This window comes from Siniperca chuatsi, linkage group LG18, assembly GCF_020085105.1.
Source record: "Siniperca chuatsi isolate FFG_IHB_CAS linkage group LG18, ASM2008510v1, whole genome shotgun sequence".
In the NCBI taxonomy this organism is placed as follows: Eukaryota; Metazoa; Chordata; class Actinopteri; order Centrarchiformes; family Sinipercidae; genus Siniperca; species Siniperca chuatsi.
In genome coordinates, this window is record NC_058059.1 from 8579968 (window position 1) to 8693718 (window position 113751).

Genomic DNA, 113751 nt, shown 5'->3' on the forward strand with positions numbered 1-113751 from the left:
ATCCATTGCCTCCAGGCAAATATTATTTCCCCCCAAAACGCTGGATTCAGGATAAGGCTTTTTACTGCAAACACACAGCCCATATATACGATGCTGTTTTTCTCTTCTTGCTGTTGTTCTGAATCAAAACGTTTGTCCAGGAGCAAGAAATAAGCATCACATGTTGATGAGGGAAAAAAACACGAATGTGCTGAAAAACCCCATTTTCTGTGTACAGATGTGTGCACTTCAATACTGAGTACACTGCGCTGTGAAACAGAGCAGAACCTACACATTGAGAAAAAAAGGATGATACAGAGATCATTAATATCAGTCCATTTATCCTTTTCATGCTAATGTGTTGTAATCAGTGGTGGAATAAATACTCAGATCATTTACTTAAGTAAAAGTACCAATACAACTGTCTAAAAATACTCAATTACAAGTAAAAGTCCTGCATTCAAAATCCTACTTCAGTCACTAAAATGTACTTAAAATATTACAGTAAAAGTACTCATTCTGTAGAAAAATGACCCTGTAACTGATATGTCACTATGTATTACAATATTAGATTGTTAATGCCAATGCATTAATATGTAAGCAGCACTTTACTGTTGTAGATGGTCGAGGTGGAGTTAGTTTTAACTATAAAAAGTTAGTTATTTTATGTAAAATCTTAATCTGAAAAGTAAATAGTAAATACAGCTGTTGTGGAGTGTAGTGGAGTAAACAATGTTTCCCTCCAAAATGTGTGGGAGTAGAAGTAGAAAGTGGCACTTCTTAACCATGTTGCATATTTACAGTGACTAGCAGAGCAATTAATGAGGACGGTCTATATAATTAAACTGTAACATACGGATGAAGCTGCACCATAAGGACTCTTTGGGCTGCAACCACAGGTCGGATCCTTATAAAAGGACACACTACAGTTGATCCCTGGCTCCCATATTGAAACAGTAATTTGATAGTTGATTGTTCACAGTGAAGGAGAGTCAAGTCTTGACAACTTCAGCAGGCAAAGATCCTTCCATTTCTGCAGAACATCTGATGAAACTTTTATAATTTGAGACAGTGGACTTAAATTTTCAACCAATGAGTAACGCTTTTCGCAGGAGAACAAGGTGCAGGGACAACGCATGAAACACCTTGACACAGTCTAATTACAGGAAGCCTCTTTACCTCTGCAGTGATGGTGCGTTTTTACACGCTGTGGATGGGAACTCTCCTCCAGTTTTGTCATGCAACGATTTACACCAATGACTGGGCGATAAGAATAAGAGCTGACCGTGAGTCTGTCAACAGGATAGCAGAGAAATATGGATTTACTAACATGGGTCAGGTAGGTGTGATCCAACATACTGTATATAAGAAGCAGACAAGGACATACTATACTGAGCGTTTGCAGTCTTGATCTCAATTGTGGTAAAACATTTAAATTTTTCAGTCTGTCACTGTTTATGTGTTTATTCAGGCCTATAGGGAAGCTCAGAGTGTATGGGCCCTTAAGTCAACAGGCCACGTCCCATTCAAAGATGCTGAACTACAAAAAAAGAACAAAAACACAAAAAGAAATCTAGAGACAGTATACAGTATGAAGATTGTTGCAAAATATTGTCTTTTTAAAAAATCTAACTCACCACTGTAATTGATAGATTTATTCATATAAATCAATAAGCTAATAGTGTCCCATTTACCAGACTGCCACACCTGGAAATTATATTATAAGTGAAATAAATATTAGAGTTTGCAATTCACTGTCCATCTGCCTGCTAGAAACTAGAGGAATCTTCATTTCTTTTCAAGCCTTAAGGAAACCTTGATCATATTTGACAGTAAAAAATTGTTGTTGTAGCTTCAGAAGATGAATGTCTCAAAATGGTAAAAAGGTAATAAATCTAACTGATAGAGGTAATATTAAACTGCCACTAAGCTACTGCAAAATGAAGTTAAAATATTACCGTAATCATTTAGACTGAACATTTTTACTTTTGTGGAGTCCTGGAGAACAAGCCTGTTGGGAAGTTCGTGGGTGTGAGAAGGATAACAAGCTGCCAAAAAAAAAAACAAAAAAAAAAACACATTTTGTTCTCTCACCTTCATTTTGTTATTCTAACCCTGCCCATATAATATTGATTATCCAAACAGTTAAACCTTGAGGATTCCGGCACTTTACTGCCATTTTAATTAAGGTCGCAACGAATGTCACTACTCATGTACACGAAATAAAAACAGAAATCAGTCAGACCCGACATGTCAATACACCCACAGAATGACCAAATAAAAACAAAATGAATAAATAATAAAGCCAATAAATAAAAGAGTGAGTTATAGAGGCTAGGACCATAAAATCAACACATGTACTCCCTGGGGATAGGTGCTGTAATGAAAGTTGCAGGTCTTGGGTCCATGTTTCACTATGGGTGATATGAACCAGAAAGACACCTTGAAACTGAAAAGATACTTTGCTTTATATTGCTGAGGTCAGAAGTCAAAAGCAAATTTCAACAGAGCCAACGGGGAATAAATTAGGACCATCAATTATTCTTGTCAGTCACAGAAAATGGCCAACCTAAGACACTTTTTTTTATTAAACATAAATTACCCAGAGCTCCCTTTTCTTATATATTAAAAAAAAAAAAAAAAAAACAAACAAAAAAAAAAAACTGTACGTCATGGCATTATGGACACAAACACACGAGCAGCAGCAGTGTGGCTGGAGTCTTGTGGCTCAGGTTGCCATTGCCTGAAAAACTATCACAGGTGTAAGGTAGCCGCCTTAATAAAAGACACCAAAGGCAGTTTCATAATTTAACAGCTGTTTAGTACAGTGACACAGCGGGATGAGCCACACACATCACCTGAAAACAAATTCATTTAGAGGATTTGATGTCTGTTTCACCAGATTGGAGACCTGAAGAGTTATTACAGTTTTCGACACCACGAGACAGCAAAGCGGTCCACTGTGTCCAACAAAGAGGTGACTGGTGGCATTGCCAAGGAGACCAAGGTATAGTAACGGGATATGAGGAGAACTGAAAGACTCTGCTGGATTATTAATCAGCAGCATGTCCCCACCCTACTTCCAGATACTAACACATAAGCACACCCACACACTCATCTCGTTACATACATCATGCTTTTAGTATGATATCATGTAGCCACCAATGGCATATTTAAGATCCCTTTTAAGTTTCTTGTTTTAAAAACGAGTCAGATGGAAACATTAAAAAGTCAGTGAGACTGCGTTTTCAACCCACACACTTAACGTTAGCATAATTATCTAGCTAGCTACTGCCGATAACATCTGCCAGCAACAGTTGCCATTTCAACCCCCAAAATTTGACAGACTGGCTATAGTCTGGCAGCTTGTGTTTGAAATCAAGAACACATAGTTTTAAAAATTACTAAGACTTTCAATGGTAAATCTGCCACCCTTATAAATGTAAACTGTATGTGTACTGTGTGAGAATGTAAAGTTTGACAGACTATGCAACACTAACTCAAGGGGCAGGGCTTAGCAAATGGTCAATTAGGGATTATTACCAGCATTTTGGGTGCTCACACTTTGGGTTTTACCTCCAAATAAAGTGATTTAGATAATCGGGCTAAAATGTTTACTTGTTTACAACCTGTGACTGACTGCTTCTTGCCCTATCGGACTTTGTTCGAATAACCGTTACTGAGTACAGTTTTATTAAAACCTATTAGACATGACAGCCTATAAAAATATGATGCACAGACACACAAGTTGTTATAAACCAGAATGATCTCGTCGCAGACAAGACTAACAGTCTACAGCCCTGCTAGCAGCTCTATGGGAATATTGGTAATTGTGCAGGCATTTGGTCATAAACGAACATATTGGACAAATAAAAAATTTGACCTGATGATTGTGCAAAATAAAACGTTAAGGATTCACCAAAGTTACAATCATCCTGAGGGAGTGTACCACATTTTTAAGGTGATCAGTCCAGCCGTTGTTGACATTTAATTAAAAACCATAAATTTGACCTGGTAGCGTTAGAGCAAAAGTCAGGGGATCACCAAAGTTCTTAGGATTCATCTGTGGATCATGAATATCTGTACAAAATGTCATGGCAATCCATCCAATAGTTACTGAGCTATTTCAGTCTAGACCAAAGTGGTGTCATCCCTAAAACCATGCCACTAGCATGGCTAAAAATACTTTATACTATGTCTACATCTGTAAAAGTACCCTGTGTGTTCTTTTTCAGGTGGAATGGCTCCAACAGCAGGTGGTCCAGAGAAGAGCAAAGAGGAACTCCAGAGCCAGTCACATCTACTCCATTGACACGAAGACCAAACACCTTCCCACTGCTCATCCTCAGTCCAGCAGCACCTGGACACTGCACTGTAATGACTCAATGTGGAACAGCCTGTGGTACATTGTGAGTCAGATTTTTTTTCCCTTTACTAAGCTCAAGTCTGAAACACAGACACATAAACCCAGACAGACAGAGCCTAAAATAGACCCTGATTTATTCTTTACTCCCAAGGGCTAAATTGGATGTCCCACTATTTGCTCCACAGCACAGCAGCGATGAGTCCAAAGACTGCCAGTCTCGTATGAAAATTGCTGGGGCCTGGAGGAGAGGGTATACTGGGAAGGGTGTGGTGGTGTCTGTCCTAGATGATGGCATTGAGAGAGAGCATCCGGATCTGAAGCCAAATTATGTAAGTGCCCTGGGATGGGACGCATTCTCGGGAAGAGGACATTAATCATAAGCAATTTGGCAGAGCTCTTAGTGTAAGAGCGCAGAGCTGAGACAGATATTGCAGGCGGAGCTTTTGGGCCAAAGGTTTGAAAAGGCTGGCCAAGAGTATTGGAATGGACATTAAACGTCTGATCCACTTAACTGTCAAGTGGACGGGTGAAGAATGCCCTTTGTGATTTGTCTGATGAAACAGAGACAGATAGCCACTGGCATCTTATTACGTGCTGCTACTTACTATGAATCTGATGCAGGATCCACTCGCCAGTTATGATGTGAACGGACAAGACCAAGATCCGTCTCCGAGTTATTCCAACAATGCCTCCAACTAGTGAGTACTTATTTCTCGATTTCTCTTCGCACCTGTTTTACAGTTTCCTTTCCCCATCATAATTCTAACTTTAATTAATGCATGCTTTTCTTTCCATTTTTCAGTAATTACATGCATATATGGATATGCAATTTCCCCAGTCTGAATTCTGTCTTCTCACTGGTTTGATGTAACAGAAATAGCCTGTCTTCTCCTCATGCATATGCATCTAACCTCATGTTCTGATGTTCTCCTCCTTTCTCTGAAGCCATGGGACTCAATGTGCAGGGATGGTTGCTGCGGCTGCAAATAACTCTCAGTGCACAGTTGGAGTCTCTTTCCACGCACGGATAGGCGGTGAGTACATGTGACGGCATGAAACTAGAATGCCGAAGCACTCCTGGAGGTCAAACGTTTGTATATAATGGATTCAAAACATCATCATTACTCTTCCCCCCCTTTACCTGTAGGCATCCGTATGCTGGATGGAGATGTGACAGACATTGTGGAGGCCCAATCACTGAGCTTCAGACCACAGTATATTGATGTCTACTCAGCTAGCTGGGGGCCAGAAGATGACGGGGCCACTTTGGAGGGACCTGGGCCTCTGACTCGTCTTGCTTTACAGAATGGCATCAAAACAGTGAGAGAGAGAGAGAGAGAGAGAGAGAGAGAGAGAGAGAGAGAGAGAGAGAGAGAGAGAGAGAGAGAGAGAGAGAGAGAGAGAGAGAGAGAGAGAGAGAGAGGCTTGTTGTTTGTGTGTGTTTGTTTATATCTGTGTCCTACCTGCGGCTGTATATTTACTTCAAGGGCTTATCTTTTTCTCCTTATCAATGTGTAAATATCATTAATAAATGAATCACCTCTGTCTGCTCCCCCAATTAATCTCAGGGCCGGCATGGGAGGGGCTCTGTTTTTGTCTGGGCAGCAGGGAACGGAGGGCGAAGAGGTGACCACTGTTCCTGTGACGGCTACGGCAACAGTATCTACACTATCTCCATCAGCAGCAGCACTCAGAGTGGAAGCCAGCCAGATTATCTGGAGCAGTGCTCCTCCACACTTGCAACAGCTTACACTGGTGGGGAGACAGAGGAAATGGTGAGTGGAGGCTGCGGGTAACATAACATCTTCAATATGACTGTTAAGTACCAAAAGATATACATAGGCCGTCATGAGTTTTATGTTGTGGTATTCACTGAGAACTTCATCTAAATGAAGGTGTGTATGATCCAATGACACACTTCTCAATCACCAGCTACAATCACACTCAGAAGCACATTGCTTCTTTACTGTAATCAATACACTGAGGCTTTAATTCAAGAGCTTAAAAAAACAACAACAAAAAACTTCTCACTTCAGGCCATCACCCCAAATTCAAAATTATCTACATAACTAGAGGTAAATCTTTTTTTTTTTTTTTTTAATGGGTTTTTGTCTGTTAGTTTATTTTACAGGTCCATCATTTCTGAATCATTTCTTAAATTTTCAAGACATTTCCTGGAAAGAACTATGTAATTTAGTACTAATTATAAGGAAAATAGACAGTGTTCAACTGCTGTGGGTCAGGTCTGTCCATCCAAGAACAGCTAGAGCTATTAGTAAAACTCCCTTTGCTTGTCCTGCAGAGCTAAACAGAGATTATGGAATAACTGAGTTATGTGTTGTGTTTTTAAATTTATTTTGTCGCCTTCATATCAGGCAATCTCCCAGAGGCTTGGAGGCTGGAGGAGCATTTCTTTACATCTCTTATTTACAAAGATGTTTATTCTCTTTTGATAATAAAATTATATTAACAAATCACTTTTACATCATTTTTGATGATGCCATTTGTAACTTTTGGTTGAACTTTAAGGGATGTCTGTAGTTGGATTTAACAATCACCGCCATCTTGCCAACTGCTTAAAGCCAGAAAATACACATTTGGGAAATGAGGTGGAGGCAGCGTTGGGGGCGAGCAAGCAACAACTTTTGCAGTTGAGTTTGATATTCTGAGACACCTGTCAATCAAGCAAATACGCCCCAGACATACTCCCTATGAACTTTCTTCCTGGTAAAACAACTTTTTAAATCCACAAGAATTTAACTAGTTAGATCCTATATTATAGGCTTATAGGGCCTATAGCCTCATGTGGAATTTCCCCCCCAATTCACTTCAACAGGCACAGAGTATTTTTGGAGCCTACAGTTCATTTACACTAAAACCCATTAGAGGAGCTGTGTTGTAAGGCAACAGTTGCAGCTTGTACAATTATACAGTATAAACCTTTGTAAACATCCTGAAAGCCAAAGACTCAGGAGGCTTACAGTAGCATGTTGTTACAATATGCCAAGCAGGAGAAATACGGGGAGAACCCAAAATGCAGAAAGTGAAGTGGAGCAGGTGCAATTCAGTGAGTTTTAATGAAAAAAAAAAGACAAAACTTACATAGGATAAGCAGGCACAGAATAAAAGTCATCCATGAGTGGCAGACAAATCCAAAGGAGAAAGCAAAACAACTAAGGACAGCTGAGGAATCCAGGTAACAGTCAACCAAGAATTCATTCCCAAACAAAGAATAATCCAAAATACTCCAGGGAGCAGGGTAACACAGGGAGAGAAACTGGAAACCAAGCAGGACTGGGGAACAGACACAGGGCACATGGTGGAACAACAACCTGACACAAAACAAAGGAAGACACAGACTTAAATACACAGAGGTAGGGGAGACAACGAGACACAGGTGAAAACAATCAATCAAAGACAGGAAGCAAAACTAAAAGACACATGAGGGAAGGAGATATTTCAAAATAAAACAGGAAATGACTGAACAAAAACCCTAAACCATGACATATGCCAACACAGATAGTATGGCCAAATGACAAGCTTCTTAAAGCTGGAAGAGATATCCCACTTTTTTTGCCTGATTGATTGGCAATAATTTCTGTTTTGCATGGCAGCCCACCTGGGAAGAAAGGCTGTAATTTTACAGTATGTATGTGTATTGTAGGTGCATGGCTTTTGCAAAAAAACAGCATCAATGAAAAAGCTGCACATTGACTACACATATTTAATTAAGTAGGCAATGTTTTGAGCTAAATTGCATCTTGATCAGGTAAAAAATTTAAATGTTTAAATACATTTGTGGTACTGGGTCAGAGGGCAGAGGATGACAGATACTTTTCTCACGTCATCTAATTTGCAGGGGTCATGGGTGAACAGAGTTGGGCGGTTCATTAGAATAAATTGGATGAACATTGAGAGCTGCTCCTCTGGCCTTGGGCTTACTGAGGGGTTTTCCACTTGTGTTTTCTTTCCTCAGAATCTCTTTGTTTGCACACCTGACAACATACCAACAACACAGTCATGTATACATGGCAATACTCCACTATCTCGTACAGTACTTCCAAAACCCATTAGCTTGATTTATGTTTTGACAATTAGTTTAATAAACCATTTGGTTTTGTCTCTATGAGTGATCTCACATGTACCTGACTTAAACCAGCTGTAACAAGTCAAGTGTCAATTTAATTTGGGCTTTTTGAAACCATTCAGATGTGTGCAGTCTCCTAGTTTACCAGGACCATAGTGTGTAATATAATAATAAAAATATCATAAAAAAGGAAGGCTAATGGTATTCTGCCAGATGGTGTGCTAATGTCCAGCTGGTTTGCTGTATACTAAGTAGGAGAGGGTGATATGGATCATGATATATCTAATTTTATTTCTATGTGATATCAATATGTGATTTTTTAAATTTTCTGGAAAATTGGTTTAGAAACTGTTTATGGACAGGAATGTTAATACCTGACAAATCACATTGATGCAAAAATCTTGTACATTCAGTATTGCAATTGATTTGCCACAATGATCTAACATATATAAATACGGTATCGCAAAATCTTTGATGGTAGACAAATGTATATTGTCTAACGGTATATATCATATCGCTCAACCCACATATAAGTCTTGTGTGGCCTACTCCATTAAGGCCACCAGACAAAGAAGAAAAGCACAGTTCTGTGTAACAGCAGGTGAATACTATTAGATATTGAAAAGCTAAAACGTTCTGGTGTCCTTGACAGGTAACGCTGGGTCCACAGCAGAGTTGTAGCCATGCTAAATCAGAAACCTCCCTCTCCTCCTCCATGGCTGCAGGTGTCATTGCTCTCACTTTGGACGCCAAGTAAGCAGCTCTTCCACACACAGAATCCATACATGCAGGCATCAGGTGGCGAGAGCATGATGTTTTCTCTGTTTCACCTTTTCTCAGCCCCTTGCTAACCTGGAGGGATGTGCAGCACATTATTGTCCGAACATCAAAAGCTCATCATCTTACTGCTGCTGACTGGCACGTTAATGGAGCCGGATTCAAAGGTATTCCCATTGGATTTTCTAAATTTCTAATTCCAAACAGTTTTTTATTTCAGTATTTTTGCCAGTAGTTTGGAGAAAATGAATAATTACATGGTATCTTTTGAATGCAATGCTCCCAAAACTTATGATAAAAAAGATGAGCAAAGATAAGTTAAGCTTTATAAGCATATTTTGGTAAATGTTCTCTCAGCTCTTTTTAGGGAAACTATCAAACAGCGAGCATACAAACTAATGAGATACTGTGAGCAGAACAGTAATAAACGCCTACAAAGTCCCAGGAGTGTGTGATGTCTTTTATAAGCTACAGGGCCTTTTGTGCCCCTGCTAATGTGGTGTGTGTGTGTGTGTGTGTGTGTGTGTGTGTCAGTGAGCCACCTGTATGGCTTTGGCCTGCTGGATGCTGAGAGCATGGTGAAGGAGGCTGAGCGTTGGAAACAAGTTCCCTCACAGCATGAGTGTGTGGAGGAGGCTCCCATCCAGCTGAGCAGGTATCACACCAGCCGCACTGCAAGAGATCTCCGCTTTGAGTCAGGGCTTCCCTTGATTCCGCCCCTCTTTTATCACACTTTATCTATTTCTGTCTCAGTTCTCATGCATGGATTTCTCTCACACTGATTCTCACACACTTTAATGGGTGTCATTTTCTTTAGTGCTCCTTTCCTTGTAACTCTCTCTTGTGCTTCTTGTTTTCTGCCTCCTCTCTCATCTCTGCAGCTCACTGTGTCTCTTTATTCTTTCCCTCTCTCCGTCTCATGACAGAACTATTCATCCAGGCTCGGTGCTGACGTCTGTGTATGAGAGCGCGGGCTGCTCTAGCAAGCCCCTGCAGCACGTTGTTTATGTGGAGCATGTCGTTGTCCGTGTTACCATCGCTCACAGTCGTCGCGGCGACCTTTCCATTACGCTCACATCACCTTCAGGCACCGTGTCGCAGCTGCTAGCCAACAGGTAACTAAGAGCAATGCTCAATCACGGACAGAATGTGTAGAAACTGAAATATTACCACACTCTTCCCCCGTGGCTTCACCACATGATTTCTACTTACAGTAATCTATTAGCAACATTTTTCTTTAGAGCACAGCATATTACTCCACAGTGATAAATTCTTCAGTTTGGCACCTTGTCCCATCAGGGGGGAAACGTGGATTTTGGCAAACACTACTGGAAAATCGCAGGGGATCAGGGAACTGGTATCTGGGCACGTTTCTGGCAAAATTAATTTCTAGCAATTTACTGAAACATGCAGCGTCTTTCTTTCGGCAAACTCTGCAATGTCAAAACATACACCACAAATTAGCAACAAGAGAGACTCAAAGTGTTGGAAACTCTGTGATATAAAACATATAGGTGGAAAAGTACATTTGCTCAACTACTCAACTTAAAGCTGCTCTAATCAATATTTTTATGTTAACGCTGCGGTTCCCCTTTTAGCGTCTTTCCGCTCATTGTTTTGGTTTTAGGGCACGCAACTGTTTTGGTTCACTCTTATAGCATAATTTACTGGATTTTTTTGTTTCATACTTAATATTTTTCAGAGGGAACTAATATTTTTTACTCCACTACATTCACTCAAACGAGATATAGTCACTAATTACTTTGCAGATTAAGAATTGGCATACAAAAAAATGCTGCTTATTGCAACAGTAAAAATGATTGGATAATATAAATATATATAAAGATAAAACACTGACAAGGGCCATTTTGGGTAATAAATACTTTTGCTATTGATACTGAAGTACATTTTACTGATAATTGTGCTCTACTTTTACATTTTACCTTACTTTTTACTTAAGTAAAGGATATGAATACTTCTTCCACCACTGATTAAGCATAATATACACCGTTTGACTGTTTATACTATTAGTAGTAGTGGTGGTAGCAACAGTAGTAGTAGTAGTATTAATAGTAGTAGTAGTGGTAGTAGTAGTATTACTGGTAGTATTATCATGATTATGTAATGTTTTGGTTTAGGCCTCTTGACGACTCCACTGAGGGATTTCAGAACTGGGAATTCATGACAACTCACTGCTGGGGGGAGCAGGCAGCAGGGGAATGGACTTTGAAAATCCAGGATACTCTCTCTCAGAAGAGAGACAACACTGAACTAGGTCTGCTCTTCCTTTTTGTAAGATCTCAGTATTATGAAACATACATTGAAGTTCAACTAGAACAGCAGCTAAAATACAGTGCAGGTCTCCCGGGACAGGCCCCTTATCTTGCTTTTTTTCCGTTTCTCTGTTGTTTCATAGGGACACTAAAGGAGTGGTCTCTAGTGATTTATGGCACCACAGAGCAGCTGTATCCCATGCATCATGCGCGAGCCCGATCGGCTGAGATACCAATGGATAGTGACCTCACTGAAGAATATAGTGGTGAGTCATGTACTCAGCGGGTATTAAGCTGCCCCTTCTTCTAGCTCAGACCACTCACACAGTAGCTAAATGCACTCTAATACAGATTTACAGTGGATGTCAGTTCAGGTTGTTTTTTATGCAAACATGGAACTATACCAGCAATCTGAATAATTTCTCTGTTGTTGCCATGATGGTGCAGTGACATTGCGAGTATTTGCCCTTTCAGGACCCTGCGACCCAGAATGCAGTGACGATGGCTGTGAGGGGCCCAGCCCGCAGCAGTGCGTCACGTGTTTACACTTTTTTCTCAAGTTCAAGAACAACACAAGGTTAGCATGATTACACAGCATAAAGTACAGTTAGGAGATCCAGAATGCAGTGTACAGTATGTGTTGATACTGTTGCTGCAAAGCAAATGGCTTACTGCAAATGAAAATAATCAGCTGTTATTTAGCTGTTTATATATTGTGCCAACTACTTAATGCTTTCATGTAAGAAGACAAAGAGTGTACATGACCATGATTTCACATTGTGGTGGAGAAAACGGACCCAGAATGTAATTTCCTCCCACTCATTTAGAGTCACACTTCTTGTCCTCTATGTGCTTTGGTCCGTGTCTGTCCAATAGGATGTGCGTATCAGAGTGTCCCAGGGGATTCTGGGGCGACCGCTGGCGTTGTAAGAGGTGCTACTCCTCCTGTGAGAGCTGCACTGGGAGTCGCAGTGACCAGTGCACTTCCTGTCAACCTGGTCATCACCTGACTGAGGGGACCAATATCTGCACAGCCATCTGTGGGGATAACTACTACCTCGACCATGGTTGGATTTCTGGCCTCAAAACTGCCTTTATGAATTTCAGAGTACTTTGTCATATGTTTTTGTTATATTAAACTTAACAAGACAGAAGGACTATTCTCGAGTGAACCTTTAAAGATCCATGGCTTACAGAAGAGCTGTTTGGAAACAGCTGCATATGTGCCTGCTAATGAATAGTCCGTTGATGTAACCGCAGTTGAGGGGTGTGTGAGTAAGATTGATTAATCGCTCGGATGTGTATTCCATGTGTATTGTTTGATTTCCCCACAGATGCAAATATGTGCAGAAAGTGCAGTGAAAACTGCTTGAAGTGCACCTCCTACAGCATCTGCACAGAATGCAAACCAGACACAAGGTGAAACAAATTCTCTGATGATGCTTGAATTAACTGCTCGGTAAACACTGCTCCTTCTCTTCCAGGCGCTGAGAATACTGATTCTCCCTGTGCACACACCCTCTGCAGCAACATAACAATTAGAAAAAGCTACATTATATTTAATTCTGTATTCAAAAGAATGTGTTATCCTTCCCTTTGCACACACAGAAAAGAAAAAATGTATCTTCATTTCCATTTTGCAATATCATCACAGGAAAGGATAAAACATCTCTGTCAAATTCACCATATTGTTGATTTAGAAGTTTCCGTAATACTGTGTTCACTGACTCATTTCACCAAGTACTTGTGGTGGTGTGCTGTGGGCTGGGAAACTGAGCCTGCAGTCTAAAGGCAATGAGTCATCTTTACGGTGTCACATGATTGGCTGTGTGTGTCACGGTGCCACATGCTCTCTCCGCCCTCTCCAGTCTGCAGGGGAATCGGTGCCAGCAAAGCTGCGCAGTGGGTTTCTACCATGACAAGCAGGAAGGCACATGCAAGCCCTGTCATAAGGCCTGCGCTACCTGTGCAGGTGAGAACACAGGTTGAGGGTCGTGAACTGTATGAAAACTTTAACTTTAAATGTCATTACATGACATGGTATAAACATTGTTGTCTGCAGCACTCCTTTGTGTTCTTTGTTTAAAAACACGTTTGCCTCATGCGGCATCAGGTGCAGGTGTTGAGGCATGCAACCGTTGTGCAGAAAGCTACTTGATGGAGGAGTGGAAATGTGTGTCCTCCTGCAGTGCTGGCTTTTACGCCACAGAGCCAAGCCCAGAGATAGCTGATGGGCACAGGATATGTAGGAGGTGAGCTCACTGGTGTGTGTTCAGGTGTGGGTGGTTTGTTTATCTGCTGATGGCAGGCCTTATTCTGGTGGTTGGCTTCTGTGTGTGTTTGTGCTGGTTTCCACGCTTGTGTTTGTAGTTGTGTGCCCGTATGGGTGCAGTTTTTTCTCTTGTGTGCGTGTTTTTTGTGGTCAGTATGTGTGTTTGTGTGCACATGTGTTCAGTCTCTGTGCTCTCCTCCTCAGGTGTGACGCCAGCTGTCTCACCTGTGTGGGGCCGAGCCAGGGGAACTGCAGCAGCTGTTCCAGCGGTCACAGCCTGCAGGAGGGAGTGTGTGTTGTTAACACTGAGTGCACAGACGGTCAGTCAACCATCTTCTTCCTCTATTATATGTTGGCTCACTGCTGCTAGATAAATACAATGGAACCATAACACATTTAGTTCTTACTTCTCTTACTTCTTAAACTTCACAAATACAATTATTTCCTTTAACTGAATTAATATCATATATAAAAAACAGCTACTAAAGTTTTATAGACATTTTATATATATATTTATATATATATAAGATGCTATATAAATAAAGTTATTATTATTATGTAATCTGAGTCAACCATAAGTCAGTCGTGTTTATTTGTAATAAATAAATATTTGGCGTATATGTGGCTTCCATTCTTTGACATCTGACATTAAGCCCACCTCTACTGTACGCCTCAGATGGTCATTCATTGCTCAGTCAGCGTCATTCTCTTGCTATGTGTCTATCAGGAGAGTACCAGGACAGTAACGGAAGGTGCCACGCGTGTGATGCAACGTGCCTGAAGTGCACAGGGCCGCAAAGAGAAGACTGCATCAGCTGTGTTTCTTCACGGTGAGTTGGTTTCGACTTTTTCGATTCAGGGTCAGAGGGGAAATAATTACATCCCACTGTTTCTCTGAGTAAAAAAATGGTGTTTCACCATGGTGTGTACAGTAACAAATGATAATGTTTCACAGATGTGTTGGTATTTTTTACAATCAAAGCCAGTAAAAAGCTGATCAATTCGATATAAATGAAAATGAATTGTGTATGTTATTACAGCCAGAGTCTCTAATTTTAAACTAAATGTCTTAGAAAATGATGTAGAGCTGAAACGATCAGTCACTTAATTGATGAGTTGATTGAAAGAAAAATTATTGGCAACTATTTAGATGAATTGTTTCAGTAATCTTTCAAGCAAAAATTATAAAAAAGAAAAAAAAGGAAAGCCAAACAATCTCTGTTTCCAGCTTCTCGGGATGATATTTGCTGCTTTTCTTTGTCAAATATAACTGTAAACTGAGTCTCTTTAGGTTTTGGACTTTTGGTCGAACAAAACAAGACATTTGAAGATGCACTCTTGGGCTCTGGGAAATTGCGATGAGCATTTTTTCACTGTTATTTGACATTTCATAGATTAAGCCATTAAGCGATTAATTGAAGAAAAAAAATATTTGTTGCTTTCTACATAATTTGTCAGAAGAAAATTGCACCAATGAACAATGTATGACAAACGACAGTAATTAACTGTATACCGTGTTAGGGATAGGTTAGTATATACTGTATGTATACAGTATATATATATATATATATATATATATATATATATATATATATATATATATATATATATATATATATATATAGTATATACAGTAAATACTGTATCAGCAGATTGATTGGTTAATTGGAAATTAGAATTTTAAAATAATCAGCATCAGTAGCTCAAAATCCCACATTGCCTCTCAGCTTAACCAACCATCCCACTCCTCCCTCTCTTCTCCCTGTGTCAACACACTCAGCTTCATCTGTGTAACTCAGCCATATGTTACACGCTGGGATGTAAATGAGTTCAGCTCATTTGCATAGACATAATTCATATCTGTTGATATTTGTGGTGTTGCAGCTGAAAAAGTGTTTTTGACGTTGTTGTCGGCTGCAGGGCTCTGGATGAGGGTTGCTGTGTGGTGGAATGTGCTAAGGGCAAGTACCAGTCAGGTGGCCAGTGTCACCTGTGTGACCACACCTGTGCCACCTGTGTGGATGCAGGGCCTGCCAACTGTACCAGCTGTGACACTGGTGAGAACTGAACAAGTAAATCACACTGTGTGTTAGCATGTATATAAACTGTGTGTGTAAGACAGAGTGAAGAGATAAATGATTCTTTAGACTTAGACAAATCTAGGTATTTTACCAACTTCACACCAAAATCTAATCGGCTACCGAAAACCAATACGAAAAACATAGAAAAACCAGGATGTTGTACAAGCTAGGGTTTAGCCAAAGTTCAACATCACACTTCTTCACACACATGATTTGCTGTTTGTCCTCCAGATAAGTTTGAAATGGAGCGTTACCTTTATAAAGGCCAGTGTCTGGACGCCTGTCCTGAGGCCTTCTACCACACCAAGGAGAGGAGCTGTGAGCCCTGCTCGGACAGCTGCCAGCTCTGCACAAGCCCCACCCACTGCCTCAAGTGTAACTCCTCCTACTACGTCTCTGATGGAGTGTGTGCAAAGCTGGAGTGTGGAGAAGGTAAACAAGGTCACAGCGTTATTTATGAGCTAGTTTTCTTATATCTGTTGTTTTACACAGTGACACAGTGTCAAAGATGACCTTGAAAAGCATCGTCTCACACCTGTCCACCATTTGCTCTCTCACCCTCTTTATGATTGTTTCTCTCACTGTATCTTTCTTTCACGCCCTCTTTTCCTTTTCTCTCAGGGGAGGTGGAGGATCCAGATTACGACGACTGCATGGCCTGTGAGGAGGGCTGCAAGAAGTGCGTCTTGTGTAAGTCACGGCTCAGTAGCCAAAATGAACGCTGCCTAGGCCGAGCTCTCCTCCCAGTGTGTTGCCGACCATGTTAAAGAGTGTTTCCTAGTAGTTCCTGTTTAAAAGGAGAGCTGAGTTTTTTTGTCTGCTCTCAACAGATAACCCCAGGCATTGCCTGTCCTGCACTGAGGGCTTTTACAAGTAAGGCTGTGTGCCTCACTGTCACCATGTGTGATCTCACCTCTCTGCACTCGCTCTGTCTTTCAGTTCACTGCTATGCTAGAATGAAAAGGACCCTTTTTGCTGTGAGAGTACAGTGGATTTGTGTGTGTGTGTGTGTGTGTGTGTATGTGTGTGTGTGTGAGGGAAAACCGCAGGTATAGACTGCTGCTTTTGTTATCAGTTTTCAGGATGGCTGCTACAAAAACTGCCCGGCTAAGACATACAGTGTGGAGGAGGAGATGACCTGCGTTCCATGTGATGACAACTGTGTGAGCTGTGATGAACATGAGTGCTACTGGTGTGAGACCGACCTCTTCTTATCAGGTAAAACTGACCCACTTGGTGAAGACATGAAGGCATGAAGCATAATTTACACTGGTGGAAGAAGTATTAAGATCCTTTACTGAAGTAAAAGTATCAATACTGCAATATAAAAATACATATGTCACTTAAGGAAAAGTTATAAAAGTATTATCAGGGAAATGTACTAAAGGAATTAAAAGTAAAAGTACTCATAATGCAGAAAAATGGCCCCTGTGAGTGTATACTATATTTTTGATTACTATTACTGATGCATTAATATGTATGTAGCATTTTACTGTTGTAGTTGGTTAAGGTAGAGCTAATTTTAATTGTATTATTGTAACTGTATATACTGTTGGGTAGTTTAATCTAAAAAAAAGGCTTTATATTTAATAAAATAATCACGTTTTGTGTGTTAAATCTTAATCTGTAAAGTAACTATAACTGTCAGATAAATGTAGTGCAGTAAAAAAGTACCATATTTCCCTCTGAAAAGTAGTGTTGTAAGTATATAAAGTAGCAGAAAATGGAAATACTCAAGTAAAGTACAAGCACCTCGAATTGGCATGTAAATATAGTAAGTAAATTAAGTAAGTAATTAAGTAAATTTACTTTGTTACATTCCACCACTGAGAAGTCCTGCAGTCAAAATTTTACTCAAAGTTAAAATACAGAGGTATTATCAGTTATCAAAAGTGATCAGTATGCACAAAGGCCCCTTACATGCTGTTATATTATTATGTTTACTATATTATTGCTTTATTAGAACTGATGTTTTAAGCAGCATTGAAATGTTACAGCAGGTCGAGCTAAATTTAACTACTATACAACACAATGTATAGGAAGCAGCATGTGTACAGATGCTCCATTGCCAATAAAAGCTCAGACTGAGCAATAGTAACGTATTTTCCAAACTGCTCAGTACATATCACCTGTAACCACACACACACTGATATAACTAGAGGGGGAGTTACCTGTGTGCATGCGGAACCTGCTGTTCTGATTTCATCCTGCAACTTTAGGAAGAAACCAATACCATAGGGAAAACCTGGTTCCTGAATTACCCACAATGCAACTCGACTGCACACAGTCAGAGATTCAGGTGTGTTATGCTAGTAGCGGCTAATGTAGCCTCAGGCCGCTACCCTCAACAGACATGAGGAGCGGGCTACAGAGGTCTGGTAAGCACACTTCTCTCTTGATATCTAAAATTAGTGGAGTTTCCCTTTAAGTAAAGTACCAGTACTTAAAATTGTGAACTTGCCCAGCTAAGTGGGTTACTACAATATTGATCTCAGAAAACAGAGAAACTTCTCATATTTCTCCCAGAGGGGAGTTGTGTTTCAGTGTGTCCTGATGGTTTCTATGGCGACGAAGACACCAATGACTGTGAGGAGTGTCACTCAGACTGTGTGACATGTAGCGGCCCGGAGGACGATGACTGTCTGTCGTGTGAGATGGGGAAGATGCTAGAAAACGAAGAGTGTGTGTCTGACCATGAGGTCTGTCCCATTAAGACCTTTCGCAGCGGTGAGACAAATACTTATGTATTCCACTAATCCAACTGTCTGCCCATAATGAATTAGGGATTTAGGCACTTTCACAGGGGCAGAAAGAAATCTTGGAGGGTAATTGGTTTGTGTGCCACCGTCCCAGAACCCTGTACCAACTTAAGTACTCCAAACAGGCAGAACTACTGAACTCCGGCCAGATACGACTTTGAAATAATTGATTGTATATGGTGAACATTGAGTTCCCCCCAAGAATTAGTTGGACAGACCTTAAAACAACATATGGTAATTAGTGCGATGCAAGACATCTTAATTATAGGAACTAAAATAACTCTGAGAAAAGTACATAGGTTAATACAAAGGTTGAAAATGAACACACAGAAGTAAAGTTATTCTTAAACTTTGAATCTCAGCAACTACAAAACCTTAGATTAAAGCCTCAAACCTTCACACAAAATTGGGCTTTTGTGTAATTGCCAGTAGAGTAGGGTTGCGTACTATTTTTAGTTGTTTTTTTCTAAATGCTGTTTTTGGAAGAAATTTTGGGAAACACACTTTCTTGCCAAGAGTTAGATGAGAGGATTGATATCACTCATATCTGTACCTTAAATATGAAGCTAAAGCAAGCAGGCAATTAGCTTAGCTTAGCACAAAGTCTGGAAACAGGGGGAAACAGTTAGCCTTGCTGTGTTCAAAGTAGCCTACCAACCTCTAAAGCTCTTTTTTTCAGCACTGTGCTGGAATTATTTCTTGATCTGTTTCCAGTGTTTATTTTAAACTAAGCTAAGCTAATAGTCTGCTAGCTCTAGCTTTATATTTAGCATACAGATATGAGTGCGTTACCAATTCTCCTTAAACTCTCTGCAAGATAGCGAATGAGTGTATTTCCCAAAATGTCAAATTATTCCTTTACAGTGGATTATAGACAGAAAATTCAGGCAGAAAAGGAAGCAAATGTGCATCATCTGAGTTTACGCTTATGTCATGCTGAAATGGCTCCTTTAGCCCTGATCCAGGACCTTGATTATTCACATCATGACTAAACATTTCAGTCACCCAGGAATTCATAAAATTCGTTTCTGGAAGAAAGTTGAAAATACAAACTTGCTGGGTGGTAGGCAATCATCTTAGCTACTTACAAGGTGGGAAAAAAATCAGTGTCAGGTAAGTGTAAAGTAACTAAAACAGGATTTTCTGTGACAGAGGAGGATGTTTGACATTTTTGGAAATGTGCTTTCTTGCTGAGAGTTTCTTGCTAAGCCAGGACAATGATTCGTACTATGATGGTCCTGGATCAGGGCTAGGTTTCCGTCATGTTCACTGTGTTGTTTAACCTCCAGATGACGGAGAGTGTGAGGACTGCCACACATCCTGTGAGTCCTGCTCTGGAGAAGAGAAGAACCAGTGTACAAAATGTGCAAAAGGTCTGCAAAAGATTGGGTGTTTGTATGCTGTCAGACCTGCAACAGCACAGTTTCATATTTTCATGATAACACCACACCATATCCAGCTATTTTGCAGTGCAGTGATGATGTTTACTCTTTCTTCCTCCTCCAGGGCAGTTTCTGACCACACAGCAAACATGTGTGTCAAAGTGTCCAGGGGGTTTCTTTGCCAGTTGGCTGAGTGGTGTGTGTGAGGCCTGCCCTCCAGGCTGTTTGCAGTGTGTGGACGCTCAGCACTGCACCCGCTGTCAGAGCACACGTAAAGCTCAGTTATTCCTACAGGATGGACAGTGTGTCCAACAGTGTGTCAGGTCAGGGGTCAATCCTATCGCTGTTTCATTTTTGTCTGAAGTTTAAATGTATTTACATGCTTTTTACACACTGGGACATGAGTGTGCTCCAGCTCTATGTGGAAATTGATTATTCTTAGTTTGGAAATACGGTGGGAATTTAACCCTGCTGGCAAAATCATGTTGAAATCACATCTTTTGAACATCAGGTCAGATGTTTGAGGCATAGTCTCTGAAGAGCCAAAAATAAAATGTCAGGAGATGTATTTGCTGGCCATGAATCTGATGTTCCCTACTTGATGTTTATGTGCCATTAAATTGTCACATACTTGAATTTGAAAGAATATCTCGTCCTTGCTGAAGAGGTCCTTGATGCTCCATTAGCACTGAGATGACCATTTTAACTTTTTGGCCATGAGGGCTTTATTTTTATTTTATTTTTAATACCAACTACCAATCAGCCTTTTTAGCAACACTGAAGTACTATATGATTGTTTGGATAAATTATTAGCTGTCCTCTGTAGACTGAAGCAGTGACCAGAGCAAAATGTCAGTCCTCATGTTTACCACAGCAGTAGCATATAAATTAATGACAAAATAAATATATGGAGTCCAACTTGACACACATTATAAGGAAAACTATGAGAAACTATAAGAGACTTAATACATCACCAATGTTTATACTTGCCGTGGTCTTAAGTAGGAATATGAAAGTAATGCATGTGTTTAGTGATACGTCTATGTCCATTATGCAGCCTGGTTCAACTGATGTGATTTCAACATAATGCATAATGGCTTCTCACAGGGGTTATCCTGCAGGCCAGGTGTGTCATAGCTGTGCGCCGGGCTGTGCGTCCTGTGGGAAGAACGCCACCCACTGCCTCATCTGTGAAGAACCTCTCCTCCTACACAAGCACCAGTGTGTGGAGGAGTGTCCTCCAGCACACACTCTCCGGGACAGGGAGTGCCAACACTGCCCCTCAGCCTGTCAGGAGTGCAACCCACTCGGGCAGTGCACAGGTACTGAAACACAATGCAAACAAGAACAAATTCAGCTGTTAGAGCTTGTTTAGTCTAATCCACAATGCGCTTTTACTTCTCAATAGTCCTCTTCGAATAGTGTTATCACTACCAGCAAGTTTGGTGTTTGTTATTTTTAGCCACACTTGCGACGTGGCTCTAGGGGTGGACAATTTTGACAATGCATTCATGATTCCCAAACAATGTATCCTAATGACTTTGGTGATCCCCTGACTTTTCCTCATAAGGTTGACACTTTTGGTTTTTAATGAAATATCTCAACAACTATTGGATGGATTGTCATGAAATAACTGTAATAACTGGTGATCCCTTAACTTTTCCTCTAGCACCACAGACACTTTTCCACTGCTTTGGATTATGACCAAATACCTGCAAACTAATGACATTCCCATCAGCCTCAGCTGTACTTTGTGTTAAGTGCTGATTAGAAAATGTTAGCATGCTAACACGCTAAACTAAGATGGTGAACATGATAAACATTATGCCTGCTAATCATCACCATGTTAGCATTGCTATTGTGGACATGTTAGCATGCTGATGGCTTACTGTAGTCTTATTCTCCAACATATTCCACTAAATCCATTGTGTCTAGATGACAATGTCAGAAATGTTATTTTTATTACAACTACTGTGTACAAGTGGGTGTTTTGACTCACCTGTCTCAAGTCTATTTTTCACTCATGTCATGTCAGAGAGAGGGTTTTTCTTCCTCTTGCATTCCTCTCCAAGACTTTAGGGTACTTAATATAGTTGCACTGAGTTGTGTAAATTGTTCTTCCATTCAGTGCTAAAAGCTGTTCTTTGTGCAGGCTGTGAGGAGTATCACTTTCTCCATGAGGGCCTCTGCGTGTTAGACTGTCCCAAGAGGTTCTTTGAGGACAAAGAGCAAAGGGAGTGTTTACGTTGCCACCCTAACTGTGCTTTGTGTGACGGCCCGAACAACAATGACTGCGATGCCTGTATGGACCCTGAGGCCACTCTGCACAATGGGGCATGTGTGTCAGCCTGCCCCTCCCACACCTATAGAGAGAGTATAACAGGAGAATGTAAAGGTACAACAGGAAACAGACAGTACAAGTTAATCTGCCTTTTTCAGAGTTTTGGTAACTGAGTGCTAATTTGAGATGTTGGACTGCACGGAGGGTCACACAAGCAAAAAATGCACTCCTCTGATCAAAACCAAGTCGAAACCCATTTATTTTTATTTATTATTTGACTTATATTTTATTATACATTTAGAACTCCTGCCCTTTTGGGTATGACAAAGTCAGAGATGCTCTGTTTCTCATAAAACTTAGTTTTCTTCTCACTGATGCAACATTTTCTGTCCTGTAGAGCATCCTTCATGCATTTTCTCAGTTATATTCTCTACTCTGCCTGAGTGTGTTTCCTGACTTTAGCTCAGACTAAAATAGCAACGCTTTTCAGACGGTTAACAGGCAGCTGTCAAACCTTGAAAACAGAACAGCGATGCCAAAGACAGTTCCCTAGAGAAAGACACACCGCTCTGGTTTTGTTATTCAAAAACACAAAGGATGGTGTATTTCTCCCAGGAAAATGTTGTAGGCGATGCCCACTTTTGTTGCTACATACAGTAGCTGCCAGCACTTGTCCTAAGACAAGGAAGTACATTGCTGTACTGCAAAATGGACAGAGGGTGTTTTTTTGTATTTATTTTTTTTCATCTGACTTGAACACAGGCTGCAGAAAATGTTTTCACAGATCACACTGAGAACCCAATAGGTGTAAACTACCAGTTAAGGTGTATTACTACAGAAAAAATGATGAATTATGTAAACCTAATTTTGACCTAATATGATAATGGTTTATTATCAGATAAACTACCCCCATATTAGATATCAGATATATATCAAGTCAAGAATGAAAAAATATTAATTCTCCTTCACTTGTGTTTCCAGACTGTGATGCATCTTGCCTCACCTGCTTTGGGCCCCACGCTGGCTTCTGCACCAGCTGCAGAGAGGATCAAAGGCTAGAGGGCGACGGCAATTGTGTGCCGTCAGCCAACAAGTGCTTGCCTCGCCAGTACGCAGACCAAAACGGGGAATGCCATCCGTGTCACAAATACTGCCACAGGTGTTCAGGTCCCGGAAAGACTCACTGCCTGAGCTGCAACCAGAGACATCTCCTGCTCAGTGAGTCGAGTTTGGTCTTTGCAGGGCTCATGAATGCTCTGAAGTCTGCATGTCCTGGAAAGCTCTTCAAGCTTCTGGGACTTGTTTGTGTAGCTGCATGATCATCATGTGTGTTTGTTGGTACAGATGGCACCTGTGTGGATGAATGCCCCACAGGCTACTATGACGATGAGTCGGGGCAGAAATGTGAACCGTGCCACCCTTCCTGTCAGTCCTGCGTTGGAAAGCACAGCCACGAGTGCCTCGTCTGTAAAACCCACCTCTTTCGAGAGGGCAAGGGGTGTGTGGAGACCTGCCAGCACAGGTAGTTTAACCTGCTTACCGTCCAGCTGAGCCGCTCATCCATCACATTAAGTGCGGTCACACAGTGTTGTCATTAATAAAAGATCGGCTTAGTCACATAATGTCATTGTGGACACTAAACCATTGCTTTTCTTTAGTTAGCTGGACAGGGCTGCAGTTAGGAGGTAGAAGCTAATTTACTCTGAGATTTAGATAGCCATTCGTGTGGCCTGTAAAATGCTAATTAGACTTGATTTTATTTGGGGTGAGGTGATTGAGAGTATTAAATTAATGTGCCGTTAAATTGATGTGCAGTTAAATACTAGACACAAAAGGGATACAAAGGCTATTTATTCCTGTGACTTGCCACCCTAGATACTTTCAGACCTTCTTCATCAGGCAATGCAGCATATAGCAAAAAGGAAAATATCACTTTGACTTTATCATGCAGAACCTGTCTCACTCTCCTCAGCAATAGTTTCAAGTGTTTTGTTATGACTGTATTCCCTCTGTCATGGTGTCTTGGTCTATGTCGTGTCTGAGTAGTTTTGGTTGTTTATAGCTGTATGTGACTGAGTGGCTGTGGAAAGAAATTTCCTTTGAGGACAAACAAAACTCTAATCTCATCTCATTTAATTGAATCTAATCTATCATAACTTTCTCACTGTCTATCCGATAGTCACTATGGAAACACAAGCTCAAGGATGTGTGAGAAGTGTGACCCGAGTTGCGGTGAGTGTATGGGGGACGGGGAGGACAGCTGCCTGAGCTGCATTTTGGGTCTCATCTACTTGCGAAAAGAAGGCCGTTGCCTCCCCTCTTGCCCTCAGGGATACTCCCACGACGCTGTGCACAGGACCTGCGAGCCCTGCCACGCCAGCTGCAGAACGTGCTCAGGTACGAGCGTCCACTCAGCAGTAATTTTAATATCATGCAGATAAACACACAATCACATGTAGGTGATGAGATACTGATGCTGCTGTTTTCTCCACGGACTGCAGATGTGAAAGTGGTGGAAGTTGCTCAGACTGTGCTGTGTCTCGACCATAGTAATGTTACATACAGCACAGGTTCATGCGCACTGTACAATCTTACTAAGGGACACTAATGTAAAAAATCTTGGAAGAATATTGTGAATAATCAAACTATTTATCTAATCTAAAGTTAAAGAACAAGGCTGGTGATATTCTATATTTTTGTCACTGTCAACAAATCCAATGAAAACACCAAAACCAACAATACATTCGTACATCCGTCTCTCAATACAGTTTGACTTCCCCAGCCTGTGTGTGGCCCTCAGCCTCAAGCCCATTGGTTCTTACCGAAGACATACATCTTTAAAAACAGGTCATAAATATATGCTCTCATTTAATTTTTAAACAGTTTCCTAAAAGAACTGGGAATTATACATGTTAGCAAATTACTCAAACAGGAGTAAATACTGTATTTGTTGGGGACTACTTTCAGTCCTGGATTTAGTGCACTAGTCAGTATTTACAGCAGCAGGATGGCGTATGTGTGATTGACTCAAAATAGTGTGCCTATGTTCATCGTAGTGAAGGAACATGTTACCAAGTGCAACGGTGTGGTTCACTGATGTGTTTTGGACTGCAATGGAGCTGTATGGCACAGAGGAATACTTATCAGGCTTTGGCTACACAGGCAATACTTTTTAGTAGGATCAATTCATTGTTTTGATATAAGAGACATACAGAATATCACCAGACTTACCCTTTAAGTTGTCATGTCTCTGCAGGAAAATATTCCCATTCCTGTGACTCGTGCTACCCTGGATACCAGCTCTCAGATGGCCTGTGTGAATCCATGTGCAACATAGGCCAGTATCCTGTAATAAAGGTAACCACACTTTATTTAAATTTAAATTTCACAAATATTAACATTTTATAAAAAAGCCTTATTATTACTAATGTTTTGACCCCGGGCATCATATAATATAATTCAGACTGACTTATTACTGTACCAGGAAAAATTTCAAACAGCAGAGCGAAAATGATTGCTGTGTCACGATTTCAAAATAAATCTCAGGCTCATGCTGTTAGGCAACTGACTGAAACTGTCTGGCAGGTAGGTGCATATTAATTGATTAAACTTGAGAGGCAGTGCATCCGTTATATTCAGTCCTTTTAGAAATTAAAGTTTTGCATATCTTTGGAAGCAAAGGATCAGTGGTTGTGATGTAAAATGCATGCTGTAGCTGTGTGTCTGGGTATGAAGTCTTTTCAATGTCAGTCCTTTCTCCTGCCCCTCATCAGGGTTCAGGCCACACTTGTGAAGACTGCGACAGCTCCTGTCTGGAGTGTCGGGGGCCTGGTCCAGCCAACTGCACCATGTGTCCTAGTCAGGCCATCTTAGAAGCTGGGGGGCGCTGTCTGCTTTGTTGCCGCCATGAGGAGGAGGAGGAGGAGGAGGAGGCCTCAACACAGCAGCAGGACTGTTGTAACTGCACTGAGACTCGAGGTAGGCACTAGGTCAGTGTTGCTTATTGAAAGAAAATGGAGAATGGATAGTTGGATAGCAACATGAGTTGATTTGAAGTGTCAGATTTCTTTTTCTGGAACTGATGAACTTTGGCAGCTCAATGCTGTCATTCAGATTACTTTTATCATCTTTTCTAGTTGTACAGAGTGATGATCTGTAGATTATACGTGTCTGTGCTGATTATATCTCTTGTAAAGTAAAAAAATATTTTACTTTGCTTTAACTAATTAATTCGTTCATTGTGGATTAATCTGATTATTTTCACAATTAGTTGATTAATTGCTTCTTCTATAAAATGCCAGAGAACAAAAACATCATAATTTTCCAGAGCCCGAGGTGATGTCTTCAAATTGCTTGTTTTGTCTGAGCAACAGTCCCAAAATCACAAAAATATTCAACTTACAGTGATAACTAAGGGCTTAGTGTAGGTTTGGTTTCAGAAGTATTTGTGTACTTTTATATCAGTCCGGCGAATAACAAATTATGAGGAATTCGGTTATGGTGTTTTCATAATAATGGTAGTATAACAAAAAAGAATGAGAAATGCTGTGTAAATTGCTACATTATTAAGGCAATAACCCTATCAGCTTCTTACTCTGAGCAATGGGCTCCTACAAGAACACACATTGTTCTCAATTTTCAAAGTTAGAACAGTTTTGGTTATTTCACATTAAGATTTTTGAATTCCTTTTTTCTCTGTGCTCTTCTCACTGGTTTGAAGTGGGCGGGACTCAGTAAGAAAAAGGTGATGTCATGCATTTCTGTGCACCAATCAGAGTTTGGTAACATTTGAGTCAAAAACGTGACAACAGTTAGTGGTTTGACAGGCCACTGGCAATCAAATTGGACCCACACAATCCTGATGAAGCAGATTAAGTTTTTGTGTTTTAAACTCTTATTAGATAATTAATTATCTAATTAATTAGATAATACCTAAATTTGTCTTTTTAACTTTGTTTCTTTTTTTATTAATGAATATTTAATGTTTTAGAGAATTACTTTCAATGGCTTTAAAACCAAGTTTGGTGTCATTAATAGAAACCTGATAATAATGATAAATAATGTCGTATTTGCATCTTTACTACAATGATCAGTGTTCTTACCATTTATTCATGTTCAATTCTAGCACTCTTTTTAGGAGAAGGTTAACTGTAAAACAAGCAGAAGAGGGTTTTTTTGTAGCCCTGCGTAGTGCCTGTAGATCTTTCAGATGTCAGCTGGCATACAGCTTTATCAGCTCCTTTCTTCTCTCATCTGGATTTCAGAAGACACTGTTTAGACAGATTTCAGTGAATAAATCTGAAACTGTAAAAGTTGTGGGGGGACAGAAATATGATTTTGAAGGGGGGGGGGCATGTGCAGACAACAGAATAACAACAAATACCCACATTTCAGAAGCTGATGTTTGGCATGAATTAATCAACTAGAGAAATGCTTTAATATCTTCCGATTTAGACAGTGCAGAAACTAATACATCTGTGTCTAAACGTCCTGTCTTTGTGGGATTTCTAGGAGAATGCGTCCTCAGCACCAACTTGGCGTTCAGGAATGAGGAGGAAGAGGAGGCCGGAGGTAACCTGGCAGTCTTCATCATTGCCTGCATCCTGTTGGTGCTGGGACTGGTGGCTGTCGTCCTCCTTGTCAGACACTCCCGCTCCAAGAGTGCGCCCCCAGACATCACTCCCCGCGGCTACGAGAAGCTGGGCTCAGGCGGGGGATACGGAGGCGGCAGCAGACACGGTGGCTACAGCTCTGCTTCCTCTGCGTCTTACAGCGGCCGCACCAGCTCCTCTGGCAGTCGGTTCCAGGAGACTCAGTTGGTTGACATCGTTGAATGTCGCTCAGGGAGTAAGGATGATGACGACGATGATGATGACGATGAGGACATTGTTTACATGGGCAAGGATGGCACTGTGTACAGGAAGTTCCGGTACGGACAGCTGGGAGAGGACAACGAGGACGAGCTGGAGTACGATGATGAGAGCTACACGTTCCGTTGAAGCATAAGAATTTATTTCTCCTTTCTCTTCTGGATTCCTCCCCTTTCTCTCTCTCTCTCTCGCTTATTCCTTCCTCTGTGCTGTTTGTCTCCTCCTGCCCTGAGGGACGCCCCCTTTATCCTTCACTGAATATGAGTTGAACCAAATGAGACATGAGAAGCTATTTATAATGAGCTGCATTTTACAACTGCTATCCATTCACAAAATGAAATGTGCTGCAGAAACATTCCCTGTTGTTTAGCATTCTTAAGGACTTTTTACATAATTAAGCTTGATTTCTAGACTTGGTTTGGAGTATGATGACTTCCCGCATATATAACATATTTTATTATGGGCACTGTCTAGTTTTGACAGTTTCATTAATCATATTATTCATCTTTTTAATTGTTGTGGTGTTGGATTAGCATTTTAAATTTGATTAATCATGGTATTTCGTTTGCTTTTCTATATTCCCAAATGTTAGCTGTTATTGAATTTTAATTTGAAAATGTGTTATTCTGTTCAAATAAAGTCTTGAAAAAAATGCATTAGAAAAGAGTAATTCATGACTTCACAGGGCGGAAACTGATTGATTCGTCATTTAGCTGCAAAGCAATTAAAGTCCAACTAACAAATCAGACATGATTGAAAACGATGACAGAAAACAACATTCAGACTTCTGTCTATTTTTATTGGATTACTAGACAGTGATTCATAATTGCTTTGCACATCCTCAATACACCACAGTAGAAGACTCATGGGTAAGAGGACCATCAGTTATCTATGAGGGGACATGCAATGATGCACAAACACACACATGCGTGTGGAAACACACACACACAAACACACAGAAGATATTGTGCTTTACAGAAATCCCATCTTTACTTTATTCTGAGGTTTTTTCCTGATGATCCAGGAGAAGCTGAAGAGATGATTCCCAGCTTATGTTTATGTAATTGACAGAAACAGATTGAAAACACACACACACACACACACACACACACACACACACACACACATTTGCAGGGCTAAAAAGACATGCTCTCACATTGCACTGAACTTGGTTTCATATTTAACTTATTCCTCCTTGGTTTCAGATAGACTCCATAATGTTAAAATATCCATTTGTAGATTTATTTTCCATTTCTAGAACAAGTATTAAGACAGAGGATTGGATTGCTTAAATGCAATAGTTGGTCATCATCTATGGCACAAGGTTTTTTTTGGCAAAGACCTTGTGCTTTTATTGTAAATTGCTGACACACAAGTTGCTTCTTTATTCGAAATACTGAGTGTGTGACCAGTAAAGGGTGATATTATTGCTTCACTGCTTCTCATGCACACAACAACACCATAGACTCTACAAATGGATTTGCGCAGTGCACTGTCTGGTGTGTAATTGCATTTCCTACCCTACCATGAACAATGATGCTACTCTGTAAGTGCTGCCAAGCATCACACTTGACTATATAGCTCTCTGGATTGCAGGTGTAAGGTACAGTACAGTAGATGTACTGTAGATGCTACAGCAGCCATAAAGAAAGAGATAACTCAGGTACTATTGTAAGTTGTGTTTTCATATTAAACTCCAGTGTCTAATTGACAACCACTGACACGCACACACACTAGCTTAACAAGCCTTTCTTTGCCTTTGTTTTCCAGCTTTACCCATAAAATACGACAGTGACTTCTGAACATTGAGGTGACCCATCCATTTAGGATGTTTGGGTTTAGGAGCTGCTGGCACCGGCTTCGTCTGGTCTGCTGGGAAGACAAAAGAACAAAACAGAGACATTAAAGACAAGTATGTTTATGTATGGGTGACAGACTGCTGACACAAGGCCATTTCTCTTCCATGTGTGAACTTAAATGTCTAAGAGGACTTACTCTGTTCTGCCTGCTGCTGTTGGCTCCGGTCCCAGCAGAAAACTATTCACTCTTGAATGAAAGAAAAAAATTGAGTGGTTGTTAGAGCAGATTTATTGTTGTAATGCACTGGTATTTTGTGAATTTGAAGAGACATGCAACTTATGATTCAATTCACAATTAGTCACAAAGAGATTAGGGTGTGAATTCTACAGTTTTGTTCCTACATTTATTATCAGTGTAATAGATCACTCTGCAAAAAAGGACAGGCTCATTTATTTTACTGTAATGATAAATGAGATGAAAGCAATTAATTTAGCATCTTTAGCAACTTTTTTTTGTCTCCTTCCTGTAATTGCAACCATAGCCAAATCTAATTGGTCCTCATCCAGCAGAAGAGTCCCTGTGATCTAAAAGTGAGCCATCTGATAAATGACCACTCCAGCCAAGGATAAAACTGACGCATGGGCCACTGCCTCCGCAGAGGGAAGTAATGAGTGGCAGGAGAGTTGATGCTTACTTTGAGTTCTCTGCTGCGTCCTTCAGTTCCTTGTCAAGTCTAGAGGTGAGAGTTCAAATGACAAGATAAATATGAAGTCATTTAAAAAGACAACTCAGGCTTAGAGGGTTTGGGGGGCTTTTAGGGACTCACCTAATGATGCACTCTGGGATCTGGATGCATTCCATGGGGATGAGTTCATGCAGCTCGTCCAAGCTGGTCACATACTTTATCTTACTGCTGAACTTGGTGCTGTGACAAGAGCAACATGTATGTACACACACATACACACACATAAAAACAAGTACAAGTGCAATGGCAGGCACATGAAAAGCATAGTAACCGGAAACTAACCGGCTTGGCATCAGAGGAACACAATTATAGTCTGTCTTTCTTTCAAAAGTGAAACTACAGAATTTTTACTTTGCTACAGAAGGCCAATGAACACGTAAACAAGAGTCTACAGCCATGCTAGCAGCTCTGTGAGGCTGTGCTTGGCCACAGCAATGCTTTGAGCTAAAATGCTAATGTCAGCATGCTAACATGTATACTATGACAATGCAAACATGCCAATGCTAAGCTGGTGTAATGTTTATCTTAGTTTAGTGTGTTAGCATGCTAACATTTGCTAATTAGCACTAAACACAAAGTACAGCTGAGGCTGATGGGAATGTCATTTGTTTTGCAGGTTTTTGATCATTTTGATTGTTGTTATTACAATTCATCCTGAAGGGAACGTGAATGTCTGCACAAAATTTCATGGCAAGCCATCCAATAGCTACTCAGCCATTTCACTAAAAACCTAAAATATCAGCCTCATGGTGGATCACCAACATCATTAACATTCATCCTCTAGGAACCACAATTTTCTGTACAAACAGCTAGCATGGCAAATAAAAACAGGATCATTTTTACCTGATAAAGGGCTTGGTAATGGCTAGAACGGTCCTGATAAACCACGATGGATGGAGAATAATGAAGGATTTCAAATTCTTCCTGAGCCTAGAGACAACACAATATATCACGTTAGGTTTGTTGGAGCTCGTTTTCACTTTCAGTCAGGGGAGATACAAATGTTTTGAGAGTCATACAATGCTACTGTTATTTCTCATGAAATCATAGTCTTATCACATAAAAGGGACAGACCTTCTGTCAATCATCTGATAGCATTTCTTCAGCCAACCAAGGCCAGGCATTCTTCTGTGGGGTGTGGCTCCATTCAGGTACACGATCATGTAGTCCTCTGCTACCATCAGTTCCAGTGTGCTGATCACATAGCTGATGACAAACACATACACACACACACACACACAGTTTTCTGGAATAACATAAGAGAGTAACTGATTGAGAGTGTTACTGTAATTTGACCCATTGGACTATATACTCTCCACATACCCTTTATAAGCCAAAATTCAACAAGACAAGAGTCGACAGCCATGCTAGCACTGTACTTTGGCATAGTGGTACTTTACGCTAAATGCTATCATCAGCATGCTAACATGCTTACAATAACAATGGTAACATGCTGATGTTTAGCAGGTTTGTTTAATATGTTCCACCTAGCCTGATTGCATGCTAACATTTGCTAATTAGCACTAAACACAAAGTACAGCTGAGGCTGATGGGTGTCATTAAGTTTTTGGTCATGAATAATGTAGATCAAAAAGTAAAAGTTTAACAATGTCACTGAAGTCTTTAACATTACATACATCAAAATGGTGAAATGCAAGAGCAAGAAATGCAAAACTATGTTTTGTGAATCTGAATGCAATATGAGGCAAGGAGACATACTGTCTCTGTATTTGAAAAACTATAAGCATTTTAAAAATTTCTCTCCTCTGATGTCAGCTACGAGAAATTGATATAAATGTTGCTTCATGGATGAGCTGTGCTTTTTTTTTAACCTTCTCTGCATCCATCTCAGCAGCTCAATCAGACTTCTACCTTTCTAAAATCCAATACTCTGATTCAAACCAAAAGAAAGTGTTATCTCTTTCTCATTTCCCCCCACCTTCTCTCCTTCTTCTCAGTCAGCAGGGAACTTTGCCACCTCCTTTGAAAATAAAGTTGACAATATTCCCAGCTAACCTTCTTCTTGTTTCCTCAATAACTCCTCTAACTTCAATGACTTTGGACCTTCAATGAAGTCAGACTCTCCTCTCCTCTTGATTCATTGTCATTCTCCAGCTTACAAACCAACACTGCTGATCCACTCTGTTTCGTGACTATTGTGATCATCTCCCACTGACATCAAGCTGCATACCATTGACCACCCAGCTATAGTTAACTCCTCCTCGCAAGGATTCAGACCTCAAGCCATCTGGCATTCAAAACTGCAGACACTACGGTTTACCTCCTTTCATTTCTATCCAAAACTCTCAGATATGCCAGCTTACTCAATATCTTTCACAGAACAGCCTGTGGGATCCCAACCACACTGTCCAAGCATGAAATGCAACTATGCCAGCACAACAATGAAGACATCAACATGGGAGATCTCGCAAAGAAGCTAGACTATCACTTTATTTCTATCACTTTATTTAGAGAGCTTTCCTTACTCAGCGGGGCCATGGCTGATTTAAATTATTAGGTAAAGTATTAGGTAACATCCTCAACATGCTAAATACTATTTGAGAATAAAATGCATCTTTTGAGTGAGGTCTTTTTGTATGAATTTCAAAAAGGACGGCATCAGGTCTTAAAATGAAATAAATAAAATTATGTGTCATTAAAATTGTCTTCAGCAATGTTAGCAGCTCTGTGACACTGTAGACAGTGTTGCTTTGAACTAAATGTCAGCATGCTAACATGCTCACATTGACAATGCTAACATGCCGATGTTTAGCAGGCATGTTCATCATCTTATTTTAGCATGTATAGTTCAGCTGAGGCTGATGAATGTCATTCATTTTTGCAGGTATTTAGATATCTGTACCACGGAGACTAGAAACCAAAAAAGTCAACCTGATACAAGAAGAAAACTCAAAGGATCGCCAAAGTCACAGCTTTGTGCTCTGGGGACCATGAATGACAGCACAACACTTCATGGAAATTCATTTTTTAGCCATGCTAGCAGCCTGGCTCTCGGGATTTCAATATAGGTCCAATCAGTTCGTCGGTCCATCACTTCAGACTGAAATACCTCAACATCTACAAGATTAATTTGTACAGAAATGTATGGTTCTCAGAGGATGAATCCAACTGACTTAAATGATCCTCTGACTTATTTGTAGCACCACCATGAGGTTGACATTTGTGGTTTGAAATGAAAGGTCTCAACAACTATGGGATAGATTGCCATGAAATTTGATACAGACATTCATGTTCCTTGCAGGATGAATTGTAATCACTTTGGTGATCCCTTACCTTTTTCATCTAGATCAGGTCAAAATTTCAATTTGTCCAATGCCAATGGCTGCAGACTCTTCATCTTGTTTGTGACGATGATTCTGGCCTATTCTAATTTGGAGACTATTTTTGTAGTTTTGGTTGTACGATGTTGTTGTTATTCTTGTTGAGTTATATCAGTCATGACCAAAGTGGTGTACAGACCGACCATCACTAGTGTGGCTAAAAAGCAAATTAATTACATTACTGCAAAAACAATAACTGTAACATTTCTTTAATAACAAAATTAGATGAGTGACTGAATTGATGACTGACTGAAAATTAAAAAGAGGACCAGTGTATAACATACTGAAAAAGTAAATGACTGGTTAAAAGTTTGTGTTAGTCATTGCAGTGTAATACTCACAGGAAGAGGTTCTCCATTATTTCATGGTAGTCCACTCTGTCACTGTCTGGCAGGAAACAGGCAGCAAACACTATGATGGCATTCACTCCGTTGCCATAGTAGCCTTGATAAAAACACATAAAAATAATAGTAATAAGAGTTAACTTGACCTTGTTCCATTGTTGGTGAGGGCTTAGCCTTAATTAGCATAGTTTTCATAATTTGATTGCTCCCCTGTTTTCCTCTTTTTTATTCAATTTATCTGCCAATCTCTCTTTTGTCTTACTGTCTCTCTCTGTCCTGTTTCCTCTCACTACTTTTCAGATTAATGTAATTTCCTTTTATTCACCAACCCATTCATCACCAGATTTGGTGTCACTCAGACAGAGGGTCTTTTATCTAAATGACAGAGCTGGTGATATTGACTGTTCAGTGACAGACGTCACTGTTTCCATGGGATGGATGTGTTTCACTTAAGCCAAGTGCACAGTTGGAAGAAAGTGCACTACCTGCTATGGTTAGGGGTCTGATTTCCACCAATAATGGTAATATGGTCAGTGTCTGTATAAGCCACAGGCTTACCAGGGCACAAACCCATGGACCTGGGGTTTTAGAGGGCCCCACAGAGAGGGAAGAGAGAGATGGGGCCCCTGCCTGTGAAACCAATATGGTGTGACTCAGTGTCTGGCCTCAGTTTAAGATCCAGATCCCCCCTGCAGTCTTAATGCAGCTATAGCTGGGTGACAAATTAAAGGAAAAACCAACAATAACTGTTTTAGTAAGGGTTGGGCTGCCACGAGAAAATCTTTAATGCTGCCTGGTAAATATTCCCCAAGTCTCTGCAACTCTACTTACTTACTACCTACTCTTCTTCCAAAACATATTCCTCCATATGGCGATTTTATAGACTAATTGATTAATCAAGAAATGCATAAATCGATAATGAAAACTATCATTAACACATTCCCATAAGTGTTCATTTGAGTTGAGATCTGGTGACTGCGAACGTTACAACATACAATTCACATCTTTTTCATACTCAAACCATTCAGTGTATGGAAGCAAATGTACCCATTTCTCCACTTATTTATTTGGGTTTTTCCTTCGATTTGACAGTTGTCTGTATACTTATAAAGAGTTGTTGTGGACATCAGCAGCCACCCTTCTTTAAACACACAGGGTATATTATTGTCAAGTGGCCACTTTGCACATTAGAACAATATGAATCAGGTTGAAAATTGGAAGAGGACATGTGAAAATTGGACATAAAACATTCCACTGCGTTTTGTTTGTGGTGAGTTCCCTCTCTGATGGCCACTCGATCATCTAAAACTCATCAGCTGGCTTCAACTACAGCCTGTATTTCCTCATTCTTGGTTGGTCCACCTCCAAGGTAAGATGAGGCATTTCCAAAATTAGCTCAAAAACAATAGGTGATTGTGATACACCAGTACACCAGAGATAATGACAGTTATGATATGGTGTTACTTCTGGAATCAGATATACAGGCCTACTCTAAACAGAAACCTGGAACATGTTTACTGTGAAATAATCTGAAACAATAAGAATCCCCAGATATATGCTGTTTTATATGTTTTTTTAAATTGGTTGCTTACTTCTGTTTATCTTTGTGCCAGTATCTCTAACATGTGATTAATAGAACGCAGAATTTGCATTACTGGGTATTTTTTGGAAGAGTAGGAGTCAGAGGGTCAGAGGCAATGAAGTCAGAGGTCAGAAAAGAAAGCTATTTCCAGTATTTATAAAATAACAAATTATGATGAAATTGGTTATAATGCATTCCATAATAATGCCAGTATACCAAAAATAATATGTAATACACTATGTAAATAGCTGCATTAATAATGCACTAACCCCATACTCTATGATAAATAATGTTATATTAAAAATGTCTGACAAAAAATTCTAACTTCTATTTCCAACATCAACAATGAACCTAAACTCAATAAATAATGTTTTATGTATAATGTATGTATTTCCACATTTACTACAAAGAGAAATGCCCTTTATTACATTAGCTTGGACAGGTGCTCAATTCTAGCATCTTTTTAGAGAAGAATTATCTGTAAATAAAAACAGATTAAACCATTTTTGTTAGCCAAAAATGGCAAGGAGGTGGAAGGACTTTTTTCCAGCCCTGAGTAGTGTCTGCAGGTCTTCTTCTCAGGATGCAGCCTGCCTCCAAGAAAATATTCCAGCCTGTATGTTGACTGAGAGGCTAACACTCGGGGCAAAAAAAAAATTGCAAATCACTTGCAACTGCTCTGAAGCTCAATTGCTGTGAGCAAACAGTAATACTGAAGGCAACTCAAATGAGCATATTACAACTTTGATCAACTCAGCTTTTCCCATTTAAATTTTAGTGGCTGGAGAGTAAGAGGACACTGATTAGAGAGATTGTGAGCATAACAATAGTGATTTCTTAGCCAGTATTGGGTATATTTGAAAAATATTTGCTTCTGTAAATACAGGTAGTGTTCAAGATGGACATAACATCCATAGTTGTGATGGTAAAATGGCTCTTGAATAGTCACCTCCATGGGAGATGACTCTCATGTAGGGCTCAATGATCTTCATGTTGATACGGTGCTCCTGCTCCCCAATGATGACTGTCCTCCATAGTTTGCTGTCCTGGCGCTCCTCCTCAGCGCTGTATGTCGGGATTGGGTCGTAAGGCTCACTTCTCCCACTCCTATTGGCTGCATTGGGGTCTGATATGAGAAAAGTCCAAATACTGTGTTATAGGCCTTTTTCACAGCAGACATTTTGACTTGTCATAGTAGGAAAAGCCCAGGTGTTACTAATAACGATGATGGCTGTGTTCTATTCAAGTGACAGTGAGCCAACATGCACAATACCAGGAACCTGAAACTGAAGCAGCTAAATGGGATTCAGCAATCGTTAATTTTATTATTTACCCTGTGCTTTTCCTACTGTGACATGTCAAAAGGTCGTCTATGAAAAACAGACTTAAATTCATAGTCAACCTTGGTGAAGAGAATTATGCCCTAAAACATAATAACATCAGTTATAAAGTTGCTGTGATTGATTAGAGAGGAGAGAGACAATGTTTGTATTTTGAAAGACCCACCTTCCCAGTCCATTTCATGGTCGGTGTAGTCGAGGTAATCTCCCTCATCTGGAGTGTCGAGGTCGTCAACGTTAATGTCGAGATCATCTGGCGTCTCCCCCAAGTCATCCTCGCTCTGGTCCAGTGACAGGCTGATACGAGGGGCAGATAGCTTTTTTCTTTGGGTTGGACCTCCTTGCAGGGGCAGAGAGGTAGGAGGGACTATAAAAAAAACAGAACATAAAAACAGTTCTCATGGCGGCCTTTTAGATATCAAAAACTATGTCTTTATATTTCTGTTTGCTTTGAATCTGAGCATTGATTGACTCATACTCACCTGGTCTGCCTTCGCCCCCCTCAGAGTTCATTTTACTCTCTGATGCCAGGTCCATCCGCAGGAGGACCCATGAGAAGACAATTACAGTTATCAAATGGACTCCTATGTTACAACAACGAACATGGAGAAAATCCAGACTATTGTGTAATGCATTGCCTGTGATTCCTCTACATTTATTTGTAAACAAGAACAATAATCTGATTTGTGAATATGCCAAACTTTAAACTAAAAGTACATTTGCTCAAGTACTGTACTTAAGTATATATTTGGGGTACTTGTACTTTACATGAGTATTTCCATTTCATGCTACTTTATACTTCTACTCCACTACAATTCAGAGGGAAACATTGTTTTTATTCCACTACATTTATTTCATAGCTTTAGTTACAAGTTACTTTAAAGATTAAGATTTTACATATAAAACATATGATATTACATATAAAACATATGATAAATCTATAATTATGATGCTTTTTTACAGAATAAACTACCCAACAGTATACAAAATAACACCTTGACCCACAACAACAGTAAAATGCTACTTACACATTACTGCATCAGTAATAATAATATACTAGTACTAATACACTCACAAATGCCATTCTTCTACTTTTGATATTTGACATTTTGCTAATAATACTTACATATGACATTTTCAACTCAGGACCACAAAGCAGAGCTAGATTGATACATCGGCAGGTATTAGCTTATTGCAGATATATTACCAGTCTATATGTCGGCCGATAAGTAACAAGAAACTAGGTTTGAGTTAATTTATAAACAGTGCCATTATTACATAGTAATAGTCATAATAAGCACTTACAAGTTTATTTAATTGTATATTGTCCTGCTTAGTATGAATCTTGGTCACAATTGTTTAAAAAACAAATCTATGGGATTTGTAGCAACATTGTTGTTTATGTTATGTGTTTATGTTGAAAATGTACTATCGGCCGATATATCTTAATCAGATTTTTTTTAAACTCCCAAATATCAATATCAGCATCTGCCTCAAAAATCCAGTATTGGTCGGGCTATACTACAGATCATAAGTGCAAGAAGCCCCCAAACACCAGCAAGTGTTACCACACGGTGTATTGTTTTTACTTAATCAATACACCTATATTGATTTATTTTACAAATAGAGAGAACAGGAGGGGTGAAGACAAGAGTAGCAAGGTGGTAAGGGGAGAAAGGAGGGGGAGAAATGAGGGAATTGAGAAAGATTGAGGTTAAAAGGTCATCTTCCCCCGTGTATAATCCTTCCATTCAAACTGGAGGAGGGGGAGGATGCTGAGGGCTGGGAGGAGGGGGGAGGAACAGGGCTTGTTACATCATGACAAGCTCTTTCCCCTCCTCGCTGTCTTTTTCTAGTGCTGATTCAAAGCTGACTGCACGCTTGCCTGAACACAGATTGGGCAGAGATGCAAATTCACAGTGAGTCACGTGTGCTCATTCGCATGAAAAAGAAACATCCGTGTTCCTCCTTGGCAGACTGCCTTGAACAGGGAAGATGTGATCGCATTAGCAACTGCAACAGAAAAATGCTGAATATTTGATTCCTGTACAATGGAGATGACTATCATGCTGACGATTCACAGAAATATGTGCACTTGTACCCTTACACATAAACACAGATAACAAACATACAATTACACAGGCTCCTACATTGCAGAATAACAAAATCAGCATCAGCTGTTATGTGCATCCATGGAGGATGCTGAGCTGCTTCACATCCACTTCCACAGCACAGCACAGGACCACAGTGCTGATGACAGCAGCCCCTCCCTCACTCTGGCTTCCTGTCTGCTGGCTGGGAGAAGAAAAAAAAAAACAAGAACATATCCCTCTTTCTATTCTTTTTATCTTCACAGAATAAAAGCCATCGACTCACCACTGCTGGGGCTAGGGAATCTCTGTCCTCGTGTGTCTCAGAGCATGGATGTACTTCCAAGTTCCCTGCCTATTTCTTGCTCCCAGCCTCTCGGTGGAGATGCTCAGCTTACAAACAGCTCACAGCTTCCACCATTTTGTGGTCATGTGATCTGGGCTGTTACCAAATAAGGGCGATCACCTGCTATAACAGCTCTCTGCACAGCAGCTTCCTCAGGCAGTGCAACTGAATGGGGCTAAAGGAGGGTGTGTCATTATTATCCTCGAATGGAGGGGATAAACTCTGTGTGTAGGTGCTGTTGTGTTATTATTACCCGAGAGGAGTGTGGGACTGCTATTAATGCCTGACAGTAGATGTGTGAGCCTGGCTGTGCAGCTACATTTTATTAGCCCTCAGGGTAAAAAAAGAGCAATAACAATCAGAAACGAGAACATTGTCAGCTTCATGTGCTGATAATATTCACACGCTTTACCACATGCTGGTAGAAAAATAGTGACTGATCCAAAGCAAATAGCTGATGCTTACCATTCTACTGTCTATAAGGCAACACCAAATGTGTCCTTTATATTCTGCATTAGCACTGAACTTTTCAACCCTTAAACAAGCAAACTATAGCCACAAAGTAGATAAAATCAATTGTACCTAGACAGTCCCTCCTTCTGTGTGGAAACAGGCATTGTTCTCTCCACAGGTTTAAAACTCGCTGAATGCCTTTTTTCACTTGCCACTGTTCAGTCCCAACTGTTAAGACAGGAAGACAGAGACCAGCCTGCCAGACCTTTGCACATTGTTGATCACTGTTTAGTACAAAGGTTGTTACTGCCAATCAGTGTGACCACGCCTGGGGCTCCGGCGTAGAGAAAAAACAGCCTTTGGTTAGTGCCATGCAGCTGCTGTCATATTTCATGACATGGATCATGCATTTCTGTACAGAAACCTCTGTTTTTTCTCATATATATATTTTTTTAAATGTCAAAATAAAGTTCTGTGCAAAGCGACAAGAAAGATAAGGAACAGCGCTCAATCCAGTTTGTTTAAAAACACACATTACATGTGGTTTTTTACATCTATATTTTAAAGTTATGGAAAGTTAGTGGAAAAAAAGAATCATTTCATAGGGTACATGGTAGTTGTTGCACACATAAATATAAACTAAGGCACTGTAGTTCCCTGCAGGGTATTCTTTTACTTCCTCCTCCCAGAGCTGTAAGGCAGGGTGCGCTGCATTCTTGCTTTATCAAACCAGATTGAAACCATTTACTTCTCTGTCAAACAGTAATGGTATAAAAAGGAGCCCATCTAACAGTTCAGTACAACAATTAATTGACATTTCAGTTGTCCATTTCTCTCCTGCAGCAATAGAACATGTGTTTTTTAACACTTATGATGAACTGTGTTGCAAAGAATGGCACATACTGTCTGTGTTTTACAGTGCTGAGATAAATGTGCCTTACCTGACACTGCTGTCTGATTGCCTCTCTTTGATGTTTTTGAACAAGCTACAACCGACAGCACATAACAGATACAATGTCCATAAAAGTGTTTAAACATGTGACTGTATAACCAGCTTCCTTGTTCCTAAACATGAAACCATCACTTTGTCCTACAACCTCCTTATTCGAGGTTGAACTTGCCAAGATTATCTCTGAAGAGGGTGTCTTTGACGGCTTTAAAGACAACCCGGATGTTCTCTGTGTCCGTGGCACAGGTGTAGTGTGTGTAAAGGAGTTTAGGATGCCCGCTGTGCTGCTTCTTGTACATTTCCAAGATAAACTTTTTCGCAGATCCAGCATCACACTGAGGCCCTGTGGAGGCGAAAGTGGTCAAAAAAATTTAAAAAATGTGAAAAAGTGCCCATCACAGTTTCTCAGGGCCCAAGATGACCTCTTCAAATTACTTGTTTTGTCTGACCAACAGGATTTTCAGTTTACAAAGATGTAATACAGAGAGAAGCAACAAATCACCACAGTGGAAGGGCAGGAACGATTGAATGAAAGAAACTGTTAATCGATTATGAAAACAGTTGCTGATTAATTTTCTGTCGATGGACTAATCAATTAATTGCTTCAGCGGACTAATCAATTCATCGCTTTTACATAATAAATGGTGATTTCATTCACAGATATTAATGCTGTTTTACCAAATGCAGAGCAAAAAGAGATTGCATGCTTTACCAGTATAGTCCGGGAAGTAGGTTGCCAAATGAGACTGTGTGATTTTCTCCTCTAGCAAGTCTGTTTTGTTCAGGAAGAGGATGGTGGAGGACTCATGGAACCAAGGGTATGAGAGGATGGTCTTGAACAAGGCGAGGCTCTCTCTGAGTCGATTCTGAAGAAGGTGAGAATAGTCTTTTGTCAATGGACTAATGTACGGAAATAATAGTTGTTTTTAATGCTGGTGAGTAAATAAAGAGAAAATCACTGAGAGCAAATATAGCCATGGCACAAGAAATCAAGAATCAAATCATCATTTTGAAGAAGTACAGACTGAAAGGCTTTTGACCTTACATCATTCTCACTCTCATAAAGGACTTGATCGTACTCGCTGAGGGCCGCCAGAAATACGAGGGAAGTGACATTCTCAAAACAGTGAATCCATTTCTTCCTCTCTGAACGCTGACCACCCACATCTACCATCCTAGAGACACATGACCATTGATACAAGTAAAATATAAACGTTCTTAGATTATTAAAGGGAATTAGTTTGGTTAAGAAATACTAAATATGAAATATATATAAAATTGCTTTAGGTTAGGATAAATACTACAAACAGGGGGAAACAACTAGCCTGGCTCTGTCCAAAAGGTAAAAAATATGTCTACCAGCACCTCTAAAGCTCACTAATTAACACGTTATATCTGTTTTTTTAATTCAGACACAAACAGAAATGTAAAAAAAAACAAGTTGTGGTTTTACACGGTATACAGTAACTCCCCCAAAAAACAAAATGTGTTTTAACATTTTTGTTTGTGTATTAACTAAAAAACCCCAAAGTTAGTGAGCTTTAGAGGTGCTTGTTGGCTTCTTCCTTTTTCCTCATTTTCCTCTTAACTCTGGACAGAGCCAGACTAGCTGTTTCCCACCATTTCCAATCTTCGTGCTATGATAATGCAAATCTCCTGCTGGCTCTAGCTTTATATTTAGCATACAGACATAAGAATGGTATCTATCTTCCTATCTAACTCTCCCCAAGAAAGCAAATTAACGTATTTCCCAAAATGTCCAACTATTTCTATAACAGATGCACTCTCTGAATTTGTTATAGCGCCAAATAGTTTCACCAAATCCCCAAATTTCCTCAGTTAAGTTTCAAAGCATCATGAGAGACTTAGAAGGAAATTTGGGGACTTGAGGTCACTGCTGGGTGCTAAAACCGAACCAGGGATACAATTCTTCTTTATGGGTTGTTTTAGTCTGAAAACCTGTTTTACTACATTTTTTAATTTTCCTTATATTTTTGCTGTGGCAGGTAATAAAAGCACAATATTCTACCTGAAGATAACCTTTGAAAGGTCAAAGGGATACTCTATGATGCCTGTGGTGGGGACCCTGACCCTCAAGATGTCCTGCAGGGTGGGGATGTATAACAGGGCTGTGATTCTGTCCAAGTCGCTCAGGTAACTGAAAAGTTAACAATAATGCATCCAGTTTATTATCCTAACACAAACCTGACCGGATAAAAGGGAAGGTCATACAGAATTTTCACTTGTTAATATGCACATTAATAAAAAAATAATTGTATGAGTATTAATCCACACTTTTAAATTTGACTTGATGAATGCAAAATAAAGCACTGCAAAAGCTTTGGTTCTCTGGAAGAGCCTTGGGCTTATGTAAATGACATGAAATATACTAAAGTCTTACTATTTGGCAGAGTCTGATAACTGGAATTCCCTCCTGCGGTCGTAGCACCTTTGAACACCTTGGTCATTCCACACTCGCCTAATAGAGTCCGCCTGCCAAGCCTCCAAAGTGGACACCTGGTCTGCCTCCACTTGGCTCAGCTTCTGTGCGTGGTGCTGAAACACACAAGACATCCACAGGGGACTTTTCTAAACACAAACTTTCAATCTTTGACTGACCTATTAATAGACCATTAGGAGGATGAACAGAACTCCATTAGAACCAGGTGGATTTTGTGGACAGCAACAAACAGCCATATTAGCAGTGTGGCTCTATGGATGGCAATGTCAGTCAGTCTTTCAGTCCACCACTTTGCTCCAGACTAAAATATCTCAACAACACCATTAGATGGATTACCATGATATTTTGTACAGATATTTATGGTGCCCAGAGGATAAATCCTAATGGCTTTGGTTACAACTATTGGATGGATTGCCATGAAATTTGGTGCAGACATTCATGTCCCTCTCAGGGTAAATTGTTACAACTTTTGTGAGCCCTTAACTTTTTCTATAATAACACCATCAGGTCAAAATTTTAACTTGTCCAATACAAATGATGTTCCCATCAGCCTCAGTTGTACGTTATGTTCAGTGCTGATTAGCAAATGTTAGCAATGCTAACATGCTAAACTAAGGTGGTGACCATGGCAAACATTGTCTGCTAAATATCAGGATGTTAACGTTGTCTGGGTGAGCATATTAGCATGCTGATGTTAGCATTTAGCTCAAAGCACTGCTGTGCCTAAGTTCAGCCTCATAGAGCTGCTAGCATGGCTATATACTGCTGTCAGTGACACATTGAGCTTTATCAAATGCTACATTAGACATCAATATTGTCTTTTTTTTTTTTTAAACGTGTACAGTTTCTCACAATGTTCTGGTCATCGATGTAGTCAATCTGTAGAGTCTTCATGGCGTGGATCAGCGCTTGGATGGCTGTGATGATGTTCTGAAACACCAGCCGAGTGAAACCTTTCTTGTCATCTTCATTGTATCCACTGCCATGGATGATCCTCATCTGTTTGATGAAAGTGCTCTTCCCACTTTCACCAGTCCCTAGGCAAATGAGATGAATGAGACCCAAGGATGACAAATGGAATAAGATAAAAGCAATGCCAGAAAAAGGACATGCCTAAAAAAATCATCTGAGCATCAATTAGTTGTAGCTAAACAGGATTTCGGCAACAAAACAACAACAAAAAAGGCAGAATTCTTAAGAATGCAAGAATATTTTAGTTAAAAGTTTCACAGGTTATTATCGTTTTTCCCCAAGCTATAGATGTGAGTATGTGTACACGAGTGGGTGAATATTTACTTAGTTTCTTCAGGATTTATGCAAGCTGCCAGCCTTTCATTTGTTTCCATAAAACACCTCATTACTAATGTTATTACTATTACGTATGCAGGTATAACAGTATACACGCTCATATACTTGTTATTAAGCCAAAATGAAAAACATAAGAGAAAAAGATTTATAAATAATATGAATTAATAAAAAGACATATTTTTTTATGTATTTAAGTGTGTTATTTCTCCAAGTGTGTATGCCAGTTACAAATGTGTTACATACTTTACTTTGTTTAGGGACACTGAAGGTTTGTGATTGATCCGTGCAAGTCAATGAGTCTATCAACAGCCATGTGCCCATCAATGAAACAGTGAACTGCTTCCTGCACTCTGGTTGTAAATTACTCTTGATAAGAATGTCAGCTAAACACCTAAAATGCCTAAAAATGTTAACCATTAGACTGACCTTTACAGGAGGATATTCCAGTCGCCAAACAGCTAACTCAAGTTGAAGTATAAAGTTCATGTGTAATGTATTGTTTCCAACATAACCAAGAGTCAAGCTTTTATAAGTGGGCTGTTTTAGATCTGGGAAATAACAGGCCTCATATGAAGCTATTATGAGCTGTAATATATTTCATTTGACAGGTGTTTACTCATCACCATAGTTGTCAAAATATCACTCTGCACTGTATGACACATTTATTCTCTTTTTATGTTCTGCACACTGCACTTTTCACTTACCTGTCATTTATTCATCATATGCATGTTGACAATTCAGACAAAAGCAACAAAACAAAACAGTAAGAAAACAGCCTGCTTGTACTGTATTGACCAAACATGGCTTTTACAATGAAGCATTATTATTGGAGATTTGTGAGAAAAACATCCTAACCAAATAACAGCTCATAAAGCCTCAATACACAGGTCTAGTCTCATGAAAACATGCAGCAATCTAGTTGGGTTTGAATGAGGAAAAAAATAACTAACTATGAAGGTTATCAAGTGCTGGCTCATCAGGAACAGTGCAGGCATAAACACATACCAAAGGCTTGCTATCTATCGACCCAGTCAGGATTTCTAAATACCCCGGTATAACGTAATATCTTGATACCACCCAAGCCTATTATTTGATGGGTTTGTAATGACTGACTTTGGGCTCAATGGCAATTGACTTCAGGGGGGCAAAAAAATACACTCAACTCACTATCTATCCAAAAATAATGACAGTTGTTCACAATCTGTAAACCTAAATGCTAACATGTTTTCATTGAAAACTACTTTCTTCCTAATTCTGCCCACCGCCTATCGCCATTCAGACACTCCTGATGAGTTTTTAGCCACTTTATGGGCGTCGTTCATAGGATGTCTATCAGTTAGTCAGTCCACCACTTTGGATCAGACTGAAATATCTCCAAAACTTTTGGATGGAACATGGTCCCCAGAGGATGCAATTTTTGTTTTTGGTGAAATGTCTCAACAACTATTGAATGGATTTTCAGGAAATGTTGCACAGACATTCATGGTGCCCAGAGGATGAATCCTACTGACTTTGATGATCCCCTGACTTTTCCTGTAGTGCCACCATGAGGATAATATTTGTGGCTTTGAGTGAAATGTCTTGACAACTATTGGATGGACTGTCATGAAATTTGGTACAGACATTCATGTTCCACTCAGAATGAATTGTAATAATATTGGTGATCCCTTCTCCTTCCATCTAGCGCCACCATCAGGTCAAATTTTTAATTTGTCCAATAGTATTGTGAACAAAACTGACATTCCCATCAGCCTCAGCTGTACTTTGTGTTTAGTGCAAACACAGAGCCAACGTCCGGGTTCTCGTCCAGAAGTAAGAAAACCTCATTCAAAATCCCACTGACATTTGTAACTATGCTAATAACTAAAAATACAGCCTTGGAACAGAGCATTACTCAACAGTATGTCATGTTGTTCACTTCCTATGTCTAGATAAGGATGGTAGTTCTTTGAAAAATATTGTTTATTCAATTTTTCAGTTTTTTGAGTTACAGAAGCTAGCTAACAGAGGCTAGCCCGGACAGCATGTCAGCATAGTCACTGTGAGAATGTTAGCATGCTGATGTTAGCATTTAGCTCAAAGCATCGTTGTAAAATGTCCCACTCTACATAATATGGTCACAATTCTTTAAAAAACTAATTTAAGGTATTGTTATTAAAAAAAAATTGGCCAATATATAAAACATTTAAATAACAAAAAAATTTCTGAGTTCAACCTAGACACAGCTGCCCCCTCAACAATACTTTTTAGCTATGTGTAAAAAAAAAGATTGTAATTATATTATATATTATATACCTTAGCTGTAACCATGAAGTATAGCAACCTATTAAGAAGAGTTTTGAGTCACTTTGTAAGCTAGACTTATATTAACATTTTAATGGAATCTATTTAGTGTCTATTTTTGAGTTTTTCTCAGAAGGTGAGCATGTGGTAACTTAGTTAATTACTAACTAAACTATACAAGCACTCACCTAAAAGCAGCAGCTTCAACTCCCTGTGAGAGGCTCTTTTATCACGACGAAGCTGTCTCTCTATTTCTCTGTGTATCCTGAGTCTCTCCACTTCCTCAGCAGGCAGGCAACACTCCTCCATTTTTGTACACGTTAACGAGCTGCTTTTAGTTAAATTACTTCACAGCGGACGGGGATTACTGAAATTAATGGATAATGATTTTGCGTGGACCCTCCAGGAAAGCTTCTGTCCCGGAACAGGTGGCATGGCGACTTTTAGCAGTCATTCTTCCTCGTGCTGGATCCAGTTCAGGTGCATTTCACATTCCTGCTGTGCAGGGGAGGATGGGCACGCTCTGAGTGAAAAAGGCAATGTGAGTGAGTGTAGACACTAGCTCATGTGTATCTGCTTACAGGTCCATACTCCCATGGGCCTCTCTTTCCCCACAATGAAGTAGAGTGCAGGAGGGAAAACATAATGGAGGACAGCCAGGTGTAATACTGACAACATCTCTGCTTATATGTATTTAATCTTCACCATAAACCTAATGACACCATTGCAGGTCTTACAATACCTGAAGATATTGAATCCAACTTAGGTTTCAAAGTGTCTTGACTTACACATTATCCATGGACCAACACATGTTAGTGAGGTTAAAGGGGCACTCCAGCAATTTATTATTGCACTTCCATAACGTTGGGGGAATTACAAGAGACAGATTTTTTAAAAGAATGGTCAAAATTGAAGCAGCAGAGGCCAAGATATCCTGACTTTTAGTCCGTAGTATGGGTAAAGATTCAAAAACGCTTGATCCAGTATTTCCCATTGTGCAACAGCATGTTTCAAACTCTACTCGTCCAGATGGTAACACAGGGTTTCTATTAAGATTTTTAAAGGTCAGGTGTGTAACATGTATGAGGAGCTATTGGCAGAAATGGAATATAATATTTATTTTTTTATTAATCACCTGAAAATAAGAATTGTGTTTTCATTACCTTAGAATAAGCCGTTTTTATCTACATGGAGGTCGCGATGTTGCACCGCCATGTTTCTACAGTAACTCAGAATGGACGAACCAAACACGCTCTAGATAGGGCCGTTTGCATTTTTTGCAGGTTTCGCGGCCACCGTAGTTTCTCCTACATGCTTGAAGGGGAGGATAATGCGAGCAGTATTCAAATAGTTGCAAACTGCAGTTTCACTGCTAGATGCCGCTAAATCCTACATACTGGACCTTTAAGTCTCAAACCCAATCTGAGATCACCCTGATGACATCACCATTATACAACTGTTTTCACAGGCTGTGTAGTGTTGTGTCATGTGTGAAATCTGATGAAATTATTGTTACTTACATCCTCAGCACAATGTAGAGTGTGTATCATCAACTGTATTGCACTGGAATGCAAACCACATACATGCCACCATGATGGGACAATAGGGTACAGTGAGTGCTTTAACATATGCTGTATTGTATTTAAACTACCGTATGTTTTCCCAAAAACACAAATATGCATTAAAAAATAACTCAAATGTGAGGATTTTTGCTGGAAAATTGTGATGGACATTTTTCACTATTTTCTTATACAGACAAAAGGATTACAAAAGATTAGTCTAGGAAAACAATCGTCAGATTAATCAATAATGAAAATAATTGTTAGTTGCAGTCCTAGTGTATAATGGATTATGTGTTATGTATTTTCAGTTAAGTTTTGGGTCTGGATTGAATAAATGTGGAAGGGATCAGCAAAGATCCTGTGCCCAGCAGCCTCCTCACCCTTACATCCATCCTTGCACGTCACTAGTGCCATGTACTGCTGCCACATTACTTTCAGTGTCTGTCCTCCTCCAAAAATAAAGTTTTTTTGCCACACTATATACACTCTGTGTACAACGCTAAATATACAGACGTCCAACAAAAGTGCTGCTGCAGGCTCCAGCCAGATGGATGTATCACAGAGGAGGATTTCAGGACTAACACTGCTCCAGATGAGCCGATGGAGCAGCCAAAAAGACAAACCCTTGAATGCTAAACCATCAGTGTGCCAGAGCTGATTTGTAAACACAGACAAAGAATGAAAACCTGAGCAGCAAATGAACAGCAAAATGTCTGTTTATTTATCCAATCACATTCAAAACATTAAGACTGCATTAAGACATCGCAGTGACAGTGAAATCTAACCATAAATTAAACTGTTCAAATTAGGCTGTAATTATTTTTAACAAGGGTTGTGTAAACATTAGTGCTGTGGATACTCTCTCATTAGCTTTTTATTCATGCGTTTGATATCCTCGAACAGCATATGAATTAAGATCAAGAATACACTAGTGCCTCAGAGATTATTTAACAGTTCTCTCTTCAGCAGTTAGCCTTTTAACACTGACCTTGATGTAAACAGGTGAAAAAAAACTTACTGTACGTACCATGTTATATTTACAATATGCGTTCAGATAAATAAGTAAGGGCAGCCATTGAAGCCATTTTAGCAAATTATTTTTAGGAAAGAAAACTACTTAAAAATCCAATCAAATTGTCCCTGAACACTTGATTCTACAGCTTTGACAAAATAGACTTAAAAATAGAGAAAAAAATGCTAATGTAGCAGAATCTAGTAGAGTGACAGGAGGATTCCCTTTAAAATGTGTTAAATTACATAAAAATATATTGATGCTGTGCTCACAAAAAGTGGTTTAACAATGCCCTCACAGACAAATGCAAAGTGTAAAAAGTCTAGTAAAACTTGAAACACAGTTGTGGAAATGATCATTCCCAAATAAGTGAGGTACAGACATACAGAATATCAGCACAAAAATCAATGTTACAAAATGTTCAGTGTGCAAATCAATATCTGTAATGTAAGTATGTGTCATTAGTGTTAATTATGACTTGTTTCCCTTTAAGTCAAAACACAAACTAGGCATTTAGAGTATTTCAAATAGTTTTTAACTTAAAAAAATAAACTATGATCAATTTGGGTTAGTGATGCGAGGTGCTGCATTGCAGTTAGCCTACATTCACTTCCACAGATTCCCTGAAGGAGAGACCTAGTATATTATACAAGTCCTCAGAGGATTTTGAGGCCACTGAAATACTTTTCCCCCTCTCAATCCATCCATGTGCATTTATACTGTTACTGCTCTAAAACGTTTACAAAGACCTCCATACATTTCAGAGTGCATACTTTAACAGACTCCTCACTAAGGCAGCACTTTAATTGTCAGGACACACTTCATTATAGCTGGAGACATCCATTTTCAAAGCGTCTAACAGGAAAATTTGAAATAAATCAGTAGTTCAGTCATTTGCCAACAAGCTCTGTAGCTTCTCAATTTCCTGTTTTGGATTATAGTGTTCAGCAGCAGTGTGAGGCAAACTGAATCACTGCAGAGCTCTCCTGCTGTACAAAGCAGATTGAATTACAGCAGCAACACTCCCGTTTTAAACCAAGTTGTAGACTTCCAGGTTGATCTGCAAGATGTGGTCCTTCACCGCGTGGAAGACAAATCGAATGTTGTCTGTGTCTGTGGCACAGGTGAAGTGGGAGTAGATGATTTTTTTCTCGTTTGGATTAAGACTGACAAACATATCTAAGATGAATTTTCTTCCTGCTCTGACATCCCGCTGGGGACCTGGTAGAAAGAGACAGAGGGCAAAAACAGCACACGAAAGTCACTGTAGTATTTTCAGTAGTTACATAAAACCTCAAGAACATAAGACAGGCTAGCACTGCAATATAAAATGGTTGCATAACATTTAAGTGAGACTATGTAACTAATAAAAGAAGAAATAACGCTTTCTCTTACAAATGAAAAGTTCAATTCATAAGCAATTGAACTTTAAAAACACACAATTGATCAATTCAACTTTTATAGATATGTACTGATCTACAACAGATATTACTGAGTCAGTTGGATGACCCTTCTCTACTTGTACTACTATTACGCTACATTTTAAGATTTGCATAATTGTCCAAACATAACTTTAATTTATAGACATCATCATTAGGTGACCTAACAGAGTGAAAAAAATGGAGAAGAACACAACAAAGCAGAACTCAACAAACATGTTTCAGTGTGTTTACCTCTTGGTTTACTTTAGAGATAAACCCAGTGAATAAATGTTTATCTGTGACATGCCAAAACAGTGTAACAGTAGTACAAGTAGAGAAGGGTTATAAAGTCAGTGAACTGACTCAGTAAGTCAGTTACACAGTAGTATTTAAAGGTCCAGTGTGTAGGTTTTAGTTGCATCTAGTAGTGAAATTGCAGTTTGCAACCATTTGAATACCACTAGCCTCCCCTTCCAAGCATGTAGGAGAAACTACGGTGGCCGTGAAACTTGCGAAAAACGCGAAAGGCCCTATCTAGAGCCAGTGTTTGGTTTGTCCATTCTGGGCTAATGTAGAAACATGGCGGTGCAACATTGCGACCTCCGTGGAAGGGGACCCACTCCCTATGTAGATTAAAACAGAACATTCTAAGGTAATGAAAACATAATGATTCTTATCTTCAGGTGAATATACACTAATGAATGCCAATAGCTCTTCCTAAATGTTACACACTGCACCTTTAAAGTTGACTAACATTTGCTAACATTAGCCACTATAAGCTACTGGTTATACCACACCATGTGAGCTGTAGCAGCAAAACCACTGAGTGTGTTGAATTAAGCAAGGGTGTGTTTTATGGCTTATGAAATCAGCTTTTTATCTGTAAAAGGAAGACTGTTATGTCTTCTTGTCTTGACTTTAAAGATACAGCAAATCTAATAAATCAACAACAGATAGTGATGTGTAATTAAGTTCCTATAAAGCTGTATTCAAAACATAAATACCATCATGCTCAGCTGCATTTCTGATCAGTTTCCTCTTACCATCATATTCAGGGAAGTAGTCAACCAAATGCGAGTACATGATTTTCTCCTCCAGTAAATCTATTTTGTTGAGGAACAAGATGACTGAGGACTTTTTGAACCACTTGTAGTTTATGATTGTCTGGAACAAGGCCATGCTTTCCTCCATGCGATTCTTTGAAAAACACATGGCACAAACATCTTAAGCGTAAGCATAAATATGAAATTAGTGTTAGACAGAAGGACTTCAGCGGTGATTGTGTGTGAGCAGATTCAATTGGCTGTAATCTCATCAAGTGACCAAGCCTTGCTGAGAGGTGCACTTTGTTGAACAGAGCGACTAAAGAGCTCCCCCTGCAGATGAACTATGCACACTGCCACAAAGGAGGGTCAAGATGAGGTTTATAATTGTGACCAGAAAGATAAAGAGAGAAAGAAAAAAAGAGACAGAAATCAGACTAGTGCTGGTAGAAATCTAAGTCATCATCTCAGGTTTGACCTTAAACAAAAGAAACAATGTCCCTTTGTGTCCCTCCCAATGATTTTTTGGATTATCCCGAAGTGAGCCCCTTTCTTTCCCCATGACAGATTTACAAGATATATATGAAGAGATTAGCTTGTAATTGTTACAGATTATTTTGTCTGCAGCAGTCCGCATCTCACCTCATTGACGGACTCAACAAGGACCTGATCATACTCGCTGAGCGCCACTAGGAACATGATGGAAGTGACTTTCTCGAAACAGTGTATCCACTTCCTCCTCTCCGAACGCTGGCCACCCACATCCACCATCCTACAGTCACAAGTTCAAGCAATCATTAAAAATGACACACACAAAAAACATCACCAATGTACAGCCAGTTTTATTCTTTGTATTTAGGGCTGGGCTATGGTGATTAAAATGATTAAATCCCTTTATATAGATAATATGATGAGAGATTTTTGAGAATTGATCATTAGTAATGTAGACATGATGACTAAACAGGCAGACGCATTATCATTTTTACTCAGAACAGTTTAATAAATTCACAATGTTGCATCAGTTAACTGTACTTCAGCATTTGAGTGTCTATCACATCAGAATCAGAAATACTTTATTGATCCCCGAGGGGAAACTCTTTTGTTACAGCTGCTCACTCTCACGTCAGTGCACACAGGAATAGAAGTACTAAGCAAAAAATATAATACACTATAATACAGGTAAGATAAATTAAGTACCAAGTGGGTATAAGTATAAAATTAAAATAAGTGTGAAGTACAAAGTGGATTACTGGTTGATGATAAGTATGTACGGTATAATAATACAATGTAATAATATAAGTAATAAGTAATAGTGCATGTACTGTCAAGTTAAGAGTAGCTTACTGAGATTATTATGAGACGGTATTTACAACAACCAAAATTCCCAGTTATATCTAATCTAATATTAAAATATCAACATTGTATCAACTTATTGCCCAGTTTTATCTGTATTATTGTCATTACCCAGAATCTGTTTGGTAAGGCTTAAATGCTTTTACTACATTGCCAATGACAACCAGAAAACTGTCAGCATTTGCCTTTATGGCATCAAGGTTAAATTCTGGGAATAAAAACTTAAATTTCCCCAAATAAACAGCTGGTTTCAAAAGGAGACATTTACATGTTTTAAGACCCATTTCAAGCTACCAATTTAATGTAATTCACTAAAACAGAAACAAAACCAACTTCCAAAACCAGCCTAATTTGACATAGCTAACGAAACTTGTGAAACTACAGTATTAATGGGCAAAATAAGACCATGGACCTCTGACAATTAATTGCTAAACAAGGTCCAGCTGTGCTCAAACAAGACTAATAAGACTAACAAGACATAATGGCTTCCAATGCGTGTCTCTACTTTCACAACAATGCTGTTTAATCTTGTCAGAGGACACAGGAAGAAACACTACAAAGTCTACAGCCATGCTAGTGGCTCTGTGAGGCTTTACTTTAGCACAGTGGTGCTTTGAGCTAAATGCTAACGTCAACATGCTAACATTCGCAATGAAAATGCTAACATGCTGATGGGTATAATATTTACCATCTTCACCATCTTAGCATGCTAACATTTAGTAGCACTAAACACAAAGCGCATTGCAGGCTGATGGCAGTCATTAGTTTTGCAGGTATTTAGTCACCAAAGGTTTTACAATTCATCCTGAGGGGGACATGAATTTGTGTACCAAATTTCATGACAATCCATTGAATAGTTGTTGAGACATTTTACAAAAAACACAAATGTCAACCTCATGGTGGCGCTGGAGAAAAAGTCAGGGGATCACCAAAATCAGTAGGATATATCATTTGGGGACCATGAATGTCTGTAAAAAATTTCATGGCTATCTAAAAGATATTTCCGTCTGGACCAAAATGGTGGACTGACATTGCCATCTATCTACAGGTGCAGGTGTTACAGTACACTCAGCTGCTAAAGTAACTCTCAAGTAAGGTTGGGTAATACGACAATACAGACAACTGGTAGAGTTTTAACTATATCATTTGTGAGGTATCTATCCCTATAATATCTTTAGGTGTATTAGGCCAATGTTGGACATTGTTGCACAATCAATGAGCGGGACAATTTGGGTTATACTGGATTTTCGCATCAATATGAAGTGAAGTGCCTTGATTTGTCAGGTATTTAGTTCTATATACACTTTAAAGATGGAATTGAATTTTCATAAAACACATGATATACGGTACATCAACATCATGATACAAAACTACTTGTAGATATTAGATTTTATCTACGTTGGCTGCCCCTACTCCCATGTACATTTTCACTGTTTATGACCTCAGCTGCAATGATACAACATAAAATATAACAACAACATAAAACAACAACATAAAACACTCACCTGAACACCACATTCTCCAGGTCAAACGGGTACTCTATAATACCCGTTGTGGGCACCCTGACCCTCAGGACATCCTGCTGGGTTGGCAGATAAGCAGTATCAGCAATTCGGTCGAAGTCATTCAGATAGCTATTAACACAGGAAGACAACCCAGAGTTAACAAGATGAAAACAAAACAGTGATATAGAACCATGAGAGGGACAAAGGAGACATTTATTGTAAAATATTCAAGTCATGGATGTTTCTGTTTCAGCCACTTCACTATAATTAATTATTTAGTGAGAATTTAAATGGTGTTTCGCTTGTAAGCCTTTTGTCAACAACCTTAAATGGAATAACCACTGGACCTGAACCTTCTGAGTGCATTAAACAGACAACTGGCAGATGAGACAGTGGAAACTATTTGGCAATGTCTGAAGAGTTATTCGTTTCTGTTTACACTCACTATTTGGTTGAGTCTGAGAGCTGGTATTCCCTCTTCCGATTGTAACATTCCTGAATCCCTGGATCACTCCACAGGCTCTTGATGGCGTCCACGTAAGGGTTTGTTAATGTTATGACCTTCTCCACATCAACCCCACTGACAATACTGGCATTAGTCTGAATAACAACAGAACGACACACTAAAATTAATGACATAGCCCAACACTTACAGAAACACATATTCAGAGGGATTTATGATGAACATGATGTCATGTTTGTGTTCAGTTTAAATGTTAGACAGAAGGGAGATGGTAATGTCACTTGGTTTACCAAGAGTGTATCTCCAAATACAGATGTGTAGTTTGATTAGTCAGGGGAAAAAAACCTTTATGCTCATCTACTTTACACCCTTACAGTGTGAAAAAGATCACTTCAGCTTACACCCAGTGCCATAACAGACTAGAGTTAGGTTGTCTGTTATGTTATGATCACCAGAAGAATTTACCTATGATGAGAGATGATCAGAGATACCAAACGTTGCAGAGATAAAAATTATTTGAACTTTAACCCCATTCACAGACAGCCTTTAAAGCACATTCAGTCTGATCACAGCTGACCATGAAGCTGAAACATTGAGTTCCTAAAGATGTAATGATTGTAATGTAATGTAATGTAATGATTAGTCTAATTTAAAAGTAACTGTGGTTTTTTATTCATAAATTATGTAATTTATATGATTACGCTGACCTCTCAGCACGGATTCTATGCCGACTCATTGACAAAACTCAGATCACTTATCACTTGTAGACTAGAGCTGCAAAAATTACACCATAAATCAATTAGTCCATCGGTGGTTCCAGCTTCTCAAATGTAAGAATTTGCTGCTTTCCATTTTCTTAGCATTACAGTTCATTGAATTTCTATATGTTTTGGACGGTTGGTCGGACAAAACAAGAGATCACCTTGGGATCTAGAAAATTGTAATGGGTAGTTTTCAGGATTTTTTAATCTTTTGGCTAAAACATATACTTACACCACAAGAAAAGGATGATGTGGGACAACCCACTCTGTTACAAAAACTATGGTCATAGAATCTCCATCGAAGAGATTTTACGATTAGGACCCAAACTACTCTCTTGTCCTCAGCATGAGCCACTGGCGGCTCTATGTATTTAAGCTGCCTTTGACTCCGGCTGTGATCCCGGACCACAGGCCTCCACAGTAAAATGCCAGTAGATGCAGCTGCCACAGAGAGTACTTTTACTTTCTCTCCTTGCTGTTTGTTATTTCAGTGTATCTAGCTTTTTTTTTTCTTTCTTATGTATTTATAGACACAAAGAGCTAAACAGCTGCTAAGTGTTCCAGGGTGCCCTGTTTACTGGGTTTGTAAAGTGATGTCTTTTGTCTTCTTGGAATTCCCAATCTCTCTATCTTACCCTTACTGCCCTAATTTGTGTCTGGTTAATAATAAATATTTCCCTGACTGCACATCACTTGTGAACCCACAGTATACTTTTATGGTCATTTATGGGTGAACTATTACTCCTAATTCTGTTTACTCATGCATCAATAAACAGCCTTATTGTACAAGGTGCTTTTGCAGACATAATGCAATTGTCATTTTGATGATGATCAGCTGTGTTTGATGTTCTGATGCTTCCACTACTACAGTGATAAAGGGGAGATTATGATGCTGCCATGATACAAATGTCTAGGAGCTACCATACTGTGGTAAATTCCAGTGTTGTGAAATGCATCTTTACCTACTGTAAATGGATTAACCAGTTTACTACACCACTGTTAACTCCAATGAAACCAATATTATCTGAAGCGCTGCTTGGTGAGTCACATCTCTACGCACAATATACAGTATCGGTAGTAAGAAGTAATGTTCCTGTTTTTATGTTGTTTGGCTGACTTGCTACCAGAGATTGTATGTGTTCAAAACAACTTGGTAAGTATATTTTTAGTTACTTTTCTTCACATTTCTGGGGGAAGCCAAACCCTCAAATGCCTTTCCCTTTTTGTGCATCTTTTAAAATTGATTTCATGGCTCCTGCTTCACCACATTCATGCTACCACTCTTCTCTTTGGAGAAAGGATGGGATAATTTCAAAGGGATCTTTAGTAACTGCTGTGCCACCTGTTTTTTTTTTTTTTTTTTCATTTTTAAATCTCTTTTCTCTGCGTTCTCTGACCTCCTGAGATCAATTAAAAAAGTCTTAGCAATTTACTAAAAGCTTACTCTTACTTCCAACTTGACTTGACTGTTTGCTAAACCCTGCCCCTCTTTGTTACTGTTGCTAAGCCTGTCGAGCTTTAAGGTTTTGCACAGCACATATTCAGTTTACAGTGATAATGGCGGCAGATTTACCACTCAAAATTCATAAACATTTTCGAAACAATGGGTACTATGGGCCCATGCACACCGCTTGGACAATCTCTAATTGGGGGAGGAGTTGAGTGAATGGCCACTTGGGATATTGGCTTCTTGACTTCCCCAAAAATTGTAAGCCACATGCTAACTCAGACTTGATTAATGCTGCCAAAAGTCCATGACAGCCACATTATGCCCCCCCAAACTGGTTATCACAGGACACAGGAAGTGGACTCTTCTTATCATTACCTGGAACTTGTAGCATATTTGTGTGCACCAGCAAATTTGCTTGATTAATAAACTCCTGCCATTGACATGACAGGGACAGATTCCTGTATGATTAATGAGGAACTCTCTGTCCCCCTTCCTCTTTAATCTCTTATTTGTATTTAGCTCAGGAGTACCTGTCTTTACTTGCCTGCAGTGTAACATCATGTGTACTTTCCATAAATAGACCTCTCTGGCAGCAGGATTGCAAAACTAAACACCGTTGCAAATTACCAGAAGCGCTTCACCCTGAAACCACACTGCAGGCTCTGTCAGTGTCTGAGACAGTAAACCTTGCATATACTTCTGTGGGAAAGTGTGTAGTAAAACCTCTTTTTCTCTGTGTGAAGCAGCAAAGAAAGGACAAAGAAACTGGTGTACCTTGTTGTGTTCATACTTGTAGGGGATCTGTAATGTGTTCATGGCCTGGATCATGGCCTGCATGGCTGTGAAGATGTTCTGGAAGACCAGCCTGGTGAAGCCTCTTTTGTCCTCGTCCGAGTATCCGCGGCCATGGATGATCCTCATCTGCTTGATGAAAGTGCTTTTCCCACTTTCACCAGTTCCTAGCCACCAACAAATACATAACATTATTGTACACACACATATATTGACTTAAAGAATAAGGCTGCCATTATTCTATATTTTCTCTATTGTCAACAAATCCCATTAAAGACCAAAACCAACAGTGTACCAGTCCGTCTCTCAATACTTAATGATTTCCCTACCCTGTCTGTGGCACTCAGCCCCACCATTATTTAAAAACGGCTCACAAATTTATAGCTTTGTTTTCAAAAAACACTTTCCTAAAATAGCAGGGCACTGTAGTTTTTAGTAAACATTACTGGAGTAAATTGTGTATTTGTTGGGGACTATTTCCAGCGGAATTAATTAATGATGGATTTGGATTTGCTGCATTAATATTTACAGCACCAGTACGCTGTATGTGGGATTGACTCAAAATAAACTACAGTGAACTACATGTTCATGGTAATGAAAGAACATGTCACCAAGTGCAACGCTGTGGCTCATTGATGCGTTTTTAATAGTTTTATTATTAGCCGCTCTAGTGGCATGTCAGTCTATCAGTCTACCACATTGGTCCAAACTTAAATATCTCAACAACTATTACGACATTCATGGTGCCCAGAGGAAGAATCCTACAGACTTTGATGATCCCGACTTTTCCTCTTGTGCCACCAAGAGGTTTACATTGGTGGTTTTCTGTCTGTCTGACCTTCACTTTCCAAACCACAGGATGACTTGTAATAACTTTGGTAATCCCTTACCTTTTCATCTAGCACCATCATCTGGTCAAAATTTCAGTTTGTCCAACACTTTGGTTTAGCTGCAAAACTGATAACAATCCATCAGCCTCAGCTGTACTTTGCGTTTAGTACTAATTAGCAAATGTTAGCATGCTAACATGCTAAACTAGGATGGTGACCATGGTAAACATACCTGCTAGACATCAGTTGTCATTGTGATTTTAGCACTTAGATGAAAGCACCATTGTACCAAAGTACAGCCTCACAGGGCTGCTAGCATGGCTGTGAACTCTGTGCCATAGACAACAATGGAGGGCTATGGCACAGACAAATAAGCTTTAAGGTTTTTGCTACACAGGCAATACTCGTTAGTAGGATCAATCAATTGTTGATTTTTTCATGGGATTTGACAAAATGAAAAATATAGAATATAACCAGTCTTATCCCTTAACTCTGACTGTTGTCTATATTAACAAATATTTGTTGTTTGTGTGTTAAGTACTTCCATGTCTCACTCTTATGCAATCTTTGACTTACTTTAATCACTATAGTCTAGGTTTCATCTATCTTATGTTTATTCTTTGAGTTGAGTTTTACAGACAGTATTTTGTCATCTTACCAGGGACTGCCTCTATTTAAAAAAAAAAAAGCCGAACTAGAAGAAGTTGCAACATTTCCCCCTGTAGCTGACCAAGTTGAAATGAAAGCATTCATTGGCAACAGTTAGAGAGCTTTTCAGACAGAGTGGAGTGAAAATAAAACTATGCCACTTTAGCATGTAGTTTAAATTTAAAAGACATTAAAAAAAATAGCAGATGGATATTTTAAGGGTTTACACTTGATATGATTATTGTGATTGATTTATATCTAATATAGTTTAAAATGTAAGAATTTCATTGTTTGGAGAGCATTGAAGCTACACATCTGACTTTTGAACCTAATAGGGTGGTTATACATTCAGCATGAGTCAATCATTTTTGAAAGCAGGATAACCATAACCGACGTGACTGCCTTTCACGCCAAACTTACTCACCTCATTGCTGATTCTTCCTTTGCCAAGTAACACAAATAAAATGTGGCCTCCCAAGATGACACAACTGTCATATACTTATCTGCCAGATGGGACAAATGTGTGTCTTCTCAATAGTTAGTTACAATCAGTGGTGGAAGCACTTTTATTGTTCAATATGGACTTCAGAAGCAAGTTTTTCATCGACCCAAATGCCAAGATATTTATAAAGTTGCACTCTCTCTATTATTACGGTGTTATTAACAGAATGAATTTTAAAACTTTCATAGTCAGTATTTCTTGCATTCAAAAACTGCAAAATAATCCAATAACATATCTAAAAACTATCACATGAAACATTGTCTGCATGAGTATCTTTACTTTTGTTTTTTTTAAGTATATTTAGCTGATAATACCGGTGCACTTTGACTTAAGTAGGCTTTTGACAGCCAAACTTTTACTTGTAATGGAGTATTTTTACATTGTGGTGTGTCCCATTAAAGTAAAGGATCTGAATCCTTCTTACACAACTGGTTATAATGACTATAATATATTGCTGTAGAGTTTTCTGTGGTGGGCTGTAATGTGACACAGCTGCATAATTTTTAGAGTGCACATTAACTGTTTATATTCAACCACAAACGCATCATTATGCACTCAAGTACTTTCAAGGCCAGTTAAGGATATATATATATATATATATATATTAGGCGCTTTAATTCATTTCTATCATACATACTGGTGGAAGAAGTATTGAGATATTTTACTTAAGTGAAAGTAGCATGACAGCCACTTAAAAATACACAAGTACAAGTAAAAGTCCTGCAATCTTACTTAAGTAAAAGTACAAAAGTATTAGCAGCAAAATGTACTCAAAGTATCAAAAGAATAAGTACTCATTATGCAAAACGGCCCCATTCAGAGTGTTATATTTATCATTTATACAGTATATTATTGGAATTATTACTGGTGCATTAATGAGTAAGCAGCATTTTGTTGTAGTCAAGCTGGAGATAATCTTAACTTTATATACTGTATGACAATGGTAGAGAGTACTAAGTACATTTAATCCAGTGGTGAAATTTAGTACAATTTTGAGGTACTTGTACTTTCCTTGAGTATTTCCATTTTATGCTACATTATACTTACTCCACTACTTTTCAGAGAGATAGATTGTACTTTTTAATCCACTACATTTATCTGACAGCTATAGTTACTAGTTACTTTTACATACAAAACATGTGATGCATTGTTTCAGATGTCTATGAGTTGTTTTCAGTTCCACCAAAAGTAATTTTTTTGCATGTTTCAAATGTCTATGAGTTGTTTTCAGTTCCACCAAAGGTAATTTCCAAACTTCTCAGGTGGTTTAATTTAAATAACTAAGTATCTGGTATTTCACAAAAAAAACAAAGATTTAAAAAACTGTATATAAAGTAGTTAATACTAGCTCCACCTCGACCAGCTACAACAGTAAAGTGCTGCTTACATATTAATGCATCAGTATTAACAATCTACATAGTAACATTATGGTTGAAAACTAAGGGGGACAGAGCTTTTGCTGTCAGGGCCCTGAGGCTCTGGAACAACTTGCCTGAAAAAATTAGATTGTCTGAGTCAGTGTCTTCGTTTAAATCTGTTCTCAAAACACATATTTATCTGAAAGCATATCCTGATTTTACCTGAACTGGCTGTTTATTTTATTGCTTTTGTGTATTTTATGTATTGTATTTCTTTATATTTTGTCATTCACTGTGGTATTTTATTCCTCTTGTTGTGAAGCACTTTGTACTTTGTTTTGATAAGTGCTCTATGAATAAAGTTTTATTATTATTATTATTATTATAACATATCAGTTCCAGGGGCCATTCCGCATAACAAGTACTTCTGATGCATTTTGTTGGCAATTCTTCTATACTTATATTATTAGTATTTTTACAGTAGGTTACTGCTACTTCTACCACCGTTTATAGCCTACCATACAAGTGTTACAGGAAGACAGTATTTTTCGTCCCTTACCGAGCAAAAGGAGCTTGTATTCCCGTCGGGAGTCCCTCTTGTCCCTGCGGAGCTGCCTCTCAATCTCATCGTTGATCCTGCGAGCCTCTTTGGTCTCTGGGCTGAGGCAGCAAGCCCCCACAGAGCTCAGAGTCATTACTCCTGGACAACACTTCACCTTCCAAGGACCAGACACATAAATAATGTTGGTTATACAGGAAGGAAAAGCCCTGCGTATCCTAAAGTCAATATATTTTGATTAACCCCTCCACAATCCCAACTGCGTACGCCAAAACAGTACTCTCCAGAGCTGGAAATAAGATTTGACAAATGTAAATTTAAGGACGTTGTTATTTTCCAGGCTGATTGTATAACCTTGTTCCCTTTCCTGTTAAGAGGAAATTTAGTTTGTGAAACAACTTAAGAAACACTGAAGTAGCGAGTTACCCCTGTTAGCTGAGCTCCGGGCGTGGTGGGCTGAATATGGCGGAGTTTTACTTCATAGCGCTACAAAAACAACACACACATTGTGTAAAGTCATTCTCCAGGGCAAAGAAAAGGACTCACGCCACGGTTTTTTTGTTTTGTTTTTTTTGTCTTGTTATAGATGAAGCTCGGTGTTATCTTCCTCTGCGTCCAGTTGTGCTCGTCCTTCTGTCCCAGTCCTATATCCTGGGTAAAAGCCAGAGGTGGGCCATGTGACAGAGGGCTGTGCTCTGACTGGAAATCATGTGGGCTTTCAGTATTACATTATGGGAACAGATTTCCGGTGTTAACTGCTAAACTACGGATGCATATCATGACAGTTACAGCAACAGGCTGACACACTTCACTGGAAACCAATTACAACCAATCCATGAACTAGATAAATATATTTATTCCACTGTTGAAATAAAGCAGAACATACACTTTGTGAACTGACATAGATTTTATTTACTCAACACCTGCAGGTACTACAGATATCAAGACACCGAGATAGATATGACCGGACAGAAAACACCACTCATGGACTCACAAAACTGTACGCTCCTCACATCAAACTGCATCTTCCAAACTGTCAAAATTTAAAACACTTATGCAAGAATAAATGGATCCAACAGATCAGATATTAAGGTTGCATTACAGCGAGTCCATCACGGTGAGTGGCGGAAAATAAATCAAATACCGAAAGAGAGAAGTGGAAAAAAAGATTACCAAACCTGTATTATGGCGCCGTCTCCTTCCAAGAAAGTAGAAAGTATTCTGGGCCTATTTAAACACTCATGAAGTTACTGTTTCTATGTAAATATATACACACACACACACTTTATACAGCTTCTTGTATTTCAACGAAAAACAAAAATTCTTAAAATTGTCTTATTTGCTATATCACACTGGCACATTCATCCCAACATAAAGCAAAATTATGACATTTTGGAAAATACGTTTATTAAATTTCTGCGATAACTATAGATAAGATTGATGCCACTCTTATATTTGTCCGTTAATTATGATGCAGGCGTTAACTAGGTTGCTACTAACAGCAGGTTAGCTTAGCACAAAAACTGGAAATGTGTAAAAAGCTAGCCTGATTGTGTTGAAGACGTCCAAGTCCACTTCCAGTACCTCAAAAGCTCAGTAATTAACACGTTACATCTAATTTGTATTTCGTAAAAAAAAAAAAAACGAAGATAAAAAACAACAACTCATGATTTTACAGAGGGTTATCTGTTACTTTTTCTTGGCTGGTAGCCGTTGCTGGGCAACCAGGGGAGACTCCAGTAAGTTAAGTTACTGCTCAGAGGTATTACATAACAACCCCCAAAAAAAAAAAAAAAAAAAAAATTGTTCTCTACAATTCGCTTTTTGTAGGGGATTAAACAAACGAGATATAACGTGTTAATTAGTGAGCTTTAGAGGTGGTGGTAGGTGGATTATGTAGCCATTGGGCAGCAAGACTATCTGTTTTCCCCCCGTTTCCAGTCTTTATGCTAAGCTAACTGTCTGATACCACTCTTATGTCTGTATGGTAAATGTGAAATTGCAATCAACTTATTTAACTTTCCCAGAACTGAATAAGTGTATTTCCCAAAATGTCAAACTACTCCATTAAAGCCCATCTTACAAAAAAAGCATAATTTGAAAGGTGGAAAAGGATGTTGTGTAAAAATGTAAAGTAAAGTTTATTTAAATGGTTCTTTAACCATTTCCAAGACCATGCATCTTCATTTGAAGAGTGTGCTTAAACATTTGGGGGGGGGGCAACTAAAAATCACATGATGTTCCTTACAAAAAGATTAAATTCTGCATGCTGTACTGAAATGAGGGAGATAAGGGCCAGGGGCGTCTCACAACACCAAAAGTTATCACACAGATGAGTTTACTCCATAGACGGCACAAGAATCTCCTAAAAAAATAATTACACCAGCACAGAAACATGTTGTTGACTCCTTGTTTGCTGTTTGACAGCTTAAGATTTTTTTATAAACTCCTCAAAATAAAAAATTGCGATTTATAGATAGATGGTGTAGTGTGTGTTAGTGAGGGGAGTGGGCACATCTACCCAGAACAGAGGAATGTAGGCTCTGAATAGAAGGAGCAAACAGTATGGCAGCATGGCTTCAATCTTCTTCTTCACTTCTTTCCTCCTAGAAGAACCGACCAGAGTACTGCCTCACACTGAAATGAGAGACAAGATAAAAGTGAAGGACATTTCATGATAACATTAAGAATATTTATTTGAACAGGACTAATGCCATTGGTCAAGAGCAGTTAATACTGGATGCTACAAACTGTAAGACATTTTTCATGTGGAGCACAATTGTAAGTAATAAAAAAGTATGCCAAGGTCAAGGCTGAAAATAAATTATGTCTGCAAGAAGCAACATCATTGCGGAGACCAGCTTAGCCATTTAGTGAGGGGTGGGGGTGGGGGGAGCAAAAAGCAGTACATCTTCACATTTAAGAAGCTGAAACCATAAAAAAAGTTTGCCTTTCTTTCTTAAAAGATGATTCAAAAGAGTAATTGATTATCAAAATAATTGCCAATACATTTTCTGTTGATCAATTAATCGTTTCAGCACTAGACAAAATTAGCACTAGTACTAGTAATAGTGAATACACAACAGCAACTACAATCAACAAAAGTATTATATGTTTTATGTATTTTATTAAGTCTGTGTCGGATTCGCCTGGCTGCAACACAAATTTACCCTCGGGGACAATAAAGTCGAGTTTAAAGAGTTAAGAAATGTTTACTTCCATCCAGCAGTGGATGAGCACACAGGCCATCAGAGGAGACCACACTGCTCCAATGACATGATTTAGAGTGTTTTTGGGAATCACAGGAGCACATGCCTGTTCTGCAGCAGGTATTGGGCGTTCTGGATCTGGTCCTGTGTTCCTGTGATGGTGATGATGCGGTCCTCAGAGCCCTCTAGTGGTTCATCAATCTTGATGGATGCCCCAGACTCATGGCGGATCTGCTTGATCCTCTGGCCGCCCTTACCGATGATGGAGCCAGCCAGCTGCAAAACAACCACGCAGGCCAATTGAAAACAGATTTAGGAGTGCAATGTCTCTTCTGTTTTTCTTTGCTGCAGGAGTCATGTTTTTGTAAGAGTGAATAGATGTCTTACTTACATCTTTTGGGATGGTGACTTGTGTTGTGATGACTGGGCCTCCAATATCACTGTATGAGCCTCTACCACCTACAGCAGGAGGTAAGAACATTTAAGGTGAATTTGTCTTTAACTAAAGCATGCAACACAAAGAAACAAACCCTTTAGGTTAGGAAACACGACGCTGGGACAATAATAATCCATCCCCACTCACCAGACTGAAAGTGCTCCCAGGAAGAATTGTTGTCTTTGAAAACAGTGGAAAGGAAACAAGAAAGTGAAAAATGAAAATACACCACAGGGACAAAGACAAGAGACAGTGTGATAGTAAACAAGAAATACAGCAAATATCCAAGACAAATAAGTTTTCCCTCTATGAGCGCTAACAAATATGTTAAAGGAAAATTATGTTTTTGTTTTTCAAAATGAATGCATTGTTATTCATTGATGTACTTCCTGGGATGTGGGGACATGCTTAAACAGCTGAGCATTACAGTTAATTCTTGAATGAATTTTAATTTTAAAATGTTTTACACAAATCTCAGTTTCTCTCAATCATCCAAAACATGTATTTAGAAAAGAAAGGTAACATTGCAATGAAATGATGATGTTATAATCATCCATTATGTAGTATAACTAACTGTAAATGCAATCCAATACAACGACACACACAAATTATGGCATGCCAAAGTATAGTAAGCTAAAAAAATTCAACCAGGAAGTCACTCTGCAAAAACAAAAAGGGGTAATCTGCTGTTACACATTTTTGGTTTAATGTTTAATTTCAAGAAAGTGGTTTAAATTATACACTTAATGTCCACTTTGTTAGATACACCTGTCCTGTACAGTCTAATACAGTTCTACTTTTATGATGCCTGTAATGTTCAGTCTACTGTCAGAGGTGTTAATTCAATTATATGTTTTAGTAATGAGGTCATAGTGGTGTTGTTGTACTGGGCTGCATTATATTGAGGTGTTTCTAATATTTATCCCCCTCACGTATGTAAATAGTAAGGACAAAAAATTAAAAAACACCTCAATATAATGTAGTCCAGTACAATACCTCCTTTAACTCCTCCTCCCTCCCTCCTCCTTTATCACCTCAGTAACAAACATAATTTAATTTACACATTAATGTCAATAATAAACAATAATGTCACCAAAAACTGAACATCATGAGCTTCGTACAAATAGATGCTATGGCAGGGCTGTTGTATTGGACTGCATTCGATTGCATAGGTGTACCTGAGTGTAGTGGACACTGAGTGTATGATCTGACTGTGGACTTGAAAACCAGTAACACAGCTTATGTGGTTAGCCCTACATAACATGTCTGAAACGAATGACGGCTGAAACTAGGAAAATGAGACCCAAGTTAAAAAAAAAAGTAGACACGAATTTCCTTTGATCAAATAATTGTAAATCTGTGCTGGATTTACATAAACATCAACACTCACCATATCCGCCTCCACTCTGCATTTCAGGATTGATTGGAGAAAAAAATAGAAAAAAAAACACAAGCATAAAACTGTTTTAATGACACAATAATGACAGTATGCTATCAAAACCTTTTCACGTTTTCTGCACAGTAATAAACCATGCACTCTGTATCCATTCTACATTATATTACGAACAACCTGGCCAATACTGGGTACGACCGTTTTAGTATCCAGAACAGTCTGAATTATCTGAGGCATGGATTCAGCAAGGTGCTGGAAATGTCCCACTAGGATCTGATTCTACAGTATTAAACAGTCCCTGCACATTTTTCAGTGACATTCATGCTTCAAATATCCCATTCCACTTCATCTGAAAAGTACATTATTGGTTTGAAATCTGAGGCCTGCAGGCTACTGAAACAATCTGAAGTAACTATGGGATATTATAAGGGACTACAGTAAAATGATAATGTAAACTTGGAAATGAAAATGTAATTCCACAATAGCATTATAATTTTCCACATATGTATGTGTTAGAGTAAAAATTAAAATTAAAATGCAATAATCCTATAACAATAATAATAATACTTTTCATTTCCCACATACTCGTATGGGCGTTCTATGACCATATTAAAATGAAAACTGCATTTGACATTTAATTTTCAGAGACTTAACCTGTTGTACAATGGACAATGTTCAAATACAATAAACAAAGCAGCACCCCCAGTCTATTGCATTTACATGTCACCACACTCTTTTGAGTTTTGTAAACTGTTGTTGGAATACTGGACAATTGAACATTGGAAAAACATCACCAGGTCTGACGAATCTCGCTGCGACATGTTGATGGTAGGGATCAGAATTTGGCATAAACAACATGAATCCATGGATCCTTCCTGACTTATATCAATGGGTCAGGCTGGTGGTGGTGTAATGGTGTGAAGAATATTTTCTTGGCACACATTGGGCCCCTTAATACCAACTGAGTATTGTTTAAATGCCATAACCTTAATCAGTATTGTTGCTGACCATGTGCATCCTTTATGGCCACAGTGTTCCCATCTTCTAATGGCTACTTCCAGCAGGATAACGCACACATCATTTCAAGCTGGTTCCACCATGACAGTGAGTTCAGCGAACTCCAACTGCCTCCACAGTCACCAGATCTCAATCTAATACAGCACATTTGGAATGTGGTGGAAGAGGAGATTTGCAGCACGAAATGTGCAGCTGACAAATCTGCAACAACTGCGTGATGCTATCATGTCAACAGACCAGAAACTCTAAGGAATGTTGCCAGCACCTTGTTGAACCCAGGCCATGAAGAATTCAGCCTGTGGAGGTTACACCCAGGTGTATCTAATAAAGTGGCCACTGAGTGTATTTCTGCTGAATATGAGAAGACTATAGAGTTCGCACAACTCTCAGACTTCTGGTTAGTCTGAATGGGAAGAAGAAGAGCTGTAAACTGATTTAGGGCATAGGGTGCACTGCAGATGCCATAAGAAAATAATAAAAATAATGTACATGCAAGGATAAAGGTTGGAAAATGAAGATATGTCACTGAACCATTTTACATTAAAGTAGTCAGAGATGGCAACTCAGACATTAGGACTCCAAGAAGCTTGAAACTGGGTCAAAATATTACAGGGTATATAGCGCTTGACTTTTCTTTAAAGCAAAATGATTGAGAAACAATCTGGCATATTACTTTTTTATAGACATGGTTCATGATAATGAATTAATTGCTCATATTTAAGGCATTTAAATGCACAGTAATAATTTGCCTTAACCCCTTAAAGCCATTGACTATTCAAATTGTTAATAGAGCAGTACTTAGAGATATGGCATACTCTAAATAAATAAAAACACAAACATATCTGCTAAGGTTTTAAAGTTATTTGAGCATAAGCACTAATGGTATTTATTTGATCAAATGTTTTATTTTGCATTCCTGTTGAAACAATTTGCTTGCAGCTAAGAACTGAAGGGAACCTGTTCAGGAATTGCTTTGGTTTCAGTTCAAGTTCATTTGCTAGCCTGGTGGATCTCTGGACTACGTACTCTGCTCTGTGGTAACCAAGGAGACAAGTGTTGCCAGGCAACAACAGGCCCAGATCAGTGTGCATACACAGTGAAAAAGCAGCACACTATCCATGCCTCTGTGCTTTTACTACACTCAGAAAAAGGAATTCCAATCACCTCATCTGAAAATAATTCACAAACACCTACTACACACAACTAGGAAGCTACAAACAGGCAGCCTAGCATTACAGCTGCACCTATACACACAGACGGCACTCACCATGCTGTCATAACGGTCTCCTCCTCGGCCTCTTCTGTCACTACAGACAAAAAGGTATGCATTAACACTACAGTATCAAGCAGGTCGGCACTGTTAGATTGGTATTTAGAAAGCTGTGAGCGTGAAAGGATATGCAGATTCTACAGATTACCTGTGATCAGACTGAATCAGGGCTGGTTGGTTGACATTCTGCTACTGAGCAACTTTCACTGATACCTGTCACTCTGCTTTGGAGAGAAATTATATCGTTGACAATCCTACTTCGTACTCACCTAGGTCGGTCGTCCATGCTGCCATGATAACTGCCATGTGAGAACCTGTCTCCCCTGCAAACAATGACAGACAAGGAAAAGTGTGTTGGAAAAATAAAATATAAACGTCTAACTGTATCTAAACAATTGGGCATCTAAGGGTGCTTTCACACCTGTAGTTTGATTAATTTGGTTCGGACCAAAGAAAAAATGATACATTGTTGCCTTTTAGTTCTGGTCCAGTTCATCTTCATTCAAACCAACCAAGTCATATAGACAGACGGGTAACTCATAGGTACATGGATCCATGTGGGGGAATCAAATTCCGGTGACTGAAAGCAAATCATGCATGCGCCTTTTGAGAATATATTTCTTATCTGGTGTCACGAAGAGCTTAAGAAAAAACAAGTGATTATGAGCATTACTGGCAGAGACTGCAACTGTATATCATAAATGACAAACAGCAAGGAACTGGGGGGGCATTTTGTACCATAATATTACGGGAGGATAGTTCCTGTGTGGTCACTATGTCACTGCCAAAATACACAAGTTGGATATAAGCTCAACAGGTCTCAACTCCTTTTCACTTTATGATTTATCGGGAAACACAGCCGCACTTATTTAATAGACGGATTTAATAGAAGTTAAGCTTTTGAATTTATGCTAAAATCACATATCTACTATTGCTTTCAGACCGCAAATCGAACCGCACCAGATCCTGTTTGGGAGGCAGACTGAGACCCTCCTCTTCAGACAGTCTCAGTCTGGTTATTTAGTCCACCCCAGAATGACAGCTTTCACACCAGCCAAAACAAACTAAACCACTAGAGCAAACGCACCAGAGTTTGTTTTAACGAACCAAACAGGTTAGGCGTGAAAGCACCCACAGTAAGTGGGCCCCTCCTCACCCTCCTCTTGGTGGTGGTGGCGGGGGAAGAGGCAAGTTACGTGCTCGGCTGCCCCCTCTTCCACCTCTGCTCAGCGGTGGTGGAGGACCCCGACGGGGGCTCATGTCATCGTACTCTCTTCTGGAGGGAGGCATTGGTCTGTTGCCACGAACAGGGGGCATGCGCTCAAAGCCCCCACGCACACGAATGGGGAAGCCACCAATGGGTCGTCTGCCTCTTTCCTCAAATAACATGGTGAAACCGCCGTAGTCATATGTCTCATCGTAGAAATTAGGGTCATAAGGCTGGGCACGACCTTTGATTGGTGCCTGCAAAATGAAAAGAGTAAAGATTGCAGGCTCTGTTCTATTTTGAAATAACTGTTCAAATTATCTGTAAAGCACACAAACTCTTAACATTTAACACAACTCTGAACATTTAAAGCTGTTGATTTTTTAGCAACATCAGCCTCCAGTCATAACTATACCTACATCTGCATGAGATGAAACGCATGACTGCAGAAGATATGTTGAGGCTTTCACCAGATCTCAGAGATGTTAACTCACCTCTGACACCAACTCCAGGATAACTTTTATACATTCAATGACACGTTCTGGCTTTCCTCCCACCAAGACGACTCTGTCAGTGGAGTGTGGACAGCACTCCTGGAACAACTTGATGGTGGTCTGGGTGTTCTAGTGCACGGACACATGAAAATGTTTGACTTATATTCAGATTCACTTTTGATTGCTTTGCTACTGAACTAGCCAATGACACCACCAAAAAAGTACTCTTTTTATACATGTATGTAATGTCATTATTGCTACTGCAACTCACAAAATATAAGTAACCATTATAATTATAACAACTCATCTCTAAGCCAACTATTGGTGCAGAGCATTGTGGCGAGGCTCCTGCTAATGTGAACTCTGTCCTACCTCTCTCAGCTCCTTTATCTTGGCACCTTTTACCCCGATGATGCCCCCTGCCAAGCTCTGATGGATAAGCAGGCGAAGCTCACTGTCAAAATCAATCCCACTGTAATGCTGGTACTACAGAAACACAAAGCAAGATCGGTAATGTCAGTAGGGCCTGAAACTCCTCCCATTAGCCTATATGCTTTTAAAACATTCATTTTGTTCTGTAACACAATTGCAATTTTTTGTTTTACTTTCCTGAAAATAATGAAACTTATGAAGCAAACCACACACAGTGCTGTAGTATAAACAGATAAACAAGTTAACCTGTGCAATTTTGATTAAGGAAACAGGTTTAGGGTAGAACACCCTGCACCATATATAAAGATCATCTAAAAAATAATATTGGAATTTATCAATACCCATATTTTTTCGGGATCACCACCACACTTCTGCCTAATGCAAGCTGCTTGAATTGATGTAGTCTTAAAAAAATTTGGCCAGGAATATCATTTCAGATTGCTTCATTCTCACACCTCTAATATTAAATAGTAGTAAAACAAGCAGCATGTGCCAGTTTTAAAAGCTGATGGGGTAACTGACAGACTTACAAAGACACCAAATAATTGACACTCAAATTGCTGTTGAATCAGTCTCAAAAATGTTTATATGACCAAAGAAACTCAATAAATCATGACAGCATTTGCCAAACACAGAAAAACTGTACTGGTTTAGAAGTACAGTGGTGGCAAAGATTGACTTTATCACCATTTCCATGACAGTCTAGACAAACGCTAATTGCTGTGAGCTTCACAAAGGTGGTAGTTGGCAGAGACGCAATTTGGAAAATATATCCAAAGTCAGCGAAGATGCATGTGTTATGAGGCTCACAAAACTTGAAGCAATAGACATGTAATCTTTCACTTGATGTTTGGACACATCTGAAGCCTTGGTAGTTGATCAGTATTAGTATGGATTGCCATCGCATTGGAGGCAATGCAGTGATTGTTCTGCAAGGTCAAATAACAGGTCCGGGCTCTCAGGTTGACCTGAGCGGTTTAAAAAGAACACTGCAGTAAAATCATATGGGTGACTTATGGCCAACCAGAAAATGGTTATGAAGTAGACTTTTGTTACCTGAACAAATGAGTCTCAACAAAGTAAAGGGTTACACAGTTTTGTTGTGTAAAGCTCAGGTCGGGAGTGGTTATTTTGTCCATGCATGTGAAGTGTAGCAAGTCAGCAGTGCCCAGTGGGAAGAGCAAGACTGAGTGTGGACAATTTGTTGCATTAGCCTGGCGCACTAAAGATCAGTAATAAATGAAATAAAATATAGTTTTGAGTTTCTGGTGTAAAATTTGGCTATAACAGTCAGGTTCAGTCGGATCAGGACTTAGAGACGCGGGTATAATCCTTGTTCCAGTCTTAGTTTAAAAAGGTGCCCTGTGGAGTTTTCGGTAAAAACAAAAAAATAAATAAATAAATAAAACAAACAACCTTATGTTTACATTCAGTGTTACTTACCAAAGCACATTGTGTGAAAATTGAGGTGTAACAAATGTGTTGAATGCTGTACCTTCCTCATAGAACATTTGCAAATCTGATTTTTTACATTTGTTTAATCTTGCATCATTTACATCCATGTTTACAAGCTAACAGTCTGCTTCTTCACTGTCTATGTTGGCACATTGCTAAGTTTGTTGGTAAATTACTGTCACCAACTGTCAATGAGCGGAATAGCGCAAAACCAAAGGGAGGATGTGAATTGCGCCACCTGCGTGTCCTTGTATGCATGCTTCATAGGGTACCTTTAAGGCTTGTGCAGAACGCCATTATAAAGTGAAGTTAAAATTTTTTTTTAAAGAAATCAAAAGACAATGTCATCAATCATCCTGGACTGCCCTACACATAATTAACAAGGTAATTAACATGGTGGCTTACCTCCTCTAGAGTTGGTATAATTTTCAGCAGAATGTCTCCAATAGTGTCGATGCTAGCATTCACACTCAGGATCCTGTCAGGAACCATTTTGGCCAAAAGGAAGCAAGGCATTACAAGGGGGACAAGAAGTACAATACAAAGCAAAAGCTGATAAATACACAAGAAGCAGTCCAGCAAACAATAACGGACAAGTTACGAAAGGTTTCAAAAGGAAAAATTAAGACTGCTACATGTTGTAACTTTTCCCCAAAACTAGACTGATTAAATATGCAGCTGACATGCACTCAATCTAATATTTTCAAAGTAAGAGAAGCCTTGGGCGGATGGGCAGCTTCAGAACGACTCAAATTAACGTGATACTGGCCACACAGAGTTGAGGGAAGAGAGAGAGAGAGAGAGAGAGAGAGAGAGAGAGAGAGAGAGAGAGAGAGAGAGAGAGAGAGAGAGAGAGAGAGAGAGAGAGAGAGAGAGAGAGAGAGAGAGAGAGAGATCTTCTATTACCATCCCACCACCAGCAAGTTGGGGAAAAGGAACGTAACAAACTGAAACAATAGCTTGCCATGACAATTGCGCCACCAGCACACCTTCTCATCCAGGGGTTGGGGAAGAGGGGAGAGGTGGGGAGGAGAGGGCTTGGGGCTGAGGTGAGGAGGAGACGAGGTGGGCAGTAGAAAAGAGCAACAGAGCAGAGGGGTTGAGGTGGGGAAGGAAATGTGAGTGGTTACCAACTACTTTGTGGCACAGGACAGGAGCAGGGGTGGAGGGGTTGGGGGGTTATGAAAGGTTTGGCAGGCAGCTCTGATCTGGCCTGAGAGAAATTTAACAGAAGAGATGCAGCACAATGAAATAAAGAGACGACATTAATGAGTGACAGAGTGCGGGACGGAGCCTCCAGACAAGAGGCAGTGCTCTCTCAGAAATCATGGACAGTGATGCTGAAAACAGAGGGGAGGGGGTGGAGGAGGGGAGGGGGAGGTCGGAGGTAAGGGGGCCAGGTGGGCCACAGAGGACAGAGCGAGAAAAAGATGTCTTGCTTTTCACAAATTTCATGGTAAAATTAAATATCACAGCAAGGAAAAACAACATCCAACAGCTGTGTTGCTAACAATTAAATACCAACTACTTGGTAGTGGGTTTTCAGTGATTCTCTGCATGGAAAATAAACTGTAATGACAAAAAGTCCAACTCAATGGAGATGCTTAAAATGGACAGAAAAATCAAAGGGAACAATACACGTCTCTTACAAGTGGAGGAGGGGGGGTGTTTGGGGGAGGGGGAGTATACGGTCATGTATATAAAAATGTTAAAATGAAACAGAAGGCAGGTTATCAAAGACATGTGTTTCACTGTTCTAATCAGGCAGTGAGGCAATAACTGGTGGGACATACCGCTCTGGGCCACTGCTGTCTGGGACTGATACACTGGCATTGTACTGCATGGGCCGAGTTGGTGGTGGTGGTGGTTGTGGTGGTGGTTGTGGTGGAGGAGGTTGGCATTGGGCGGGGGCATTCAATCACAAGATGTCAAGTAAGGTGCCCGTTTAAGGAGGGGCACGGTTTATGGGCGGGGCCAACCGGGAGTGTCAGGTGGGCGGGCGGGCGTTCAGGGGCGGGCGGAGGTTGGGCCAACGTCAAGGTGGGCAACGCAGGAGGGGCATGTCGATCCAGTACATGGGCAACGGAGGAAGGTGGCCAAAAATAAAAGCAAAAAAGTAAAAGGAGAAGGGAAGAGGGGGAGAAGGAATACATTTTTAATTGAATACACGCTATACTTTGACCCAAAAGTGAAATGAGAGACTTGAAACTGTGGTGAGTGAAGAAGAACAGGAAGTGCGACCTGCATAAAGATAAGTATAAAAAAAAAAAAAAAACTGGAGCACTACAGAGATTTACGTCCCTGAAAAAACAAAGACCATATCGACTCAGGTTTTCAGGCACCTGTTGTCACTTCAAGGTCAAACATAGCTTCAACATTGTGAGGGGAACTGGAATCAGGTTGAAAGTCACAACAAGACTCGAAACAAATCCAACAGATCTGTCTAACAAGGCCTTCCTTGTCTGTCCACATGAGCCAACTTGGTTTCATCGTTATAGAGAAGTGATCTCAATCAATTCTTGATGTCAAATGATTAAAATCTGCCAGCAAGAAATCTGAGACTGTTTCTGTGAGAATCCAATGAATAGGGGGTTTGCATTAATTGGAATTTAGGTTTGGGTCCATTCAATTTAAATTGGGCATGAACCAACAAAATGTTCTCCTCAGCTGCAGAAATGTTAGCAACATTTTATCTGTTTTTACTCACGTCTGTGCGAAGGGCTTTTATGTTCTTGCCACCCTTTCCAATAACAGCACCGGCATTCTGTGAAGAAAAAAGGTTTTCCTTAGAAAAATCATGATCAATAGAAGAAAAAACAGCAGTGTGGCCCAACAACTAATGTGGCCCACTGTGCAAATGGGTCTTTACTTTGCTCTGGAGCAGCACACGCAGCTCCACCATCTCGTCTGCATTGCGAGAACGTTTGAAGGCCTGCTCCTCGTCCATGTCCTCAGCTGGGCGTTTACCTGAGAGGGAAGACAATCCAGGTCAAATCTGAGCCAGGCAGTGAATCTGTACGAGGTATTCATTGTTTACAACAGGCGTCCTGGATAATAACTAACTTTAATTCTACAGAATTTGACAATTTTCAGCTTTGGCACCCTGGTATGGCAAAAAAACAATAATTGATTCTTCAAACTTTTTGATGTTTCACCAGAATTATCTCACTTTTCTAAAAACAAAATCTATTATCTTCTATAAATCACATAAAATGCTACAAATGCTGGCTAAAATCTAAGACTAAACCACCATAATATTTAGAAAAAATGCCAAAGGGAACCAAATTATCATTACTAACCACAGCCACTGAAGGATTAATTGAAGTGACAAAAAATACAAATACATGGAGAGTGCCACCCTGAGAATGGGTTTCATTCAGCAGCCAACTGTATCCTGGATTATGTCCAGCACCACCATGTACCCTTCCTGGATTAAAACACGGGCAGATCTGCTCAGGGCCCACAGAACAGCAGTATCTTGGATAGGAGAATCCCTCAACCATCTGACATGTCCACATGCTATGCTGTGCCAGCCAGAAATGTTCAGTTTTTTCTTTTTTCCTCCCTTGAGTGAACTAATTAGCCGGTATATCTACACGCTGTAATTCAAGCTGGATATAACACTACACAGGCTCAATTCATTATCTACTTAATGCATGAGTTAATTCATGCGGTTTACATTATGGTCACAGACAGCTGATTTTTTTCTTTGTCAAAATGAAGACGTGTATGATCTTACCATTAGCGTCAGTGTTGCTGAATGTGTTGTCTTCGTCCTGCTCTTCGATTTTCACCTCCATTGTCTTGCACCTGCACTGGAATGCAAACAGGCTCCTCTCCCTGGATCTGCTAAAGGGGGGGCGGGCAATATTACAATCAGCCTGGCTACATATGGTACATGCAAAGAAGCAGCTAATCAAATATTCTACATTTGGCTGCAACTAACAATTCTTTTTATTATCAGTTAATCTGCCAATCATTTACTCAAGTAATCAAATGATAATAAGTCAGAAAATATAGAAAAATGTCCATCACATGTTCCCATAGCCCAATGTGATGTCTTGAAATGTCTTGTTTTGTCCAACCAATAGACTAAAGCCCAAAGATATTCAGTCTACTACCACATAAATGCAGCAAATGCTTATTAAAAGGAATTAAATTAAAAGTTGGAAGGAGGGAATGTTTGGCAATTTTGCTTGATAAACGACTTGAACAATTAATCGATTATCAAAGTAGCTGCAGATTATTTTTCTACATTTAAGATCTAATTCTAATAGGAGACAAATTGGGCTAATTAAGACAAATCATGTGAAATCACGAGTCAAGTGTGTATGCAGCAGCATGAATGTTGTCTGGGTAGTTCAGTCAGAATCTGGGACTGAACACTATAAATATAGTATACTGTACGCATGCAGTCCACCTACATGCACTGCCCACTGTTGCTAGTTGAACACCGCAAAAGCAGGTTGGACTTCTGCAAGCATTACTCCTGCGCTGAGGCCTTGCTAAGTAGGGAGATGCTGGTCAACGCCTACATAGTTTAGGAATTAGCAGCACCCATTTTAACTACCGTGGGTTTTTCAAGAGCACCCACAGCTACCCCCCATGTATGAAAGGTGCTCCAGAAAGCACATATTCACAGGTGCATACGTGCCATCCGGAACAAATTAGCCATTTGTGGAAAAAGCTAATCACGAACTGTAACTTAACTTGTTATATCGAGCCCTCTTCCCCCTTTTATCTTCAACTAAATGAAACGGAGAAACTGTAACTTACATAAAGGAAAACGGGCAATTAATTACACTTAAAAATGAAAACATATTTGTCACCTGATATGTCTGCCTGCAAGCAGAAGTTAGCTAGCTTCTTCGCGGTGTGGCTAAGTTGACATGACTTCGCTAAGCTAACAGCTCTGCTAAGCTAGCCAGTTGCTTTCTATGCGTTTTGCGAGGCGTGTCTACCAGCGACAGTGTACACGTTGCGACTGTACAGCATTCACTAGCGAGATATAACAGGAGCACAGCGGGGCAGTCCTGCTATGCTGGAAATGTCAGCGATGAAATCTAATTATATGAATCATAGCTAACAAACAGGTTAAATGACGCAACGTTATGTACCGGACTAATAACATGTAACGTTAGGAAAACAAACCTGCAGCAAAGCCACGTTCACTGCGGTCGTCCACGGTTTCCTCGCCCAGAAACGTTTGCACGTTTTCAGCATGGAGAGAAGACACCGTGGATGAGCTCGTCTACACTCACCCGGTGGTTCGTTAATTACGCTTGTCAAGTCAGCGCGGGCGGGCGGAGCTAAGACACATTGAATTAACCGAAAGGAATCAATGTACCCGTGTGGCCACCCAGAACAATTTATCAAACTCTCCCTGAGTAGTCTTGGAATAATTGTCCCGGGTTAAGACTCGCAGGCAGCTCGTCCTCTCAGGCTGAACTATAACCCCGCCCCCTCCGGCAGACTCTCCTGGCTGCCTGGGTTTTATAGTCCTGAAGCTTGACTGTCAGGTTAGTTTAATATAGTTATGGTTCCTTTGAACGCCACAGCTGGGTCCCAGTTCAATACTACATATTACTGTACGTCTAACCGAAGTTTGAGTACAATATGAAGTCCATTCAAACTGAAAAAATGACTAAATTAAGTATGCAGTATATCAGTGTGTATGCTAAATTAGCTTGATTTTTGACTTGTGTCCCACTATCATTATTTTGGGACTATCTCATCCACTGAGATGCTTCCTGTCGCAAAGTACTTCTAGACTAGTTGGTTAATCCTAAAACTTATTATTAAATTATAAAAGTGAAAATGTTATACAAAAAGCCAATTAGTCGATCAACAGAAAATTAATCTGTTCTAATTAAACTTTTTGGATAATGGAATCATGGCTTATTTAAGCAAAAACAATTGTCTGGTTGCAGTTTGCCAATGTGGGGGTTTGCTGCTTTTCTGTTTTATTTTGTTGTTTGTAATTTCTTTAACTAGAAATCGAGAAAATAATGACTAATTGATGATGAAAATGACCGTTAGTTGCAGCCCCACATTCAGTACACCTGCAGTATTTAATAGAAACAAAATGATGATATAAAATTATGGAATAAAATGGAATAAATATTTACCTGTCTTGCTTACAGTGCATAGCATACTTATACAGTGCAGTTGTATAAAATCTTGTAGGTAATTTTATCTGAAGTTTTGGAAATCAGGTCTGATAAAGATGCTTATTTTATCTTCACAAAGCAGGGACTGAAGAAGGTAATGGAGGATTGGATTCTTAACAAAAAAAGAACGTGCACTTCAGCAAAAGTAAGTTGAAATGGATTTTTTTACTCATCCTCATGGTGCTTGTGGGAGACAGTGATCCGCCCAGGTCAAGACAACCTTGTTATCAGTAACTAAACATGAAACTCTGGATAATGAAAGCCTTTTAACAGTTATGTGTGAAGTTGAAACTCCAGAACAGCAACAATGAACAACTGTAGCACATTATCAAAATGATTTGGAAGTCATTAATCCTAGCCACCTACACCAACTCAGAGTTCAACCTGTCCTACCACCATGGTTTATTTCATCCACATGATATTCATGCTAGAGGTTGATAAAAGGAAGTTCAATCTTGTTTTTGTCTAGATCAAACATAACTCATTAATCCTAGTTTTAGAAACACTGCATGGATCTAGCAGTTTGGTCTGAAATAAATAAAATGTGTTGTGTCTGAAACATAACTGTAGCTTGTATTCCCTCAGATAAGACACAGGAGTGTGACAGTGTGCACAGTGTTGGTAATCCATACACTGAGAGACAGTGGATAGTATAGGATGTAGATCAGTGGGCTGAGTCACAGCTGCATCACTGCATGCAAGGTTCAAGACAAGTCTGCCACCAGCTGGTTCAGGAGGAGGTGAGGAGCAGAGATGGAGGAGTTGCAGAGATGGATGGTGCAGAAGTGGCACCAAACTAAATGTACGAGAGGAGGAAGATCTCTTGGTCTGACATGCCAAAAGTCTCAGAGCTGTTAAACGTGTAACTCCTCCACAGCTGATCTTACCTCTTTCTGCTGGTGCAAGGCAATGTGCAAAACTCATGTTCCGCAGGAGCTCAAAGTAGGATTTTTTCCTGCTAATAACATCATCAAGGCTTCAAGCAATAGAACATTTAAAGAAAAATTAAAAGACAAATTATAAAATGTGTTAGAATAAAAAATGATGCCTTGAATTCACAAGTCATTTCCTCATTTTCCAAAGAAACAACATCAAGAGCTAATCATTTTTATTATATATTCTATTGGATTTGATTACCTGAAGTTGCATGTTTACAACAAATACCGACCCCACCATAAAAACACACTAATGCATAAACACAAACACAGATGCGCATATCTACTTTTCTCAGTGCAACTAGATTCACTTTAGTTTTTCTGCAGTGCTAAAATGAAAAGGCCACGAGATCAGATTAATCTGACATCGGCAGCTGGAGCAGCCACCTCACTGCCCATTTGTTACAAATCAGGAGCCTGAATTATGTCCACACTTGATCTATTTCCATCCTTTTTCTTGTCGTGTTGTCATGCTCCTTCAGATATAGGCAAGGATCTATTGCAAAATAAAGAGCTCTCTTCCCTCTCCTATACTCTGAGGTTACCATGGAGACAGATATAATTCAGTTCTTGATGTTTCTCATAAAAAAAAAGCCTGCGTACATATTTTCATCTGCAACCATAGCGACACTTGACATTGTCAGCGCTAGTTGTAAAAAGCAAGTCACTATAGCGACCCTAACCATCCAGGCTGTGTCATAGATCATGTGTCCTGGCTGAGTGTGCCTCCTCATTATGAGTGAAATTTAGGAATCCACTGGTAAACAGGATTTATTTGATCATTTTGAAACACATTATCACCTTGATGTTGAGCACTGCAAGGTAACTCTCAAAGGACTTATGGATTTATATGACATTTCATTTGCTCAGTTTGGGGCATTAAAGGTTAATGTATTGATAATAGATATATATATATTGGTGAGTGGACACCAATATCAGTGCAATATTTGCAGGTCAAATGCCTAAATACTGTTGACATATTCAAATCTATTTAAAAGGTCAGGGTTTCTCAAACTTAAAAATAAAAAATAGGCCATAGTCTGTGTCTTTTAGTGCTACAAATGAAACCTTTACAAATGATTACAGTGGGTTGTAATTTAGATTTTTCTGTCATGTGTGCCGAAACTAATAGAAAAAAATAACATTTTTCTGACACAACTCTTATTGTCAGGAAGAATTAAAAAACAATATATATAGTTTTTGTCCAATTCTTGCTCCTGTATCGTACACTGATCAGTGATTGGAGTGAGACGCATTTGAAGCTTGCAGTATAGGTAATTATTTTTCATAGATGCACCCCGTCTTGTGCGTCAACCGTACGTCACACTATAGGCCTAATGGCCAACCGTACAACAGTGTTGGTGTGGAAAAAGCGCTGCTTTCATCCAATGCATGGCTTCAGAGTAACTACAACACAAAAGTTTACATCCATACTGTTGTTGTGTCCACCACAAAACAGGGCATTTGACCCACAGCTGGCCACATGTGCAGCCTAATGAGACTGCAGCATCTGGTGTTTTAGGTTTTGATCAAAATAGTGATTTTTCAAACAAATTCCTATAAATACAACTTGTCCGAAATACATCTCCAGGGTATCATCGCAACCATCTCCCCCATAAACCCAATCCCGGTGATGGCTGGCGGAGATGCGCTCGTCCTCGGCGATAATCGATAGACGCATGCAGGTAGCCTTCCTCCCTACACACGCAGCATCACCACGCATCCTTACTCCACTGTGCAGTCTCTCTTATTTTCCTCCCCATCACCACACATATGAGAAATCGCTCGTGGGGGCCCTGCCTATTGAGCTCTAAACATCTGGAACACCTCATATTTGTTTTACAAGGCAGAGGCGAACAGTCTGTGCCCGAGATAGAAGAGTGAGACAGCAGCAGCAGCAGCAGCACCAGGACGGACCACTTGACACCTTGCTTCACGACATCGATATGCAGTAGTGTGATACCAGCTCTGCGGAGACGGGAAGGCCAGTCCATGGCATCTTGATATTAAAACCGTGGGCTCTGCGCATTCCTCACCGACGGCATAGTCTTTTTTTCTGCGGAGTCGAAAGGATTAACTTGGCCAGATAAAAGCGGCGAGGGAGGAAATCTTAACAATAATTCAATTTGACCAGATTCTGTTTGGTTGGATTCGTGGGATATCATTGGACCTGCGATGGACTCCAGCGCGGGGGAATATGGCATGGCTCGTCTTGGATTGTTTTTGGTTTTGATGGGGCTGTGGAGATTTAGCGATGCTTGCCCCGCATCCTGCACTTGCAGCATCTCAAGGATTGTTTGTATTGATTCTGTACCAGGGATCGAGGATTTCCCTGTCCTCACGTTAGATGACATGGAAAACATCACCGAGATGTAAGTGTATGAAAATGATCTTGCAGACAGCGTATGAACTTATTAGGATGCAATGCGTAAAGACCTTCGATCGCAGGTCTCAGTAATACCCAAGGGCTAGGATTCTAATAATAATAATGAAGGTAATAATAACATCAACAGCAATATTAATAACAGCAGGCCTGATATTATTTCCCCCTTGTGGATTAAAGATCAAGAGATCTGTCTTCTGCGCTTAATGTCAAGCACAAAATGTGTGATTTTATTCTTATAACCAGTGGGTTTGTCAGATCATGTAGCCTAGTATGTGTGCGCGCGTGTGTGTGTATGTGTGGCGGAGATGGGGGTTGCGCGTGCCACTAACGACGATGGTGTGTGTGTGTGTGTGTTTGTGCGTAATGGTGGTGAGAGTGCGCGTCAGGCTTATTTGGATTAGTCGGTGTTTCCTTTACAAAACAGCTCCAGAGGTAGTGATGGAGTAAATGTTTAGGCCCGACGCAGCCTCTGAGGTGCTCATTCGGATCTTGGGCGGCGTTGTGAAAAAGCCTCAATATTTCAAAATGACCATATTGTTGACAGATTACACATGAGATCACATCAGTTGTATACAGATGGCGATAGTTATGTAGCCTTATCTGCGTCAGTGTGTAGGAGTTTTCTAAGGCAGACAGACTGGACCTAGGTGTCACATACCCATCATGAATGTAGTTTACTAGGCGTCTACTGTAGTCGGATCAAAACACGATTATTCTTTTCTTTAGTCTTGCAGCATCCTTGTACATTTTCCTCAATTTGTCTGAAGCAACATCTTTTTTAGTTAGTTAAATGTTCAGCTATCACCTCTGAAGCATAATATTACAATAAAAGAAAACGTCAATGACGACTATTGGGTTTGTCAGCTTCTAAAAATCTAACCATGAATTTAAACATTCTTGTGCCCTGTTTGTAATACTTGGGAATAAAGACAAAACTCCTGAAGCAGCACCGACCCTGCAGATTGTTGAAGCTACTTTAACTTGTAATATGTTACAGCTTTGTGTTGTTAGAGGTAAAATCCACATGTAAACAAAAGTGTCTCCCCACCACCAACATTTAAAACAACCTGCAGTCATTGATTCTCAGGTTTTTAAACACATGCAGGGTAACACTAGACAACAACTAAATCTAAGTTGTTAATCATTGCTGATGCTGTGAAAGGTTTGTTCACATCAGCAGTAATCATTTTAGAAGCTCAAAAAATTGTCTTTTTCATTTATTACTCAGACTCTTCAATGATATACCTCCAATTAATATAGTACATTTTTTTAAAATGATTTCACCTTAAATATTTCATAAAATTTCTGCTTTGCATTATCATGCCCTGGAACATGAATTTCATAGTTGGTCCACATAAAAAAAAAGAATTTCAAGTTTTGTGTTTTGTTTTTGATGATATGCTAGTTATTGGTTTATTAGGCACCTTTAGTGTCAGTTGTGGCATCATTAGCGCATAAAAAGCAGTTATATATTTTGATCTTTATTAAAAAACCTACATTGTTTTTGTATGTCCAGGATTAAATATAACTAATATGAACAATATCAGCAACAATACAAAACATAAAGTCTGTCACTCAACATACTGCCGGTGTGTAAATACATGCTGTTGTCCTGGTTCACATTATATTGACAATCAAATGTGCTGCAGACCAAATTCCCTCAGTGAAGGAAAATGCTAGCTGTGTGGGCAGTTTATATAAAATTTAGCTGACTATGTCTACAAAATGAAACAAAAACACTGTCATGGTATTTAGTTTCATAAAACACACAAACATGACTGATTCTCCTGTTTCACACTGCCATGTGAACATAACACATACAAACAATCTAGTTTCAGATCAAGTTATTTAGCTGACCATCAGTGCAACTATCTTGGCTTTAAACTTTACGTTAAATGAATGCATGATTTTGCTAAGAACCTCTGTCATTCCAGGTTTTTCTTTTATATCTTTTCACAGATACATTGCTAATCAAAACAGACTGTTTGACATCAACGACAACAGTCTGAAGCCCTACGTGAACCTCAGAAACCTGTAAGTATCATACAGTGTGTTTTCAGTGTTTTACATGGAATCACAATATATTTTGCACACAAACACACAAAAGTTGTAAATGACCTGATAACTCTACATTTTAACTTCCAACAGAACAGTGATGAAGACAAGACTGACATCTATATCGTCAGATGCATTTTTCAACAATACAAGACTTCAATATGTGTAAGAAGCATTTTGAAGACCCTCTTTAGTTATTTCATTGATGTACATATGAGCAGCCATGTTTGGATTATAAGCTGATATTTTTTTCCCTTTTAGAAATCTCAGAGACAATAACCTATCGACACTGTCATGGAGAACATTTCAGAACTTTAACACAACGTACCCGTAAGTGTCACGTGTACATACAATTGTCAGTACATACAACCAAAGACGATGAGTTTCTCATGTGCTGTGTTTTTATTTTGTAGGCTCCTCTTGTCCGGAAACCCTCTGGAGTGTGTCTGTGAGAACTTTTGGATCAAACTGCGGCTCCTAGAAGAAACTGACAGTCAAGAGCTGAAATGCATAGATGACAGAGGAGTGGCAAAGGCCTTTGACACACTCAGTCCTCCTGACTGTGGTAATGTGACACCATGTTATAATAAGCAACGCTGAGTATCTGATATTGAACGTTTAGAGAGATGATCGCTTCATGGAGACAGAAAAGAGAGATCGAAACAGAGACAGAGAGAAATCTGGAAACAAACCTATGTAAAGTTCTGTTCAGATGTTTCGTTTTACTGTTTGCTCATTTCTCGCAGTGGTTCCCAAAGTAGAGGTCACCCCAACAACCGTGACTGAGATGCAGGGGAGTGATGTCAAAGCTGTGTGCACCGCCTCAGGCTCCCCCCCTCCTGAGATCCTGTGGAACCTTGATTTGCTCTCTACCCACCATGAGGTGAGTCGGTCTGCCACACAGCTTCGTGTTTAAACCTTTGGTACAGGTCCACCACTTTTGGCTCCTGATTTTTTTGAGGTTTTACTCTGAGTGGAGCGGAAAACATGAGAAATGGGATGGTTGAAAATATTACTTATGAGACTGGCTCAAGTTTCAAAGCTAACTCTGTGAACTACAATGGGATGAAGGTCATGATAGACTTAGTCGAGTAAAGGATACTTATTTATTGATATTCTATATTTTTCTTATCATCGACAAATCCGATGACAAGACCAAAACCGAATACTGAATTGATCCTACTAAAAAGTCTGTGTAGCTTATTCTTCTTCTCATAGAGCTCCAATGTTGTCAACAATTATTATAAAACACATCTGTTTCACTGGGTGACATGTTCCTTCAGTGGTGGAAGAAGTACTGATATATTTTACTTAAGTAAAAGTAGTAATACCACAATGTAGAAATACTCTTACAAGTAAAAGTCCTGCATTCAAAACTTTACTTAAGTAAAAGTACAAAAGTATTAGCATTAACATATACTTAAAGTACCAAAAGTAAAAGCACTCATTATGCAGAATGGCCCATTTCAGAACAAAGTATGTTATATTATTGGATTATAATTAGTGATGCATTAATGTGTACATCACTTTAATGTTAAGGCTGGCAAAGGTGGAGCTAATTTTAACTACTTTATATACTGCCGGGTAGCTTAATCCATAAAAATACATCATACTTTATTAGTGATATGATTATATTTGTATTGATAATCTGACTCTGCAAAGTAACTAAAGCTGTCAAAATAAATGTAGTGGAGTAAAAAGTACAATATAACATTATAAAGAGTGTGGTCTAGACCTGCACTACATGAAAAGTGCCCTGAGATAACTTATGTTATGATTTGGCGCTATATAAATAATATAAATAAAATTGAATTGAATATTTGCCTCCAAAATGTAGCGGAGTAGAAGTATAAAGTAACATAAAATGGAATTACTCAAGTAAAGTACAAGTACCTAAAAATTGTACTTAAGTACAGTATTTGAGTAACTGTACTTACTTATATTCCACCACTGACTAAAGAGCAGCATCACACCAGTTTTATATACATAGGACATATAATGCAAATAATATTGCTGTGTTTACAGATTGAACCTTCAGATATGGAGAGCAGCCTCACCCTGTCAGACCTGTCTCCTGATGATAATGGCAGGGTGATCATATGCAGTGCTGAGAACATGGTTGGTCAGACGGAGGCCACCCTTCAGCTCAATATTCTCTGTAAGTACTCTTATGTTTCTGTTATCACTGACTGTAAATGTTAACCAACTATAGGATACATCTAATTTCCTCTCATGATCTTTTAAATGCCTTCTTCTAGACCTTTTTATTTCCAGTGCAAGCACAAGGCTCCACAATTTGTTATCATTATTGTCTCTTGGCAAATCTTATTGACTCTCCATCTCCCCTGTCCATAACTCTTCCTCCTGTGAAGCTCCTCATGCCTTACCATACTCCTCTGCTTGTTTAGTGCCACATTTCTCCTCATTCTCCTCTTCCATGTTTTCCTGATGTCAGTGTACAAATGTTGTGTGATCAGTCTCTCTTCTCTTCCCCAACTGCACCTCCTTTCTAAGCCCATAAATGTTGCTTTTCCTACTGGCTTTTACTCCTGGTGTTGATTTTCCTGTCATCCCGTTATTACTCTTCCTCTACTGTTGCCTCCGTGTCAGTTGCCCCCACCATCCAGCAGCTGCTGGGGCCAGAGCGGGACCACCACTGGTGCATCCCCTTCAGCGTGACAGGGAACCCCAAGCCTGAGCTGCAGTGGTACCATGAAAACGTGCCTCTCCATGAGCAGGACTACATGCGCACCATGATCCACGTGTCCACCGAGAGCGAGTACCACGGCTGCCTGCAGCTGGTTAACCCCACGCACATCCACAATGGCATGTACAGGCTGGTGGCAAAGAACAAGTACGGCCAGGACGAGAAGAAGGTCTCTGCCCAGTTCATCGACCCGCCTGACATCGACCATACAGGTGTCAATACGCTCTTTTTACAGGGGTTCATTCAGTGAGAAATCAGCTCATTTCTGAGGCTATTTTCTGTTTATGTATGCTAACATACAGACGTTTTTTTGTCTTTTTAGCAGAAGACCCCTTCTACTACTGTAAGTAATGGTTCAGCTTTATTAAACCAACAATGGTTATACTAATTAGCTTGATAATAACTGTAAACATAGTTGAAAATTAACTGTTCCATGATGTCCATCTGTTTCTCCTCCTGTGGCCTGTGCCTGCATCTTGCTTCTGCCCAGATACTACTGGTAGGTATTTGAACTCTTAGAGGGCTCAGGGCAGTGGTGGAAGAAGTACTCAGAGCTTTTACTTAAGTAAAAGTAGCAATACCACAGTGTAAAAATACTCTGTTACAAATAAAAGTACCAAAAGTAAAAGTTCTCATTATGCAGAGTATTATATCACTAGTTTATTATTAGCATTTATTATGCAATGCATAATGCATAATATATTTATTAGATGCATTAATGTGTAAGCATCACTAATGTTGCAGCTGGTAATGGTGAGGCTACTTTTAACTACTTTTTATATTGCCGGGTAGCTTAATCCATAATAATACATCCTAATTTATCAGTTCATTTATATTTTGTATTAATAATCTGAATCTACAAAGTAACTAGTTACTAATGTTGTCAAATAAATGTAGTGGCGTAAAAAATAGAATCTCGGTTTCCAAAATGTAGTGGAGTACAAAGTAGCATAAAATGGAAATACTCAAGTAAAGTGTATCAAAACTGTACTTAAGTGCAGTACTTCAATAAATGTACTTAGTTACATTCCACCACTGGCTCAGGGTTACACATTATATATATCATGACACTCATCAGATGGCATTACAAAATCAATTGCTTGCACTTGATAATGGTTATTATTTTCAAATGTTCTGATAAGCACTTCGATTTTTTCAGACTCGCCACTCCCTCCTCTGGATGACAGTGTTGCAGTAAGTGATCCTCATCAGTCCTGACCATTTAAAGCAGTGGTTCCCAGACTTTTGACTTGTGACCCCTTACAACAAATGTTTACTTGTTACGTCTGCCAGCTGCCCCAGTTTAACCAAAGATAGATTTTTTTTTCTTGTTTTGTTTGAATTATTTTTAACAGGGCGGCTAACGTTATCTTGTAGTTCTCAAGAAAAAAACGCAAAGATTAGAGGAATGTCTGAAGAAATAAACTTGTTGCATAAATGTGTTTTTTTTTTCTGCTCTCCTATCCTGTAAATAATCTCATGACTCCTCAGATTTAATTTGTGACCCCTTATGGGATCCCGAGCCAAGATTGGGAACCACTAATCTAAAGGATGCCAGATGTTCTTGTTGACAGTTATATATCAAGCTAATTGTTTTGTCTTCCCAGGTGTATGTAGTTGTGGGAATCGCAGGAGTTGCTTTGACTGGCTGCGTTCTGATGGTGATTATTCTGAAATATGGAAGAAACTCCAAGTTTGGTATTAAAGGTGAACACATTTTCTTAAAGGAATAGTTACATTTTGGGAAATACACTTATTCAATTTCAATTTCTTGCCCAAAATTAGATATATATGAGGCAATAGCCAGCAGCCTTTTAGCTTAGCTTAGCACAAAGAGTGGAAACGGGAGGGAAAAAGCTTGGATCTGACAGACGGTAACAAAATCCATCTCTTTACAGTCTTTGTGCTAAGCTAAGCTAGCTGTCTGCTGTCTGTACCTTCATATTTAGCGTAGACACATGATCTTCACATCTGACTCTTGGCAAGAAAGTGAATAAGCATATTTCCCAAAATTTTGTTGACTCAGTAACACTTTATTTGACCTTCACATTTAATCAGCAGTTTATAAACAGTTAATAAATGGTTTATTAACTTGTGTAACATGTTACAGTTTAATACGAGGACATTTTTAAGCTTGGATTATTTGGTTGCATACATTTTAAGTGTTTTTTTATTAGATTTGTCAACACATGAACAAATCCTTACAGTGTGTTTTAAAACATTTATTCACTGTTTATACACATGTACAAATCATTCACAGGCAGGTGGAAACAGACATATTATTATATGTAATTAAAACTGCTATATTATTATCAAGCATTCATCAGCTGTTTATACACTGTTATAGATGCTTCACAAGAGGGGTAATATTAGACAAATACATTAATAAACACATAACATGTTCTTATATCTGCTTACTACATCATAGTGTGTTATAAACCATTAATTAAATGATAACTACTTATAAGTGCTAAATCGGGGGTTATAATAAAGTGTTACTGTTTACTCCAACCTTATTGCAGTTTCCACTGTATCACTGTAAAAATGACTATAGGAATTAATGTACAACTTGTATTTAAGTCCTTCTTTCTTTTCCTCCTCCTCCTCTATGACCACAATTCTTCTTTCCTTTCTCCTCCGCTCGTCTTTACTCTTCACTCTCCTCCTGCATCTCTTTCCTCTCCACCTCCTCCTCTGTGGCTCCCTAGGCTCCTCCTCAGTCATCAGTAATGACGATGACTCTGCCAGCCCTCTTCATCACGTCTCCAATGGCAACAACACCCCATCGTCCTCGGAGATGGGTCCAGACGCAGTGATCATTGGGATGACAAAGATTCCTGTCATTGAGAACCCACAGTACTTCCGTAACTCCGGCAGCATGCTGAAATCTGACACGTGTGAGTTACTGCCTCGCTCGACAAATGGTTGGTAACCCGGACCTTTTCTGATAAATCCATGCAGGGGTCACTGCCGGACGCCATATTTATTGTCAGCATCCTGCTGCATTGTGATAGTGACTCCTGCTCTGCGGGGCAACTGGACAGTTAGTCTGCAGAAACACAAGCTTGTTTACAGAAAACTCAACTCAGCAGAATTAATCTGAATGTGCTTCTTTCTGAGACACGTGCATGTGGTTTATTATATAAACTTAATATATACATTTTAATTAGAGCTGAATCGATTTGTCAACTGACTGATAAATAATTGACATAAGCAAGTCATTTATCAAGCAAAAATGTCAAACATTTGCTAGGTCTAGCCTTTCAAATGTGTAGATTTGCTGCTTTTGTTCGTTTTATATTACTGTAAATTGATCTTTCAGTTTTGGACTGTTCATCACACAAATAACGCAATCTGAAGATGTGACCTTGTGATCTGGGAGATTGTGACTGGCATCTTTTTTTATCATTTTCTGTTATATTATTAATTGCCAAATCAAACAAATCGATAATGAAAATATTCTTTAGTTGCAGGCAAGATCTAATTTGATATATTCCTGACTAAAAATCCCAGTGAAGACAATAAACATTTTACATACACCAAAATTCCCACTAAATAATGAAGATGCATTCGTGACCTTGAGAGTGATTTGTCTTTTTCTGCATTTAAGTTGTCCAGCACATCAAGAGACACAACATTGTACTGAAGCGTGAGCTGGGAGAGGGAGCCTTTGGGAAGGTGTTTCTCGCTGAGTGCTACAACCTGACACCAGACCAGGAGAAGCTCCATGTGGCAGTCAAGGTACAGATCAGGAAGCTGTTTGCTCAAATAATCAATGCACTTGTCATTCAGTTAGTGAATTTCTATTGACTATATGTACATTCTTGAAGACAGTGCCTCTCACCGTGGTTCCCTTGTCTTTGTGTCTTTGCCTTTCGTCAGACTCTGAAAGAGGCCAACGAGAGCGGCCGAGCGGACTTCTACCGAGAGGCCGAGCTTCTCACCAACCTGCAACATGAACACATTGTCACCTTCTACGGGGTGTGTGTAGAGAGCGACCCGCTCATCATGGTGTTTGAATATATGAAACATGGTGACCTAAACAAGTTCCTCAGGTAGGATAATTTTGACTTCTAAAAATACTGACGTGTTAAAGAAATAGTTTGACTATTTGATTTTGGGATATATAGTAGATGATGCTAGATGAGAAGATTGATACCACCTTGAATAGTTCAATCTAATTAGTTTAGCTTAGCATAAAGACTGGAAATGGGGAAACAGCTAGCATGGCTCTGTTCAAAGATTAAGAAAAACAAACTGTCTACTAGCACCTCTAAAGCTCACTAATTAACACTTTGTCTTGTTAAATTTGTACAAAAGTGTAAAAGTGTAAAAATGACAAATTGGGGTTTTACAGGGATTATGTGCCAGACTATTTCTTGTCTGGAAGCCGTGACTTGCTGGAGTTCTGTCATCACCATGAAGTTGCCAGGCAACCAGCGGAGACTCCAGGAAGTCACTGCTCTTAGCCAAGAAATAGTCCAGCACATAATCCGCCATAAAACCACAATTTGTTGTTTCGGTTTTTGTACTGATTAAACAAACAAGATTTAACGTGTTAGCTTCAGAGGTACTAGTGGGCTGTTTCCCCCTATTTCCAGTCTTTATGCTATGCTAAGCTAACTGTCTACTGGCACCAGTTTCATATTTAGTGTACAAACCTGAGAGTGGTATCAATCTTCTCATCTAACTCTCAGCAAGAAAGCATATAAGCACATTTCCCAAAACGTCAAAAATAGTCCTTTAAGAAAATGTGTCCACTGTGCACTGAAGGTAGGGCTGGGCGATATTATGAAATATTCTGTGAGATGATTTTTTAATTTGTCCACAAAAATGTAATGCTGTTTCTACTGAGATAGCTATCTAATTAATACAGGCCACTGAAGGAGTGTTGTAAATCAGTGAGTAGACCTGCTTTATGGAAATAGTGGATGGATTCACAGGACTTCTGTTATTTAATTCATTGGATTTGCCATGTAATCTATAAATCATTTTAGGGCTACAACTAATGTACAGCTAAAATTATTATTTTTTAAGCAGAACTGCCAAAAATTCAGTGGTGGTCAAATGTAAATATTTGGTGGTTTCTTTAGTCTTATATGATATGATGATACACTGAATCAATCAATCAACTAAATCAATTAATATTAATGGAATTCCCATGAAATGTACTATATCCAAATTTAATGATAGAAAATTGTATTAATAAAAATAATTATAAAATAAAATAAAAATAATTCACCCCTAGTGAAAGGGTACATTTGGTTGTTGTAAATTGTGCTGCAATTACATGCATGATTGATTGAATTCTGATGAAGTGTTTCTGGGTGCAGGTCCCACGGTCCTGATGCAGTGCTAATGGCAGACGGTCAACACAGTATCCTGGTGGAGCTCACCCAGTCCCAGATGCTGCACATTGCCCAACAGATTGCTGCTGGCATGGTCTACCTGGCCTCTCAGCACTTTGTCCACAGAGACTTGGCAACCAGGAACTGCCTGGTAGGAGAAAACCTGCTGGTCAAGATAGGAGACTTTGGCATGTCCAGAGACGTTTACAGCACAGACTACTACAGAGTGAGTCCAAAGTATTTTTGATTATTTTCCACTTTTCTCACCTCGTCTTGGCCCCCATTCTCTTACTCACACAGATGCACACACACACACACACACACACACACACACACACACACACACACACACACACACACACACACACACACACACACACACACACACACACACACCCCTGTGATATACACACAGAAATATGGAAATGTAGCCACATCCGCACAGTCTCAAATATGTAATTAGAATTTTATTCCAGTTTTGGCCTGAAATAACTGTGTAGCTGCAGAAATGACAATTTTAACCAGAGGTATTTTATCTATTTTTAATACCATTTAAATGCAAATTCTATAATCTGCATAAAATTACTGTTTCCATGGTAATAAGGGCCAACAGTGCAAAAATGCTTCGGCAGTTTTTCTTATTCCCTGGGCAAGGAGTTAATACTTCCCTTCACTCTACATGAATGGCATCATATTAAACCACAGAGGAGTTATAGTATATGGTATGACCCACTGACGGTTGTGAGAGGATTACACTATGATACTACAATACAGGCCAATAAAAAACAGAATACACATTTGTCATGTTGAGGAACACATGGATGTATTTTATTCCCTCATCCTTTGTGTCTCAGATCCCAGCTTGAATCCCACAGTGCCCTCTGCTGCCTGAAGTGGAGTCAGAAATCTAAACACACACACTCCTGATGTCAAACAGAGCTAACAATATGAGGCTGTCTCATCTGCTATAATGCTGCTATAAATTAGATCAACCAGGAAGATTGATATAACTGCATAGAAATCACATTTAGCGGATGACATGGCTTAACATTTAGCTCACTTGTGAATAAAACTAGAATTATATAGCAGTACATTGTGCACCATTGTAGATAAGTATCATATACTTATGCTTCAACATTCTAAAAGTGATTATTGTTCATTCATGTAAGCAGATTCTTGGAGTATTTTGCTTTTGGAAAGGCAACAATTAACAGATTAGATTACAGGTATGCTGTTAGCGCGCAAAGTAGTCAGGTTGTTTGTTTGAGCCTCTTAGGATGCCATTTTCGCTATAAACTGATGCTGACTCAAATACTATGTAGGTGCGGTGGTGAACATGAAAGGATGGAAGTACAGTAAAGGTGATTGGATTAAAGGGGTGACAGGAAGAGAGGGAAATGCATTTAGTAGACAGGAAATAACTGATGGAAGGAGACAGGAAGACTGGCTGGATAAAAGGTTATTAAGGAATTGCAGGCGTGTTTCGGGAATGCCAGAGTGACTAAACTTAATTGCTCGCTCTAGAAAATACACTCAGTTCCCAGTTTATAAGGCACACCGAGCTGAACCTAATGCAGTCTAATACAGTAGTCCTGCAATAAATCCTACCTTCATGAATGTTATAATGTTTTAGAGAGGTGTTGATTCAATTGTATGTTCATTTTGGAGGATGTTTTTGGTGCTGTTGAACTGTATTGTGTTATCTCTTCTGCAGGCCTGGTAGTGTTGGTTTCAGATGGACACTGTTCTCTCTCTTTCTGCAGGTGGGCGGTCATACGATGCTGCCAATCCGCTGGATGCCCCCAGAGAGCATCATGTACCGGCGGTTCACCACAGAGAGTGATGTGTGGAGCCTCGGCGTGGTGCTGTGGGAGATCTTCACCTACGGCAAGCAGCCCTGGTACCAGCTCTCCAACAATGAGGTCAGAGTCACACGAGGTCTGCAGTTTATGACCTGCACTTCAACACAGAGACATTTCACCTGATGGTCTTGCTATAGCAAAAGTCTAAAGTTGGAAACTTGAAAAATTCATAAAAATCAGGGATATATGACACAGCTTTGCAACTAACATCAAAATACAGGCCCCATAGATGATGGAAATGAAGTCCAACACTCTGACCAATCAAAAACTACATTGAAAGTAATATTTACCTAATTTTTTGAAAGTAACATGGCAGACAGAGAACATGTGATAGATGACCTGTGGTACATTTTATCCATTTACAGTATCTTGATTGAACTCCACTAATTTAGAGTTATTTCATATATTTAAATATTTCATAAATGTAACACCGATATGACATGAATGCGGTATAAGAGATGCTTTTGGTTGCATTGTGGGAAATGTAGTATCCAGTGTTTCCGGAGCTTGACAGATATTCAGGACAAAAAGACGCGCAATACCAAATATGGACATGCAATACCAAATTGCTTAATACATTATGTAATATTTCGGTAAATGTTGGAATTTTGTCTTAATTTTTTAAAATAGAAATGTGTCAGTCGATAACTTTTTAGCAAGAAAATTATAAACAAATGAAAGACCTTTTTTCTACATGGTCCTGAATTTTTTTCAGATCAATTTCTCCAATTCAGACACTTAATATCTCTCAACCCATCTAATGTTTCGTTTCATTAACAACATTTGCTGCATTGCTTTCATCTGAACACCACAGCCAAACAGCAGACTGTGTATTGTCACCCTGAATCCTGCAGGTGATTGAGTGCATCACCCAGGGCCGCGTGCTGCAGCGGCCCCGCACCTGTCCTAAAGAGGTGTACGACCTGATGCTGGGCTGCTGGCAGAGGGAGCCCTACATGAGGCTGAACATCAAGGAGATCCACACCATGCTCCAGAGCCTCGCCAAGGCCTCACCCGTGTACCTGGACATACTGGGCTGATGCGCCAGCGTTCTTGTATGTACTTTGCGTGCATGTGTGTGAGCTGGGTATGTGGACGAGTGGTTGCGTGTTTGTCTGCACATGATGAGGTGGAGAGGAGAGGAAGAAACGAAGGCTGTGCATCTGTGTACAGTACCTGGCTGTAAATGTTACTGTAAATGCTATCGTCCGTGTCCTCATTTCATCGAGAAAAGCCTTAAATTTTTTGTGATTTATGTTTTGCTTTTTCGTTTCTTATCCATTCGCAGACGTTACTGAGGCATGTTTCACAAATGGAAACCAAAATGCATACAGGATTATGTAACTTTATCCAAACTATCAACACTCCTATATGTTAAAGGCATAAAAATAAATGAAACCAGCTAATCACAAGCATTGATTACTGGGTTATTCTGTCTACATTCATCACATTCAACAATCACTCTCCTGTATTCCATATATGCTGGGAACGAACAAAGGGAAAATAATGTGTCTCCATAATGGACAATGTATGGGCACAACTTTGTAGATAGAGCTTTCTCTTCTTTCAACATGTCACACAGAGCAACATATTCTGCAGGAAGATTAAAAAAATTACTCATTAAGTTACAGCTTAAGCTTTTTCTTTTATATGTCAGACTATTTTAATATTTGTAGAATTTATAAATGTCGACTCTGTTTTCATACCAAGCTGTTGATTTAAATCTGTGGTTTTTGAGTCAAACTTTCTGCCTGTTAGAATTTTAAACGTGCGTATATATTGTTATAGACGTACGTTTAAAAAAACAGCGTGAAACCCATATAGATTCTTAAAGATGCCTGTGTCTGTTATATATAACCTACATAAGTCCACTGAAGGACTTCCCAATGTGAAATCAGTGTTGAGGTTGTAAAACACAAGGGCATACAGCATTTTTACAGCACCATTTTTTTTTAATAATGTCAAAATCATTTGTCATAGTTTATGTAAATATCTGTTGATGTTTTACACTGATTACACAAGGTCATCTATATTTACAAAGTAGTGTTTTAAACGTTTGTTGGAGTGCTCTACTCATTTCACAACCTTTTTCATTTAATATATCTAAAGCACAGAGAATGAGGACTCGGCGGTGTTGAGCTGTGCCTACCCCCACCCCCCAAAAAGATGAGCACAGTTTGTTTTACTTTTATTTCTTCATTCACCAGCAATGCCATTTAGCAAATCGTTGTTGTTCAGTGGCCCATATCTGTAAGTGATGTGGTTTTGTATGCATCTTCAGAGGCAAGTTTTCAAAGATTGTGTTTATGGTTTGACAAGAGAAGATGACCTTATGGAGTGTTGTCTTAATTTTTTGTTGTTTTTTTTTTTTTTTTTTTGCCTAATTTCTAAGATGGATTGAGGGGGCATTGTGTTTACTGATGTTGATTAAATATATTGAGGATTTCTTTGTTTTCAGCACTTTGGTTTTGCATGTATTGACGTCGCTACTTGTCTATTTGTTATTTATTTGCATTACAAGTGTACTTTGAGGATCTAATCATTAATTCTACATAGCAAGCTAAGAGACTGCAGTAAAAGGATTAATTAAGAGTCTGATTGCCCTTAAAGTGTCCCAGGGGTGCTTTCATCTCTCTGAGCGGCCCCAGTAAGCCGTGTGGTGACTGATACAGCTCCTTACTTTAGGGCATTGGTAAAGCACATTTGTACAGGCTGAGGACCTTAATGCTTAAAATGGTTTAAAAAATGCATTGTTGTAGTTTCAAAATGATCTTTTGTTTTCCAGAGATAAAAAAGGCTAAAATATTACAGCAAGTGTAGTGGTCCGAGTGTCTAGTACAAACTTCTGTATTAATATTTGCAAAAAACAGCAGCGATTACTCCTTCATAATAACCATCATGTATTTCCACATGGAGGCATAAAGCAGTAAGGCTCTTTGCTGAGACAATAAGTTATGTTAAGTGCACTTTGTAGCGTTACTTAACCCCCAAATGCACAACCTGAGCGGCTGTGCTCAGCACTGACCGCTCTCTGCCTCGACCTCAACTGCACTTAACAAAAAAGCCCTTGTCACCCTTGCTATGCTGGCCATGACTGAGCAAGTCTGAACTCTGACACATCGTCCTTGATGAAAATGGCCGTGTCCCTCTATGTTTTTATTACAGCGTTTGTCAGTTCTGTATAATAGTCACGTGTCCGCTGTACATAAATTGCTGTCCATTCTGTACAGTTCTGATATTTGTCTATATCAATAGTAGGCTATGTTTAATAGTATAATCTGTTTTAAGCAGGTATCATGTCAAAACTGTGTGACATCTATTGAAGACAATGTGTTATGGGCCACTGGCAATACATACTATATGTAAATACGATTTTATTTGTGCTACATTGTATAATTTCTTTGTGCTCGTTCATAATACCAGTGAGAATACAATCCTTTTTTTGTCAACTTTTGATCTGCGGAGGACTTTATTTGAACAATGTGGGTTTTTTTCTCTGAAGAAAAAAAAAGAAAAATGATCTCCTCTTTCCTCTCCACTGTGATGGGGAGCTTTCACAGAGGCTGTTTGAGATGCTGTCTGTCTGTAGGAGGACACATAGACTCTGGATCTGATTCAACATCAGGATCTCTGTCCCAGCAGACGCGTGGCCGATGGTGAGGAGGTCAAAGGTCACCTCTGGGCCAAAACCCCACCACTCAACCTCTGACTGACTGTAGCCTATTTTGATCCTCTTTCAGATGAATAACTGTGACTTTGCATCATGAATAGTATATTATTTTGAATGTAATCTAGAAGGGATGGGACCTTTTTTGAATGTAATCTATCTTGGGGGGGGGGGGTTAAGGATTTTTGTAAATATATGGTAAAAGAAAAAAAGATTACAGTTTTCATTCCTGTGCAGATAACAAATTTTACTTACTGTGTGAATACAAAGAGAAGAGTGTATGTGTGTGTGTGACCAATGTCTCAGAGACGGCGCGTGTGTGTGTGTGTGTGTGTGCACTTGCACACATCCGTATGCAAGAGTGTGTGCGTGTGTGTATGTGTGTGTGTGCTCTCCTGGCAGATTTAATCCTGCTTTAATCAGCCAGATCTATCAATCAATTCAATGCTTTGTGCATCATGTGAGTAGCTTATCCACAATTAATGGAAATGTTCCTTGTGATACTGTGCATTTAATAAAGGTGGTATGTCTTACAATATGCTTTGTGCCCTCATGATTCTTTCCATGAGTATTTCCATTTTATTCAATTTTATACTTCTACTCCACTACATTTATCTGACAGCTGTAGTTACAAATTAAGATTTTACATTAAAAAAACATATTCCGCTTATAAAATACACTGTTAAAGATTAAACTAGTGGTTTCCAACCTTTTTGGCTTGTGACCTCTTACAGAAAAGCAGTGTCTACTTGGAGACCCTTGTCCTGATTGAGATTTTCCCTCTAAACATCTCAGATGGTATCATTTCAGTAACTGTTTGAGGCCCAAAGAGGTAAAAGTATCCGACATTTCACAAAAAAGCAAAGATTAGAAGAAGAAAATGAATGCAAATTTGTGTTGCAGATTTGTTTTCTTCTTTCTCATGATCCTCATGATTTATCTTGTGAATTGTAGCGGTGGAGTAACATCACAAGTAAAAGTCCTGCATTGAAAATGTTACTTTAGTAAAAGTATGTAAGTATAATCAGGAAAATGTAGTTAAAATATTAAAAGTAAAAGTACTCAATGCAGAAAAACGGCACCTGTGACTGTTCTTCTTACATATTATATCATTAGATTATTATTACTCGTGCATTAATGTACAAGCAGGATTTTACTGTTGTAATAGGCTGAGGTGGAGCTCATTTATAACTATTTTGTATAGGACTGAAACTGAATGATTGTTATTATTAGGGAATAATCTGCTGATTATTTTCTCCATTAATCGATTGATTGTTTGGTTTGTAAAACTTCAGAAAATAGTGAGAAATGCCGTCACAATGACCAGAGCCCAAAGTGAGGCCTTCACGATGCTTGTTGTGTCCAACCAACAGTCCAAACCTCAAAATTATTAAAAATAAATTAAATAATTAAAAGGAAAAGCAGCAAATCTCCACATTTGAGAAGCCGGAACCATGAAATGTTTTTGCATGAAAACTTACTTAAACGATGATCAAAATCGTTGGCAATTAATTTTCTGGCAGTTGACTAATTGATTAATCGACTAATAGCTTATACTTATACTAATAGCTTAATAGTACTTATATATACTGTTGGGTAGTTTAATTTATTACAAAGCATCATATTTTATAAACTCTTTATATGTTTTCTATGCAAAAATCTTAATCTGTAAAGAAACCAGTAACTAAAGTCAGATAAATGCGCTGGAATAAAAAGTACAATATTTCTTTTTGAAATGTAGTGGAGTAGAAGTATAATGTAGCATGAAAAGAAAACACTCAAGTAAAAGTACAAGTACTTCAAATTTGTACTTCAGTACAGTTTTTGTACGTACAGTTACTTTCCACCACTACTTGTGACCAATCAGAAGATTTAATCTGTCAAATTTCTATTTTTTGTAAAAATATTTTGTTTTTTGACTTTTAATGCAGCGTTACATTTTGCAGGATTTGTCTGAGCATCAAACCAGATGGCTGATTTCTTAGGTTTAAAATATATTTTGTAAGACCATCTCAGTCAGCCAGCTTTCTCGACCTGATAGCTTGTCCTCTCAAGGCTTTGGACAATCTGAACACCACGCACTGGGAGATTGTCTGTTAAGGTGTGATTGACATTGACATTTAATCTGTTTCACCATTACTTTTGCTAGTGGGCTATTTTAAAAAGAACCAACATGTGTCATGACAGGCATTGCATGGGCACCATTTGTTTCTAACAATAACTACTGAGTGACAAGGACAGCTGCCCTAAAAGGCCTCACACACATATACACACACAGGGACAAACCAGTGGCAACAGCTACTTAACTGTTCTTAGGAAAGTATATTGTGCCAAGGTTTATGTATTTCTATGGTATCATATCATCGCAATTGAAACACACATAGAGAAGTTTATAGACTGAAAAATGCTTAAGCTACATGGTGCGTAACCTACCTTAATGTACTGCAATGCTAGTGGTGAGACTCAGACTGGTGGGACAGTTGCTGGGACAATCCATCAAGGGCATCTTCATTAACAGATGTATCTCATGTCTTTCATGAGGGGCTCACCTACTGCCCTCTGAGGGAAGCTTCGGTGTGTCTGCTGCAGGAAATAAACGAACCCCCCCTTTTGTCGCTCATTCATTAACACCCAAAAAAGTGTGAGGTGGTGCCTGAGAACTGCTCAGTTGAGTACATAAATGTCGTTAGTGCTTCTCTGGTTTAAACATGCTGACTGCAGGGTGTGCACTGACTTAGTGTCTGCTTTCATACTATATTTTTTTATGCTGCATGTTATTATATTTACTGATGTTGTCTTTCAGAGCACTCAAGAAAAAGTTTACCGGTAACATTTTACTTTAAACCCATTTAGCATTTATAAGCATATAAACATTTAATAAATGGTTTATAACACACCATGATGTAGCTACTGTACGCAGGACATTGCAAGTGTTTATAAATGTATGTCAATAATTATAACTTTTTACTTTTGTTTTGCTATATTGTCATTCATTATTTGTTTATACACCAGCCGCCACTTATGGGGGCCCACAGGAGTTATAGTTGTAGACAAATACATTAATAAACATTTCTATCTGCTTACTACATATAGTGTTATAAATTATTTATTCAATGTTTATATACTTATAAATGCTAACTATGGGTGGTTAAAGTAACGTAGAGCCTGAAGAGTTGCAAATGTTCCCATCTTCTCTCCTCATGCAGACAAAAAGATTTTAAATTTATGAAATCATGCCAGCTAAACAAACATCTGTGGAATCACAACAACAACACAAGGTGCAAAGGTGTGATGGTCTCTTGGTTTCATCAAAAGCTGTGTGCAGTTTATATTTATTGTACTCTAAATTTACATTTAAAAAAAATGTTTGCCCATGTCTTAGAACCATTATGAAAGTTAACGCACAAATTCAATATACATCTCATTGTATTTTACATAGAGGGTAAAAGTATAGGCATGAAGGTGGCATGATTCATATCAAGGCTCAAAAGAATCAGAAAACAAACATGAATAAATAGAAAGTGCTAACCTTAGCAGAAAAAATAAGAATGCCTTCTCTTTAAAAAAAACAAAACAAAACCGCAGCGTGGAAAGTCTCAAGCTCCCGTTAACCAGCAAAGAAATTCATACAAGCCGTCTAAAGCACGTGGTCTCACTGGGCCTGTCTATAAGCAATGTGAATGCCAGAAAATAGTGTGAATGAGCAATGGACATACTGTAGTTGGGCGTCTGTACTTATCTATAAATTATACTGTGCCTAAACAGCTTATCACTAAACATTAACATCTAGGAAAAAGCTCTTTTCTTCTGTTCCTAGTATACATTGGATGCATGTGGTCGGAGCTCTGCTGCTGTCAGCACAGCATTCGACATATTCAGACAGTCGTCACAGAGAAAAGGCATTCTGGAGCTGAGAGACACACACATACTGCAGCATTTCTTCAGAAGCTACTGCTGAATCCAATTGTTTTCTCTTCATTATATATACTCAAAGCAAACCTAACAAAACATACTGTTAGTGTTAAATTTCCGCATGTCAGTTTTGTAAATTACTAAATTTTCAATACTTAACGAGGTTTGAAATAACCATTTAAAAACAGTTGAAAGCTTTGGGATATTAAAAAAAAAAACAAATTTTAATGACAAGGTCATTAAAAGTCATGCACGCGGCAAATAACTGCATGCAGTAGTTATGGTAACCCATCCAAGCACTTTTTATTTATTAATAGTCATAAACACACAGCAGCTTCATCAGAGGAGCCTATGCACTCTTGACTTGTGAATGTGGAGTATTTATACGGAGAGCCGTTTGCATGTCACAGGAAGCCAAGGTCTGCCACAGCTGCCTGTAACATTTACCTGATAAAGAAAAGTTATGTGGATTGATTATCAACTTCATATATATTTTATATATATATTTATATATTTCTCTTCTCTCGCTTGCTCACTCAGTTGCTATTTCGCACTCGCACATTTATCCCACTTGCTCTCATTTATTTTTGTTTACAATGTAACAAAACTGGTGACAGGCCTGAAATTACAATCACCAAAAACAAACTCAGAAAATAGAGGAGGGAGAAAAGAGGGTGATGCCAGGGAGGACTGCTGCTGTTTGCTGCCCATCACTGACAGTTGCAGCAGAGAGGACACAGTCTGCTTGATGCTCGGACATCAAAGAGGAGGCGGCGGAGGCTCCTTCGCCGTAGAGCTGCGCTCTCTAAGCTGGAGGTTCTCCAACGCCACATCTAAAGGCATGATATCCACACAGCCCATCGCTCCGAAGTCAGCGAAGTCTCGACGCTCTTCCTCATCAGAAGAAGAGCTCTCTTCGTGCATCAGCGTAGACAAAAGCAACTCCTGGACAAACAGGCTGCGGTCTGCGCGCTCTCCTTCTAGAAACTGCCGCTCTGCTTCGGACATCTTAGGTTCATTTAACCTGGGGAAAATAGTAAACATTAAATTTAAATTCATTCAGATGATATGCATCTCCAGTTAAAATGTTTTCTGTTCTAAATAAAAAACAGACAGGGAACATAAGATTGTCTATTTCCTGTGTTAAGTTGTGACTTCAGAGTTGGGAGGAACTACTTGTTATTTTGATAGTTGACTAACCTGAAGGTTTGAAGATTGAAATTTACTTGACTTACAACAGAAATTATTACATTGTAGTTTGCAATTAAAGATCAGCTTCAATGTCAGAAAATGTGTTAACAAGTTATCTACCAATAATGAATTGATCCTTCTGACAAGTATCCAAAGACTATTAAAAACACATCAATGAGCCACACTGTTGCACTGCTGACATGTTGCTTCATTACGATGAACACGGGCACTGCAGTTTATTTTGAGTCAATTCCGCAAACAGTCCTGCTGCCGTAAATACTCGCTAGTGCACTAAATCCATAGCTGAAAATAGTCCCCAATAAATGCTCTATGTTTTCTGTTTGAGAAACATTTGCTACAAACTACACTTCAAAGTTGTTTTAGGAAAATATTTAGCCTTTCATAAAAACGTAAATATATATTCAAGGTCTGTTTTGGGCTTGGGGCTGAGAGAGGAAAACCGGAAGGTACTGAGAGCTGCACTAACGCATCGATGGTTCTGGTCTTTGAGCGGGATTTTGGGATTTGTTGACAATAACAAAAACATAAAATATCACTGAACTTATCCTTTGAGATCAACAGAGTAACTTAACCGTAACAAGACACACACGATCTGTGCCGTTAACAGATTTATTAATGGTTAGCTTTTCACCAGTTAATAATCAAACGATTTATAACCAACAGTATTAATAGAAGTCATTATTATGATTCTCATTAAAATTGTATCATCATATGAACATTTGTCACTATAAAACGCGGTGCAGGCAAAATTAACCATCAAAAGGGCTTTGAATTGTGTCCATCTTCAATTGTGTTCACTGACTGTTGTAACCCAAACTATAAAACTGACCGACTGGCCACACTCACCGTGCTAATAGGAACTGGGAGCTGTGGGACGAGGATGAGGGATTGCTTTCACCCACAGTGGCAGTGTTGGCAGTTCCTGTGTTGGGTGGAGGGATGGTGGTGCCAGAGTTGCCTGGGTTGTTGCTGCGTCGTGTCGCGTGGCGGCCTGTCTCCACTTGCTGTCGTGCTGCCTGAGCCTGCTGCCGCTCCAACTGCAGTTGCATCTGGAGCTGCTGGAGCTGGGAGGCTGAAGGCCCTGATGAGTTTATTTGCCCCCCTGCTGCACGCCGCACACCTGACAGCTGAGACAACAACTCTGCAGGAGACAAAAACAGGCTTCACTGTTGGCTGTTTCTAAATAAGTCATGATTTCAAAAGACAACACTAAGGATACCTGTAAGAAGATATGAAGGACAGAGAAAAGAAAGAATACAGGAATTCCATAACATATGGTCGTGTATACTGTATATAATGTAATATATGGTCATTTGACAGACAAGCAAGTGACCAACATGATTTAACAAAAACCTGCTAGGACTATGATCAGCCATTATGGGTTTGGTTGATATCTTTTCTGATTTTTGTTTTCTACAAGATGAGGAAAGAAAAGATTAGAGATCATAAAATGTGATCAGAAACATAGATTGATTACACAGTCACTGGTTTTAGCATGTGTGTACACTGAGAAAACAGTGCCAAAAATTCAGGTGACACCAAAATATAGATTTTATAAAACTGCCTTGACCCAGTAACATTTAGGTAAAGACAAAAAAATCTGTTTAGTAGGAAATGTCCGCCTGCTTTGTATGACGTGTTATTATGAGAGGACAGTTAATCCAAACGACTAAATATAGATACACAAATACAAACTAAAGTCCATGCAAAAGGCAGTTTAAGCTAGTATCTGCAGTTTGAGCTATGCTTATGTACACACTTGGCTGTTACAAGAGTTAAATATTACAGCGGCCCCGAAGGACAAAAGACATACAAAAGCACAAACATTGAGTAAAGGCGCTCCAAATCCAAAAATGTTACAAGCTGTGAAACACATACAAATGTGGAAACATTAAGACACATTTGTGTTTTCACTTTTTAATGTGTTTTACAAATTGTAGCATGTTTGGATTTGGAGAGCATTCCCTTAATGTTTGTGCTTTTGTATGTGTTTTGTCCTTAGTGGCCACCGTAAAATATGCCCCGGATGGTAAACAATTGTTTTTAGCTTAAGTTAAACTTACTGGTTAGCTGAGAAAAAAAATTCCCATGTTAGATTAAAAGGGGGCTTTTGTTTGTATTGTTCTTGACTTAAATTGTTCACATTTATGAGACTACTCAACCTGACTGATGAAAACATAATGCACTCCACACCATAATGATGAGAGATAAAAATAAAAGTTACTGTTATACTTTTATTGTAATCATTATCATTACCCCTGAGTTTTATGGTTAGAATTATTTAATGAGATTTCTGTATGCGCAAAGATTTGATAAAAATGCTGGCATAAGGGCAATACATACAAGTTATCTACACAAAGAAAATATTTTACCAATTTTAGATAAGTAATGTTTGAAGCTACAACTGGCTAAAAAAGTTCATGTTTTACCTGTAGATTGGAAATAGATGGTTATCAGCCATACAATGAAGGGGTTTTGATGGTATATAATTAGTTTTTACCATCAGATGTGTACTAGTGAAGGATCCAACCCCCAATGTGAAGAGTATAATCTGCAGAGTACACCAGTATAACCCCTGATTCTCACCTGCGATTGGGTCCATAGCCTCTCTGTTACTGGGTGTGTAAGTGGAGCTCTGTGATGAGGAGGATGAAAGTCCCCCTGTGGAGCCACTAGTAAAGTGCATATTTGTCCGTCGTGCTCTGGGGCCGCCTAGTCCTCGTCCAGGGTGGAACATCCTGCGTACATGTCGAACACTGCTGGACTCATCGTAAAAGGGGACTGTTAAGGGTAAATGCAGTAATGTGACACAATGTATGGTATCAATATTTTGTGGACATTGAAACAATATACGTAAACACATCGTTATGTAAACACTAGTGTGTGGAGACACAGAAAGGATATTAAATCTCTTGGCGCTCTGTGCTCAAGTGTGAGGTGAGCTGTGAAGTCATCTGTGACGTGGTTGGGGTCCCCTCCTGGCAGGGCAGCACATATTGGACAGATCTGAAACGAGAGAGCGTGAGAGGTTTCTGTTTGAGATGAATGTTCTTTCGCTGAACAAAATTTTGTCATGTCCATCACCCTACAATGAAACAATATAGAAGTACTAAGCAAAATTGAAAAAACGTAACTTTTTTAAAGAGTAAAGTTTTACACTGTTCAAATTTTGTTAGTGTGCAGCATCGTAACAAGTGGCACATCTGAGAGCTATTGTACATGCTTACTAAAAGTTTAGACTACAGGGCTGTTTACAAAATACCCAATTAAGTGAGTTAAAAGAGTACGATTCAGCATTGCACTCCTATAACATTGCTGGACTAGTAAAAAACAAAAACAAAAAACGATTTATCAAAATCAATGCACCCACAATGCAATTCAACCACCAACAGTTCAGTCAGATATTCGGATGTAACACACTAGTAGCGACTAATGTAGCCTCGAGCCTCAAGCAGATATGAGGAGCGAGCTACAGAGGTCTGGTGAGCTCACTTCTTTCTAACTCCACACCCCCAGATATTTTTTCAGTTTCAAAATTGTAGTCTTCAGCCCCAACTGACGCTGACTCAAGTGACATCACTTGAGGCAATTTATCAACTTCAAGGCTTTATGCTACTTTTTTCCCCACATATGCAGTTGCACTCCCCAAAATCTGTAAACAGACTTTGATGTGTAAAATCGGTGGAGTTCCCCTATTAAGACGAAAAGGGTGGTCATGAGTAAATACTTAATGTACCAATATGAGCAGATTTACAAATTATTTCAAAGACTGCACAATGAGACAATGTGGACATGTTTATTGACTGAGCAACTCTGACTGAAGAATGCCTTAAAGAGGTACAGCCCCTTGTCTCTTTTGTGTAGGTAGTAGTATCATTTAACTGTGGTTAAGAGTGATGATAATCTCTGAAGTGGACATCATATGGATTTAAGCCCAGTAAGACCCACTGAAATCAAACCAGTGCTTCAACAATTGGTCAAATTATTGATTAATGAATACATCACCTTAGACTGTGGGAAATTTCTCATTGTTTTCTGACAAAGTGATTAATTGTGAAAATAAGCCTGCACACACCGCAGTGCAGACCATGAAACTTTATTCATACAAAAAAATTTCTCCACAAATGAGTCCATTAAAACAATTACTACATATCACATTCTTTTTCTCACAGCGCCTGTATCACAGCACGTACACACCAGAGGCTGATGTGCATCAGATTCTCAATGTAACACCCTTGCAAATTACATCCTGTACATTAACTGCAATATACAAACACAGCAACAGGTCAAAGAAACACTTCCTCTTTAACTGCTGTCTTGTTTCTGTTGGCACCGTTTTTTTTTGGTTCATCTATGAAATAATATCTGAAAGACAAGGATGGCATTATTCTATACTATACTTATTGTTAATGAATCCCACGAAAAGACTAAAACCAATATTCAGCTGATCCCACTAACAAGTATTGCTTGTGTAGCTAATCCCTGACATACAGTATATTATTCCTCTGTGTCATACAGGTCCATTGTTGTCTAAAAACTATTAAAAACACATGAATGAGCCACATTGTTGCGCTGGGTGACATGTTTCTTCCTTACGATGAACACACAGTGTACTTTCTTTTGAGTCATTCCCACATACACCATCCTGCTGCTGTAAATACTCACTAGTGCACTAAATGTGTGTTAATCCACAGCTGAATATAGTCCCAAACAAATGCACCATTTACTCCTGTTTGAGTAACATTTGCTAAAAACTACAGTGCTCAGCTGTTTTAGGAAATTACTTACAGTTGTGGTCAAAAGTTTACATACACTTGTAAAGAACATGTATGTCATGGCAGTTTGAGTTTCCAATAATTACTACAACTCTTAATTTTCTGTGAAAATTAAGAAAATTAAGTGTAATCATTGGAGCACATACTTCTTTGTCACAAAAAACAGTCGTGAAATTTGCTTCATTTATGACTTTATTATAGATCTTCTGAAAATGTGACCAAAACTACTGGGTCAAAAATATACATACAGCAATGTTAATATTTGGTTAAATGTCACTTGGCCATTTTCACCTCGATTAGGCGCTTTTGGTAGCCATCCACAAGCTTCTGACAAGCTTCTGGTCGAATCTTTGGCCACTCCTCTTGACAGATTTGGTGCAGTTCAGCTAAATTTGTTGGCTTTCTGACACGGACTTGTTTCTTCAGCAAAGTCCACATGATCTCGATGGGGTTCAAGTCAGGACTTTGGGAAGGCCATTCTAACACTTTAATTCTAGCTTGATTTAGCCATTCCTTTACCACCTTTGATGTGTGTTTGGGATCATTGTCCTGTTGATACACCCAACTGCGTCCAAGTCCCAACCTTCTGGCTGATGATTTTAGGTTTCCCTGAAGAATTTGAAGGTAATCCTCCTCCTTCATTATTCCAGTCACTTTCTGTAAAGCACCACTTCCACTGGCAGCAAAACTGCCCCAGAGGATAATACTACCACCACCATGCTTGACGGTAGGTATGGTGTTTTGGGGGTTAAACGCTTCACCTTTTCTCCTCCAAACATATGTCTGGTCATTGTGGCCAAATAACTCGGTTTTTGTTTCATCTGACCACAGAATTTTCCTCCAGAAGGCCTTTTCTTTGTCCACGTGATCAGCAGCAAACTTCAGTCGAGCCTTAAGGTGCCGCTTCTGGAGCAAGGGCTTCCTTCTTGCACGGCAGCATTTCAGCCCATGGCGATATAAAATACGCTTAACTGTGGACACCGACACCTGTGTTCCAGCAGCTTCTAATTCATCGCAGACCTGCTTTTTGGTGGTTCTTGGTCGACTCCTGACCAATTTTCTCTCAGCAGCAGTTGATAGCTTGTGTGGTCTTCCTGATCGTGGCAGTGACACAACTGTGCCATGCACTATATACTTTCAAACAATTGTTTGCACACTGGATCTTGGGAGTTGTAGCTGCTTTGAAATGGCTCCAAGTGACTTTCCTGACTTGTTCAAGTCAATGAGCCACTTCTTCAGATCCATGCTGAGCTCCTTAGACTTGCCCGTCATAGTGTTTATGGTTGAGTCTAATGAGTATCAAACGAGCCCTATTTAAATGGACTCAGACAAGTCACCAGCTGTAGACAATCAGAAGCACTCATGAGAAGTTAAAGAGGTCATGTCACAGAGCAAATTTGATTGATCCAACTTTCTACATCACCACAACTGATTGTTGAAGTTGCTGTATGTATATTTTTGACCCAGTAGTTTTGGTCACATTTTCAGAAGACCTATAATAAAGTCATAAATGAAGCAAATTTCATGACTGTTTTTTGTGACAAAGATGTATGTGCTCCAATGATTCCATCACAGAAAATTAAGAGTTGTAGTAATTATTGGAAACTCAAACTGCCATGACATACATGTTCTTTACAAGTGTATGTAAACTTTTGACCACAACTGTAGCTGTTCTAAAAAGTGAAACGATATATTAATGAGTGTTTTTTGAGAATTTGCATCCTTAGTAGGAACAAATGGCCTTGGGGCTGAGCAACAGACAAGGGTGCGTAGTTGTAAAGTATTGAGAGAGGGAATAACACGTTGTTGAGTTTGGTCTTTTCATGGGCTTCGTTGAAAATCAGAAAAGTACAGAATAACACCAGCCTTATCCATCAAATCCCCTCACTTTTACACAATGACAATCTCTGTTCTATTGGAGCACAAATACTACTAGTTGGCTCTACCTGTGAGCTACAAGGGTCTCTTTTTTCCATCACTAGTGGTGATGGAAAAAACTGCTAGTGGAGCTGCCGTTGTCCGATAGACTACCTGTCAGCCAGCCAGGCAGGTGTCAGCACTGTCAGCAGCACCCTGACCCTCTGCCTTGCTTTGCTCAGTTTACTCAGCAATGGACAACGCTCTGCATGTACATTCTGGGAAGTAATTTTAGCTGACTGAAGTGCAGCGCTCAACAGCTATAGCAAACTAAACTGTAGTGATGCCGGCAGACGAGAGTAGAAAAAAAAATATATCCATCCATCTAACAACATCAGTTTACAGTAGGTCAGTGGATTGCAGAAGTAAACTAGGCTGCTGGAGCTGCTTACAGCAACAAAGACAACATTTGAAAGTGTTGTGGACATTACTGAGACATTATTGATGACTAATACATAAAACTACGGTTTAAAATCTGTAAACGTATCCTTTAATGTGTGTGGTATACTCACCACCTCTGTGGAAGTCTCTGCATGTTCTGAGGTGACATGCTCCTGTAGGGACGTCTCTGTGAAACCCATCTTGCCACAGTAAGGACATGTGAATGACTGGGGTTGCTCTACTGAAAAAGTGTCTCCTCCATAATACAGGTCTGCAAGAACACAGTAAACAAAGGAACTGTTATTGTCAATAAATATTTTAATTATTAATATAGATATATGAGCCTCAGTACAAAATTATGCTCAATAAGTCATTAGGCATGACTGAAAACATGATGAATGATTTGTAATCACACAGCGGGCTAAAGCACAGTTATAAAATATAATATTCATGGCATAACACAGGCCTGCTGAATATGTGTATGATCAGTAAGCCACACAAGTTTCTATCTGGGCTTTCAGGCAGGTCCTTACCATAGTCTACCCTGGTTAATATACACTGCATGGGGTGCTCTGTGGTATGTCTTGTTGTTGTGGCTCCGCTCTCGTAGCACGATGCACACAGGTCGTAGTCGTAGCAAATTAAACACTTGAACCGTCTTCCTCTAAAGTTCCCTTTTAAACATGCATCACAGCTCACACCTGCAAAAGAGAAAAGAATGTAAAGTCAAACATGTGGACCTGACAATAAAGTTACAAATTCCTTATAACTGCACTGACTGTGGGAAAGCAATCTCTATCTGTAGGCCAGTCTCACTTACATGTGTTTTGGAGTGGCACCAACCCACAAGTGCCAGCAATGAAGAACTCTGGCATTCCAGTAAACTTCACAAGCAAGGTCTCAAAGAGGAATGCCACACACATATGAAGCATCTGAAAGCTGTTTTCATTACAGCTTTTGTTACTCATTTATAGCACTGTCCACACATTTTAAGGTAGCATGTTGCTTTTTGTACTTTTCTATATCTACATAAACTAAATTGGTCAAGAGAAAGAGAATGTCAGCCTTTTCTATATTCTCCAAATAGCTTATTACTATTACTATAAGCCATCATATCAAATATTATTGCATCTTTCTGCTTGTCCACTCTTTACTACATGATTACAGTGAAGAACTAATCAAGCACTAGCTTACTATTCTACAGATACAACCAGTTATTTTCTATGACACATCATAGTTATCATTGTACACAATATTCCAACTCCTGCCTCACTGACATTTCCTTTGAAGGGAAAAAACGCCTTATTTGGCAAACGTTGGTAACACAGTAGGTAAGCAAGTATTGAGGGAATTTCCTCTGTTAAGATTGATCTGACGTCTTGCAACAAAAAGCTTCAAAGTATAATGAGAAAACCTCCACAAAAGGTAAGATTTAGGCTACTAACCAAACCCACGATTGAACAAACAAATCAACTGGCAATATGCAGTTATCAGCTCTACGTGTTGATTAAAGGTTGGTCGCACCACAGCAGGTTTTTACAGAGGCTGACAGGTATTAGTACCACCTGAATAGTATAAAAAACCATGTGCCTTGCTCATGTGATTATACAACCCACTTAAACAAGGAATTTTGACTGCCTGGAAGATCACTGAGTGTCCTCATGTCAAAGACTAGCCTGGCCTCTCGGGACAATTTAACAAGTTACCAAGCAGCTGTGTTGTCCTACTTTAAACAAGGTAAAGCAAGTTACTTAAGCATTCCACTTTGTCCTATTGGAGCTATCTCACTATTATACTCATGTTTGCCATATTTAACACCGTAGCAACTTCTGAGGTAATTAAACAGTTTAACCTCCTGTCTGGCCTGCTACAACTAACGTTATATGGTGACTGATGTGAGCCACACTTAAACTCCCATCTGGTTTGCAGTTAAATATACCGTAACTTAACCCTAGCTAGCTAGTAGCCTGCCAGCTAGCTAACTTGGTGACTGGTTTATGGTCTGAGGCCTCAGACTTTCTGTCTTCTTGATGACAGTGCATTCGCTAACAACATTTGGTTATGTGACCAGACGGGACAGTATGGCGCTAACATTACAGCTACGGGTCCTTAAATTAACACGTTACCCAAAATGTAAGCAAAAGATGATAATAGCTATATTATAACATATCGTAGTGTACATCTAATGAAGTTATGAGCGCCAGTATAAGCAACATTAAGTCGCAGCTACACCAACGACTCCTTATGTTAGCATACATTAGCCTGCTCGCAGTAACGCAGTACCTAGCAACGGCTAACTGCTAAGCTCCGCAATGTTGCCGTATCATTGCGAACAGGTTACGAGTTAAGAGAAGTTACAACCGTTTGCCTCAAATTAGGAGACGCGATAGAGATATATGTACACCAGAGCTGCTGATAGCGAGCATGTGTATGTTGGGACAACTCTGAAAACAAGCCGCGAAAAACGCAACACCCCCTCTTACTTGAATAAACACTTAGCAAAGCTAGCTGAGGAGCTAGCTGCTCAGGTAATGTAGCCAGCAACCAAGGCGCTGTGGACCTGTTTATCAACTCACCCTCATGTCGGGACATCCTACAAACAGCGACACAGCCCCTCCTCGGGCTCCCCAGCGCGATTAACGGGGAACGATACAGTCTTTTAGATACTAAGCTGAAAAAAAGCCTTCACCCTCGCCTGTTTTTCGAGCAAGATGGATCCGGTAGCAGCAGCTTACAGTTTGTTCTGCTTCCCCTCCCAGAGTCTCACTTATCGCGAAATATTGCGGCTGAACACTAGCGGGCGCACTCCTCCATGGAGTCACTCGGGCCGTAAAGTGTGTGATGTGGGAGTTTATTGCCCTTATCTTCGTCTCGCAGGAATTTTACCTCCAGCAATGGGATGGCTCCTATGTGAAAACCTCCTTATCCAGTAGTGGAAGAAGTTTTTGGATCCTTTACTTAAGGTAAAGTAGCAATAAGACCGTTTAAAAATACTCTATTACAAGTACACAGTGCCAAGTAGGCTAAAAGTCCAGCAAGTATTACAAGGTTACAAAGATTAGTAGCAAAATGTACTTTGTTTT

General features: G+C 39.3%; 7 protein-coding genes and 1 long non-coding RNA gene across 19 annotated transcripts; 2 read left to right on the forward strand and 6 right to left on the reverse strand.

Annotated features, from left to right (window-relative positions):
* Positions 1-503: 503 nt before the first annotated feature.
* On the forward strand, positions 504-28781 carry pcsk5a (proprotein convertase subtilisin/kexin type 5a). The gene is made up of 37 exons (XM_044175133.1): positions 504-1318; positions 2882-2986; positions 4215-4388; positions 4531-4674; positions 4967-5043; positions 5291-5379; positions 5493-5665; positions 5914-6120; positions 9085-9185; positions 9273-9376; positions 9744-9864; positions 10136-10324; positions 11348-11484; positions 11626-11748; positions 11957-12059; positions 12359-12549; positions 12817-12901; positions 13351-13454; positions 13596-13734; positions 13959-14074; positions 14482-14584; positions 15675-15811; positions 16067-16267; positions 16457-16525; positions 16666-16708; positions 16911-17053; positions 18362-18562; positions 19884-19967; positions 20101-20299; positions 21084-21298; positions 22129-22371; positions 23239-23475; positions 23602-23779; positions 24437-24654; positions 25514-25614; positions 26031-26235; positions 27769-28781. Exons 1-37 carry the CDS (start codon positions 1169-1171, stop codon positions 28254-28256), a joined length of 5697 nt encoding a protein of 1898 aa, XP_044031068.1. The 5' UTR covers positions 504-1168; the 3' UTR covers positions 28257-28781.
* On the reverse strand, positions 5501-8501 carry LOC122866026. Its single transcript, XR_006375596.1, has 3 exons — positions 7448-8501; positions 5886-6097; positions 5501-5642 (listed from the first exon to the last, which is right to left on the reverse strand). It is a non-coding gene; the product is annotated as an uncharacterized LOC122866026 (long non-coding RNA).
* Positions 28782-28905: 124 nt separating the features above from the next.
* On the reverse strand, positions 28906-41274 carry prune2 (prune homolog 2 with BCH domain). Of its 5 annotated transcripts, none has more exons than XM_044175128.1 (11): positions 41110-41274; positions 37762-37800; positions 37446-37646; positions 36889-37065; positions 34355-34457; positions 31747-31878; positions 31516-31602; positions 30754-30852; positions 30622-30660; positions 30123-30173; positions 28906-29996 (listed from the first exon to the last, which is right to left on the reverse strand). In XM_044175128.1, exons 1-11 carry the CDS (start codon positions 41204-41206, stop codon positions 29966-29968), a joined length of 1056 nt encoding a protein of 351 aa, XP_044031063.1. In that variant the 5' UTR covers positions 41207-41274; the 3' UTR covers positions 28906-29965. The 5 variants fall into 5 exon arrangements, with proteins under 5 accessions (XP_044031063.1, XP_044031067.1, XP_044031065.1 ...); XM_044175132.1 differs by lacking the exon at positions 41110-41274 and adding an exon at positions 40298-40536 and having other exon boundaries at positions 28906-29999; XM_044175130.1 differs by lacking the exon at positions 41110-41274 and adding an exon at positions 39656-39890 and having other exon boundaries at positions 28906-29999.
* LOC122866023 (guanine nucleotide-binding protein subunit alpha-14-like) lies at positions 40680-47783 on the reverse strand. Its single transcript, XM_044175127.1, has 7 exons — positions 47358-47783; positions 44431-44615; positions 43519-43673; positions 43147-43275; positions 42163-42292; positions 41830-41983; positions 40680-41460 (listed from the first exon to the last, which is right to left on the reverse strand). The coding sequence occupies exons 1-7, from the start codon at positions 47476-47478 to the stop codon at positions 41270-41272; spliced, it is 1065 nt and encodes a 354-aa protein (XP_044031062.1). The 5' UTR covers positions 47479-47783; the 3' UTR covers positions 40680-41269.
* Positions 47784-49429: 1646 nt separating this feature from the next.
* Positions 49430-63135, reverse strand: LOC122866022 (guanine nucleotide-binding protein G(q) subunit alpha-like). Of its 2 annotated transcripts, XM_044175125.1 has the most exons (8): positions 62855-63135; positions 62429-62585; positions 58514-58698; positions 55511-55665; positions 55066-55194; positions 52850-52979; positions 52208-52361; positions 49430-50964 (listed from the first exon to the last, which is right to left on the reverse strand). In XM_044175125.1, exons 2-8 carry the CDS (start codon positions 62562-62564, stop codon positions 50774-50776), a joined length of 1080 nt encoding a protein of 359 aa, XP_044031060.1. In that variant the 5' UTR covers positions 62565-62585; positions 62855-63135; the 3' UTR covers positions 49430-50773. The 2 variants fall into 2 exon arrangements, with proteins under 2 accessions (XP_044031060.1, XP_044031061.1); XM_044175126.1 differs by lacking the exon at positions 52208-52361.
* Positions 63136-63320: 185 nt separating this feature from the next.
* Positions 63321-78803, reverse strand: hnrpkl (heterogeneous nuclear ribonucleoprotein K, like). Of its 6 annotated transcripts, none has more exons than XM_044175123.1 (16): positions 78603-78803; positions 77081-77190; positions 76211-76308; positions 76049-76105; positions 75135-75178; positions 73747-73819; positions 71827-71940; positions 71455-71583; positions 70910-71217; positions 70023-70076; positions 69751-69790; positions 67464-67479; positions 66221-66253; positions 66029-66096; positions 65744-65913; positions 63321-65065 (listed from the first exon to the last, which is right to left on the reverse strand). In XM_044175123.1, the coding sequence occupies exons 2-16, from the start codon at positions 77139-77141 to the stop codon at positions 65035-65037; spliced, it is 1296 nt and encodes a 431-aa protein (XP_044031058.1). In that variant the 5' UTR covers positions 77142-77190; positions 78603-78803; the 3' UTR covers positions 63321-65034. The 6 variants fall into 6 exon arrangements, with proteins under 6 accessions (XP_044031058.1, XP_044031056.1, XP_044031054.1 ...); XM_044175121.1 differs by having other exon boundaries at positions 77081-77187; positions 78493-78803; XM_044175119.1 differs by having other exon boundaries at positions 78493-78803.
* A 1819-nt stretch (positions 78804-80622) lies between these two features.
* On the forward strand, positions 80623-99009 carry ntrk2b (neurotrophic tyrosine kinase, receptor, type 2b). Of its 2 annotated transcripts, none has more exons than XM_044174155.1 (18): positions 80623-82818; positions 84792-84866; positions 84981-85052; positions 85149-85217; positions 85301-85452; positions 85634-85770; positions 86913-87045; positions 87498-87806; positions 87917-87937; positions 88085-88093; positions 88754-88788; positions 89202-89301; positions 90303-90491; positions 91205-91335; positions 91477-91649; positions 92928-93168; positions 94706-94864; positions 95659-99009. In XM_044174155.1, exons 1-18 carry the CDS (start codon positions 82622-82624, stop codon positions 95842-95844), a joined length of 2388 nt encoding a protein of 795 aa, XP_044030090.1. In that variant the 5' UTR covers positions 80623-82621; the 3' UTR covers positions 95845-99009. The 2 variants fall into 2 exon arrangements, with proteins under 2 accessions (XP_044030090.1, XP_044030091.1); XM_044174156.1 differs by having other exon boundaries at positions 87920-87937.
* A 2751-nt stretch (positions 99010-101760) lies between these two features.
* On the reverse strand, positions 101761-113456 carry kcmf1 (potassium channel modulatory factor 1). The gene is made up of 7 exons (XM_044174159.1): positions 113245-113456; positions 111202-111369; positions 110800-110939; positions 106500-106601; positions 106182-106365; positions 104442-104736; positions 101761-103407 (listed from the first exon to the last, which is right to left on the reverse strand). Exons 1-7 carry the CDS (start codon positions 113258-113260, stop codon positions 103143-103145), a joined length of 1170 nt encoding a protein of 389 aa, XP_044030094.1. The 5' UTR covers positions 113261-113456; the 3' UTR covers positions 101761-103142.
* Positions 113457-113751: the final 295 nt, after the last annotated feature.

Coding starts and splice junctions, on each gene's coding strand:
- hnrpkl (XM_044175123.1), bottom strand. CDS start 77,141: ATGGAGGTGAAAATCGAAGAGCAGGACGAAGACAACACATTCAGCAAC. Junction 70,077..70,909: donor CCACCACCACCAAGAGGAGG/GTGAGGAGGGGC, acceptor CATTGTTTGCAG/GGGAGACAGGTTCTCACATG. Junction 65,914..66,028: donor AAGTCACCATCCCAAAAGAT/GTAAGTAAGACA, acceptor GTTGTTTTGCAG/CTGGCTGGCTCCATCATCGG.
- ntrk2b (XM_044174155.1), top strand. CDS start 82,622: ATGGACTCCAGCGCGGGGGAATATGGCATGGCTCGTCTTGGATTGTTT. Junction 85,771..86,912: donor TGCTCTCTACCCACCATGAG/GTGAGTCGGTCT, acceptor CTGTGTTTACAG/ATTGAACCTTCAGATATGGA. Junction 90,492..91,204: donor CATGCTGAAATCTGACACGT/GTGAGTTACTGC, acceptor TCTGCATTTAAG/TTGTCCAGCACATCAAGAGA.
- pcsk5a (XM_044175133.1), top strand. CDS start 1,169: ATGGTGCGTTTTTACACGCTGTGGATGGGAACTCTCCTCCAGTTTTGT. Junction 5,380..5,492: donor TTTCCACGCACGGATAGGCG/GTGAGTACATGT, acceptor CTTTACCTGTAG/GCATCCGTATGCTGGATGGA. Junction 22,372..23,238: donor TATAACAGGAGAATGTAAAG/GTACAACAGGAA, acceptor TTGTGTTTCCAG/ACTGTGATGCATCTTGCCTC.
- LOC122866023 (XM_044175127.1), bottom strand. CDS start 47,478: ATGGAGGAGTGTTGCCTGCCTGCTGAGGAAGTGGAGAGACTCAGGATA. Junction 44,616..47,357: donor GTTGAAGCTGCTGCTTTTAG/GTGAGTGCTTGT, acceptor TCATTTGCCTAG/GGACTGGTGAAAGTGGGAAG. Junction 41,461..41,829: donor CTACTTCCCGGACTATACTG/GTAAAGCATGCA, acceptor TCGCCTCCACAG/GGCCTCAGTGTGATGCTGGA.
- kcmf1 (XM_044174159.1), bottom strand. Junction 110,940..111,201: donor ATTAACCAGGGTAGACTATG/GTAAGGACCTGC, acceptor GTGTTCTTGCAG/ACCTGTATTATGGAGGAGAC. Junction 103,408..104,441: donor TCCCAGTTCCTATTAGCACG/GTGAGTGTGGCC, acceptor TATTTTCCCCAG/GTTAAATGAACCTAAGATGT.
- LOC122866022 (XM_044175125.1), bottom strand. CDS start 62,564: ATGACTCTGAGCTCTGTGGGGGCTTGCTGCCTCAGCCCAGAGACCAAA. Junction 58,699..62,428: donor ATACAAGCTCCTTTTGCTCG/GTAAGGGACGAA, acceptor GTTGGTGGCTAG/GAACTGGTGAAAGTGGGAAA. Junction 52,362..52,849: donor TTGTTGAGTCCGTCAATGAG/GTGAGATGCGGA, acceptor TGTTTTTCAAAG/AATCGCATGGAGGAAAGCAT.
- prune2 (XM_044175128.1), bottom strand. CDS start 41,206: ATGTTTAAACACTTTTATGGACATTGTATCTGTTATGTGCTGTCGGTT. Junction 31,879..34,354: donor ATAATGGAGAACCTCTTCCT/GTGAGTATTACA, acceptor GTTTGTCATCAG/CTATGTGATCAGCACACTGG. Junction 30,174..30,621: donor GACGCAGCAGAGAACTCAAA/GTAAGCATCAAC, acceptor CTTTCATTCAAG/AGTGAATAGTTTTCTGCTGG.